The 141,802-nt window shown below is 38.3% G+C and overlaps 3 protein-coding genes across 4 annotated transcripts; 1 reads left to right on the top strand and 2 right to left on the bottom strand.

Annotated features, from left to right (window-relative positions):
* The first annotated feature begins 23,623 nt into the window (after window positions 1–23,623).
* Window positions 23,624–36,773, top strand: LOC132096354 (kinesin-like protein KIF2C). Of its 2 annotated transcripts, XM_059501646.1 has the most exons (22): window positions 23,624–23,815; window positions 24,442–24,536; window positions 24,665–24,787; window positions 26,487–26,544; window positions 26,628–26,660; window positions 27,337–27,468; window positions 27,655–27,759; window positions 27,861–27,952; window positions 28,388–28,483; window positions 28,556–28,610; window positions 29,496–29,658; window positions 29,980–30,070; window positions 30,150–30,213; window positions 30,304–30,395; window positions 30,648–30,790; window positions 33,024–33,228; window positions 34,321–34,431; window positions 34,544–34,611; window positions 34,719–34,809; window positions 35,381–35,455; window positions 35,711–35,804; window positions 36,515–36,773. In XM_059501646.1, the coding sequence occupies exons 1-22, from the start codon at window positions 23,755–23,757 to the stop codon at window positions 36,577–36,579; spliced, it is 2,112 nt and encodes a 703-aa protein (XP_059357629.1). In that variant the 5' UTR covers window positions 23,624–23,754; the 3' UTR covers window positions 36,580–36,773. The 2 variants fall into 2 exon arrangements, with proteins under 2 accessions (XP_059357629.1, XP_059357630.1); XM_059501647.1 differs by lacking the exon at window positions 26,628–26,660.
* An 11,430-nt stretch (window positions 36,774–48,203) lies between these two features.
* LOC132096353 (protein patched homolog 1) lies at window positions 48,204–73,213 on the bottom strand. Its single transcript, XM_059501645.1, has 22 exons — window positions 72,586–73,213; window positions 70,939–71,131; window positions 63,119–63,308; window positions 62,953–63,022; window positions 62,701–62,792; window positions 60,412–60,607; window positions 60,192–60,313; window positions 59,363–59,510; window positions 58,338–58,469; window positions 58,072–58,227; window positions 57,898–57,990; window positions 57,655–57,780; window positions 56,846–56,964; window positions 56,006–56,745; window positions 55,000–55,142; window positions 54,719–54,899; window positions 54,346–54,626; window positions 53,133–53,270; window positions 52,895–53,037; window positions 49,150–49,540; window positions 48,544–49,051; window positions 48,204–48,407 (listed from the first exon to the last, which is right to left on the bottom strand). The coding sequence occupies exons 1-22, from the start codon at window positions 72,736–72,738 to the stop codon at window positions 48,373–48,375; spliced, it is 4,350 nt and encodes a 1,449-aa protein (XP_059357628.1). The 5' UTR covers window positions 72,739–73,213; the 3' UTR covers window positions 48,204–48,372.
* Window positions 73,214–82,848: 9,635 nt separating this feature from the next.
* Window positions 82,849–126,542, bottom strand: LOC132096351 (translation initiation factor eIF-2B subunit gamma-like). The gene is made up of 12 exons (XM_059501644.1): window positions 126,368–126,542; window positions 125,981–126,137; window positions 122,632–122,789; window positions 111,824–111,983; window positions 111,440–111,551; window positions 102,002–102,091; window positions 99,987–100,120; window positions 99,677–99,867; window positions 99,492–99,554; window positions 99,226–99,374; window positions 94,499–94,602; window positions 82,849–83,025 (listed from the first exon to the last, which is right to left on the bottom strand). The coding sequence occupies exons 2-12, from the start codon at window positions 126,126–126,128 to the stop codon at window positions 82,973–82,975; spliced, it is 1,362 nt and encodes a 453-aa protein (XP_059357627.1). The 5' UTR covers window positions 126,129–126,137; window positions 126,368–126,542; the 3' UTR covers window positions 82,849–82,972.
* Between the last annotated feature and the right edge of the window lie 15,260 nt (window positions 126,543–141,802).

The following is a 141,802-nucleotide window of genomic DNA, read 5'->3' as shown; positions in this document are numbered from 1 at the left end:
TTGTGCCGACCACAATGAGTTTTATGCAGTGAATAAATGGCTGCCAAGAGCATAAAACACTGAAATTTAATTTTGGTAAAATTGGTGGGTCGCCACATGGTGTCCAATGTAAAAATCTGGGCCCATTTGTGAACCGCTGCTATAGATGACTCGAGTCATCATTTACACAGCTAAACAACAAGTACTGATGGATGTGGATACGTGGTTTCTAGTTTCAGTGCTAGTGGGCTATGATTGAGACTGATTGGATTAAGATGATAACGTAGAAGCCAGTTACCTAGCAACACAAACAGTAATGCTGTAAACACAAGTCGGTCATCAAACATAAAGAACACTGCTCATGCGTATTTAAATCTTTGCTCTCATTTGGGATGATAACAAGGTATGATACAAGACAGAATAATTAGAGATGATCATAATATGCTGTCAAGCCTGGCAGATTGATAGCTTGAGAACTTTTGCACATAAATGACAATAAAACCTATGGGCGTGGAGTCAACGAAAAACCTTTAAGATTAAGTGAAATGAGTAAATTGTCCAAAACAGCCTCACTTTAGAGGGGTCTTCCTCTCTTGAAAGAAACTTCCTACGTGACCTCAGATATCACTAACTTTCTGTTTCCTTTTTATTTTTCAAACTCAGCCTCCTGCCTGATCTTTTGAGGCATGTTTTGAGGCTGAAAACATAAGTTTCCTCCCCTCTCTGGTGTTATTTAAGGAAAAGGCAGCCTCTCCCCTCCTCTCTCTGCTCTGGGATGGGTGTGGTTTTCAAAGACAAACTTCTGAATGATGTGTACGCCTCCGTTTCAGTTCCTGAGTCTGACTAGAGGAGGAGTGTAGAGCAGAGCTTTGCTCAGGACTCTTACAGTGGAGATCAGTCTCCGCATGTATGGACGCTCTGTATGGCCTAAGGTGAACGCTTGGCTGTGAGGACCACCACGGCATGGCCACAACAGTCCCAGCCTTGGTTTATTTCAACTCGGAGAGTTCAAGTCACCCGGACTTAATTGTGAGTAAAAAAAAAAAAAAAAGTTTTTCTTTTTATATAATTTTGGGCTGAAGCAATGTGGTAGCTTCCAACAAAACTGCTACATTAATATTCTGCCAAATTAACATATTCTGCTGCCTCTGGATTTTCTTGACCTGAATTTTTTGGATTATATACTACATCCTTGACCCTTGAGGCTTATTCCCTTTGTCTGAACATGATATTGTTTATGCGATAATTCACCTGTTCGAGTTTTTTTTTTTTTTTTTTAGGCTATATAAAAATAAAATAAAGTAATAAAAAAGAAAAAACAATCCAGTGTTATGGATTGCCAATTTTGTAACAGCAGATCAGTTTTCTTGAAAAACCATTAAAAAATAGCATTCATTGTCGGACATGAAAAATGCTGACTGAAATCTCTAGTATACACTTGAGAACCGAGATCCAATAAAAAGAGGAAGAAATCTAAAATAGGTGCAAGTTTTATTCCAAATGTAAAAAAAAAATTACAAATGTGATTATTATAGCAAATATTGAAATTTACAGTATCGCTTTTAAATGATTTAGATTCAAAGAGAATGAGTGTAAATTTGGCATTTCTCCCCCTCATAAATGGCTGTTTAAATATCAGAAATTGCCGCTCATTATAATGTGGCAGGAGACGTTTATGGGCCTGTGTTTATCGAGCTTGGAATGAGATTTTAATGCTGGAACCTGTATTTAACCTCACGTATTGCTAGGAACCACAGTTCCGACATAAAGTTTCACTGTAAACAGATATCAAACAAGCTTTAGGCATAAAACAAGAACAAAAATTTAATATGCAGTAAAACACTTCATAGTATAGTTATGCATTTATATGTCTCTATTTAGACTCCCAATGCATGGGAAACTGGATTTATATTGGGTTTAATAGCTGCCAGATTCTGTTGATACTCCTAGCAATTTGTTGAGGCTTCATGGTTTAATAAAACTTAAAGCAGCTGTTTCTATGTTTTTTTTTTTTTAAAGGGGTCCACTACCAAACATATTTTTAGTGAGAATATATATAAAAACAGTGCTTTGATGTGATCAATTGATAAAGTAATAAATAAATAAGCAAATGGTACATAAATAACAACAGATTAAAACAAAATGTCATTGTGTTTACAGACAAATAAAGACAGTGGAAGAAATGCATATGTAATTTAATTCTGGAACTTTCATGATTAAGAGACCCCGAGCATGTGCTTTGTCTTGCTACTTTGCCTCTCTCAATTGGGTCCTGGCAGAGAAAGAGGAAGTAAGCCATCTTTTCCACCTGACATTACTGACGTGCTTAGAACAACAGCATGGCGGAGGTTCTGTGCGCTGGGTCTTTAGCTGCACTCTACTCACGTACATCATGAGCCTTGGTGGACAGCCATTACCAAATACATAAATACTATACAGTGTCTAATCTTACAAGAATAATTAACAACCAAGCCCACAGTTTTTCTGTGCATTTGATTTAAAAAAAGATGAGATGTGCTATATATATATATATATATATATATTTAAAGATTGTTAATGTACAGAACATTATTCAGTTATACTTTATTTTAAGGTGTCCTTGTTACAGTGCAATTTTACTGTACATTTAAGTACGGTTAGGATTAGGGTTACTTGCATGTAATTATGCATAATTTATTGTTATTATAATAGTGAGTGCATGTGACGTGTAACAAGAACACCTTAAAATAAAGTGTTGCCTACTATTCTTTTATATAAATGTGCATGTACAGCAACAGATATAAGTTTAAGACTGAATGGGCTTCAGAGTTTTCCTTTTTTTTAAGAAAATAAAAAAAATCAAATTAAATAAATACATTCAGATTTTTTTTTTTTTTTTTTGCTTTTGTTTTCAAATTAGAAATAAATTTCAGACACCTTTACTAAATGTGTTTACAATTATATTTTACTTTACATTTCAATTGATTGCATTCCCTATTCCTCAATAGATATGCCTATTAAATTAAATTAATAATAAAATTAAATTAAAATAAATTAATAAAAATGCAAATGAATACTCAAACCTATAAATATATTTAAATATATATTTTTCTAAATAATGATAAATACGCCATTTTGAAATAAAGAAGAACGAAAGGGGAAAGTAATGACTCCAGTTAACAAATTTCTAAAGCTTTGTGACTTTACAAATTATTGAAATTAAATTATTTATCAATTACGTAAGTGTTCTGTCTGTCAGAGCTTAGTTTCATTTTAATACCATGCTCACTACAATTAAAATGCATGTTCTGTCTAATGAGATCTTCCTGGTTTCCGAGTGACTAAACAATCTGAGCGTGCCTACTGTAGCGAAAGAGCATGCACTTCAACAACTGTGTCATATTCCTTATTTTCAGAATAATTAAACCCAACAGCAAGTCAAATCAAATTAGGATGTAAACCCAGTAATCCTGCAGCTACAGCTAAATTACAAGCAACAGGAGTAATCTGGAAGAGTTCAAGTTACACAAAACTGTCTCTGTGGTGTTGCTTCCAGTAAATGGGTAACTGTATGAAAATGTCCCTTCCTGGCAGCTGAAAGACTACTAGACGAGAGCAAGGGAAAGGAAATGGCACATGATGCACGCAAACAAATTATGAGAATGGGGGAAGGGAAATTACATCATGACGGCCAATATCTGAACAAATCAAGTTAGGAATCATTACTAATTTCCTCTACAATGGCAGCCTAAGAAAGTAACAATGTTAATTAGTAGCAAAATGTAAGAAAAAAAAAAACACAGAAGGAACACAGACGTTACTCACATAAAAATGCACCACAATAATTTCATTGTTCAAGTGGGAAACAAGCACAACAAAAAAATTCTTAGTCATATTTTATAACATAAGCTCCGTCCTTTCAGACCCGTCTGGGATATGATGTGGCTAATTGCTTCGAGGGTTCAGTGTTCAAGATAAATCCATGAAATTAAATATCGTCATCATAATAAATCTTCAGCATGTCAAGAGCCCTGTTAAGTGTCACAGTACTAATGTGAGTAAGAGCAGAAGACAGCAAGCAGACAGCAGGCTAAAAAGAAAAGAGGAAATTAAAGATGAAAGGGTAATTTTGAGCAAAGACCTGGTGTGAGAGGTTTTGTTCTCGACGACTTGTTTACAGGAAGTCTTCTAAGGTCCAACAGATGGGTGCATTCAGAGAGAGAGATTTTATTGCATTTTTCCAAGTCCAATAAAGTCCCCAAATTTTCCCTACCTTCATTTATGCGTGGGAAAGCAGAGCAGAAGCTACTTGTCTCCGTGCTGCTAATCAGAAAATGCACTTGGCAAGAATAACCTTACTTAATTAGCCTAAATCAGCGATGATCTATTACTTTAATAATCTGTATCCCAGTGGTCTTTTGAGGCAAGACAGAAGAGAAAACAGGACACTGTATTCTGGAATATTCTGTACATTTTCAGAGCCATACTGTATCATGGAACACATTAAGCTCAAAGCTGAATCTCACGGCCTCTTGTAGTGTTGAGCCAGTCTATTGAAACCTTAAGTGTTTTGCTGTCCTTTCATATGACATTGTGCATTTATTTAAGGGCTAAGCTTATGCAACTAAGCTTTCATTTAGTCTGAGTCTTATTAAGCTCATCCTCGTGTGTCCTCAGAGAGCGGTTTTTGAAGTTATGCAGTATACACTCAGTATTCTGCAGTAAATAATTGTCAAAAGTTATTATGCCTCCAGACAGCTCCTTTATCCAAAGGCCTGTTAGATATTTAGTTAATGAAGAGTGTCTTTGAAAGTACTTTGGCAAATGTGGTTCAACCTCGGTGTGATTATTTTTTTTGATGTGGTCCCTCTGGAGGAAAATGTAAACCATCCGTGACAGCCTGTGATAAGTTATTCCATGTTTCTAAGATTACCTTTTGATTCAATATGATTAAATAAACTGGATAAGTATTTTCTTAAGATTTACAATTACCCCCCCCCCCCCCCAAAATTATAAAATAAAATAACAACTGAAGGAATAATATCGTTCTCAATAATACAATTCATGCGTAATGTAATTTTTGTTATTATACATACAAACTGGTGGTTTTATTTATTATAAATCAAAACCTTTTGATTTAATGTGATTAAACAGGAAATAAACTGGGTAAATATTTTCAAGACTTACGAAGGAGCAATTGAAAGAATAATAATGTTCTCATAAATAATTTAATCATGTGCAGTAATATTTTTATAAGCCAAATACTTGGTTTTAAAAACCTGAAAAACAAAAACAGCATGTGTTTTTTAATATTGTAAATAAAAACCTTGACCTTTTGATTCAATGTAATTACACATTTAATAAATCGGATAAGTATTTTTCAAGCTTTGCAATAACATTAAAAAAAGGGACTACTAATGAGAAATTACTAATTTCTCATTAGTAATTCAGTTATGTGTAAATATATTTTTACTTAAATACTTGATTTAAAAAAAAAAAAAAAAAATTCCTCACGTGGTTTTATAGACTGTAAATTAAAACCTTGACCTTTTCTGTTTCATATTAAAATGATGGTTAATGATACCACAAATCAGTTACAGTTTGCTTGAAGTCACGAACAAGTACTTCAAGTACACTTAAAGTAATAGCAATGTGCAATTTCTGTGGTAACAAAATCCTGGAAGGGATGTGACCCTCTAGAAACCGGCATATCTCATTTTGGATGCATAATCACTGATATCCCTGATTATTTCCAGAATGTGTTTATGAACTAAACCTAGAGCCACATTTACCAAAGAATTTAATAACAGATTTGATATCCAAAGCTTCAGGGAACATTTAATCTCTTACTGAAGGCTTTTTCTGCTAGCTTGCTGTGCGTGCGCTTGTGTGCTTATTGATTATCAGGCAAAAGGCTGTTGCTATCACTAGTCCTTTACCTTTGCCTTCGGTTTCTCAGCTTGACATCATAGGTCTCGGCCACGATCTGCATCACGGTTCCTTTCTCTAAACTCCAGACCCTTGCCAAAGGGCCTTTTCCATACGCACTGGGCACACAGTCAACTTTATCTGCAGCATCAGCTTGGGAAGCCCGCCCACCCGCTTCCCAGCATGCAATGCCTCCCTTTGTCCACATAAGTGTTTCCTCCCCACCAGGACAAGGCAATGGCGTCAGAGCAGCCAAACCAATCACGTGTGTCCTGGGCTGCCCCTGAGGCCGTCTAGCCATAACAGCTGAGACAGTGAAAATCATGTGTAATCATGGGGAGAGGGGCGCTGGCGTTATTTCAGACATGCAGCACAAGTCCTGTGATTGTCTGCCAAGGGCATAACAGAGTGTCAAATACTAGATGCAGGCAGAAAATAAAATACAAGGTGCCAGAGCTGGTCTCAATTGCCATAATTTCAGAAGCATGCTGCAGCAGCTCAAGGCGAGTAGACCATAGATATTATGACAGTGAGTGAACCTGTCACTAAAAGCCAAAAGCATGTTTTTTCAACAACATTGTTGGAAATTGATATCTTAATTCATGCATGCTCCTGAGGGGTGATGGGAAAAAGATAGCAAAATAAGGTTTTGATTTTTTTTTTTGGACACAAGGCAAGGCTGAGGAAATTATATGTGCATTAATCTTGCAATAAGAGAACAATAAATTTTAAGAGCAAAAAGTATGCCAAAGGTTTCTCAATTTTTCCAAACTCTGCAATGTGACTTTTTGTTCACATGGCCATTGATGAAACTACATTATGTTATGAGTCATTGTATCAAACAAGCCTACATTCAGTGCCTTTATATTAAAATAGACCTGAACAAGGTTAATGCTTCTACATACATTTATCATTCTGAAATATTTACGCTTTATTAATTGACAGAGTTTAAGTTTTATTTGGATGCTTTTATTTAATAGCATTTGCTCTTTTAGACTTGAATCGAACAAGTCCTTAATTGTCTCAAACTGATGAGGCTTCTGAAAGGTGCTTTAGTCATTTCACAAGTGATGTGACAATTATTTGGTTTCAGTGAACTTTCTTCATGGAACTGAACTAAGTAACACATAACGCTGTCAGGGAGAAATGGAAAACACAGTTTCCCCACTTGAAAGCATCGAGCTTTCTCAATGAATGCTCAGTAACATGGCTCAACTAAACTCAGTGCAACTAATAGCTTGCACTTGATTGACAAATAAGACAATTACAAGACCTGCAGATGTCATCTAATGACACCAAGTGTTTCATCAAAGGAATGGATCACCAAGGATGATTCGAATTCATGTAGAAAACAATTTTGCATTTTGCAATATTTCTTTTTTTATTAAATGTCAATTTGTCAATTTGTCAATTGTGTCAATTTGTGTGTTATATAAAATACTAACTTAAAATAAAATACATACGCATTTCTTTATTTAATATTTTTGGCCATAAATAAGTCAAGTAATTAATTCAGCATGCTTTAATAAAAATACAATGTTAAAAAATGAATGGTCCATCCAAGCTTGGAATTAAGTAGATCTGAAGCCAGCTTTAAATCTTTATTTATTATTATTATTATTATTATTATTTTTTTTTTTTATGAAATGAAGATGGGGAAACAAGCTGGGCAAACGATTCAAGTCAGAGTTTGTCTCTTGCATGAGGCAAATAAAGTCACCCCATCCACAATGAATACTTTTAATATACTGTAATACAATACATTCTTGAAGGTGCCTCAAACATCCTATTCTGCACTAATAGGATACTCAAAGCACCTTCAGAAAGATAATGAAGCTGATACATTCAACATCTTAGTTTAATTTTTTTGTCATGTTTGGCCATCATAATTGTTGTGAACAACACTTTTGGGTGCACTAGTTCAGAAATGTGCTTTATAAATAAACAATAAACATAATATAGCTGCTTAAACTCTAATATTCTGATGAAAGGCACTAAGCTTGGTCTATAAAAAGAGCTGCTGGAAAGAGTTCTGCGCATGTACATGTAGCAAAGACTTTTTTCACAGCCTGCATGCCTCATAACATCTATGTATCATTCAGAGATAATGAAAGACATTCAAACAGCTTTCAAACTGAACAAAAAGTCTCTCTCCCTCTTTTTTTTTCAGGCCCTTTCTATAATGCCTGTCTGGAGATAATCTCAAATAAGCAGACTTGGGTGAGTTTACCATCATAAGAAAACATCATGCTTACAAAGCAGAGATTCACAGATATGTCCGTTTAAAGAAATATCAAAAGGTAATTGTCTAGGGACAGAGCAACACGTCCTCTTTCATTATAAGTCACCCAGTGAATTTCACACACCGTTACCAATATGACACGCACCCTCATAATAGAAACCCGTAAAGCTCCAGCTAAGGACTACAAGAAGAAAACAGCTCTTTTGAAAAACATCCATTTGCATTTAACTCAGACAACCAGCTTCTGGCTTTTAATGTGGCCTCTAATGCAATTAGTTTCTGGCTACAGTCACAGTGATGAAAAATCGCAACATCTCCACGGACATGAGAGGAGGAGCAGAGACTGATCGCAATCACGGCCCCATGTCGTGAGCCACCACACGAAACAACAGCTCGATGATTCATGTGGAAAATGAACTCTATTATGTAGCCGTTCCACTGACCCTGACAATTTTCTGTGTTTCCCATTATGTCAGTCACTTGATATGATACACTCATTCCACATGATGAGCACCATTTAACAGAGTAAACCCTGTGATGTGTGGATCATACTTGGCTAAAGATGGTAACAATTTGCTGGCGAGGGGACAAATCTTGTCAACGGGATCTAATGGCAAGGTGCACACACACACACACACACACACACACGTGTAAACAGAAGACACTATGGCTCCATTCAAAGCCTGTTTTCTCAAGAGTATGCGTGAGCCTGGGCAAATTATCCCTGTGAGCGGAGTGTGAAACAAGAGACGTGCGATACCACGGCGCAGCGGTGAGGAACAGCGTGTGTCACCAACGCTTACTGGCAGCCTATTACATTAGCTGCTGGTTTTCTTCCTCACTTTCTCCTGGTCATCTCATCAATGGGCCAGCTGGAGGGATTCCTGGCAGAGTGATTTGGGATTGTATCATAAAATCACATTGCCAGGGATTTCCAACCAGCTGTGAACCGTTTACTCCAGGAAAGTCTCCGTGAGTCGACCCTGCTTACACCCTGATGGATGAAGCCGTCAGATCCGAATCGAAGAGAACGGACCAAACCTTTTTTCCCACCATGGCCTGAGGACTGAATAATCTACCCAACTGAGAACTGAAGCGCAGTGAAATAAAAAGCTCATATCTGTAGGCTCCACATATGTTTGGTTTGCCACTTGTTGTTCATTACATAAACACTGCCACTCGTCTTACTTTTTGGGAAACTGGAAATGTGATACTTGGCTATCGTGCCATACAGACATATGTGGCCCAACATAATGTTAATATAAAAAGCTGTGGCTTCGACAGCTGAGGCCGTCTTAGAAATGGGTGGTGTAAATGGTAGGTTCTGGAAATGGTGCCACACCGCTTTGTTAAATAACTGGATGTATGAGGAAAAATGTGATAATGGATTCATTAAGTAGAGGATGTAGCAATTTTTTTATATATGCATTTATCTAAAAGTATGCGTTTATATAAAAGAAAGTGATTTAAGAAAACATTGAGAAATTTGAACATCTAAACTGAACTACTATAATTGATGTAACCAAATGTATTCAGTTTTTTTACATTTAGTGACGTTATAGAATTTATTTATAACATTTTTAAAGTTATTTTTTGTTTCTTTATCCATGGGCACTTTTAACTATTGTATACAGTCCCTTTTTACACTCACATTAATCAAACTTTCATTAAAAAAAATATTTTTTATACTTTTCAAATTGTTTTTAAATGCCCTATTGAAAATACTGTTATTTTGAGATGTACTTTTTTTCAGAAGATCACAAATATTTTGCAGTGTCATTTTCACAATATTAAAAATTATATTTTGTTTTTATATTTACATACAATGTTGCAGACATTTTTGTTTAAATGTTTAATAGCATAATTAGGGAGAAATCACTTTTTTAAAATATTGTTACAAACCCATTTTTAAGGCCAATTTAATTATTTTTCAGCATGTAAGTACATTTCATATTGCATGAAAGTCTTGATCTGGGAAATCATTAAATCTATACACAACATTTAAAAAGCAGAAAAGACAAAAAGTTTTCAAGTTCTCTTTATAAAACAAGTAATATTAAAAAAAAGAATCAACCACATGGATATAAAAGTGCCCAAAGCTTAAAAAAACACACCAATCTTTGTGTATGTTTAGGTATTCTGAAAATACAATACATATGAGTAAATATTAAAGATAAATATAAAACTATATATATATATATATATATATATATATATATATATATATATATATACGTTTTAATGTTTGTACAATGATTTTTGTTTTCGAATTTGATAATTTGTGGACTGTTTTGGTGAACATCTGGATTTTATACCTGATGAAGTTTCGTGAGGTGCAGGACTTAGCTCACTCTGTGAACAGATCTCGGATATCCTATGTTCACAGTGGCTAAGTTCCGCTCCTCTGAGGCCGAACTCAAAATCAGCCAAGAGGTGAGAACACAAACACGATGGCTGGCCATGCTATAGCAAACCGGAAAAAGGACACAAACCTGATCCAGAGGAAAGACGGGAAATGACCCGCCAGGGAAAGAAGTCACAGTGTAATCCTCTGTCCCACTCGCCCGGTCAGACAGGGTGGTCTGGTCAAGCTGGCGATAAGCCAGGGCCCTATTCAACACATGAATGGAGCAAAGACAGTGCTGAACTTCCCTGAAGTCCTTTTATGTTTCTGTCAGTCAATGTATAATATATGCTGTAAAAAAAATGTACTGGTAATTTTATGCCAGAATATTAGACATTAATTTCATGAACATTTCTGTTAACCCTAAAACACAGCACAAAGAAGTGCAAAATTCAAAATAGGTAAAACACCTGTAAAAAAAAAAAAATCATTAATTTTAATACAGTACATTGTGCCCTATTTTTACAGTTTATAAATAAACTCAAAAAGTCTCAGACAGCACTATCTGGGATTAGTAAACAGTAACTTGGCCGATATTTAAATACATAATAATTAATTTTTATAGATTTTTTTAAATAATAAATGATAAATTATAAATATTATGATAAATAAACTTGCAAACGCAATTGATATATTTTGTAAAATATATATTTTTGTAAAAAAAATTGAATTTGATCAATGAACTAGAATTCGATAAATGTAAAAATAGAAAACAGAAGCATTTTTCACTAGTGTGCTCCGACTTTCGGACCCCATTGACCACTATATTGTTCTTTTGGGCTTTTATTTTATGTGTGTGTGTGTGTGTGTGTGTGTGTGTGAGGTTTCTCTTTTTTATCAAATGATTTCTGAATTTATGAAATGAAAATATACACCTATTTGTGATCAAACAGCTGCAGATAAAAATTATGTTTGACGTTTACATGCCGACTATAGTTCCAAGCCCAAGCACATTTTTAAAATTATGTATTGAGCCAATACTTGACTCTGATGCAATACTTTCTATATATTATATCCTTAATAAATCTGCTATCCAGCTCTGATCATGATATGGACTTACAATCAATCAGAAGGGAAAACATGGAGCTTTGTAGAGAAACTTGTAACTGGCAGAGGCCAGTGTGAGGTACAGCACTGGGTTCAACCTCCTGTGCCTACTGAGCTGATAACAGTTGATGTATTTAGCACTGGCTCAGTTCAGCAGGAACCGGAGTTAAGCCCCTTAAGACCAAGAGCGCTTTCAAAGTCTCTGCGGCTTGCAGAAAAGGCAGTCATCTGTACGGATCATACTCCTAAGAGAACGAGTTTTGTTATCTGGCAAGATCTAAAGACTATGGAGGAAAGCTGCTTCTGTAATTTGAGTTTTAAACAAATAATAGGAGCAGAGGTTTTCCAGATACATTTCCAACTGGATCATCTGTGCCAGACGAAATGCAATAATTCAGCTAATTGACTCCTAATATGTTAATCTTACTCTGCTCAAGAACTCGATCATGTTTCAATTCCACAAGGGAGTGTGTGTCATGAACTGAAAGATGTAAAAATAACCGAAATAATAAAATGACATTTAAAACTGCCATTTGCTTCCATTTATTTTTTTGTATGAATTAATGCAAAAGGTGTTAAATAAGAAAAAGACATCACATTTTGGCATTGGGCATTGCAGAAAGGCTCTATTTCCAAAGTTTCATAACAGATCAATTGATTGATTGAGACGTGAAGAGAGACAATCAGGTTTACAGAGCACACAGATTCATTGCAGCTGTGGACCCTCCACAGTTACATAATAAGCATTTCAACGCTCGCGTGTGACAAGATCATCTTCTCTTCAGCCTCGCACGCTCGGAGAGGGAGCAACGACACATGCCTCTTTGTTAGAGATATATAGTTTGTGAGCTTAAGCCAAACTTTGTGTCAGGAAGAGGTAAAAGGCTGTCACAACTATCCGTAGCTGAACCCTGAAATGTAAATCTATTTGTTGCTTTTTCCCTGCTCGAAGCATCTCACCAGCCTGAAGTCAATTAACCGGCTGTCGAGGGGTTGTGGTAGACTGTGTCCCATGTAACTGGATGAAATTGGATTCAGATACAGCGCAGGATCGAAAGACAGATCTGGGGGAAGGTAGAAAGTGTGTATTCACAATGCAAAGCTGTACTTGTTATGCTAAATCAAGCACACAGGGATGCTGTTCTCCTTAGTGAAAGTGAAAAAGTTTTTTGTTTCATTAGCAGAACATACTAAAAAGACAAGTCTTAAATCGAAACCTCTAAAAATTATCATGAAGTTATGCCTTACAAAAAACAAAACAAAAAAAGTTTGGCTTTCTGTTTTACTGAAATGGAAACAGTTGATGTTCTAATAGCCATGAGATTATCTGGCTGGTAACATGGTCCTGCTGAATAATGTAGAAAACAAAAACCAGACAGAGCCCTGTATAATTGAATTTAATAGCAATGACATGCTGTAATCCTCATGGTGTGGACTAAATGAGACAAAGAAATAAATCTGGGTAGTTTCTCTTTACTATAAAATGAGGCAACATCAATTTACATCAGAGAGATGAACATACATGAGACCTGTTAACAGGCAACCCAACCAAGGCTTTTTAATTATATATATATATATATATATATATATATATATATATATATATATATATATATATATATATATATATATATATATATATATATATATATATATATATATATACAGTAAAGCAGTAAACATTTTGTAATATTATTGCAATTTAATATATCTTAAAATGTAATTTATTCCTGTTATTGCAAAGCTGAATATTCATCATCATTATTCCAGTCTTCAGTGTCACATGATCCTTCAGAAATCATTCTAATATGCTGATTTGGTGCTCAAGAAACATTTGTTGGTAACACTTTAGAATACTGTTTCTTACTTACTAAATAACTAATAAGGAATTATTGAAGAACTAACAGGTGATTATTCATTAACTAATCAGTATGTAATATAATTTTATGATTGTGTTAAGTAACAGTTAGCTAATCAATAACTAACATATTCTGTCATACCTCCTGAAGAACTACTATTAATTAACTACTAGTTAGGGTTCAAGAAAAATAACTATGAAGTAACTACTAATGAACAGTTATACGCAAATAATCACTATAATAATCAGTCTGTGGCCCACAAATCAAGTACTTGAGTAAAAGTACAGATACCCCAATAAAATATTACTCCAGTAAAATTATAAGTAGGCCTACTCATTTTCAAAATTACTTGAGTAAAAGGACAAGTACAAAGTACTACTACAGAAGCAACTTTGTTAAAGTCCACTTATTAGCTTAGAATGGAAATGAAATATGGATTTTGTTTGCTTCTAAATGTTTATCTTTTGATTATGAAATGTTTGTTAAATTAGTTAAAATGTGGGAAGTAAACATGTTAAAATGGAATAAAATATGCTGTATTAAGAAATGTTCTCATCTGAAATAAACATTGTAAACAAGTTGTGTCATGTATTTTACAAAGTTTATAATTACTTTTATAGTTTTTTTTTAGTCAAAATGATGTAGTTTATTATTATTTACTAATAGGTTCTCTTTAGAATTTGGTTTCAGGTTCTAAGTAAGTCCTGCAAAATTATCTGATAATTCTTTATTAATTACTAATGGGTTCCCAACATTTCCACTTTAGAATAGGCCTAATGTTTCAGGTTCAAAATAAGTCCTGCAGAATTATTTGATAATTCTTTATTAATTACAAATTGGATACCTGTATTTTCACTTTTCCTCAGACTTTGCCTTACATACAGAAATGTAATTAATGATAATGTGGTATATGCTGAGGAGGCACACATACAGTACTGTATGTAAAATATAAAAACTAAGGTAAGTTATCACAAGGCACTGGAGTCTTGGTGGGGTTCCTATTGGAAGCTGTTTTCTTACAAAACACACTCACAAAACAATTCACTACATAGGCAAAACCTCTATAAAATGTATTGCATTTATTAATATTGCATTTTCATACTACTACTACTATTGTTAATAACATTTATATGAAAGGGTCACAATTCAATGTAATTGTGTAAAACTGTTCATTTGTAGTTACTTCATAGTTATTTTTCTTGAACCTTAACTAGTAGATAATTAATAGTAGCTCTTCAGGAGGTATGACAGAATATATTAGTTATTGATTAGCTAACTGTTACTTAACATAATCATAAAATTATATTACATACTGATTAATTAACACATCTTCCTTAGTACTTAACAGTAGTGAGTTAAGGGTAGCACTTTATTTCACATTCCTGTTCCTCATGTACATACTATGTACTTATTATAGTAATTACAATAACTATGTAATAACTAGGTACTAACCCTGAACCTACCCCTAAACCTAACCCTACCCCATGTAGTTACCTTGTGCTACCAGAACTTTCTTAGATAAATACACTGTAAGTAAGTACACTATAAGTACATGTTAATACACGTACTGTAAAATAAAGTGCAACCGAGTTAAGTGTTAATGAATAATCACCTGTTAGTTCTTCAATAATTCCTTATTAGTTATGTAGTTAGAAACAGTATTCTAAAGTGTTACCCATTTGTTATCATCATCATCATCATCAGCATCACTGATTAATATCATTGTAGATTAATTTGTTTTATGAAAAGAAAAAAGTTTAAATGAACAGTATTTTTGATCAATTTAATGCATCGTTGTTGAATGAAAGCTTAGTTCTAGTATTATCTAGGGCTAAACATTAGGTCAGTCCAATATCTTTACCAGTGTCAAGAATATTAAACAAATATTTCACACAAAATGAAAATTTGTGAAGAACAGACCAAGGTTTTTTATTTATAGACAACCTCCCTCTTCAGCGAGTCATTGCCATAAGGACTGCTGTGTGAAAAGAAGAGTCACTGAATTGTGAACAAATCATCCCCATATATATGAAGCAGGTCAACTTTTTCCAGCAAAAGAACATGTTCAACTCACTTACTCTCTTATCAGGCTGCAGGAGCTCTGAGGTTAACAGCTCACTGTAGGGTACGATCATCAGTCAATAACAACCTTGATGAATGTGAATAAAAGCTTTTGTGTTCCAAAGAAAAAAATGGTATGGAATGACATGAAGGTGAACAAATAATATCAGTTCAAATTTTGGGGTGAATTTTCTTCAACTCATGAATGATTGACACCTACAGTTTACCAGGTTTCACCAAGAAGTGAAATGAAAACATGGTGTTTCTCTTAGTTTTGCTGGTAAATCAAAAAACTTCCAGAGAAGGATGTGACTGTAAAAACACAGTTTTCTTCTTAAAAAATGAAATAAAAAAATATGGAAAACATCAGCATGACTCCAAAAGAAACTAAAAAGAAAAGAAAGCAAAAATTAAAACAGGACCAAAACACTAAAACACAATTAAAAAAAATAATAATACTAACATTATGTCAGCATGTCAATAGAACCTTAAATGAATTTAAATATTCTTTATATTTTAGATTTTTAGATTAGCTTTTTTTTTTTTTAGAAAAATGTAAAATTCCATACCACTCAACTACTTTCATATCAGGCATATCAAAATGGACAAAAAAAATGATAAACAAGTATAGTACTGTATAGTACCCAGAAAAAAAAGCTCTGCCGCAGTGGACTCTGCCACAAAATTTATGAGCGTCTAGAATTTTGTGATCTTTTGTAAGTCATTATGAACGATCCATTAAATGGTGTTTTCATGCTGGGTTCCTTCAGGAGGTTTTGGTGGTGGGTGGTATATGTAATATAATTGGAGTACTCCAGCCCACTCAAACTTGGCCAAACATCGAAGCCTTCTACCGCCTCATGGCACTAAAAGTAAATAGAGAGAAGAACAATAATTATGCAGGTTGTATTTATAAAAACGACTTTTGTATGGAGCTTAACAAACTGAACTATGGCCGCTATTAAATTAACTTTTGGATCAATGCACAATGCAGAGACTCATTTGTTTTTTCCAACACGGTAATAAGTGCTCTGCACACAGTTAAGAAGGGCTAAAACAAACACTAAATCTCAGTCACTAAAATAGCACAGAGAAATAAACTGCAAGTGATTTTATAATTTTATTCAGTCATCACTGTCACACAAACATGTTGAAACTACTGCTTAAATCACTCAAATCACTTAAATCACAATAATTTCTAATAATAATTATGTGTGTGTAAAGAAGCATTATATTTTATTTTTTTATGCATTTAGCAGGTGCTTTTATCCAAAGCGACTTACAGTGTATTCAGGCATTCAGGCTGGGAATCGAACTCACAACCTTTGCACTGCTGACGCAGTCCTCAACCACTGAGCCACATGAACGCTTAAAACATTAAAGCAACATTAAAGCCACAGAATAGTACAGAAACACTAAAAAGTCTCAGCTTGATGCAGTGACAATCAATTATTAGTGCGGTTGGTTGTGCAAAAATGACACACTTTAGCTTTCAGTACAGGAAACTAAAATATTTGCTTATGAAGTACTGACACTTAATCCAAAGAACAAGTACCTCAAAATAATAATAATAATAAAACTCTTTAAAAAAATACCCTAAAACATGCAATGACTACATCTATGATCTCTCCCATATTGAGTCATACAGCCAAGAATATGCAATTATGAATGCAAAAAATCACAACCACCCATTTTTGTAACTCAAGTATAAAGTAGGCACTTAAAATGATTCAATTACATTAATGAAATGATCAGCTTGAGCTTCTTTTTTGCCAACGTTTCCTCTTTACCACCCACCAATCGTCTTCACAGTGTTTTTTTGTGAATGTTTCTAACAAAACTGTGACAGAACTTGTGTTTCATCTGTCAGTGTGGTTCCCATTTTGAAAAAAAAAAGAAAAAAAGAAACCTGAACAATTGTGGCCTTTCATGATTACAGAAAGGGACTAAGATGAGATTAAGATGCATTACATCACTTGATTCAGTGCAGCAGTTAAGGAGAATTCTTCTCTGTGTATATCTGTGTTCATGAGCAGCTCTGGCTCAAGCCCCAGTGGTTTTCACTGAACTCAGACTGATGAGTGGGTGGAGGAGACTACAATGTCATCTCATGAACAATGTTTGATTTGACAAAACTCAGATGGATAACTACCAAACACACCACAAAAGACTCCAGGCCTCCCACTAAGCTTACACCAATGTGCCATTTTGTAAAACAAATTACTTCATATTACAGCTATACATTACAAGTTAAATAAACATGATGACTTCGACTAATATACGTAGATAGATAGATAGATAGATAGATAGATAGATAGATAGATAGATAGATAGATAGATAGATAGATAGATAGATAGATAGATAGATAGATCTATTAATAGCCTTTAAATTTCATTGACTAATCTGGATAAAGTAACTGTACTTTAAAGGTATAATTTACACTAACAAGAATATTTTACGTTTATTTACTCACCCTTATCATTCAAAATGTTTTGTCATTTACAACCGACTAAAAATGAATGATATTTGGAATGACACAAACAATTTTTGGAATGAAACGATTACAGAACTATTATTAAATAAATGACAGATGAACTATTGCTGGCTCACTTCCACCTCTATCTAGTTCCATTATCAATCCCATGCTTGACATTATTGTACAATCAAATATAGAAATCCTTTACCATTTTCTTGACAACAGCTATGCTTTGCCATTGAGTGAAACTTCAGAATAAGCAACAGGAATCATAGCCACTGTAATGAAAACCATGCACATCCCAAGCTTAGTGTGTTTGTATCGGCACACAGCGTGTGAGTGTATGTGATGTTATTGTGTGTGAGAGGGGAGGGTAATTATCCAGCATGCATGCATTCTGTGGTGAAGGAGGGTGGGACGGCTCAAATGTTGCCTTGTAATCAGGCGGTACATCTACGTTTTAAGTTACCTCATTGTCATCTTAAAATAGGGGGGCACGGCGGATGGGCAATCGCAGAGGTGGAACCTCAAATAACAAGATGCTGTTTCTTTCGAGCTTGAAGAAGAACTTTTTCCAAGCTCAGAGCTTGCCTGTTATTTTCCTCTGATTTATGAATCATGAAAATACAGCCGTCCTGTGAACACAGCAGAAGAAATAAATTTAAAGAACAGTTTATATATACAATGGGGGACTGAATGTCTGAGAAATGTATTTAGGGAAATAAACACGATGTAAATTTTGTTTCCCCATTATTTTTTAGGTCACTGATCATGCTCCTTTGTACAACAGGTCAGATTTCCTTTCATTAAAGCACAAGTTGCTCTTTAGATCATTCTTAAATCACGCTGAAAAACTTGATCATCATTCATGTTTAACACAATTTCGTTCATGCTGCTTGATGGTTGCTGTCATTAAATGAAAACGGAGCCAAACCAAATACTACATACAATTCAACTTTCCACTCAAATTGTTATTTTGATAATATACTCTGTAATAAAAAACAAAAATGCATTAAAAATCTAGACTTTTTGACTCCACTGACACTGACTTTTGGAGCCAGACATCTCTTAATTAAGGAAGGAGGGAAGGCACATAAATGTTACCCTTTTTATTTATGGTAAGATTGTGAGAAACAGCTACCATAAGCACTGAAATTACTTCAAAGGCGTTTGCTTTGCTGATTATGGAGATCCATCAGTCTGTGTTAGTAATTTATGCATTGGTTTATTTAGTTTTCATGAGCGTATGTTCTCTTTTCATCAATGTTCACATGCAATCCCCACAGGGGCCCACCACTCCTTATCCTGTGCCACCGTCCTGATGTAATATGAGCAACATATGGTCCCGTAACCGCCCACCCCACAAATGGAAAATCTATGCAAGATTCATGCTGGCAACTCTTATTCATTCACTGATGCCACGATAGTTATGCTACATTGGTGTTATTATATCAAGGCCCTCACCCCAGTCTCCAAATGTCTGTTCTATCTTTGGTATCTTTACTGCAGTCACTGCCTCTACTTGCAAATGTCGAAAAATGTTCATCTGTTTCTCATCTATGTGAGCAAAAGGCACTTCTGTGGACGCGAGCTAGTTTTCATGGTGTTTTGGAAATGTTTTTCTAAACACTCCTATTCGTTTTGTCACATAAATGTGCTTCTAGTGACAGGAATGTAGAGCGATTATAAAATGTGAACTGCAATTTAAAGGATTTCTTTCATATTGAGGATAACTAAACTTAAGGTAACTGAAGATTTCTGGACGATTTAAAAGCAGAGATTAGAAGCTTATAATCACATTCATTTGTACATGAATTATTCTGCTAATGTGTTTATTAAAAACATATTTTTTACAGCTGTTTATGGGCTTCCAGTTTCAAAGCAACTGTTGTAAATTTGGATATAACTTTACAATGTTAGTAAGGGATTTTGTTTCAAACTAAATCATGCTAGCACACATTAAACTATTACACTATTAAAATAATAAGATTTTTAACCTTTATGGATTGACCCTATTAACTTCCATTATAGAAACCACACAATAACCCTGATGTTTGCTTTTTTTTTAACAACTAGGGAAAGTGGAAACGACATTTTACTGAAGCTAGAATATTTCTTTAAGCATTCATTTAATCATTTTAGTTTCTTTACACATAAACATAACATAAAACCAAAAGCTAAGCATAAGAATAAGAATAAATACAAAGTGTCAAAAATGTAAGTGTAAAAAAATTAACAGATGTCATTTAGATTTTAAGTTTCACCTGTTAATGATTTGGTTCACATATCAATCAAACTGTGCTGCTGGAAATTCCTTCTTAACAAATCACGTCTAAAGCACATATTCAAAAATGAGCCATGAGCTTCAGCCGCTGGGAACCACCCTTGTTTCTAGAAGCATGATGGCGCAGAATACAGAAGCTATAAGTCAAAAATATCTGCTATATGACGTAAGAGCCACATTCTGTGTTGAGGGGTCTGTACATCTGCAGTCTAAAATAAACTGCTTTTCTGATATTGGAACCCTCTATTATATTTCAGAAGCTTGACAGCAGAAACAACCTATTGAAAAGGGTATTTTTCTTTGAAATGGTAACCTTGATGTTTTATGTAGCTAAACATCCTCTATGATACAGATATCTGTTTTATTATCACAAAGGGTTGCGATTGTGCATTTAAGATCCTTTACAGAATGTTGAGGCAAGTTTTCGATTCTTCATGGATTTTAATGTGAGACTTTATTTGTCTAGTACAGTACCCAAATGTTCAAATCTGCCAAGTCCCCCTTGTGTTTGCTTTTACTACAATTTTTAACAATGCTGTTGTTTTGGAAATATTAAATGTGCAATGTGATGACAGCTCCCTCAGGATAATATTCAAAACAGCAGGACCAAATTATCCAAATTCAAATTATCCAAGGGATTAAAGTGCTTGCAGCTTTTGTGCATAAGCGTAAATACTACAATTTTGTACAGTGCTTGTTTTGAGCAGGTAGGTGCAGCTTTTTTTGTGATGTTCGTACATTCTGAGATTTCCCAAAAAATACACAAAACTTATAACAGCCTTTATTTTTCTTTGAAATGTTAAATTCAAACATATAGAGATGGGAACATTGGTGTGGAACAGAAGAGAGGAACAACTTACCTGAAGACTCTTAGCAGATGGGATGTGCAAAGAAATAAAAGAGACTAAAGAAAGGGAACTGAATATATAATGTCGGAACAAACGTACAATTTAAGGAAATTACTGTTTGTATACATGAAAGGACAGACTTACTATGAAAGTGAACAGCTAAGCAGAGGGTGTGTGCCAGGACAAGTGCAGTATTTCACTATTATACTAGATAAAAATTCTTATGATGAGGTGAAAGTCATATAAAACAGCAATCTGATTTCCTTTGTGGCCTGGGATAATATGAAAGGGCACGGCCAGGCTTTTATCCCTGCCACATAACATTTAACACGAGCAGGCTTGAAACCGTAATCACAGGACTATGGGAAGGATAAATCATTTTGAGTGTTTGCCATGATCTCATCAGGGATGGGTTGTGAATACACCCTGAAAACAATATATAAATCCAAGAGGTACAGATCCTTATTCTTTTGTGCCTGGTTAGAACACCATCTTCCCTCCCAGTCCGGGAATTTTCAGGAAAGGTATACCGCCATGGCAGGAGGTGGTTTACTGGTCACTTTCTTTTATGCGATAAATTTGGTTCTGTTTAGCTCAACAGTCCCTCTAGTGGTTTTTACTAGTAATGAGTTAAAAATATAAGTGAATGCAATAACTGTGAATGGACATGATTACCTATTTATCTGTAAATGAACACCTATCAAAATCTACACAAACATTGGTAAAGAGAGACTTATAATATATATTTTTGTTTGTGACTTTTTATGTGACTTTTCAACTAAAGTATTTTCTCAAACCTGCATTTCCATTTACTGATTGTGTGCTGTTTAAAAATACAAACACATAGGTCTTTGTACTTGGTTAAACACATACTGTATGTACATTAAAAATGAATGCAAAATTGATCAAGTAAAACAAAATAGGTAAATAACTGTTTTTTTTTCTTAAGGAACGAATATTCTTTAATATAAAGCCACGGCTAAACAGAGCTAGGGTCATGATAAAAAAAAGGCCTACCACAATATGAGAAATTGGTTGGCATAATAGCAGAAAACTCTGTTTGATCATTTGTAACATTTTCTTTTCATATATATGATTAATGTGACTCCTGTAAACCTTCCCTGGCACAGACTGTGTTTGTTCATGCACTTTTTGTGTCCTACTTCTTTGTGAGGTACAAAATCTTTCATGAACTCTAATAGTCAGAATGTATTTACAAATAGTGCTAGTCTTAATCACAAACAAAGCATAACAGTTATATTAAGGAATCCAGAACAGCAGCCAAAAAATTGAATACGTCAAGCAGACTTCATTGTAATGGTGGAAATACTCACGGTGGTTTAGCAACAAACTCTGACATGACTGTGTGTCTTCCATCCATTCACACCTGTCACCTGTAAACCACATTTTAAAATATTTAATACTTTACAATTTTATATAATGTCTTAACTCTGAAGAACAAATGTTTCACTTACACTTGCAGTTGGAAGTGCGCTCATATTATTTATTTATTTTATTACACTGTGTGATATGGCTATATCTTTTGCAGTTATCAAATCCATTGTAGAATTTTTTTTTAATCTCACATAACTGTACATTGTTGTACACATACATTTTAAAAGTACTATTAATTTATTTGTGTATAATTTTGTAATGAGGGAAAAAAAAGAGTGTAACTACATTGAGTTTTATTTTTCTTAAATTCCCACAGGAAAAAGTCACTTATAAATTGTAATATGCATACATATGTATATAAAGAGAGAGAGAGAGAGAGAGAGAGAGAGAGAGAGAGAGAGAGAGAGAGAGAGAGAGAGAGAGCTTAATAACACATTTCTTTTCTATCTAGAAAAACTGTGTGCACAGGATTTTTGAGCAAATTTTTATTTGAGTTGAAAAATCTAAAAATTTCTATGAACAATTGTTACATGACATCTGAACTTTACCTAATAATCCTGCATGGCTTGTCAAATAATAATTATTATTATTATTGTTCATTATATTTTATCATAAATGTATACAAATATTTACAATATTAATACAATATGCACGTTTCGTTTTAATATGTCGTATTTTATTGATAGCAAAAAAAAAAGTATTAATTATTATTATTATTTTTAGTACCGTTACATCAGATAATAATAATAAATGAAATAATCTAAGAAACTTTGTTCCGCATTGTTTATGCTCAGTATCACTGGCCCGCGGAGAAACTGCTTTGTTATTTCATTTTGTATTAATTCAATGTCTTTCCTCAGTGACGTTACTGGATTTTTATTACTTACTTGACATCATTTTCACTCTATGACTCTGGCTTTTAAAATCTAATTTCCATGAATTTACCAGTAAAGTAAGTTAGTTTGACGCGTTTTGAAGAAGATTCGCAATGGTACCAGAGCGTGTGACGAAAGACGACTGTAAGATCCTTTTTGTGTATTGAAATGCCAGTCATTTTTTACAGTACTCTGATTGGTTCAAACGAAGCACCACCTACTTAAATAATCCAATAACTTCCGCTGACGATTTTTGAATGCAGAGCGGTTAATGTTGGTTTACGACTCATAGGGGCAAACTAGCAGAAAAATACTTGTCTCAGTATTGAGATAGAAACGTTCGCAAAAAAATACAATTTACAGACTATTATCTGAGATGGATCCTGCGTTGTCGAAGCTTCTTATCGGGCTCGCTGTCAATATAAGTCGTAGTGATGGTAAGATGCTTGTTTGCTAGCTGCTAATCTTTTACACAGACACGACCTGCATCATGAAATCAGTTGATGGGAAAAAAAATCTAATCAAATGATCGCTAATTAAACTTAATACGTACCAGTACAACACATAGTAGTGATTGCTGGCAGTGGAAGGTTTCTAAAGTTTCAACATCGTAAGAAAAAAAAAAACACTCAAAGAGACAATCATATAACTTAGTTGTGTATCTAAATTTCAAAACATGTTAATAATGCAAAAAAAACCCTGTCATTTCTTTTTTGTGATCTCTTGTCTTGTAGGACTGCTAGTAAATTACTGAAACACACAACCTAGTTGGCAGGGATAGTTTTAAAAATATAATTTACTAAATAAATAACGTTTTGCCATTTTCACTTGATGTCTTAACTCATTTCTTCCCATATTATTTAACGTTAGCGTCTTTTGTAAAAACTAAACAAAAGAAAATATTTGGCTGAATGACGTCCACAATTTATTGTAAGGAAAACAGAGATGCAATAAAAGTAAATAACTCTGCCTGTTTTGCACCACTGAAGAAGTCAGCCATGAATGATCTCAGTTCATCCAAGGGAATGCTGCTTGTTAATGCCACTGTTTCCCGTCATTGCAGGAAGAATACACAGTGCCACTGTGAAAACGGCCCATGCCACTAAACCTACAGTGAATGTGGAATGGACTGAGAAGGGCATCACTAAAGGAAAAGAGGTTAGTGCTTAATTTCTTGTGAAGAAGTAATTAGATTTTGGTCACAGGTTTTGTTGGTATTTGCACGCGTACAGCCAAAGTGTGTAGGATGTCAGACTTAACTAGATTAATAAACGATTCTCCCCTAGGTGGACATGGATGAGCTTAAGCAACTCAATTCTGACCTTATGCAACACCTTCAACCAAGCTGCCAAGAGAAGCCCGAGTCCGCCCCTGGCCATTTCACTGCACCTGTGTCAAAACTAGCAAAAGTGAGTCCTGTATTTCTCTTCTAAAATTCTTATTTGTTCAAAATGCACATTTGTTTTTGTTTTGTTTTTGTTTTTATTTGAGTGCAGTATTGATTATCTACACTGTCATTTCGCAAAACAATAAATTTGATCAATTTTTTCAGACTGTGTTGTCAATATCTGGTATGTGCATGTTAGTCACCATGGTAATGCTATAGGCGTCAGCACAATGTCTAGACACCACCGTCTTCAAAAACTGAGAAAAGCTGTCAGTGTGAAAAAAAGAGGAAGACCAGTGGTGCTGAATGGAAAAAGTCATATGAGAAAACATAAGCAGTACTTTATTTCAAGCACATTGATGCACTGTATCTGAAATCACTGACTCATTTATTATTATATAGGGTAAGTGTACCCATCAAGCCCATATACCCCTTATGCCCACTTACAACTTTGACATAAAATTAAAAAAAGAGAAAATCATATTTTATGTTGATCATTATTTTAAGCAATCCAGTAATTTGTTAATTCCCAGACATTTTTGTTGCATACCAATCACGTTTGGCAATTGTGAGTTAGCTCCACCCATGTGCGTGCTAAATACAAAGACACCCCAGATCTCTGGGGTTTCAGAACCCTTCAGAAATACACACATTTCTGCAGTGTTCAGCCATTTCCTTGGTGAGTACACTAATGTTGTCAAATCTTTTATTTTTCTTTTTTTTTTGTGTACGAACAAATAGCACTTTATTATTTTATATAATTTTCCTTTAAATGTAAAGATGAGTTTTATAAGCATTCATACAAATGTTAAGTTACAAATAAATGCATCATTAATTATGTAGAGCATATTATTTTAATATTACTGGTAACTATTTTTAAAGATGGGCTTAAACGGTTCAGTGCTACAAAATGTATGCAAACTTTAGCCAACACAAGCTAACCTTGAATGAATAAACTTAACCTTGACTTATTTTAAAAGGAAAGCATTGTCTTTCACCATTAGTCACTTTGATCAATTTTCCTGTGTTGTGTTCTGTGTTGTAGTGTTTAATAACTGTTGTGTGCTTAGACCTTACTAACCTTTTACCTTAACTTATTATGGAGAGACCTAGAAATTACACACTGTTTAGCACAATTATATAATAGATGTCTGCTAATGTGTATCATTTATTTTCAGCGAGAAAATGCCGGAATAAAAAGAGAAAAAACTACATACATAAATCAAAGTATCAAAAATCATAGAGGCATGTCACGTTTATCATGAGGGAACATTTACTAATGCATTATGAATGCATTTACTAGCAAAACAGTTTGGACAGAAACAGGACAAAGTATTTGAGGGAGAGAGTGAAGGCCAAGATCAGAGTTGATGTCCAATAGGTTGAATGTTATTGGTACAGGTAATGAGTACTAGCAAACATATGTAAAAAAACAATATATAATTTTTTTTTAAATTCTTAGCTCTCACTGAATAAATATAGTGATGTTTTACTTCTTTAAAATCAATAAATATTCTTATGTTTGGGTATCATTCATGATGTGTGCTTAAATGGTGCCTGAAGTACCAATTAACCCCATACCATATTTTGGTGGGCTTTAATGGGTACACTTACATTACCTACAACACCGCTCAGAAAATCAGATTTCATTGTGTCATTGCATAGTGCTGCAAGGTCATTCATACCGTTTTTTTTTTTTTTTTTTTTTTTTTTTTTTTCAGAATGTCAAAGCATCAGAGCTTCCTTTAAGGTCATCAAGAATACCTACTACTTTAGAACGTAAGTTATGTTTGTTGTACAAATTCATAGTTGGTCTCCTGACCTGCACCAGTGTGAACTTAAGCTGTGTCTCCCATTTAAAGCTGGTCCTCAGGATTGTTCGTCTGAAGAGTCAGGTTTGCATGAAGTGCATGCTTTCTTCATGTTCTCCAATCACACACATTATGGTTGAATTATAACACTTAATCAGGGTGTGACTTCCCACTTCTGTCCACATGATCTTTTATACAAATTATTCAAAAATAGTCTTTAAATTACTGTTTCTGTCAGTCCAGAGAAGTCTCATATGGTAGTCATTAGTTCTAGCAGCGATCAAAGCACCGTGGATAATGGTTTCTTGGTTGCACTTTATTTTACAGTACGTGTACTTACATGTACTAATAGTGTACTTACAGTGTATTTATCTAAGAAGTTCTGGTAATACAAGGTAACTACATGGGGTAGGGTTAGGTTTAGGGGTAGGTTCAGGGTTAGTACCTAGTTATAACATAGTTATTATAATTACTATAATAAGTACACAGTATGTACATGGGGAACAGGACTGTAAAATAAAGTGCTACCGGTTTCTTAATTTTGGTTTTATGAAGCAATAATTGTTCTTTTCATCTATTCAAAAGTAACTTTCTGCACTGTAAGGGTGAGGAGATCATACTGTTGTCCAACTATATTACTGATGGAAAAAGTCATAACATTTTTGGAGATTTTTGTACTGTCCATAGAATCACCTTTGGATTTATTGGCAATGTTGACCACGGAAAGCTCTTAATTTAACATAATTCCATCCCCTTTCAGCTTCTAGAAGGATGACCACACGTCAGACTTGCTTGTTCCGACAGCCTGCACCTCCACCTGTGGTCTCGGCAATCGCTTCAGAGGACGTTCTCTCTCACGATCTTCCCTCATCTACAATCCCTAAACCTTCAGGTATGTCTATACAGTATATCAGCATGATATTAAGATATGCAGTGTAGTATCAATTTGTTTTGCATTGGAGTGAATTGATATTGATGTATCCCATTTGAGGGTGAATGGACTGTCAGTTTGGAGGCAGCACAAAATCATTGTCAAAACATCTTGCATATTTCATTAAGTTCCTATCTTGATTGGTAGGTTACCAGAGGAGACTTGTTTCAAAGCCAGCTTCTCCTCTGCTACCAACCGCGGAGGCTATTTGTGAGAGTGAGGCTTCCAAATGCGCCCCCATGGGTCCACCAAGTATGTACTGTTTTGGTTTTGTCATGCATGCTTTCACATTGTTGATGTGGTGGTTAGTAACAACTACAACACTTGACTTATTTTGACCTTTTAACTTTTAGGCCATCGCATGTCTCAGGTCTCAGAAACAAACAAGATGGCAAACAAACGGTTGTCGCTAGCCAAAAACTTTGACGCACAGAAGAGGGGAAAGGTACCTTAAAATTGTTTTTATTGTTCAGTAACTGAACCATTCAGGTATGTTTTCACAACAACGATTTTTTAAAATCTGAAATGGTTTTCCTTTTGCGTTTTTAAAAACATTTCTCATACAGATGACTGTTTTCACAAATTTCCGCATTAAAAAAAGTTCAGTTTTTAGTTGAAAACGTTGTGTAAATGCCCCCCATATGCATTTTATCGCCTTCTGCATTGGACTTAAATTAACAATATTTATTTCTGTTATTTTTATATGTAGCATTTGATAACTTCATTATTTTTATTTATTTATTTATTTATTATTATAAGGTTTATTATTTCATAATTATTAATAAAATTTTCTTCTGTATGGTCACATTTATTATTGTAGTCTTGAAGTCTATGAAATTTGCTAAAATTTTCCTCCATCCAATTCTATTTTTGTTTCTAGTTTGGAGATACAAGTCGACCTAATAAGCAGTTTTACCAGATGATTGAAGAATACAGAGAGACCCTGGAGAAAGTACACATGTCCTTGTCTGATCCTGTGAGTTAATGAGCACAATATTAATATCATCATACAAGAATTTAATGTTTTAACACAAGATTTGTCTTTTAGGTCAAACCTCACCGAATATGTGTCTGTGTTCGCAAACGTCCTCTAAATAAAAAAGGTAGGGTGCTGATTTGACCTCTCTTAAAGGCACAATATGTAAGTTTTAGCCACTATAGGTTGCATTTTCAAAACAATAACAATGGTGAATATTGATGACACTATGGAAGAGGATGTTCACGGATTAGGAAATTTCTTATTTCTTTTTATTAACTGTACTTTCCACAGTTATTCAAACAGCAATAAATTATACAGAGAAAGTGAGCAAAGAACATTTACATTGTCAAAGAACATTATGACTGACTTTAGTCTAGCGCGAGTTTAAGCAATCTTAAAAAACTCCCCTTATAATCAGTAAAGCTGTCTATACGCGGTTTTCTGAATGAATATTTTACAATATACGTACATCCGCACTTTGTTTATGATGAGAGAATTCACGTGAGAGCTGAATTCAGTCAGCGAGGTGTGCAGTGAACAAAAAACTCATCTGAACACCTCTGATTGGCCATTGTGTTCATAAGCTCAACGGACTCATGTGTGATTGGTTATAATCCACAACACCGTAAAATGTGTTAATTAAAATCATGGCGCAACATAAGCAGATCTAAATGTAATGCTGCGGACAACACTTTTTCTTTTCTTTTTTTTTTTTTTTTTGCGACCGCTGTAATGGATTTAGTTTAACTGCAGCATCATTTGTGTCCATGTGTTGCTATCGTTTCTACAAGCGGAAACTGAGGATATGCAGAGTCCTTATTTAAAATGGAAATTTCTATGGATTTACAAATCCTTAGGAACTTTTGGGATAACGCAAGTACACAAGCGCATAAAATATATCACACTTCTTGGATTTTTTTTTCATGAAAATCTTACATATTGTGCCTTTAATGGAATCGAATTGTTTCTTTGTGAGTTTCTAATGCATTTCTCATTTATTTGTGTTTAGAGTTGGCAAAGAAAGAGATTGATGTGGTCACAATCCCTGGTAATGGAGCCCTGCTGTTGCATGAGCCCAAGCAGAAAGTGGATCTAACCAAGTACCTAGAGAATCAGACCTTCCATTTTGATTACTCGTTCGATGAAGATGCCACTAATGACTTGGTTTACAGGTAGATGCATATTTAGAGTTTCTGTTTGGTATTTATTATCATTTATCATGTTAATTATCATCCATGAACATGACAAGTGTCGTTTATTCAAATATCCGCTTACTTAAGTAATGTCATTTCAAACCCCTTTTTTTTTTTTTTTTGGGAGAAACTGAAACAATGCTTTATTAATTGAATGGTGTAGTAACTGATGATGGTATTTCTGTTTTTGGATTATCTTTTTCTAAATAATGCAATATTAATACTGAATAAACTGCCATGTTTATAACAAAATAATGTTTATAAAGAAAATATTCTAATGGTTATGAACTGAACTTTTAGGTTCACCGCTAAACCTCTGGTTAAGACCATTTTCGAAGGTGGTATGGCGACGTGCTTTGCATATGGCCAAACAGGCAGTGGAAAGACCCATGTAAGTTGTTTTGATTTTGCTCCCAAAGCAAAATTCCCAAATATTTGGCCATGTTCTTCATCTTAAGCGTTACTTACAGACTATGGGTGGAGACTTTTCTGGAAAGACCCAAAACAGCTCTAAAGGGATTTACGCCCTGGCAGGTGATTGTAACTGACAAATGTACTTTACATAGTGGCCTGTTACATTTATCCATGTTCACTTATGCATTCATCTATCTGCATACCTCACAGCGCAGGATGTATTTACCCTCCTAAGGCAAAAGAGATATGCTGATATGGACCTTTGCCCGTATGTCACCTTTTTTGAGATCTACAACGGCAAGGTGTGCACATATTGTATTACATGTTTCCAAAACAATTCTGTGATGTCTTGTCAAACAGATGGTGGAGTTTTTGCTTTTCTGTCATTTAAGTGCAAATAATCCTCAAATTTCCAAATGCTTAGTGTACTCTATATGCTTAGTTAAACAAGTGTGGTATTAGTATTTGGTTTTATGCTGATTTTGAGTTTTGATTGTGGTTGTAAGCATAAAGCACTTGTTCAGGCACGATGGTAAACTCTTTGTGTGCTGCAGGTGTTTGACTTGCTGAATAAGAAAGCAAAGCTGCGTGTTTTGGAGGATGAGAAGCAGCAGGTCAATGTTGTTGGCCTGCAGGAAGTGCCTGTGTCATCTGTTGATGATGTCATCAAGATGATTGAGAGGGGAAGTGCATGCAGGTAAATGAATCATTAAAACTTAAAAATATTAATCATTTTTAATTAACCCTTTAAATGTCATTCGTCATAAAGGACTGTTTATGCCATAACTCTGTAGAATTTTGTATTTGCTTTTATAGTGTTTTGTAATATATATATATATAATATAAATAATTAGGGGTGTGCGATATGACGATTTTTGATTGTGGACAATAAAAATGTCTCCACGATCTGCATTTTGAAGGAATATCGTAGTATTTGTTTACAGCGCACATTCTATCAGCTGCAGTTCTGGCACCTCCGTCATATACTGTACAACACCACATGCATTCACAGCAGTGTTAACTCAGCGCTAGAGTTACACTCTCATTATTTGCATGTGCTTTTAAATGTTTCATTTGCGCGCTGACCTGTGCTTTTTCTAAGTGCCGCATCGCCCTAAACCCTGTCAAACAGATTATTGAACTAAGTTATTTTTTGCGCTAATACTGTCAAAACACACAAGGTTTACATGTAGACTCAGTTGGTTATGTCTAAAATGAAAGTAAACAGTTGAGAGAAAAATGTATACCTGTTTATTAGATGTGTGCAGGTCTTAAAGGGACAGTACGCCTATTAAACATGCAGCCCACTGTCATTACTAGGGTTGGGTACAGAAACCCGGTACCAATATGGCACCGGTATTTATGGAAACTCTATGCACCAAACCGAATCAGCACGTAGATTCGGTTCCTCATTTCGGTGCCTCTTAAATGCCTGAGCAATCAATTGAAATATTTGTCTTGGTTCTCCGAAATGGACACATGAAGCATGGGCGTCGCTAGGCTTTTTAGCGGGGCTTCATAAACTGTACACAAATTCGTGGTTCGCCTCAGAGTCAGTCCGCTCAAATGTTATATGAAAACGGCGGCAGATCTGTCTTCTCTCCGTCTTTCAGCGCGCTCTTCAATCCGCAAACTGTGGCGGAGCAGTGCGAGTGGACTCAAACACAAACAGAGGACACGAGGTGTGTTTATCGATTAGATTGTTAGAGTATCTGTGCAGTTCTTTGTCATAAATACAGTTTACAAAAGGTCACGAGGGAGCAATCGGTTTCTCATCTACTGTAAAGTTTTCGCTGTTCACTGCTCATCACACCACAGGTATTTCCTCCTGTGACAATCGAGCCCTTAACACATATGAACGCATACTTTAATTATACTTATTTAAATATACTTAATCTAATAATACGCACTTTATGCATACACTACCGTGCAAAAGTCTTAGTCTTAGGCAGTCTGTTGTCAGACTGCATCTGCATTCAACAATCTCACTAGAATATTATTCAAATTAAAGGAAAAATGAATGTTTGGAAATGTCCTTTTTAGGCTTTTTAAATTTTATTTATTTATTTTTATATAAGTATCGGTTTAGGCACCGGTACCGTTTTAAAAGTATCGAAATGGCACCGGTATTGAATAAAACCCAATCGATAGCAAACCCTAGTCATTACTGTCAAGGAATAGATCACCTTAAAATGTAATTTCTATTATTATTTACTCACTGTCACATTGTCCCAAACCTGTATTAATTTCTTTCTTGTGCTGAACAAAAAAGAGATTTTGAAGAATGTGGGTAACCAAACAGTTGCTGGTCCTCATTGAATTTGATATTTGATATTGATTGAATTTGACTTATAGAAGTCACTGTCACAAAGAGAAAAATCACTTACTGCTCTTGACCGAAGAAATTTAATATAATTGCTTTAGAAATCAGTTTATACAGTGTTTTATTTTTATATTTGTTCATTCAATTTCTTGAATGCTCCTGCTTATACCCATTGTACCTAAAAATAAAGCACAGTTTTATTTGTACATTGTGTAGTTGTAATGTGTATCTTTGTCATTCTTTTATCTTTGTCCTCTTTGGCCTAAATCTATTTTTTTTTTTTTTGTTACCTTGAAAGTATTTGTCTTTATATACCGTAAGGGAAATTAGTTTGGGTGTAATGCTCAGACAACTTGGAAAATAATAAAACCAACATGACACAGAATTATCGTGATATGATATTTTTTCCATATCGCTCACCCCGTATGCATGCATGTATGTATGTATGTGCAACATTTATCATTATTTATAATAACTTAATATACTTATATAAATAAACATAAGTTTTTCATCTGATATTTATTTTATTTTAGTCTCATTTCATTTACCAAAATTTTTGTAATAGTTTGAATTAACAATAACAACTCTGTATCTCACCTTAAAACAGAACGTCTGGCCAAACGTTTGCTAATGCCAGCTCATCGCGTTCACATGCGGTTTTGCAAGTAATTCTAAGGCGGCGGAATTTCCTCCATGGGAAGTTCTCTCTGGTGGACCTTGCTGGGAATGAGCGTGGCACTGATGTCAGCAATAACGATCGGCACACCATAGTGGAGACCGCAGAGATCAACCGCAGCCTGCTGGCTTTGAAGGTGCTTTGTCTACTGTCTACCTCTACAAATGGGTCATCTCTGTTTTGTTGTTTTTTTTTAATTCACATTATTTTTTCCAAATTTGATCAAATTGCTTTGTTTAAATTTCCATTTAGTCAGTTAGCAGATGCTTTTATCCAAAGCGACTTATAAATGAGGACAATGGAAGCAATCAAAATCAACAAAAACGCAATATGCAAGTGCTATGACGCAATACAAGTAGCAAGATTATTATTTTTTTAATTAAACAAAAATAAACATTGAATACAAAAAGATTAGAAAAGCTAGTGTTGTTTTTTTTTAGCAGTTAGTAAATGAATAGAATGCAAGTCTAAAAGAGGCATGGTTTTATTTTTTTAAGAATAGAATTAGAATAGAGACTGCTAGAGGTACAAGGTCAAATAAAGATGGAAACAATGTCTTTAGCCAGTTCTTGGAGATGGCTAATGTTGAGTTCACAGTGCACATTTTTAGCCCTGATTTTCACCCGCTGACAGGTTTTGCGAAATCACAGACAAATGCCTGAAGTCGGAGGCAAATCGGTGCTCGTTCACGCAAATGACAGTCATGCAGTGTGAATTATCAAAGACGCGATCTGAGAGAATCGCTGATGCGTCGCCCGACGCCTGTGAAATATTTGGTTTGCTAAATATCTGGACCTATCAGTGATTGAAAATCCTGCTGTGTGAAATGAGTTCTGACTGAAACATACATCGCCAATGACCTGAAGCCAATGAGAGAGCAAGATACAGGGCAGCGGGACTTTCAGGGAGGACTTTCTTATTTTTATTTATGCAAGCAGCTATTGGTAGCCAGTTCGAATTGATAAAAAGAGGTGTGATGTGTTTTTTTTCTTGCCTCATTTAAAAAAATATATAATTATTTCTTTACTAAATTTTGCTTAATATCTTAGGTAATTACTGTTTGTTTTTTAACAGATAAACTGAGGGTCATTTATGCAGCTGATGATTATAGCTTTTATTTGCTGCTCACTTATATTGCAAGAAACCCATTTTTGTCTGTACCCATTTTTTATAAACACAACAGTGCAGTTTTACAGCAATAGGTTATTGATGTCTTCCCTGACTCCAGGAATGTATCCGGTCTCTGGGTCAGAACAGCGAGCACATCCCGTTCAGGATGAGCAAACTCACCCAGGTGCTTCGGGATTCCTTCATTGGAGAGAACTCTAGGACCTGTATGGTAAGAGGGAGCTTGGGTGATTATTCATTTTCGCCTGCGTGTGTTTTGGGGCTTGAATTGAATACTGTTATTTATTGTAAATTAATCTCCTTCTACATTTTGCCTGTTTCAGATCGCAATGATCTCGCCGGGTATGAGCTCTTGTGAATACACTTTGAATACACTACGTTATGCAAACAGGTGATTTTTATCTTCCTAGATTTGAACTAGTGTTGCTCTGATTGACTGAGAAGGCCCTCTGGTGGTGCGGTTTAGGTATTACAATAATTTGTGGGTGTTTCTGACAGGGTAAAAGAACTGAATGGTGTGTCTAAGGGAGCGTCAGTGGAGAATGGTACAAAACTAGAGCTTTCTGAGGAAGAAAACTCCTCAGAAGAGGTGAGTGAATCAGGCGGTGCATATTAAATTTAATTGGAAGGACTTTCTTCTACAACTCTAAAGCCTGCTTTCACAGACTTAGACTAAGGCAGGATTAGGCCATAGTTCAGTTAGGACATTTAAGTCATTTTTATTAACATGCCTTAGCAAAAGCATTGTGTTGTGCATCTTGAGACAAAACAAAGGCACTGATCTGTTTTAAGATCATTCTGTGCAAGTTTCTTTCAGTAGAAACCGCTCAGAATTACATTTTAGTCTGGGACTATACTATAGGCTTAAGCCTTGTTTATGAAACTGGGGCTACATGAATTTTGATGTTTTTGTATTTATAAATGGTTAAATAGAGCTTTTATTTGAATGCCCATTACTGAATTAGACTAATTTTAACCAGTTGCCTTTATTTCCGAATGAAATGAATTATGAATGTATAGCAATTTATTATAATGTAATCATTTTATTATGGGTTTATAAATCAATCCAATTTAAATGACTGTCTTGAAATTGTATGTACATTTAATTTATTTAGAGAAATGTGGTACAAAACTGCTAAAATTTTTTTTTTTTTTTTTAGGAGTCCGTTCTCCCGGCGTTTGAGGCTATATCCCAGGTGTCTGAGTTGGAGGAGAGGTTCTATGAAGAATTGAAGGTTTGTAGCTTTCTGCCTTTCCCGTTTTGTGTAAACACACCTGCTTCGAGTGGATCGCATTGTTTTAAACCTCACTATCACTCAAGAAGTTATAAAACTCCCTGTAGCAATCAAGTTACAAAACGCCTTTTGTTGTTCGTTTACCCCTTAATGCATTTCTTCAGACAAGAATTTTTTAAAACCGCTCCAAGACCTTGGCTGAGTCATAGGATAAGTGGGGTTTGTTTTCATCTCGGTTTCTCATTCGTTTTCCAGGGGTGCAGTGAGGTTGCAGGATCTATGGAATTTCCCTCGTTTGATATCGTAGCAAGTTTACCAGAGATTGACACATTCATGAGTAAACTGCAAGGTATTTCACTGTAATACAACTAGACGCATACATTACCATTCAAAAGTCATGGTTTTTTTTGTTTGTTTTTTGAAAGATGTTTCTCATGATCATGCAGTAATATTGTGTAACATTATTATAATTCAAAATAGCTGTGATCTCTATTTAATAAATTTTAGAAGGTAATTTATTCCTGTGATGGTATAGCTGAATGTTCTTTTAATCATTCTAATATGCTCATTTTAATGTTTAATAAGAAATATTTCTTATCAATATATTGAAAACCATTAAGCTGCTTAATATTTTTGTGTAAACCGTGATCATTTTATTTTCAAAAGAGCAGCTTTTATATGAAATAGAAGTCTTTTGGCACATTAGAAATGTCTTTACTGTTGCTGATGATCCATTTAATGAATCCTTGCTGAAAAGTATTCATTTTTTTAAAAAGAGGGGAAAAAAAGTCTAGACTTTTGAAAGGAAATGTACATTTTATTTAGGGAAAATGAATCTCCTTTTGAAGGTCCCCAGAGCATCTTGCACCTGCTCACAGATTATGCAACACATTTACCTCAATATTACTGCTCCCTCCTCATACATCTGTTTATGTAATAACATGTTTCAGTTTCAATACACGTTGAAGTGACACAAAGTGTGTGGTTTGAGAGGGTGTCGAGAAAAAGCCTGCCATTTCCTGCTGAGCATTGAATTTGTTTTTCTTCTCCTTGTTGTAGAGTCTTACCAGGCTTTGAGATCAGCTATTGAAGCAGAACAGAGGGTCAGGATGTCACCAAACTAATCTAAGATGAGATTCAGCTGCGAACATCTGCAAAGAAACCTCTTACAAAAGCTAATGCAACTTCAGTTTGTTCTTTTAATAATCTTATCTGCTATCTGGCTAGAAGATCTGTCAAGTGTTTGTTTCTTGTGTATGTTTTCATTGTTTTTGTGTACTGAATAAAGGTTCCCTCGTCTTGAATCTTTTGTAAATCACATTTTGAATGCTGTGTCCTGGTTATTCAAGGCCGCCTTCATGAATCAGCAGCTGTTTGTGCTTCATTTACATGCGTTTGGATTCTTACTCCTTTAACATCTCCGCCTTGGAACTGCGATTCCATTGTTTTTTGTTTTTTTTCTGATGACGCCAAAATGAGAGGCGGTTTGAGCGATGCTTCATACCACCCACCCTTCCCATCACCCCCCAGCCTTGACCTCCAAACCACCACTATATACAAGCCACAACCAGTGTATACACTTGCCCTACAAGCACAAGCTGACAAATCAAAGGCCTAATAAACAGCTCACACTGAACAGTTTACCTCAAAGGATGAAAATAAACAAAATCGGTCTGTGGGTGGGTGGCCCCACATCTCTGTGTGAGGCCTAAAAGCTCGACTGCTTCCTCTGAGCTCTTTGGGTGGCATTTCCCACCCCCCTCCAACTATTTACATATATTGCACTAAAATGGGGAATATACATCTTGTTGTAGCACTACATTTGATGTACACATGACGCTGTATTCATTTTACAAAACTTTTTACGTAATAAAATGTCATTCATGAAATCTAATCATCAATGTATAGTTGCTGTCCAGTGCTGCTTTGCTTGTTCATGTCAAGTTAAATCTATTTCATCGTAAAAATAAAAAGAAATGGCCAAGAATGTATATTTTAATGTCAGGCATGTTGTAGTGAACTGATTAACATTTTTTTTGTTGTTGTTAAATAAACGTTTTGTTCAATCCTTTTTAGTCTGATTTCAAATGATCAGAGACTATTATTAGGGGCTTGGAGGTTCGCCTCAGACAAACCTTAATTAACTTCCTGAGACCTTGAGTGTTGATTCTAGTTTTAAGAGACTGAAATCATTTCAATTCAGTTTTGTAATATGGGATGCAACTACCTAGCTTTGCTTTTGAAACAACACTCAGAATATCTAAAAGCAGTGCTGGCTTGTTACAGACATGGTTTCTTCAATTTGGTTATTCACCATGCATTTTAAAGAAGACGAGAGAGTTGAAGGAGTTTTTGCTGGGCTTTTCAATTTGGAAGTGTGTTTCATGCGAGCTGGGTCTTGTATCTGTTGGCCCCGAGTCTGTTTGACTCTGCTCTCTGGCTTCCAGCTGTCCACATTAATATTTTCTCAGTGTGGAGAAAATTGGCAGAGGCCGATGCTCAGTTCCCATCACCTCCACAGACTAAATAAACAGACAAACCACCCAGCGAGGCCATCAGAGGAGCAGGCAGAACAACCTCTGTTTTTCTTTTCCTTCTGACCCCTTTCTTTCTTCTCTGTCATTCTGTGGCTCTGGATTGTCTGTGAATGAATCTGGAAGGGGAAAGTGTCTGTCAATGCCAGACCTGTGGCTGGCCTGCCTAAATGGTGTTATGGGGTTTGGAGAAGAGCCTTTCTATAAACACATGCCTTACATTACTCCAATTATTTTTTCTTTAACATTCACAGTCTATGATGTGATTTACTGTATTTTAAAACATATATGTCTGTCTCTAAATAGAATAAAAAAGCTTTCTGTGCAAGAACGATTTGTTGTTATCTTTCCTTCCAGTCAGTTCTTAACTTTCTCATTATTATGCTTTAAACAACACAACATTACAACTATATATATATATATATATATATATATATATATATATATATTAATGCCATGGGAACAAGGGAAGGAAAGAAGGAAAAGAAAACAAACAGAAAATAAATAAATGTAAGAAAAAAGACATTCACACATTTGGAGACGTAAACTTTGAACTATCCAAATATTTTAAATACATAACGTAGGCCTACCAAGGCGGCATACGACCGACCTTCAACGTTGAAATAAAGTCCGTTCTTGTTTCAACGTTGAATGCTGGTTGTAAGTGAACAGTTTAAAATCTTTTTCTTTTCGCAGTTTAAATAGAATAATGTTAACTTTAAATACAATTCTCAATTTCTTTTAATAAATTGCTACTGATAAATTGGTAATTTCTAGATTTATTCGAAAACGTTTGCAACCTGAACCCTGCGTCAGTTGAGTGTTGATTCGTGAGTCGTTCAGTCAAATTTAAAATCCAAACAATCGGTTCATTACAAAGAATCGGTTCTAAAGTGATTCATTCACGAATTCGGTTCTCGATTTCAGTTCACTCGATTATCCGATCGCAGTAGTTCTTCAGATACCAACTACTTTAAATAATCAGTGAATAATAACTTTCTTTGTTACTCCTCACACAAAAACATAATGTAGAATATTGCGCATAAGTATACAACTTATTATTATTATTATTATTATTTTCAGCTTATGCTACATGGCCACCATAAAAGACCTGCATTATGATCTTCAGAAATATTTCTTTAATGTTGAACAGGAAGATTAAGAGCATGCTAAGGATTTGTCACGACATGACGGTGAGTCATTTCTTCTAAACATCGGTTGAAATAAAAATCGTTACCGCTGACGCACGTTTATTAACTAGTCTTCATCTTGAACGTCCTCAATTTTCATTGGCCCACATGCAATTAAATTGATTGTAAAACTTAGTCAGCTTCAAAAGTTGGTATATTATAGTAACGGGTTTTTGCCATTCTTATTTATAATTTTTTTTTTCTTCATGGATGTCACAAGGGTGCAGTGTTTCAATGGCAAATTTGTTGTCATGCACATAACCAATAGAGGGCAGTCAAACTATGCACACAGAACTCACCCATGAATGTTGCTTTAAAAATCAAATTTCCTGCTGTTGTAATAATGTTGTGGCGCTCATTTGCATTTGCATTTATTTTCTTTAGCATGTTTACTCATTTAAAAATCAGTACAGCACACTAGGAAATTCCCAGCATCTTATTTGGCCCTGAAGCATCAGAATAGTTTCAGAGTCAGCCACACTGGAGCTTGCTTATATTTCATGCAGTTTGGCATCGTCTGGCACGCTCATTGGCACCAGCACTGGGCTGCAGAATTTAATATATTCACAGAGGTGTTTTAATATTTGATTTCGTTCATGAATGCTTCACTGTTTTCTAGGAATTGTTGACTACTCCTAATGCTAATTTAGAATGTTTCCTATGTCTTTTGAGAGCCTTTTGCTATTCTTTTCCAGATGGAATGATCAAATGCGCATGTCTGTGTGAAAAGATACAGGCGCTGGCGGCAGGCCTGTCTGCGGGGCTGTGGTGAGTCTGGGTTTCCCCAGCTGGATATGCTTGTTTATGCTTCCATTTCTAGGCGGCTAGAGGACAGCGTGCTCGTCAACACAGGTGTGCAAACCACAGAGTCTAACAAAGAGGGTGTATTATTAAAACTAATGCAGACATTCATTTTTTAGACATTTATATAAATACACTCTGCGAGGAATAGAAATCGTAACATGTTAGTCGATTTTGCTTGTCAAATGTAAAAAGAAACATCACACACTATAATCTGAATGCGACATATGGTTTAGTCTTCCTCAGTGGCGGAGCTAGAGTTTTATACATGGGGTGGCCAGGGGTGGCCAAGGCTAATTCAGGAGGTCCATGACAGAAAATAACTCCAATGACAGTGTATAACTCCAACCTGTTATAAAAAAAATGGTAATTATATATAGTAATACTTTTATTTAACAAAGATGTTTTAAATTGATCAAAAGTGATGATAAAGACATTTATAATGTTACAAAAGATTTATGTTTCAGATAAATGCTGCTCTTCTGAAATTCTGAAAAAAGGAACCTGAAACAATTCTACTCAGCTGTTTTCAACATGATAATAATAATTGCTTTTTTTGAGCAGCAAATCTGAATATTAGCATTATTTCTAAAGATTCCCTGTGATTGGAGTAATGATGCAAAAAATTCAGTTTTGAAATCGCTGAAATAAATGACATTTTAAAATACAGTATATTCAGATAGAAAGCAGTTATTTTAAATAGTAAACATATTTCACAATATTATTGATTTTGCTGTATTTTGGATCAAATAAATGCAGGCTTGGTGAGCAGAAGAGAATTCTTAAAAAAACAAACTGTTAATCTTTTTGACTGATAACGTACACTTTATTTTTTTCTACATTTTTCTAAACTATACAGGGAACCCTAACAATTGTTTTGTATACGAGTTTATATAAGACCATTTTTATAATAACGTTATCTATACATTTTTATTAATTATAATAAAAAAAGCAATAATGAGTAAATATATAAATGTAATTTTTGCATTACATTTTTTTCTCACTAGTTTATGGATACTGAGTGGATTTTCTGCTGTTAATATCTTCTAGCTGCTGTCTTTCCGCGGTTGAAACACTCGTTGAGTGATTACATGATACACTATACATTCAGTAAGTTGTAGTGTTTAAATGTTTAAGTCTAATTAATATTGTTAAAGACTTAAGGCCCGTTCACACCAAGAACGATAACTATAAAGATAACTATAAAGATAAGGATATTAGCGTCCACACCACACCACTAACGATATTGTCTGTGTATTCTAAGCGGACGTGTGTCTGCCGCTTTAAATTCTCGAGCTCATTACAGCAGGATTGATTCTGATTGGTTGGCAATGTTTTTATCGTTCATCAGAAAAAAAAATCGTTCTGAAAGTGATTCCAACGATATAGTTTCCATGTGGCTTTATCGTTATAGTTGTGGTGTGGACTCCCCTATTCTTTAATATTTAATAGAACGATTTTTAGAACTACATCTTTATCGTTATCTTTATAGTTATCGTGCTTGGTGTGAACAGGCCTTTAACTAACTGGTTCTCTGTGGATCATCTCAGAGGCCAGAAAGCCCGCTCAGGACCAGTCAACACATACATGCTTACACTCTCTCATTTAAACATCCAGAGAATGAGGGACTCGCCTGTCTCCGCTGCAGTGATGGATTTAGGCGATGAGAGGCATTTTGTTTGGAATATCGGGCCTCCTTGTGCCTTGGCCCCGTCCCTTTGGGCCGAACATGCCAGACTGAATACATAGCTCAGAACGAGGGCGAGAACTCCCTCGTAGCCTATGAGAACACACTGTTTAAAGTGTCTTACTACGTTAGTTTACAAGTACTTTTTAGAGTGTTTACTCAATTTAATATGTCTATAGTTAAAGTTTAAAACACACAGTTCACTTTTTTTACATTGTATGAAAGCTAAATTTGACTGTTGTGGGTTGCTGTTTTTCATATTTCTGTCTTTATTATAGTCTGAACAGCACCTCCTAGTGATTAAACACCTTCATAACTTGAGATTCAAAACTTCTACTTCCAAGTTAATGCTCCTGTTGTAAATTCTTGCCTTTTTTTTTTTTGCACTAAAACATGAACTATTTTAAACTCTCATAAACACTGTACTTCAAATCTTGCTGCAAAACTACACTGCAATTACAGAAAGTGGTTTAATACTAACACTCATTCTGTTTACTGGGAGAAATCTGTTTTTGAATAAAGCTTTTTGTTTTTTAAATCACACATGTTTGCTTGACCTTGAGTAAAGCTGTAAGCAGCTATAAAGAATGTAATTTACCAGAACCATCTGCTTTGCTTTCAAAGTTTTAAAAAGTCCAAACCTGTCACTTACAATTTTACATATAAATCTTGGTAATGAGTAAATTTGTTTGTTTTTACTCCCTCAGTGTTGCAAACATGACACATAACCCTAATAGTTAATTTAAAAAAATAAAAAAATGAACAGCAATGTAACTTGCCCTGCAAAAAAATTGGATTGTCTTCATTACCCACAAGGCCACTTCCATGTCAGTACTGTGAATGCATTTCCAAAAAGTGCTACAGCTACCATATATGGACAGACGTTTAAACCCAGAGCACCCGAGGACACATATGGCGCGGCTTTCAGCGCAACACAACATGTTGTGCTGGCCACATAAAATGGCTCTGCCAGTCTCCTCACTACGTTCATTACATTTTATTGCCTCTCACATGTGTTTAATTATAATCTGATGGTCTTTTACCCAGAGTGCCATACCACGCACAACCGCTTTATGATTATTCCCTCTCCTATTTCGAAAGTAGACAGCTCTGCCCTGCGAATTGCATTACAATTTGTAGAAAGCAGTCTAGAAAGATTTACATCCCCAAATAAAGCCCTTGAAGCACACAATGCAACTCTAACATGGCTGGCATTCAAACTGTTATTGTTTGAAGCAAACAAACCACTTCTAAATACTGGATTTGCATTACAAGTTCATATTTAGGCTCTTCTGTAAACATTGCTGGGCAGAATGAATCAATTAAAAGAGCATTACGTTAGTTCCTGTTTACTTAAAGCATGTTTACACTGCAGGGGCCGCCTTGAATATTCATATTGTTCTTGCACTGGAACAGGACCTAGAAATTGCAAACACATTTGTTAGTTTGAAGCAATTTCTGTAAATATTGATTTGTGCTCTGTATAATGAGGTCAGTGAACTAATGATGATAGTTAGCAACTATCAAGATCTATAAACAAGACCTATAGATGGACAAAGGCTGAGAAACTTCAGAGCGCTTCCTGTGGTATCATTATATGAAGGGCTTTGGTTTAATACCCAGAAATACTGCACTGATTCTTGAGTTGTAGTACTAGGACAAAACAACTGGAAGTGTGGACAATGTTATTTTACTTTTTTCATTAAATATATATGTTTTAAATGCAGGGGCCATATTGGTTTTCTGGCGTTATCATGGCTACTATAGGAGCTATTTTACGAGTAATATTAAAGAGAGAAAGTAAGAACAGAAAAAAAAGATAAAAGACCACTGCCAATAAACAGGTAAAATAAGAAATGAGGTCCTTCAGGATGAAGGGTGTATGGGATATTGCCTGATTTTATATGTTTTCATAAATGTGATGAATATCTTAAAATAAGGATAAGGATGATCATAATGGACGTGTGAGTATGAATGCGAAAAATATTTAATAATAATAATAATATACTACTGTGTTATATACATTACTGATGTACGGTTATGGTATCGTAAGATCTCTTATGCTCAACAAGACTGCATTTATTTTATCAAAAATACAGTAAAAAAAAAAGTAATATTGTGAAATATTAGGTTATATAATATAATATATAATATTATATATAATATATGTTTTTTATTTTAATATCTTTTAAAATGTAATTTATTCATGTGATTATTCAGTCATTTATAATATGTTTTGTTTGGTGCTCAAGAAACTTTGCTATTATTATCAGTGCTGAAAAGTGTGCGGCTTAATGTTTTTTAGGGAAACTGTGGACAATAGAAGCAATCAAAACCAAGGAGCAGTAATAAGCAAGTGCTAAGACAAGCCTCGGTTAGCCTATTTGAAATATAAATGTTTTGGAACAATGACATATTGCTCCAAACTTTTAAACAGTATTTTGATCGTCTCTGATTTCAGTGTTCCGGTAAAATTGTAGGACTTGTTTTTGTCCGATATCTAAAGAAAAATGAAGTTTTCATCACCAACACCCCAATCCGGCAACATCACCCATCCAAAACCCATAATACTGGTTAAAACAGATAAACAGTGAATACAAATGTAATCTTTTTACCCATTTTCAGTCATGCTGAGAGAGAGAAAGAGAGAGACCTGTGCCAGTCACCATAAGTTTAAAGCACACATACACACTTCTGTCTAATCAGCCCTATTGAATGCAACCAACAATGGATGTTCATCCTCCGGCCACCCAAGCAGCACAGCAGATCATGAGTTCGTTCTTTTGTTCTCACCCAATATTTTTCCTTCTCTTTTTGCCTGCCCCATATAGACACTGCTTTGCTCTGATTGTTACCATCCAGATGCAGCTATCTGTTTTTAAAAGTGTCAGCTGTTATCTCACCCGTACATTACAGACTATTTAAAAGATTCTTTCAGTTGCTCCCCTCCATTTCTGCAGCATGGCTCTCTCTAAACTGCTCTAACAGTTGTGTTCACACACACACACACACACACACACACACACACACACACAGAGCTCTGTCTTTAATCTCAGTCTCAATCTGCACTGATAAAGTTTATAGAATGGAATGGGAGGGAGCGAGTCAGACCCCCCATTCTGAATCACACAGTGCCAGTGCCGTTTGGCTCCTGCAGCTCACGATATGCTGCCAAAGCCAGACATGAATGAGAGACAGCCCTATCGCTCCTGCGATCAGCTCTCTCTCTCTTTCTAGTTTCCACACTCAGAGCATGTTCAGTACGTCACAGAGCTCCTCAGGAAGATGTAGTTAAACTACGTCAGCTATCCTAATCTCAGTGCTTCCCAACGGAAGCTGTTGAAAGCTCCGGACCTCCAGTGAAGATATTTTGCTTTTATCTAAATACTGCTCTTTATATATATATATATATATATATATATATTGCATTTTTTTCATGAGATGCTCTGTTTCTTGGCACGTACATTAAGAATTTTCCTAACTTGCTTTGGTGTTTATAATCTGTTATGTGCGAGAGGATACAGTTTAAAGTCGCATTAAAATTGTCCACCAAATCCTGTTATATACATTAATGCAGAGGCCACCTAAACTTAACATTTGAATGATAAATGATAGTGCCTTTAAACGTTGATTTGCCTGTTGGCCCACAAACTTCTACTGTGAAAGCGTTACTCAATAAGGTACATTTATATACACAAATCTTCGCCAAGCTAAATGAATCCAAAAATGCTGCCAAAAATATGTCAGAAGAGGTTTCATTCGTTGAAAATAAACATGGGAATGTTAGAAATAAGTCAACTGCATGTGAACATCAGAGATCTTATTCTAAACGAACTGCAGTGCACATAATGAATCTGATTGAGATGGTTGGATTCAACCATTTGCATACTTAGTTTTGTTTTTTTTTCCTATTGCCTGGATTATTTCATGTCTACACTCCCTTTTTCAATCCAGTTGAAATTTAATTCAGATCAAGCTCAGTCAGATAAATTACTGATTACTATAGGTTATTTGGGTGCATGTAAACATAGCTATTGTAAATGCATTGCAAGGAATTGTAGTTTCACATCAGCAGTTTTGACAAGGCAGCAGCTTTCAGCATGTTCCTTTTGAGAAACCGAAACTCTAACATGTAGAACGTGATCGTGCCCCACGGCCTCAATCGCTGCTCTCTGACTCCACGAGTTAAAACCCTTGACCCGCTCTCTGTCTTTTCCTGATACTAAGGGGCCTCGACAGTAACTTCAAAAGCCAGAGGTGTATCAGATTCAGACAGGCCCGAGGTAGCTGACAGATGAACCCGTGTTGTGGGAAGCCGAGGAATTTACAGCACACGCCTTTCATCTCCATTGGTGGGCATATTGTGCTGAGGACACTAGCCTGGGGAGTCACAACAATAAAACAGGAAGTGTGGAGCTGATACATCTTAACTGCCTTCCCTCCCCTCTCCTAATCACCTCTCACATCTTTTTAGTATTTAGTCACCCAAAATAGTGTGGCTTTTTGTTTCGGGTGACACAATTTGTTTGATATCATGTATACAAACAACATCAAAATATGACAATGTTTCAAACAAAAAGCAGCCATCAAAGAAAAACAATAAGAGCCGATAAGATTTGATTTTTTTTTATTTATTTTGTTAGTTGAATTCCTATAAAGGGTGAAGGAAATGATGGTCACAAATGTTTTTTCTTTTCTTTTAATCCTCGAAGTTTTCTGAAGTCACAGTGTTTTAGACAACAACAAAACAGAAACTCTTCAAATCTTTACATGATGTAGGAAAGGCAAAGAGTCTACACAAGGTGGATGACCGTAGCCACCCCTTTCCTTCATTATTTCCAACAGCAATATGAAAATTTCAAAGCCTGCTCCACCCAAACCCCCCCCACCCCCAAAATAAAACAAAACAGAATCTCAGAAAAAAAATAGATATAATTTTATATTTATATTTATAATATATTTACTCTTTCAAAATATAACTTCAGTCTAGTGACTAACATCTGTACAAACTACAAAAATAAAAATATAATATAAATAATTTATATGGCACGACATACATTTGAAACAAAACCCCTATGCAGGACCCCCATCCCCTACCCTTGTCTCCTATTTGCCCAAGCCATTTCTGTCCTTAAGCTGTACATGTGCTTTATATTGCTTATTTTGTGTTGCTTTGTTTTCCAGATACAGTAGCTACCTGTTTTTTTTGTTCTGTTTTTTTTTAGTTAAAAAAACAAAACGTATTTTGTTAAAAAAAAGAGAGAGAGAGAGAAAAAGTATGGAAAGTGAGAGAAGCTGCCACTTACATTTACACTTTTTCCCTGCATCTGGCAGTGACATACTGAATACCAATACTGAATGAGTGAGCTTTTATCTGAAATTAGACCTAAGAAAGAGAACTGAATACTGAGAAACAGACAGAATACTAGGAAGACTAGCACCAGAGCTGTTTATCTGTCCCTACACTGGCCTTGTGGGAGAAGCCCAGAGGGCAACTACCAGGTAAACAATTGCGCAGGGCTTTTGCTATTTACAAAGCAGACAACAAAATGACACACACAAAAAAAGAGAAAACAAACAAGCAAACAAAAATCTCATTTTGCACTCATGCAAAATTCCCTTTCTGACTGATATTTGGGTAAACAACACGTTTGCCTGATGTCTCTCAAACGTTATCTGGGACATACAGAGTGACAAACTGAAGCTTACTCAAGTATGGCTAAAATAACCATAAAGGAAAATAAAAAAGTGTCATTTAACCACCACTTCAAGTATATAAATGTGGACTGCAAATGCGTATATAATGGAACAATGTAACAGGAAATACTAGACCCATATTCCTGCTGTTCATTGCAAACTGTACTAGACATAGACCACCTCACAATTTAAAGGATGTGTAAAACTAGGAGTTACAGTGATAGTCCATGTCAGAGACAATGTTGACCCTGAACGGTATAGTGATGTATTACTGAACAGTGTGACAAATTAATTTTGTAAGAAAATAAAAGTTAAGAAGGCACAATGGTTGCTGTCAGTAAAAAGAAAAATAAATAGGCAAAAGGAAAAAAAAAATTAACTGAGAAAAACTGTCATGTATTCGGTCTTGATTTTGTACAGTGCAATCAAAGATAAGTCTACATCTTTGAACAATAAAGATAAGCTTCCTATTTGCTGACGTTTAAGAACCTGTTAATATAAAGTTAAATCTTGGCTTATGGGAAAGGGGTACTGCATATTTTCAAGACACATCATATTAAATTTGAAGTGTAGCAGCAAAAAAAAAAAAAAAAAGAGAACACTGACCTTGCATTTCAATAACCTAATATCATTTCACTTATTTTACATATAGCACATTTTATAATCTATACAATGGAGGAAACAAGGCCTCCAAATCCTCTTATATATCTTACTTTTACACAAGAGAATACACAAGTTTATACAGCACATTTTAAAATAGTTTCCCTCTTTTTAGTTTTAATATATATATATATATATATATATATATATATATATATATATATATATATATATATATTTATATTTATAAATGTCTAAGGAGACCTTTTTAATAATTTTAAAATAAATCCTCTTGTCTGTGTGAGGTCTATGTACAGTTCAAAGAGATAAAAGACACTGGGCTGGGGTTGGGAACTTCCCAAAACAGCCAGAGATTCCAGACAAAGGGATGTGGGGACTGGGAGCAGTCTAGCAATCTTTGGCTGCTTGGATCCATGCACCACCTGTAACACATGCAAAAGATAGAACATCGTTATGACCGGTACAGACAGCTGGCTGCATTATAATAACAATCTAAACTACGTAATTCTCTAGTATTGGGATTTGAAATTTGAAAGCTATAAGGTAAAGAGTCTTTACCTAGTGCCTGGTTAGCTTGATGGTGGTTTTTCTCTGTGGATTCCAGATCTTGAAGTTCCATAGAGTCCCTCTTATAATGTGTAGCCTTCCCATATGTTTGAGAAGTCCTCTTAGAGTCTTCAAAAGTGTCTGACTCATAATCCTCAAATCCCTTGTGCATGTAACCCTGGTACGACCCCGGCAAACTGGGGTGCACTGCCACTGTCACAGAGGCTGTTGCTGTAACCATGGTGATTGCATTGTTAGGGTGCTGCAATGCCCCAGGGCTGTGGGCTGGGGCTGTAGTCCTGTTTTGCTGCTGCCCTCTCCCTGGTTGTGGCCCTGAGCCACACTGAGTAGTCCTACGAGGACAGTGGGTCCTGTCGCTAGGTAAATGTTGTCGGCTCTGTCCTTGGTACTCATGTTTATTGTCCCACCGTGTGATCTGTGAACTGACCGAGTTGACTGCATTCTGCTTTGACTCGCTGTTCTGTCCTTTAGAGCCATTTTCGTTAAAAGGTTTCACCACCTTGGAACCAAGAACAAGCACAAACACATTACAAAAGTGCTCAAGCGCTACATCGCAAACATTTTAATTTAGATTTTTTTCCTGTTAGGTTGACTCACTGTGAGCTTTGGGAAGCTGGGGTTCTTGCTGGCTTCAAGCAAGATATGAGAGGTTGGTGGTTGAGCCGGAGACGTGATGTATGCGCTCCTGTCACAGTACTTGTGCTCCTCCTCACCGATGCCAGAGGTGGTTGTGGTTTCAGAATAGTATTCAGAATCAGAGGTCTCGGAGAAGGCCTGACGTGGTTCCTTTGGGATGTGCCCAGCGTAATACCCATGGTGGTTCATAGGAGGAGGCATGGGCTCAGGAGAGGGACTTTGCAAATGATTACCATTGTTAGCAGGTATAACCTCAGCGGGGGGGCCCATTAGGGAAAGCAGTACCGGAAGAAGCACCAAACCATTAAGGATCCCCAACAATGTCAGTATGGCCAAAACTGCAAAGAAGTATCTGCAGGCAAGAACACAAATGAAGAGAATGTTAAAGTTAAAGCAGCCACCAAACATTAACAGCATGTTCAAACAAGATATGAGACAATAGGGTCATCATCTGACAGGGCGGTGATATTCAAGAGTTACTGTAGGATGTTGCATCCCCTCTTATCCATAATTTCTTTTCCTACATTTCCTCTCTCCTGGCAACTTAACAAAGCTGGAGAGAATTTCCTGGGTTCCATCTTCATAGCAAGTACTAGCTCTCTCTCCCTCTGGGAGCCCTCATCTATCACCACTGCCCTGCCAGTGTTTACATTAGTGAACAGATTCTACGCGTCAGAAACACTCACCCCTTGCCATTGCTTTTTCTCCCTCTGCTTTCTTCCTCCCTCTGTCCTAAAAGCTGCCACTGCTGTTAATGTAATTTTCTCCTCAGAAACTTAATACCCCCTCTTATTGAGATCCTATTTCACCCTGGCCAGGGCACGCCACCTTTATGTTTACGCTGAGCAGGCCAGACCTTTTCTTTGTACCTTTTTCTTCCTCCTACTCTCTCTCCCTCCTCCTTGCCCTCAAAACAATATTGGCTCAAGAGTTAATCACAAAACATTATTGTAGAGATCTGCTGAAAGGCATTTCTTTCATGTGCAATAAACTCTTATTTGTAAAACGGACAAAAATCTCTTTCTGAAACCAGTCTGATTAAGAGTAATACAAAGACCATCTATTTTCTAAGTGGAGATAACTAAAGCAGGAACCTCAACCCAGTGCTGAAGACTAGCAGGAAACACCGCCCTCCACCTCCACAGCCAAGAACATGGAGGTCTGGTTGGCACAGGCACTAGCGGGTCTGGTGGAGCAGTGTGAAGTGGTGCAGAGTTGCTTAAGGCTGGAAGCAGCACCGAAAACGTATGTTTGAATGAAGGGGCCAAGGGAGAGGGTGGTGAATGAGGTTTCCCAGGCATTAGCTCATGGGTGAGAGCTAGCAATAAAAGCTAGAGATATAAGGCTTAGAAGAGCTGTAGCAGTTTTGCCCTGTATACTGGCTTGCGTGTTAACATGCAGTGCTCACTAATAGACTACAGGGCTGTGAGGGTGTCTGCGCCTCTGTGCTTCAGCTCAGAGCATTGATGAGGGAGGCCTCTGATTCACCACAAGAAAGACACTGCATGAGAAAATTAGAGAGCACTCCAGTTAAATGGTTACACTAAAAAGAGACAATTCAGATGTGGTTTAGACTTCTGGAGGTAAGAAAAAGAGGAACAGAATTCTGAAAAAAGTCAGGAATGTTCTTTTAACCTCCCGCCCTCTGACCATTTTTGCTTCTGTAACATCTACAAGAACCTTAGGTTTAAGAAAGAAAGAAAGAGAGGAAAAAGTTAATCTTTGGCATATCTGCTTGGAGCATTCCAGACGTACAGTGGAAAATGCTGTCCATTGACCCGTCTCCTCCAATGAGGAAATGTGTTTACTTTGGCCCTCTGAGAACCGTCAAACGAATGAATAAAAAAAAAACCTGTTAAAAAGATTACAGGTCTGACGGTCATCGCACCACTGAACCTCCATTTTGGATCTATTTTGGTTTTGTCTCTATTGCAGCTCCCTCAGGAACCAAGACCTGTGCTGTATTACAGAACCTCTGGTTTTAAAAGACTATAATTATCTATTTTCAGTCATTATGCACAGTCAGGGAGAGGTATATTAAATTGACCTCTAAAACCTAAATTTCCAAGGTGGCCCGTCGGGGTCTGTGTGTAAAATGCAGCACTACCGGAGACTCTGGTCAGAATTATATGCAACATTTAGACCAGAGACTAAGCTATGCTATGGGTTTCTCAGACAGAGACAAGCAAGCCTTCTTTCATTCCCTCCACTCCTGCCTCCCACTTCTCTCATGCCTATTTCATTAACATAGATGAATCAGACAGCTTTAAGTGTGAACTGTTTTCTTTTTCAGTCATCTCTCTCTACGGCAATGGTTAGATACATTTAGAAGAATCACATAGTTTGACTGACTCTTTGATAGAAGTTCAAGAAAGGCACAATCATCCTTTTCAACACCGTTTGTAATGTTCAGTGAAAACATGAAGGTCGTTTAAAAATAGGGAAAAAACAGACACAGCAGCCAACCATCTTTGGCTGCACTTATGTCCACCTTTTGTTAGTTAAAAGCGTTCATTCTGTCTGACGGTCCTGTATACATGAAAAGATTGGAAAAAGGGTGCATGTTTATTTTACTAAGTCAACATTCTGAAAATGGAGCGTGATTTATTTAAGGAGTAAAAAAAAAAGAAAAAAGAAAAAAGGGGGGAAAAAGACTAAACCATCCATGGGCCCCGCCTGGGTTAGACCTCCAGAGTAGACCTAGTGTTAGGAATTCTGTTGTTTACATAAACTGTAATCTTTTCCATTCCAAGTCAGGGGTTGGAAAGGGTGGCTCGTTCTAAGAGGGGCTGCTGAGCTTGTTCTCCTGTTTATTCAGTGTCCCACAGCCAGGAGATGTTTACAGCAATGTATTTATGCTACTCCCCAGCTAGAGGGCCAGACCTCTCTCTCTTTTTCTCTACTTCTAAACAGGACCTCCCACTTTGAATGGCCCAGTGCTGGCACACCGCTTGCACCAAATGGGTTGCTTCAATCCCCAACCCCCAATCTTTCCTCCGGGCTTTACCACTGTCCTAAGGCAATCTGCTATAACAACCCCCTGCAGTTTCCTGGAGACCCAAACCACACTGCTCTTCCTCGTTTCCAAATTATTCTTTGGTGCAAAAAGTGGGGGCGTGAAAAATTATCAAGAGGCATATTTTTAATTTTCAACATGCAGCTATGTTGTACTGGAACTTCTAACTAAGCCATTTTTTATGTCATGGGTCTGTTTGAGGTGGATCTCAAGGTTGTGGTTTGCTTTCAGCAGAGCCTAGAACATTTTTTCTTTCTGTGAAGAAGGCATTAAACCAGGCAGAAAAGTTGCCAAAATGCAGTGGCTAGAGGGAGTTCACAACCAAATGAATGGACAGTTGACATCTTCCCCGCAATCTGGGTGGGAAAAACTGTGAGCAAGTGGGTGCATGTTGAGTCACAGCGCAGTGAGTTGTATATTTACATGTTTACAAGCAGCTGCTGCACTCCCTTGATGTTTCCTCCATTTGTTGTGCATTCAAGCGGCTCAAGGATGTTTGTAAGAGTGCTGTGGCGGTCAAAGGGGAGTTAACATCCAGACTGACAACACCAGGTGATGGGGAGGTAAACGTTACCACCTGCACCCTATAGCCACATGGACAACTATCCCTGCCTAAGGCCCACCAGCATTTTGAAAGTCAGCATATGGGCTGACCTCAGAGACCCGCCTGGAGAAGTGTCAATCACTCACCTCATGATGAAGTCAAACTCTGAGCCGGCAAGCATGAGCACTCCCAACAGAGTAGAGATGGCGCCGTCAATCACAGGAGCGAACATATGCTCCATAGCCACGGCTGAACGAGTGTTCCTGTCCCCAATGGCAGTCAGGAAACCCTACAGTGTGGAAAATAGAGAGAATGAAACTGGTCTATTTGATTTTATTGGCAGAAATACAAATACTGATTAATTACGATGCAAGATGGCCTTACCAGTGCAATGTGCACAGTAAACTCCACTCCAATACCAACAGAGGCTATAAGAATGACGACAGGAATGGCGCTCAGTTTGATACCAATTAGTCCCATGATGCCAAAAAGTTCCACTGTCATCATGGCCAAAATAAAAACCTGTCGAGTAGAAGACAAAAATTTGCATGTTAGCCGTTACGTCACAATGAACTTTGTATATGGAAATAGCGCTACACGAATCACAATGCAAAAATGAGCCTCACTGGACCAATATCCTCTACATTCCACTGTCATCTGCCCGAGTATCAGATTACATAATGACTATATCCTCATCCCTCCCCATGTTTTGTCAATTTCAGGGCTAGGGAAATGAGGGACGATATGATAAAAGAGTATAAGGACCATTCTGCTCTCACTTTCCTGGTGCAGTATAGTCCTCAGTGCTTTCCTACCCAAGAGAAACAGTTTTTCTATAAATTAAATAGGGCTCTTGGTTAAGTCTTTGCCCTGAAAACCTTTGATGTTGGCAGGGGTTCCAATTTGGTCATGCTTAAATTGGAGATGCTAAAACCCATTTTACTGCGGCCACATATAGGCTGTGAAACTGAAGAGGACAGAGCTGGTTTTGAGTTTTAAAAAAGCAATTGCAGTAAACTTTACTTTATCATTTAAATAAATGCCATAGGCTTTTACACACAAATGAGTCTGACATATTACAGCTAAACCAGAAATACATGTCAGCCAAGGCCAATGGCCACTTCTGGTTCCTTGCTTCTTCATGTTGAGCTGTGGACCCCACCAGCCTGTGAGAAACAACTCCTAGCCCATGAACTAACTATCCCACCCACTACACCCAGTCCCTGATGGATGGGTTTAGTGGGCCAAGGTCATGACTGGGCAGATCCGTCCTGTCCCCAAATTTCTGGACAAAGGCAGTTGGAGGTAAAAGCCTTCAGGAGAGCTTTGCATTTCTTCTTTAGAAAGTCTTGCTGCACCCATTTGAATGACAAAAGAGATGAGGGGGTATGTGTGTGACTGTGTGTATATATGTGTGTATGCAAGCAGCACCCTCTAGACAACCCGCCAAGGCCCTCTCCAGAAAACTGACCTGGTGGCAAAGTTATTGAGTTGTGTTGAGGGGATCAGGGGGTGCAAGAGAAATAAGAGAATAGGGGAAGGGGCTAGAAAAAAAGGGAGTTAGAAATGGATTAGGTTGAGAGGAAAGCAGACTTACAATGACGCCTGCAGTCCAGGGGTTGAGCAGGAGGATAGCACACACCAGGAAGGTGCAGGCAAGGACTACGCTGATGGACAGCAAGAACCAGTGGCGCAGGCCAATGTACTGTTCCCAGAACAAAAAGGGGTAGCCGTTGGGATAGTTCTGGATTCCCTGACGCATAAATTCCTCACAAACTGTGCGCACACTTTCAATGGCTTCAATGAAGTCTGAGGCTTGTCTGAGGCCATTTAGGTAGAAAGGAAACTGAGCAAACTCTAGAGGCTCTGCCGCAGGGACTGAAAGAGAGAAGAGGTAATGTTTTTGAAACATGCATCCATAAATATGATTTTGAACACCTTTCTAATGTCATTGTCTTTGGTTTACTTACTGCGAAGGTTCTCCCCAGTGGTGTCGTACTTATCATGGATCCACTCCCTAGGATGGGGGTAAAAGTTGGCTTGGGAGGCAGCATAGCCTAATGGATCATTACTGACCCATACTGTCAGGTAGATGTAAAAAACCTCTGGTGGAATGAGACCATCCTCGTCCACCAGGCGACGGGAAGTGAGCTTTACAAGAAACAAAATGTATAAATTTAAGTTTTGGGATAGATGCAAAGTTTTGGATGGGTATGAATACTGAATGCTGCTCCAATAGAAGACCACACACCTGGCTGTAGTTAAAAGGTTCTTTTTTAGAGCCAGTTTGTATGAGGAGCTTGTAGGCCAGCGCTCCATCCTCTGTGCCATTGCGATAGCTGTCATAGGTGATTCTGCCAGCTTCCCAATCAGCATCAAATGTCGCCTGCAGACCTACATGGAGCATGGATGGGTACAATTAGACCTATTGTGAGAAAGCTGTTCAAACCTTCCTACTTGTTAAAATCGCTCCTCCCTTAGAGAGGGGGGTAAAAACTTGGGTCAGATTTAATGCCAATCCACACACAAACAGGCATATAAACTAAAAGTCCCCCTCCCCTTGCTGGGTTCTCCATCTTTCTGCCTGGTGCTGAATAAATGTGTGTGGGCTGAATAAACTAACCAGAGAAAGTCTTTCGTGCTCTCCAAATTACAAAGTCTGGCAACAGCTGAATAACAGTTTCCACAACCATTCTGTAATTACAGAGATCTCACAAGAAAAGGAAATAGCATAAGGGAGAAAGAGAGAATCTTTCAACTACCTCCAGTTTCCACATCCTTTCAAAATAAATAGCTTCTTTTCAATTCGCTGAGTTTTAGTTATTGTGGATTAACCTCACAGTTAAGCTCTCAATACAAACTAATGTGAGCAGAGAGGTCACAAACAGTCTGAGATAACCCCTGAACCTCACATAATCTTCTCTATGCCCAGGTGGGTGAAACACAAAAGCAGATGACTGCTAAGTGAACTTAAGTAAATAAGTGAACTTTCACCTTTCTTTCACCTTGAGAAATCAGAACATTTCCGACACAATGAATAAGCAGAAGTAAAATTATAGTTTGTGGTATTTTTCACAATAGTATGTTTCATATTTACTTATATTTTGTACATTCTTAGATATCCTAATCTATAAACAACACAATGGTGCAAGACAAGGTATGAGCTGATTTTTATCAGACATAATGCATTGTGAAAATGGTCATAGTAGTAAAAGCTGTAGCCTTCGCAAGCACTGCAAAAAAAAAAAAATACATACCTTTGAGCCAGTCCTGGAAGTAGTGCAACCACATTCTGGGAAGTTTGTAATTGCTGTCCTTAACTACATATTTTACAGAGTTGAAGGCATTGTGAAGCTGAAGAAGCTGTCTCTGAGAACGGGCATAGTCAAAGCCATCCATGGTAACCAGGTACATGTTATAGAAGGAGAAGTATTTAAACTGGGCATTGATAAAGTCATACTCCTTTGTGTCTCTGGGGACAATATCAGTCAAGTAGAGTCCATCATGAACCATTGTGGTACCATAGAGGCTGAGGCTCAGAAGAGCCACAAAAACGATGACCACCATAGTCTTAGTTTCGGGTTTTAACAACAGAGGGGCATACTTTTCCCGTGCAAAGTTTGACAGATTCCAGCGAAAGAAGGGCAAAGGCACACACTCACGGCCCTCTTCAGGCTCCTCCACCTGGGCTAGAAGGTCTCGGGTGGAGCTGGAGGTGGTGAACAGCTGGGAGCCATAAGGGTCAGCAGTCGGGGTGGGTGTTGATAGGACCATGGATGGAGGACTGGTGGAGATCTGGGAAGTGGGTGGCAGAATGGTGACAATATGCTGACCAGCTGCATCACACTGGGTGAATGCCTGCACAGTGGTGGTGATGTGGGTGCTGGTGGTTATAGTGGAGCCAGTGTAGGTGGGGGTGGCCGGAGCGTGCTGGTGGTTGTCGTTAGCATCTGAGAACTCCTGAGGCTGGATCTGGATCACCCGAGATGAACAGGGGCTGGAAGAAAAGAAATATATAAATCCACCTTTTTGAGTACCATAGGCTTTGGCGTAATAAAAAGGGCTGATATTAAGTAAGGGCAGCACAGCTTAGTTACCTGTAGAAACAGCACAGGATGTCCAGTCTTTTGTCCTCCTGCCTGTGCAGGTCCAAGCTCAGAATGGCAGGAAAGATCAACAGAACCATGGCAAAGTTAAAGACAACCACAATAGCCGCCTGAAATAAAGAGTAAGAGAGAAAGTGAGACTTTAGGATAAAGGCCAAGTCTTTTCGTTCATGAGTTCTACGCTGCCACCCGACTCCACAGCTGCTGTCTGAACTTGAGAACAAACCCTCTGCATTCAGGATCCCTCGCTGTTTTAGTGACTCGGATTGAATCCCAGAAAGTAAAATATGCACCCTAAATCAACCAGCAACCCCCTCCCCCATCACTCCACAAATAGTCAACAATCCAAGGAAAGGGGACTCCCAAGGTCACAGCGAGTCTGAGCAGAACCCCCCTCCAACTCCGCCAGCCTCAGACAGACATTGTATTCTGTATCATTACAGTGCAGACCACCCAGGGTTAGCCTGGGGAGATCAGAGAAGCACAGTCTGATGGCTGGCTGATATACTGATATATTCACTCATCTCATTACCTCTTTCTCTCTCTGTATCCACTCCCCACCTGAAAACTAGGCTGTGACTTTAGTTGGATGGGGGGTTTGACCATAAAATAAAGCAAGAATACAAGAAAGAGCAACAACAAAGGCCATCCTTACTTTGAATTAACTTTGACTGCTCGTTTTTTAAAGCCAGCTTTCACTGCCCTTTTCAGATAGTAAACGCCCCTGCCAGTCTTTCTCAATGGGCATCACAGGGTGCAATGGTTGATGATGTACTCAAACACAAAATACAAATTCTTACCTGAAGTGAAAAGGCCCGGAGAGCAGGAATAGGCACTAGGGCAGCCATGAAAAAAGCAATCATGTTATTGATGGAGGTGAGAGCCACACTGGTGCCAGTTCTTCTTAGGCAGTCGCCTGTCCTCTCCTGTGTAGAGATATGGCAAATAATGAGTTGTGATCTTTGAAAACAACAACAGAAAGCCTAAGCAACATTTTCATCACCAGGAATTCACGATCCAAAGCATATTTTTGAGATACGTACCTTGAACGGGATGTTGGATCTGGTCTCGGTGAAGGAATGAGCCAGCAAAAACATGTCATCAACTCCAATGCCCAAGGCCAGGAATGGAAGCACCTGTGGAGGAATGCACAGTTCTGAGTTACAGCCAAGCCCTGAGGCTGAGTGTGAATTTAAGACGTTTAGGTGTGTGTTTACCTGTGTGGTGGCGGCATTGAAGGATAGCCCAAGCAGTGAGCACAGACCAAGTCCTGCAGCCACAGACAGAGCAACTAAAAGCACTCCGGCCAGCCCTACAGCACCCTGAGACTTAGCACAGTCCCAGCGCAGCATGGTCACGCATGCGTATGCCAGCTGTGCATAGAAAGAGATACATGTAAGGGAATAGCTCCACACAAATGGAGACACGGTCATCACATTGCCATTAGCCTTAGCCAGAGTTGCCACAGTAATGGATGTCTTACCATGAGCAGATAACCACCTGCCACCCTGATTACGCTGACGTCGGAGAAAGACTTCATGATGTCATTAAGAGTAGTGGTAGAGAAGGCATAAATGTTGGAGGAAGAATTCTGAGGAATGCTCCAATGGACAACCTAGACATAAAAATCACAGTTTTAAACAACAATCCACAGAATGCAACTACAAGATTTTGAGTATTTGGATTGGAAAGAACATATATCCACGGGTCAAATCAAAGAGGCTTGTGACTGGCTGCAATTTAATAAATGTCGGCATGAGCAAAGTTGCTTAACCTAACATTGTGTGTTTTGAATGAACTTGTGCACTCATTGCGGAACAGAACAAATCTTGCATTACTTTTTCTGACAAGCCACACAAACATTTATTCTTCTGTGGGCCGTACCCTCACCCACCTCGTATTTTACCATAATAACACACAAACAAGATAACACGAGACCCTATGAAGCTTGACAAGCAAGAAATAATGAGCACAGATGCCAGAGGGCAGAGGTCAGATGGATCAGATGAGATCACATGGTCTCTCAGGCTACTCCATCAGCACCATGAATGGCTGACAACCTTAAGGGGAAAGAAATACCTCTGCACTTTGTTTTTACAGTGCCCTATCCCCCAACCTCCCCTGACTCCACTTCCCTCACTCTTGCTCTCTTTTTGAGGCAGCAGACATTACTGGAGGCTCTTCTCTCTCTCTCTCTCTCTCTCTCTCTCTCTCTCTCTCTTTCAGTTAGCATGCTGGGTGTCAGTTATCACAAAAACAGCTTGTTCCTATAACTGGGAGTCTGTCAGTGGCCTCCTAGGAGGACTCCGTTTACTAGGCAGCTGAGGATTGATGGAATTCAGGCAGACGTTGCCATCCTCTGGTCTAAGGAAAACAACTCTCTTGCACCACTTGTGACCTTCTGTGCTCTTTTTACCTTTCCACCCCAGCTGGGCACCCTCCGCAGTCACTGAAACCATTCAGACCTCACAAAGTGATGTGTGGGTGTGTTATGAAACAGGAAATTACCTCAACGAATTTCCTCTGCCAGGACTCCAAGATGGCAGTGGCCTTGTCCTCATTCCAGTTGATGTCATGAATCTCATAGTCATCCTTAAAGTGCTCATAGAGCTGTTTGGGACTCATGAGGAGGAACATGGTCTGAAGAGCCTCCGCACTATACAGGAAAATAAAGAAGGCTGAGTGAGATCTGAACATACAAGCATGTGTGTGCAGATACCATTGTGCTGCAAAGTGATAATAAGGAGACATTAATAGGAAGACACATTATAATAAAGACAGGAATGATGCGTGTGCTCCCTCTATGGCTTCTATAGATCACTCGAACACTTCCACTGAGATCAGAACAATGCACAAATACTGGGCAAAAGGCCAATATAGTGCTCTCTGCAGAGACTTTCATTTATTGCAGATTAAACCCTTCATTGAAAATATACACATATGAGATTAAATTACAGGTGTCAAATACTTGTGCTCTTGCTTTTATTTTCCTGACAGTTTGTTTACTTTGTATCATATGTTATTTTTTCTGTTCATTGTGTTTTGATTTTCCTCCACTATGCATTTCAGATCTGCCCAAAGGTAATGTGGCTGTCCATCATGTTTAATTGCTCTTTCCTATACTGGGGTCAGAGGTGGAAACTGATCCCTCTTCATGTAAGGAATTCCATGGATGTGTGAGGTTATTAGGAGTCAGAAAGATTCCTCCCTCTCTCCATCTCTGTCTCTTTCAGGTTTTCTCTCTTACTTTCTCTCTTGTCAGGGCCTCCTGAGAGAGAGGCCCACCCACATACCCCCTCCTATTGCCTCTCCTTCTTTCTTTCCCCCTCTTTCTCACCTCTGCAAGGCATTCTGAGAGTCTTTTGCTCTTTCGCCCAGGATCAACTCCTCCTGCCAGTGCATGAACTTCTTGGAGAAACCATGGCAACCTCCCTGAAGTTCAGCAGCAATGTCGGGGATCTAAATAAAATACAGACCACACAATTAATGCAAACGTATAAATTCTGCAGACTCAAATTAATTATACATTGTCATTTGCATTAAAAAACTGTATTCACCTGCCGTGGATCCTTATTAGGGGCACTGTGAGGGCAGTCTGTGTCATTGGGATCCAAGCAGGGGCGGTTCATATAGGCGTGGCCCACCTGAGCCTTATCTAGCATCTCTCGGAAACCCTCTAGATATGTAAACTGGCTCAACTCCTCCATTAGCTTGAGGGGGTCCAGATTCATCCACTGAATGTCAGGCATGCCCCTATGACAAGAAACACAATAAACAAAATTGAGACATTTCAATTAAGTTAGCAGTCTAAATGCATCAAATGTATGCTTTTTTTTTCAAACAATAGCACACTTTTTCCAAACAAACCCCTTTCCCCTTCACTGCCGCTGCTTCTTCAAGCCTGCCCGAACCAGTCCCTCCCTGGTGGTGGCGGACTACAGATGCCGCATAAAGTAGCGTTTATTATCCTGTTACACGGAGGGGCATAATGTGCCGGCGGTCTACAGGCTGCTGTCTCTTAACTTTGTGCATCGAGTCATAACGATTACCTCTGCCTCTAAAACATCTTGATAAGGATGAAGGCGGGCAGTGAAATGCTGAGAAGGGCTGTGCCAACTGTCTTGAATGCTGCTTTGAGACCAGTGTTTCCAACCCCTTAGCCTGCAGGTTTTAATCTATCTTCTCTCACTCAGCGGGCATTGAGAAAGTGGACTGTTGTTTATTGATGTGTCAAAGTCTAATTCTCTAGGTGTAGTTGGATTCTTTTTAACATTCTGATTTACAAGGGAAGGGTGATTCTGGTAACACTGACAACCTCTAATTTGTAACATTATTTGATTATTATGGCATTGAAAATTATATATCAAAAGGAAAACCATTTCAAATCAACACCTTTGTAGCTAAAAAAAATTCCCAAGTATAAATGCCATAGAACCCAGAGTGATACCCACTGAGTGAAAGAGGGGCCTTTCACCATAATGAGTATTTGTGGGTAAAGAAGAATAAAAGTGAATAGTGTCCTAACTCCAGGCCCAATCTCACTCTAATAACTCATGAAGAGCTGCTTCAAATAAAGCTGGTCCTCTCCCATTCCCACATACCAAGCGCCTTTGCTCCTGCTTGCAAAAAGAGTCTCCTTTATCTCCTATTTTTTGCTTGAGTGAACCGGCCTGGGCCCTTTTGTTTTTCCATAGATTGCTGCTCTTTGTTCCCTCAAGTTTTTTTCTCCCTCACTCACTCTCTCCCTCCCTTTCTCTCGGTCTCTCTATCTCGCTCTTTTCCCTTTAGATGAAAAAAAAACAGCTGAACTGAAGCGGAAGCCTAAGAGGACATTAGCCTCAGTGGCTAACGCAGGCCCGCTTCATACATGTCTAAATAAAGAAAAGAGGGCAATAAATAACACAATTTTTGGATTATCTCATTGCTTCTCAGAAAACCTGGGTATAGGCAGATGAAAGAGAAAAAAAGTCTATGAGAATTGATAGAATCAGTCTCAGCCAATTGAAACCAAATTTTGTTCTGCATGGCATAGAATACAATATGGCTTTCAATTTTCCACCAACAAAATATTAAAGAGATGTTTTGGGTGGAAGTGTAAACTACAATGTCCAACATCCACAGTTCATTTTTTCTACTTTTTCCTCCCTCTTTCTCTCTCTCTGGGCCCACGACTTGAATAATGCCCATTTTATTTGTTGGCCAACTTACAGCTCCAAGCCTGGGCGATTACCATGAGAATGCACAGTGTTACCCAGTGCTGACAAAGCCGGGCCCCCTCCAGGGCCCCCTCACTGATGGACACTCACTCGTAAACTGAAAGAATGCTTACCATTGTCTGACCCAAAGGCTCCCCTCCCCCCCCCACCACCCTTCCCTCCTACCCACCCAGTAGCAGTCATTTCTCTCCCTCCCTCTCTCTCTCTGTCCCCTTTCCGTAAGGGCTCCTTCTGGCTGGGGGACTGGGTGGTGGGACAGGGGTGCAGGATTAGAAATTGTCCTGTAAAGCCCCTCACCACACTGTTGACAGCTCAAGCCACACTGACGACGGAACCAGGCTTCGGCTTATCAACAGACTAAATAGAGCTTTTGCTAGGGGCTTGATGTCAGTGTTTGTCGCAGCCAGCGCCGTTTTGGTTGAAGGTAAAGGCCAATTGTTATAGGAGCGTGTGTTATATCAAGGAGGGGGGGTCAAAGGTTTAGAGCTATAATTCAGGTACAGTCCCTTGTTTCATGGTTAATTCTGGTCTCTTGTGTTTAGATATATTTATAAAAGTCCATTGAAGCTATATGCGACTTCATCAGAGATAAGTGGTTACATATTAAATAAGAATAAGCAGAATGCTTACGGTAAATAGGCAGAGCCTCCCTGCAACTTAGAGCCTTCCCAAAAGCAGTCCAAAGGAGTCACAATCATACAGGGGAAAAGCTTGTCAATCATCTGCAAAGAATAGAGTATAATCTTCAGTAAGGCAGATTTCATGGCACAGAACAAAACATAGCCAAATTAAGTTATAATAGCTGTCTAAAGCACTTAGCAAACAGTAATAAGAAAATTATTATGAAGCAAGGCAAAAATTGCATTATAAAAACATGCTTACCCTCTCAATCATGACATTTTCTATAATTGGGACTCCGGATTTGAAGCAAATTTTATTAAGATCCCAAGATCTGTGGGTAGAAGTTGTACAACCACATATTAGAAGACTGGCCCTTAGTTTATAAGTGTTTGAAATTCCCTGTAATCTTGCTGGGGGTTGTACTCACTTTCCATAAAGAGACACTTGAACTTTGCTGGCTGACAGAGCAGCCTCCAGGTGGAGCAACAAAGCCTCCTGGGTAAGAATATTGTTTCCTTCCTCTTTGGGTGTCTGTATGAGCATCTGTGAGGTGAACACTGACTCCTCTCCCTGCTTCTCTTTTGTATAGCGTAGCTCCTTGCTCACCCGACTGCCAGCTGAGACAAAGAGACAACACGTTTTGTTATTTTCAATCATTCAGAACATTCAGAGACACCTTTATATGTCAGAGACACAACAAGGCAGAGGAACAATATGGTTTTGTGTTAATGGTCACACTGCAACAAAAAAACATGATCCTGAGGTTAATGTCATAATTAAACTCCAATTAAACACATTACAGTTCTCATTCCCCTGTGTATATTCTAGCTAACCCCAGAAACAGATGTGTGGATCACATTTGTGTCTTTAGCACACTAAAGAGTAAAAATACCCATGACATGGCCCACACTTTCACACAAGGCTAAAAAAAACATGCTTTTGCACAAAATCCTCCATAAACTCTTCAGTATGGCTGACTTAAAACTGACAGAAACTCTTTTCTGGCCTAATCTTGCCAGCACCAGTTTAATGAATGGCTAACTCCACACTGCTTAGCACAGACTGTGGTTCCTGATAGTAAGGTCACTCAAGATGTTAGGTCTTGATCTACAGGTCACCATGCCTGATACAAGATGTGAGCAGTAAATGGAAGGAGCAAGCAAGGTATAAAAGCAGAGGCAGAAATGCTGTTCATGTGGTATGTTGAGTCGGGATGAAAAGCATCAAAGAGTCGGAGGAAAGTCCGTAGTCCAGCCCCCTAATTAACAGAGATGGTGGTGAAAAGAGAACGCGGGGTATCTGCGGCCATGCCAAATGCACATGAAACGCACCGGCCCAGATCACAGCCTGCCTGTCTGCCCCTCCACGTCCCAATACATGATGACAAGCCTGCAGTGGCTGGCTGAGCCCATCGAGCCACTTTTTCTCCCCGGCAGATCTCGCTGCCTGTCTCAGTTAATTGAGAGAGGGAGAGGGAAAGAAAGACAGACAGAGAAACAGAAAGAGAGAAATACAGAGAGAGATGAGTACTGTTCATGTCAGGAGTAGCCCACAGCTTTGTAAGTGGCTTAGAGATCCTTTAAGAACAATCCTTTAACACACATAAAAGGTTTTGTTTAATGAAAGAAAAAGCTGAGCAAAAAAAAAAAAAGTTGCACCACAAATGTAAATGCCATGTGACTTGCCCTGAAGCTTAGAACTTGATGCATGCAAACATTCAACCTCCTGGCTCCCTTCATGCAGCAATCTGACATGCAGGTTATGTAAACACATTACTTCAAAAAATGTGGCGGGCTGAATCTGAAGGCCGTTTCCATTTGCAAAAACACGTATTTGTGTCGATCTACAGACAGCATGTTCATATTTAATGCATTCAGGCATCTGCAGGAATTGAGCTCCAATCCTTGGGCCTGTAATTACAGGGGCTCCTGAAGTAAATTATAGCTATTTGTGTCTGGTTCCTCCCATCTGGACCACCCAGCTAGAGGCCCGAGCGGGCCCCGCCGCTCAGTCACCGCTCCACTCAGCCACCCTCCAGATGGGAGCTTTGCTCTGTTCTCTCGGCTCTCTGCTGCCGTACACTTAAAGAGACAGGCATGCAAATACTTTCACAGCCAGAAACGCACCACAGAAGGGGAGGAAAGGAACTGTGATGCACAAGAGTGATCTGGGATGTACATTTGAGATTCAAACAGCTAGAATTCTAAAACACAGAGGCCTAGGGGGATTTTCAAAGCACTAATCTTTTCTTTGAGTTGCTGAGACTGAAACAGGGTAGAGAGGTTTGTGATTATAAAATCATTTATGTTTAAAAAAACTCAAAATTAGGGCAGCCTAAAGGTGTTTTGTGATATCGATCCAGCAATACTGCCATAAAGAGCTTACTCTCTCCCAAGCACAGACCCTCCTTCCTTTGTTGTCCTCCATTTTTCAAAGCCTTGGGGGTGACTTCACCATCACAAGCCAATTATCCATGAGGAGGGTCTGACCAGTGTTCCCCAACATAGCTAGAAAGAAGACCAGGCCCAGTGTCTCACAGATTAGATAGTTCTGCAACTGTAAGTACTCTGTGGCACATAAAATGGTAAAAGCTGAAGCTAATCTACAGTCTGCCCTCACTGGCTAGAACACAATGGTAGCAAGCTTCAGCAAGCCTGTCTCAAGGTCCCACCCAGGAGCAGACCAGCAAAATGAGCTGGTGTGAGGGGGTTCCCTCCCAGTGGGCAGTATGGAAAGTGACAGGTAATTAACTATGAAGAAGCCCTCTGCTCCTCAGTGTCACCTCGCCAGTGGTCCCTGTCAGCTCCAATCTTGCTCATGTCCACCCTGGCTTGGCCTATCCAATGCTCTGCAACACATTGCCCACAACTTCCTGCTCACACTGACCTGAAATATAGTTACGATTACCATGTTGATGCATGAAGAGGAGCAAGAAATGTCTAAATGAGAAAGGTAAAGAAAAAAATTGCATAATAAAGATACAATATCCTAAGAACTAATTACAACAAGGATCATGCTAAATTACCCTAATTTAAAGATTATGGATAAATATCCCTTTACTGTCTACGAATGTAAGATTTGCATGTGGCGCAGTAGCAATGAGCAGCAAGGTCTGAAACCCAGTGCTTTCTCCATTAGGACAGGCCACCTTCAAAGTGTTGTGGGCCAGATTAGAGGGATTAAGAGGCTTCTAAAAGGACTCACACTGTTCTGGAGGAAGTCCCACAAGGAAGAGTGCTGAAAGAGACATTTTTACCTGTTTTCACCACCCAAGTAAACCCAAGAGCTCAGATGCACAGTCGGGTGCCAGTGCGTGACCATGAACACACTCTCCCATACGCGCTTTCACTCTTCTTTCCTGTTTCGCTTTTTCTCCCACACACATTAGTATATGAAACCACCAAGAACAAAACAAGCTGGTCCAGCTCTTTTGCCTTGGGTCTGTCAAGACCCCATAATGTCCATTCCAAGTTCTTTGTTTGATTTTTTTCTTCCTCTTCTTTCCAGACACATTATGTAGACAAGAAGGATAGATTTGGCTCAAGTGCAAATCTTTTAAAACATTTCAGCTTCATTGCAACTCTCAATCACAAGTAGTCTCAATGGCTTGACCATGACTGAGAGAACCACCCCATCTTGCACGAATACAGTGGCAGATGGAGACTGCTCCAACTCTGCCTCTATGAGCGCTAACTCAAGGCCACCAAGAGACTCAATGCAGGTCTTTGTCACCCTCATTTTCAGTCACTTTCAGTTGTTTCCCAACAAACAGGAAAAAAAATAAAGAGAGAAACTCACTACAAAAGCAATTGGATTTGGATTTTTCCCAGCGGATAAAACAATGTGAGAGGGAGGAGAGACTAGCTTTCACATCTTTGTGTGTGAAATGCATTCACACACATGCATGTCCTCCTGTACATCTTTCTGAGGCAACTGTAGGCCTTGTTGAAAAAACTTAACATACGTATCCATTCATTGTAACCCTCCAGATGGCAGGTAAAAAATTATGAAAAACTAATTAAAATGGTTAAAACTATGCTTGAGCTAGCACCTATTCAGACCTGATACTTCTGTCAGCATTGACATAAATTTCCACCGGTTCTGGCACTTAGGTCCTGGCCATTTCCATATGTATAGCCTTCCTTGTACTAATTATGCTAATCAGCCCTAGTGTTGGCTGCTGTGAAAAATAACCACATTAGGCACTCCACTGGCTGCTAATGCAGCTTAATGTGTGGTTGAAACATACATTCATCCCATGGTGAAAGGCAAAATTTTTCCACGTTGCTGGTTTCATTCAAGCTGGAAATGAATTTACTGAGCCCAGAAACCATTTCTTTTCCACCACGTACCAAGAAAATGTTTTTTACCCTAAACCAAAAGGACAAACTGTTGAGAAGGACAAAAAGGGGACCAGTTTCTTTCTTCTTTTTTTTTTAAAGCATGGATCTAAGAAAATGACCCTCATTGGACTGAATGTAAGAAATACTGTCTGAATCGGGCAGCAAGAGGGGCAGCTTCTTGGGGGTCTGGTGTCCTCCTACCTCTGCTGGCGTTGTTCTAGTAACATTAGCTTAAGAATATAAACAGAAAGGTGTACCCTAGCACTTCTGCCATGGAGTTAGACCTCAATTTTCCTCTCTGATCGTGCCACCAACGTCAATGGGACGCGTTTACAACCTAGATATAAAACATGTTCTGTTGCTGCACTGACAACCTCTGGAACTGCATTATGCTCTTAACCAAAAAAAAAAGTGCAATGCCAAACAAACCGATTATGTAGAGAAAATGACTACCCAGAGTGAGTGAAGCCTATTGATAATGCTCAGATTTGGGGTAGAAAGTTGCTAAACTTTGAGAAGGGATGCATTCAGTTCATATGGCCGCTCTTGAGTAATGGGAGCTGGAAGGCCAGCCTGTGTGGGATGGGGGGTGGAAACGGGGGGGTTGAAGTAAACATTTTCAACCGACCCAGGTTGACTCTGGCCTTGTTTGTACTTTCTACTGGTGAGGTCTAAGTCTCAGCAGTTAGGGTTTATTTATGTAGCTGGGGTACTGTGGCTTGCCATTCACCTCCAATAATGCTTCATAGAGCTAGCTTTCTCTCGAATCCAGCACCAGGATGGGAAGAATGTGTATTTTCTAACGAATTATTGCATTTACCTTGCATTTCATTTTTGTTTAGATAACTGCTCCTAACACCGAAAGGTCCACATGTGTCTGTGTAAATCCTGGATTTGTGCTGGTTCCCTCAGTTTACATGCATGTTGTCAAGGTCATTCATGCAATGTGTATATGTTTTTTATTCAACTCTACTGCTGCATGGTGGCTTCATACAACCCAAGTGGGTCTGCTACCCAGATATCCCTGAACATATTTAAGTAATGTTTGTACAGCTTGTCTGTGTGTACATGTCTCTCAGGCACACCAAAATTGTGTCAAAACGGATGAGAAATATTAAGTTACGACTGTATATGAGTGCATAAACATGTCCGTCGGTTTGAAAAAGTTTGCCGTTTGTTTAGCCCGGCACACATTTTTGCAATGACTGTTAAATTCCAACAATCCTTTTGGGAGGCCAGCATTACTCAAGCATATAATCACATATCAAAGTCTGCTTCTTTGCCCCACACAGATAGGCAAATCATCACTTACAAATCTTTCCTCATCCTTCACTCTAAAAAAGCTCAATCAAATATTAAAATCCACTCAATTAAAACAAGAAGTGGTACTGCTCGAGCTCTTTATAACTTGAGCTCCTTTGAAATCACAACTTTCTCAATCTGTAGTATCTGACGTGCTCCTCCCGAGCTTTGCTAATAAAACATCATTTCATTTTATCTCCTCTTTCTCCCGTCTCACAATGCAAGCTAAAATCCCTCTATCCCAAGAATAAACCAATGAACATTTTGTCATCATTTACTTATCCTTGTGCTGTTTTAAACCTGTATGGCATTCTTCAGTGCAACACAAAATAAGATTTTTTGAAGAATGTGTCAACTGTGTCTATACAATGAAATTCAGTGGGGTCTAAAACAACATTGGAGCCAACTGACTTTCATTGTATGGACAAAAAACAACAAAAATTCAGAAGAAAGAAAGTCATGCAGGATTGAAATGACAAGGATGACTGAATGACAATTCCCAATTTTGGGGTGAACCATCACTCAAGTCTTCAATTATAATTTTTAAACAGCAAATTATCATACTCTAGAAATCTAGAATTTCAAACAACAATCCATAACTTGCACATAACATAACATACAACGTGTACATTCTGATATAAACATACTGATGAATTTAAGGCTATTGGATAAATATCTCTACATTCTTTGATGGCCCCTCCTGTTTATAAAAGGCACAACACACAATACACACAGTTTTCCTAATAGTTTGCCTAAACCCTATTACTAAACTGTTGGTTTGATTTTCTAAGGCATCTAAACACAAGGTAACTGGTTTGCACATCATTTGATGGAAGGCGGAAGCAATTAAGGGTGGCCCGGGTGGTCCCTTAAGGACATGGACACTTGGTGGCCTGGGTGACATTTGGGTGGGGGCTAGAGCAGAGGTGAAGAAGGGATAGTCACCGCCTCTGGGGTAATGAGTAGGCATATGCTCCGAAATGCACAGCTGGGCAAGTGTGATATCCACAGGCCCTGACTGTTTTACTGTTCTTTACAGCTGTGACAAATAGGTTGCAACATTTAAAATGTACCCTAACCATGAAATAATTGAAATGAAGAAATGCTTATGCCACATTCATTTTGTAATACAATGTTTTGGCTTGCCAAGTCATTGGAAAGCACTCTTGATACATGCAAATATTTAGTAATTGCTAACAGCTCCTTTTTAAATTCAATTCCCAATCACAAGACCCATTATAAAACTCTTTTGTTTGTCCCTGTGACTTTTTATGTGTATGTGTGCAGAAGTGAATGTGTGTGCCTGTGTGTGAGAAATAACCTCTCCTTGTTACCATACCACTTACTCCCCATTCAGCCCAGAGCAGCTTTGTCAATGGGCTATTGGGGGAAAACAACGCAGGCAGAAACTTTAGAAACACAGGCACTGCCTCTTAAAGGCACAGCGTTCCTTTTCAGCACTTTGGCGTTTCACTCCAGGAGCCCCATGCTTTATGCCTGCTTTACATTAAAACACAAATTTCACTGACAACATCTGACAACTCCCTTTGCTTAACTCCAGCTAACGTTCCCACCAGAGAGCATTTGTTCATTTATCACCTCCTTTAGAGCTCTAAATATTTAACAAGTAATTATAAACCTGTTTCAATATTATAAACAAAATGAATGCATATTTTTGCGTAAGCCTATGATATTGTGGAAAAGCATATAGGAGTATGTCTAAAAGGTCCTACCATTTTTTATGAAACAAACCAATGCTAAGCTACCATGAACAGCATGTTTTATTTTCAAGTACAAAACTACATAAGCAAAAAGTTATGCCTTATATGCTTGTTCATGAGTGTTATATGTGAGTGTGAAACAGGTGGGTAACCTTCAGCTGTATTCACTTTTTTTGGTAAAGGGGGGTGCCTTTATTGTTGAATGGAATCCAAGAATAGTGAAGGACCACACAGCGAGCACGAGGGGGAGGGTCAGCACCTCAAAGATGGCTAACAATTCACACACAGCCCATCTGTGCAGGGGATCAGCAGTGTGGCGAAAGCCTAGGGGGCTTAGAAGGAATTTGGCAGTGTGAAAACCAAATAAAGCTGCCTGAAAATGCACAGATAAGTGAGGTGCACGGAAAGGACGTCAAACAGGAAAGGGAGAAAAATAAAAACATCAAGCGCAGCACCCACCGCAAACAATATAGGCTGATGGGGAGAGAACAAGAGAAGGCTTGCATGCACTGGGAAAAAGAATGCTACGTGTGCGTGACAGGAGATATGGAATTCCAGAGGCCACGGTCTATGTCCGCTCAAAGATCCTGAGACTTCATATCAGAAGCCCACACAAGGTCTGGGTCTATATCACCCAACAACTGCACCACAATCACATTTTCAATCAGTTAAGCAAGCTAAGCTTAGTTAAGCTAAGCAAAGGCAGTCAAATTATTTGGGAGAGAGTTCTTAAACTGAGTTGCAATAAAAAGGACTATGTCTATTCTGAACCTATGCAAAGTTACGTCACAACATACAGCTCACAAATAACTTTTCCTTCAGATCAGCCCCAGAAATAAACCCACACAGCGCATAAGCAAAACATGAAAACTTGGACTCACCTTCCACCCATAGTCTCTCAATGTCCGTTTCAATGGCAGCGACTCGCAAACCAACAGACAGAGCTCCGAACACAAGAAGTCCTATGAAAAGGACTTTTCCACAGTGTCGTTGGATGTGACAGCCCAGAGAAAAGAGAAAAGCCTGGAACCTTGCCCGAATCCACAGTGGTGCTTTCTGTCCCACAGCTTTCCCCTGAGACACAAGAGAGGAACACTTATTCACATGTACAGTGATGCTATTTCAGATCAGTTGTAACACACGGTGCCCTGCCAGGATAGTGAACTGTCCTAACAATGCATGAATCAACATTTACAAGTCAGGTTATTTTCATTTCAGTGTAAGACATTTCTAAACGTGACACTGTCTGCTTGTTGTAAAGCAGAGAATGTAAAAGTTTTTGAAAACAACAACTCAGCAAGCCAAATGAAAATAATATGGAAATTATTTTAAGAATCAGTTCGAATACTACTGTGACAATTTCAAAACTGTTTCCTTATTAATCCACCCTAACCTGTAGTAAACGCTAAAATACCAACAATTTTGTGTTATTATATAACGTAGTAACTTATCATGAGTTAGAGAACTTCATATGCCTGTTAAAATGTTATATCTTTTTCTCCGTCCATTTAAATAGCTGCAATATTTTTTTGTCATTTTTAATTTTCTCTGTCTTAATTAAATTTTAGTTTTTTTTTCTCAAGTTTTGGGTTTAAACTGTTAAGTTTTAAAGAACTTTCTTCAAATATCTCACAGGCCTGGATTCCCTTCTCATATCTTTATTGAAGAAGATGGTTAATTAAAATGATAGAAGTCAACAATCTATCATACAACTTTATACATAAAAAAGCACCTTATAAGCTTTAGCTCTAAAATGTAGAATGTTAAAACACATGAGATCATGTAACCTCAAATAAAAGCTGTCGAACATGTCTTGTTATAAACTATAACTGTTTCAAGATACTTATCACACAGCAGCATGTTACAAGGAAAGAGAATTTTTAAGCATTTCTGGCAGGCTCCAATAGAAAAGTAAACACTTTTATAAGCAATTTGATCAAAAATGTAGATCCATATAAAGCCTGGCTTTGCCACTACCTCACAAGCTTCCTGTAGCCTACCTAGCAGTCCTAGCTGCAGTATAACTGGACATGTTTTGGTTTCACTCATGGGAGTTTTGACACATAGCCAAGCGTTCATGCGCTTCACTGATGCTTTGTCAGATCAAACTTAATCAGTGAATTCCTCAGCAGGACGCGCGCGGATTGTCAAACAAACACGCTATATTGTATCTAGACCAACCAGATTGAACACTGAGGCAGCATTAAGGACGAATTAAATGTGAGAGCTAAATGAATGAAGACAGCTTTCATTCATAGAAGTCGCTGTCCGCGCTTTTTATTTAGCGTCGTCTAGCTCCATCTAAACCAAATTCCACCAAACTAGGTTTTGAGATGTATGTGTAGCCTGTTGATCAGTTCCTTCTCACTAGCCCCAAAAAGAGAGTAAATCCTCTCCAAACACTTCTAAAACTAGGCTAAAGAAAGTCCTTAACTGTTCCCTGGGTCCCTGAAATACACACGTTACCACCAACACGAAGAACAACAACGTAGTGTGTGTGTGTATTCCAGCGGAAAAGCGTTTGTCACCTTAGAAATCTGTTTTAACGCAAAAGCGGCGTGGCAGTAACTGGGTCTCCGGCGGAGATCTGAGTTCACAAGCGGCGGAGAGCGTGTGTAACTTGGGGGTAAATCTCCAAAAACACCACCGGCCGGTCCCGGGTCTCTGGGATCCGAGGCCATAGTCCAAACGGGAGGCAGAAGAAGCACTGAAGAAAGTTAAAGGCAAACGCGGCGCGTTAGGCAGAGGCGATAATAATAATAATCCAAGATTCGCGACACGCGCATCCACCGGGTTCAACTTTAAGAAGTATTCTCTAGTCTTTCCTTGAGCCACAGTCTTCCAACTCCATCCCAACATTATGTGCTCGAATCCGTATAGATCCTTCGGTCTTCATTCGTCCAGCTATAGCGCGTTACTCGTTTTAAAGCAGAAGAAAGTGTCGAGCGGATTCCGCCAGTCTACCTCTGATCCTGTTGCTGTAACATTTGGAGAGGTAGCCCCTTTGCAAACCCTGAAAAGGGTGGTTTGATGGAAAAGTGCTCTGGTTCTCATTGGCCGAGGAAGAGGCAAATTACTTTGCAAACATCTCCTATTATTAGCTGCTAAGCAACAGCTCACCAAAGTGGAGAGAGAGGGAGACCACCCAGGCAGGCAGCCCCTCACATCAGCGCCGGGAGGGGGAAGTGCTAGAGGAGCTCTTTCACTGCACTGCTGCTCCGCTCTGCACATTCCCAATAGCCTCGGCTCGTATTTTAACACGCTATCACACAGGCCATCTATTGATACTACAGCCACACATTTCTTTTATGCTGACATTCGGATGCGGAGGGAGACTTTACAAATTAATCTGCTCTGGTCTCATAAAAGCTTAATAAAACCAATAAAATAATATTTAATAACAAAAAAGCATACATACAATTAATTATGAATACAATATAAACAGTAATAATGATAAAGATGAACAAAATGTACTGATTTCATGATTCTGAAACCAACAAAGTGTCTAGAATTAAAAAAAACTTAACTTTTGTATACATATCCTTTGCTGGGTTTGTCAAACAAAGCCATCATCGCCAGACAAAATGAACATTTTCCTTTCTACATGATACACTTGAGTTTGCTCTAAAACTCGACATTATATTTTTTTGTTGGACTATATTTACTCAGGGCTATTTGTAATTACATTCAAAAAGGAAAAACTTGGGCACCACTTTGATTTTACTTAACAGTTTATGGCAGAAATGGTTACACTTTGTTTTAAGGAGTACTTGTTACAGTGTTATTATACATTTAAGTACTGAATAGTAATATAAATGAACTACATGCATTTATATATGGTTAGGGTTAGGATTAGGCTTTGGCTTAGGGTTACTTGCTTGCAATTATGCATAATTTATTGTTATTATAATAGTAAATACCCTACGTGTAATGTGTAACAAGGACACTGCAAAATAAAGTGTTACCACATAAATTAAACTTTTCATTCTTTAATACATCTGCAATTAGTAGGTAACCCCAGGTTTAGGGTAATTGGTTTTAGATATTGCATAATGGTGGGGTCAAGTCCATTTCAAGGCTACTAGTGATATTCTTATCAAGATTGTCTGTGAAGATTGGTCCAGTTATAAATAGGTCATATGCTAATTTAATTTAGTTATTTTACAGCAATGCACAGATTTTGTGGACCTAAACACATGGATGCAACTCATTTCATTTCAATTCTTTAAAAAAAATTCAATTATATAAAAAAAGCACATTAAAGCTAAACATATACAAAATCTAAAAATTTACATTATATACAGAGAATTCAAACATGCTTTACAAAGGTTGATATGAAGTACAGTAGAGTTCAAAGGCCCTTGCTTGTAAACTATAACCAACATACAGTATAACACTGAGCAATCCATTCCACCTGTCATTTGATGATTATTAACTCTAATACACTTCTAGTCGTGATACTGATGCAAATACAGGCTTCTTAGTATAAAGAACTGGGAGAGCACAAGGGCATGCATGCCTGTATACTATGGCTGCACTGAGCGCAGTTCTCGAAATTGTTTAATTTGATGAGGGTATGGGCAGCTTGGAATGGGAGCTAATGTGGAATCTGAGGAATTGCTCCATGCGGTAGGGGGCCCCTTTAAGCCTAACAAACTGAGGGAGGTCCGAGCCGAGGTCTAGAGGCCTTGGATAAATAAACTAGGGAGATGACCATGCGCTGTCCAGAAATCTGCCATCACACAGTCCCTAAACATAAACGGCCACAGCCAGTCCCTGCTTGTGTAAAGGTAAGCTCCAAAAGAACGAAGTACGGATATCAAACGACAGCTGAGAGGCTCCGCAGGCGAAGACGTGTTTATTTTCCCCAAAAGTTTCAGGGCTGAATTTATTTATCTAATGAAGGCATCGGCACCATAAACGAATTGCTTTTAAAAAAAAAACAGCCAAGTATGTTTTGATGGTAGCTCATGCCTGAGAGCATCAGTAAGCATACACTTGGGTTTTTATTACATTTGATACATCCCTGTTCCACACATCACATACATTATATATTTATTCACACACACACACACACACACACACACACACACACACACACACACACACACACACACTTTTTGTTGTCACAGTTGTCAAGAAAGCTTTTAGGTTTTAGGACAATTTTGATGAAATGTTTTGATCCACTTAGTATTTTATTTTAAATTTTATGTTAAAGCATCAATATTAATATTTGACAACAAAGCTTTTCTGGCACAGCCATTAACATGAAATCGGTAATGTGGAATTTTCACATACTAGAAACCTTTGTCATTGTGCTCTGGAAATATCCTTAAGAAAGGAAGTCAAAATTTGTATTCAAATTGGCAGTGGCTGACTGTTTTTATGTGGATAAAGGCATGGGGAGACACTAGCCTCCAGCTAACATTCAAGACTTGTTTAGCGAATGTTTACAAAGCTTAAAATATTCTTAGCCCCCAAAGTGCTTTGTGACACACTGATGTGTACATGTTGGCATTGTAAGGGTCCGTCAGTCTCAAAAGGGAAAAGACCCGCCACCCACAGCCACAGATAAGATTAATTATGATAATGTATTTCTTTGCCCTTTGTCATCGTAATGAATGGCTCGCTTAAAAAAACTTTTTCAGCCGTCTTTGTTTGTGGCCCTTTAACAGGGGTATTGTTAGGACAAAACTAGCAGGTGGCAAGATGAAATTAGACCTCTTTGTTTTCTTATTTATCTCTCTCAATTTATTTAATCCCTGTTGGAGTGTATGTATATATTCTGTATGTATTTGATATCATTCATCAAGCCTGGTCTAAAACTATGAACTTAATAGCTATCCATTCAAAGAAAAAAAATGCAGAAATTTGCACACAAAAACGTGGGCACAGGTGCATGACATAACATAGAAATTGTATCGATGTTTCTGGAACACTACATCTCATCCATTTCCCTTTGCATATAGCACTTTACATCTCTGATAATCTGATAAGTTGTTTGATTGGTCCTTGGCTTTATGTCTTACAGAAGGAACAGAGCCACCAGTCAAAGGGCTGTAACTTCGCTGGGGTCGTGTGAGATAAACAAGCTCGGACGTTATTTAGCGAGAGTCCTGGTGAGTGTTGTAAAGGAGCCAGTATGTTCATTTCAAAGAGCGCACAGTCCCTCACATGTCATAGAGGTTATTGGCCTTTACAGGCCACACAGCTTCCATACTGTCTTTGTTCAGCTGTAAGAAAGTACTAATTGTTAAGTGTGTGTGCACTGAAGGTGGGCGTGAGGGTTTGCAGGAGGCTTGTGGGGGATGCGGCATCTTAAAAGGAGGCAAAAAAAGAGAGGAAATTTCATTTGTGCCTCAAGAACACAGAAGACAAATTGAGGAAGTGTTCTGTTAATGTATAGGGGTCAGCAGAAAACATGCAGGTTTTCTGCCACTTGGGTGGCCAGCGAGCCTCTCACCACCCTCCACCATGCTTAGGACTTCAGCCTCGCATCTCCCAACCCCTCCCCACCGACTACACACACACCGCCCACCCTCAAAACCTACCCTACACACATACATTCATACAGTCCCTCAGAGCAAAGGCGGCGACCTTGCCTGTCAGTTGGTCAATCAGGTCACTGGCTCTCATGGACTGGGGAGACCAGCTCTACACTATCCCAACTTAATGGATGTAAAAAAAATGTCATACTTCTATCCAGGTCACTATGATTTATGATGACTCGGAAGCACTCACTGTAACTACATCCATTCTTCCATCTATCTACAGTGGTGGCCAAAATTGTTAGAACACCTGTAAGATCTTAATATATATTGAACTTTTTTTTCCCTCCAAAAAATGTCATTTCATAATGTTCATGAAACATGCAGATGGTTACTCTCTGCACAGCAAATATCAGATCAGAAGTGAGTATTGCTGTTTTAATTCACTTTTAACTTGAATATTTGGTATCTCCACCTTTTGCAGCAATTCCAACAGAACATATCTCTGGCATAGTGTAAATATATTTCCTGAGAACTTCAACACTAATACCATCAATCCATCCAATAATTGCTAAAATTTGTGTTGTTTTTTTTAAGCATTGCTACTACCAAAATAGTTAGTGGTAATATATAAATGTATATATTTCAGATGGATTACCACATTTTTAAAGTTAAACTTTAATTTTTAAAAAGTTATATATATATATATATATAAATAAAGAATACCCGTTTAATCGTCAGTTTGATATAAGCAGGCCTAGAAAACCGGGCTGGAAGCTACACAGAGACAGTGAGGTGGGCCTGATATACGATCTGCCAGTTGACATCTGATCCCAGGCCCAGGAAAACACAAGCATCTGTCACATTTGGCCCAAAGGCTGGGGAATGACACTGAACACAGCTCTGCACAGCTCCAAACCAACACAGCCATGGGGACTCCAACTCTGAGAGGCTTTGTCTAAATATACAAACCTTTGAAAAACAACGGCTGCCACATCTCCTGAGCCAGGTCTGGTGGTCCGAGCGTGGACACTGCAGCGAGAGGGGCCAAAGGCCATGACATCTGATTAGTTATCACACTGACAAAATGGAGGACACATGTTTCATATTAGTAGACGACAGGCATTCAGAAAGGTCCTGGGGCATTTGGGGATTTTAATCATTTCATTTCTACTTAACGTGTGCAATGCATCATAGCACCAAACAATTTAATAAACATTATCCGTCTCCAGGGAACAATTCATTATTTAAAAAAGTTATTATTAAGCCATTTGGGAAGAAATCCCAGCACTACCGCGGATCCCAATGAGCTTAATCTGCCAAAAGTCTTGAAACATAATGAAGAAAAAAAGGGAGGCCGAATGGAGCAGTGACAATCTCATAAATACACAAATTATTTTATGGATTCAAAGACAGCAAGGGGAAACACGAAAGAGATGTCACTATAAAATATTTCATTACGCCCAAAAACAAAACGTACAATCATTCCGCCGCTGACACTAAATGACTTGGATTGGCCCTAAAAACAATAAGTTGGAATAGTTATAAATCACACAGAGCATCTTCCTCAGGCTCTGAATCCATCGTCACCAGGGAACCGGGGACCTGTAATTTAAGAGACGCACAAGTGCTGGAATGCTATAAATCGTTGACAGCAAAGAGGAAAATCTTTAGGAAGTATTCCTTTTAGGCATTTTGTGAAAGCCTGTAAGTATGGGAGAGAAAAAGAGACTGTTAGTAGTCGCTGTCTGACTGGGTGGTCCATTTCTTTCAGTCTTTTTGTGTACAAATAAACTTCTCCCCATTGTGGTTATCTGTTCCTTTCAGCACCAGAGCATGCAGTCCCAGTCACGGTGGTCACGCAGATGGGTGATGGGATATCCACTGGACAAACAACCAAACTGCAAACTACACAGACACCCACCAAGATCAACACCTGCAACCAAACACACTTTATGAACTCGGTTTCAAAACATCAAACACTTTATACCCATGTATGCCACATGATAGTGCCTTATATAAATCAAATCCCTAGAGGAAGTGATGGTATCGGAGCGTTTTTTATGTGTGCGTGTGCCTAAACACAGCAGTATCACAATCCATTTACCATGCTATCATTTTTAGGGCTGATAATCGATTTACAATTAAGGTGATTTTCTTTTATATTGCTTTTCAAAGGGTGTTTATATTTGCATAATATTAAATTAAGTTAAAACTGTAATTATTCTTTAAATTAAAATTAGCATATTAATAACAAAATCATAATTACTAAATTGATTTAAAAATAGGGGAAACATCTTTATATTTATTTTTTATATCGCTTTTTAAAATATGTTCATATTTGAATACTAAAGTTAAAAGGTTAATCATTCCCATTAAAATAATTAGCATTAATAATAATGATTTTCCCTAGTTTAAAATCAGTTTATTATTATTATTAATGCTAATGTTCATTTTAATTTGAATAATAATTATACTTATCAAAATATACATATTTATTATAAAAGTGATAAGTTGATAACTTGCATACAGATATTAGCCTAGTTATTTACTTTTATCTCACTTAAAAAAAATATATATATATATAACATTTATAAATATATAACATTTATAAATATATATATATACACAGTACAGACCAAAAGTTTGGACACACCTTCTCATTCAAAGAGTTTTCTTTATTTTCATGACTAAATTGTAGATTCACACTGCAGGCATCAAAACTATGAATTAACACATGTGGAATTATATACATAACAAAAAAAGTGTGAAACAACTGAAAATATGTCATATTCTAGGTTCTTCAAAGTAGCCACCTTTTGCTTTGATTATTGCTTTGCACACTCTTGGCAATCTCTTGATGAGCTTCAAGAGGTAGTCACCTGAAATGGTCTTCCAACAGTCTTGAAGGAGTTCCCAGAGATGCTTAGCACTTGTTGGCCCAAACCATCTCAATTGGGTTCAGGTCCGGTGACTGTGGAGGCCAGGTCATCTGGCGCAGCACCCCATCACTCTCCTTCATGGTCAAATAGCCCTTACACAGCCTGGAGGTGTGTTTGGGGTCATTGTGCTGTTGAAAAATAAATGGTCCAACTAAACGCAAACCGGATGGAATAGCATGACGCTGCAAGATGCTGTGGTAGTCATGCTGGTTCAGTATGCCTTCAATTTTGAATAAATCCCCAACAGTGTTACCAGCAAAGCACCCCCACACCATCACACCTCCTCCTCCATGCTTCACGGTGGGAACCAGGCATGTAGAGTCCATCCGTTCACCATTTCTGCGTCGCACAAAGACATGGTGGTTGGAACCAAAGATCTCAAATTTGGACTCATCAGACCAAAGCACAGATTTCCACTGGTCTAATGTCCATTCCTTGTGTTCTTTAGCCCAAACAAGTCTCTTCTGCTTGTTGCCTTTCTTTAGCAGTGGTTTCCTAGCAGATATTCTACCATGAAGGCCTGATTCACACGGTCTCCTTTAATGGATGTTCTAGAGATGTGTCTGCTGCTAGAACTCCGTGTGCCATTGACCTGGTCTCTAATCTGAGCTGCTGTTAACCTGCGATTTCTGAGGCTGGTGACGTGGATGAACTTATCCTCCGCAGCAGAGGTGACTCTTGGTCTACCTTTCCTGGGGCGGTCCGCATGGGAGCCAGTTTCTTTGTAGCGCTTGATGGTTTTTGTGACTGCACTTGGGGACACTCAAAGTTTTCCCAATTTTTCGGACTGACTGACCTTAATTTCTTAAAGTAATGATGGCCACTCGTTTTCCTGTACTTAGCTGCTTTTGTCTTGCCATAATACAAATTCTAACAGTCTATTCAGTAGGACTATCAGCTGTGTATCCACCTGACTTCTGCACAACACAACTGATGGTCCCAACCCCATTTATAAGGCAAGAAATCACACTTATTAAACCTGACAGGGCACACCTGTGAAGTGAAAACCATTTCAGGTGACTACCTCTTGAAGCTCATCAAGAGAATGCCAAGAGTGTGCAAAGCAGTAATCAAAGCAAAAGGTGGCAGAATTACAGAAGCTACATAGCAAGATGCAAACCTATGATCAGCACAAAAAATAGAAATGCTAGATTCTTCACAAATGTGAGCCATTAGAGTTTTGGAACTGAGCTGATGGACCGATGAGACAAAGATTAACCTTTATCTAAGTGATTGTAAAGCAAAAGTGTGGAGGAAAAGGGAACTGCAAATTATCCTAAGCATACAGCCTCATCTGTAAAGCTTGGTGGAGGTGGTGTTATGGCATGGGCATGCATGGCTTTCTCTAGAACAGGACTTCTTCAATTTAATGATGACTTAATGTATGATGGCAGTAGCAGAATGAATTTGGAAGCTATAAATCATCTTGGCTACCAATATTCAAGAAAATGCCACCAAACTCATTAGAAAACACTTCATATTAGATCAGGACAATGACCCAAAAACACCCTGCTAGTTCAGTCAAGGACTTTATCAGGTCAAAGAAATGTAAAGTCTTAGATTGCCCAAATCAATATCCAGATTTAAATCAGACTGAACATTAATTTCACCAGCTGAAGAGGAGACTGAAGAACCTACAATATGACATATTTTCAGTTGTTTCACACTTTTTTGTTATGTATATAATTCCACATGTGTTAATTCATAGTTTTGATGCCTTCAGTGTGACTCTACAATTTTCATAGTCATGAAAATAAAGAAAACTCTTTGAATGAGAAGGTGTGTCCAAACTTTTGGTCTGTACTGTATATATATTAGGGATGCACCGAATCCAGATTTTTGGGGTTCGGCAGAATACCGAATCCACTGTTTAAGATTCGGCCGAATCCGAAACCGAATTCAGAATCCTACTCGCATCCTTATTCCATTAACACAGTAAAACAAATTAATGAAGTAAACAACGTCCACAGCAATGTATTTTTCATTTTATTTTAACTGTAAAAAAAAGAAAAGAGAAAAAAAGAATAGGCAACATTATGCCAGGATGACAAGTGAGAAAAACTTTTTTGACAATTACCAAGCTTATGCTTACCCAAGTAAACAACCAAAACCTTTCAATAAAAGTGCAGCAATGCAAAGAAAAGTGTTTTTCTTTTCTTTTTAAAAATCAGAATATGTTTGGTGACTTAACTGAAATTAATGTAATTGAACATTAACTCAATAAACATGGATAGTAGGCTGTTTAGTTTTCATTTATAACAGTAGGATAGGCTACAATAGAACAGTAGCCAAATATTACGATAAATATTACGGAAGATCACACACATCTCCTGCATTAATTAAATTAACGTAAAACCCTCTAATCTTTCACATGAAATGAGAGTTTCATTTAAACAAAACAAGACGCTCTGCATTAACAGGTGACAGCCGGTTGCGAGGGTGGGAACGAATGTCCCCAGCAGTACTGAAAAGTCTTTCACTGGGCACAGAGGTAGATTTTTGCCAGCAATGGAAATCGCTGCTGGTTTGTCTTCCACCACTGAAGAGGATCCTCTCTAAGAGGAATCAAAGACTCAACGAAAAAAACGCTTATCTCCACGTCAGCACCCGATGTGACTGGCTGGCTCTGTATTGCTATCGTTTAGAGCGAACTGTCGGGCCTTGCTCCTCCTCATATAAACACCTTCACGCAATCAACGGCCGCGTGACGTCGACCAGCGTAGCGCAAGCCTAGGGTTCGGTTCGGTGAAAAAAAAACCCTAAGGTTCGGCCGAAACCGAACCCCGTCAAAAAGCCCAGTATTCGGCCGAATCCGAATCCTGGATTCGGTGCATCCCTTATATATATATATATATATGTATGTTATAATTAATACATTATTAATATAAAATACTAAAATAGGTTAAACCTATAATTATTATTCATATTAAAGTTAACATTAGCATTAATAACAATAATAAAATATCGTTTAATTAAAGATTTTAAAAAATGACATTTACGTTAGTGTTAACGATAATTACATTTTTAAAGCTCAGTATTAACTGTATTATTAACCACATTATTATTATAATTGTATTAGTTAATAAATACATATGACTATTATTATTATTATTTATTAATGCCAAGTTAAAGTAAATAATAATAACACTTACATTTGTATTCATGATTACATGATTACATATTAAAAATGTCATTTAAATGATTTATATATTTTTAAAGAACACACTAAATCTATTGAATTATTTGTATTTCAACACTTTTTAAATTGTAAAAACACCATGGCACTTTTTGAAAAAGTGGCTGCAACCTATTAAACTGATGACATACAAAAAAAAAAAAAAAAAACAGATAAAAACAGAAGTCTTGAGATAAATAAATCCATTTTTATTTGGACACATAAAAAATGGATCCTGTGTAGGGTTTATGCAAATGGAAGCAGGTTGATCTGGGCATCTTCGGCTCTGTGATCCATCTCCACCAAGGTTCTAGATCTCCATGAGTTGGTCTGATCCAACGATGACCTCATTGGTTCTTTCAGCTGTGAGGAGAGAGAACAAGATTCTCACAAAGAGCTGTCAGGCATCTGGAGATGAGCTGTGTGTCCTGTTAAGATTCTAATGGTTGTTTTTATGAATTAAAGACAGGAATATACTTTTCTTTTTTTTTTTTTAATCTGGAGTCTACCTTTGTGGGCCATTCCATCAAATACTGACAAGCAAACAGTTTACAAATGTGTCAGGCTTATACACATTCGCTTAGGAAGGATGATATCCTCTTGCCAAATCAGACTATTCCAAACTAAACGTTTGAGAACAAGATTAATGATCCATAAAGACATATTTTAGTGTGAAGGAATCCACACAAAAGACTGTTTTTGTGTTCTGAGTTTGGGGAAAGACAAATAGAGCGTGCTATGCCAGAGAGAGAGAGAAAGAGAGAGAGAGAGAGAGAGAGAGAGAGAGAGAGAAAGAGCGAGAGGGATGAACACAAAAAGAGAAGGCTGGAACAAGGGTGTCTAAACAGTCTGAGGAAAGGTACACGTCCTCAGCCTCCAAAACACCTGCAAAACTACTGCACCTTACAACACTGTGCCGAGTGACAGGCTGGGTGGTCCTGGACGTACAACCCATCTGCAGGGCCTGGGATGCTTTTAGCAGCCATAACCCAACACACTCAATCCCCTGAGGACAAGGATGCTGGGAACACAGAACCTTATAGAGAAAGCGTTCAGCTAGAGTTTATGAGATGTCTATCACTCCTTTGTGGCTAACACACGCCAACAAGCCAGTAGCAGTAAACAGACTGGGAACAGAAAGAGTGCGAGTGAATGAGAGAAAGACACTGAGACGACGGAGAAAGAGAGTGTGTGTGGAGTTGACTGTATTAGACCACCATGGTGGAACAGCTATAAAGTCTACTAAGAGTTGTCTAATCACTCAGCAGCTGTTTAAAGAGATTAAAAGAGTACCAGAGTCCAATGTGGGGGTAATCTATAAGCTACAAGGGAACACAAATCTTGGCATGTAATAATTAGGGCCAATACTGGCATTTTTCCCATATATATTATGCTACAGCTGACAATATTTTGATGGATATATCAACACTGATATTTTAAAATGAAAATGTTAAATTTAAAATTAATTAGTTTTACTCAAAAACCAGGCATCAAAGTGAAAATAACAGAATAGATATATGTCCGGATACTGATTATTACTTAGACAGTAATAATTACTCATGTCACAGAGGTCAGCTAATTCTCAGCACATAGAGACTCTTTCACCTAGATATCACACTATAGAGACTGTATCTGTTCCCCGAACTAGAAAATACAAAAAACGTCCAAACCAAGTTAAGATTAACAATTTAATTGAGGTTCAACAAATAAAAAACAGATGCATTATGGATAAACAAATGATAAAGCTTGGCTTATTGAATATCAGATCCCTTTCTACGAAAACACTTTTTGTAAATAATATGATCACTGATCATAATATAGATGTGCTCTGTTTGACAGAAAAGTGGCTAAAACCTGATGATTACATTATTTTAAATGAGACCACCCCCCAAGATTACTGTTATAAACATAAGCCGCGTCTAAAAGGCAAAGGGGGAGGTGTTGCTTCAATTTATAACAACATTTTCAGGATTTCTCAGAGGGCAGGCTTCAAGTATAACTCGTTTGAAGTAATGGTGCTTCATATAACATTATCCAGATAAACAAATGTTAATGATAAATCCCCTGTTATGTTTGTACTGGCTACTGTATACAGGCCACCAGGGCACCATACAGACTTTATTAAAGAGTTTGGTGATTTTACATCGGAGTTAGTTCTGGCTGCAGATAAAGTTTTAATAGTTGGTGATTTTAATATCAATGTTGATAATGAAACAGATGCATTGGGATCAGCATTTATAGACATTCTGAACTCTGTTGGGGTTAGACAACACGTTTCAGGACCTACTCATTTTCGAAATCATACTCTAGATTTAATACTGTCACATGGAATTGATGTTGATAGTGTTGAAATTATGCAGCCAAGTGATGATATCTCAGATCATTATTTAGTTTTGTGCAAACTTCATATAGCCAAAATTGTAAATTCTACTTCTTGTTACAAGTATGGAAGAACCAGCACTTCTACCACAAAAGACTGCTTTTTAAGTTATCTTCCTGATGTATCCAAATTCCTTAGCATATCCAAAACCTCAGAACAACTTGATGATGTAACAGAAACTATGGACTTACTTTTCTTCTTTTTAAACAGAAAACAAACATAACCCCAGGTATTTATTCAATACAGTGGCTAAATTAACGAAAAATAAAGCCTCAACAAGGGTTGACATTTTCCAACACCACAGCAGTAATGACTTTATGAACTACTTTACTTCTAAAATCGATACTATTAGAGATAAAATTGCAACCATTCAGCCGTCAGCTACAGTATCGCATCAGACAGTGCACTATAGACCCCCTGAGGAACAGTTCCACTCATTCTCTACTATAGGAGAGGAAGAATTGTATAAACTTGTTAAATCATCTAAACTAACAACATTTATGTTAGACCCTATACCATCTAAGCTCCTAAAAGAGGTGCTTCCAGAAGTCATAGATCCTCTTCTGACTATTATTAATTCCTCATTGTCATTAGGATATGTCCTCAAAACCTTCAAACTGGCTGTTATTAAGCCTGTCATCCAAAAACCACAACTTGACCCCAAAGAACTAGTTAATTATAGACCAATCTCGAATCTCCCTTTTCTGTCCAAGATACTAGAAAAGTTGGTATCCTCACAATTATATTCCTTCTTAGAGAAAAATGGTATATGTGAGGATTTCGAGTCAGGATTTAGACCGTATCATAGTATTGAGACTGCTCTCCTTAGAGTTACAAATGATCTGCTCTTATCATCTGATTGTGGGTGTATCTCTCTATTAGTTTTATTGGATCTTAGTGCTGCGTTTGACACAATTGACCACAACATTCTTTTGCATAGACTTGAACACTTTGTTGGCATTAATGGAAGTGCATTAGCATGGTTTAAATCATACTTATATGACCAACATCAGTTCGTAGCAGTGAATGAAGATGTATCATATCGATCACAAGTGCAGTATGGAGTACCTCAAGGCTCAGTACTAGGGCCGCTACTCTTCACGCTTTGTATGTTACCCTTGGGAGATATCATCAGGAAACATGGTGTTAGCTTTCACTGTTATGCTGATGATAATCAGCTCTATATTTCTTCGCGGCCCGTTGAAACACACCAATTTGAAAAACTAATGGAATGCATAGTCGATATAAAAAACTGGATGACGAGTAATTTCTTACTGCTAAATTCTGAAAAAACAGGTGTTAATTATGGGACCTAAAAATTCTGCTTGTAATAACCTAGAAAACTGTCTAAGACTTGATGGTTGCTCTGTCAATTCTTTGTCATCAGTTAGGAACCGAGGTGTGCTATTTGATCTCAATCTTTCCTTAGAAAGCCACGTTTCTAGCATTTGTAAAACTGCATTTTTCCAAAATGCAACAGCAAGAGTTCTTACTAGAACCAGGAACTATGACCATATTAGCCCGGTCCTGTCAACACTGCACTGGCTCCCTATGAAACATTGTATAGATTTTAAAACATTGCTTATTACTTATAAAGCCCTGAATGGTTTAGCACCTCAGTATTTGAATGAGCTCCTTTTACATTATAATCATCTACGCCCCTCCTTGAACTGCCACCTTAACGTGGTGGAGGGGTTTGAGTACCCGAATGACCCTAGGAGCTATGTTGTCCGGGGCTATATGCCCCTGGTAGGGTCTCCCAAGGCAAACAGGTCCTAGGCGACGGGTCAGACTAAGAGCGGTTCAAAACCCCTTATGAGAAGGAACAATCAAAGGACCGTGATGTCGCCCGGTATGGCGCAGCCGGGGCCCCACCCTGGAGCCAGGCCCAGGGTTGGGGCTCGTATGCGAGCGCCTGGTGGCCGGGCCTCCCCCCACGGGGTCCGGCCAGGCTCAGCCCGAAGGAGCGACGTGGGGCCGCCTTCCCGTGGGCTCACCACCTACAGGAGGGACCGTAAGGGGCCGGTGCTTAGACAATCGGGTGGCAGTCGAAGGCGGGGGCCTCGACAGCCCGATCCCTGGACACGGAAACTAGCTCTAGGGACGTGGAACGTCACCTCACTGGCGGGGAAGGAGCCCGAGATTGTGCGTGAGGTAGAGAGGTTCCGACTAGCGATAGTCGGACTCACCTCTACGCACAGCTTGGGCTCTGGTACCACACTCCTCGAGAGAGGATGGACTCTTCACCACTCTGGAGTTGCCCAAGGTGAGAGGCGGCGGGCTGGTGTGGGTTTGCTTATAGCCCCCCAGCTCAGCTGCCATGTGTTGGAGTTTACCCCGGTGAACGAGAGGGTCGCTTCCCTGCGCCTTCGGGTCGGGGATAGGTCTCTCACTGTCGTTTGTGCCTACGGGCCGAACGGCAATGCAGAGTACCCAGCCTTCTTGGAGTCTCTGGGAGGGGTGCTGGAAAGTGCTTCGACTGGGGACTCCGTCGTTTTACTGGGGGACTTCAACGCCCACGTGGGCAACGACAGTGACACCTGGAGGGGCGTGATTGGGAGGAACGGCCCCCCTGATCTGAACCCGAGCGGTGTTCAGTTATTGGACTTCTGTGCTAGTTACAGCTTGTCCATAACGAACACCATGTTCAAGCATAAGGGTGTCCATCAGTACACGTGGCACCAGGACACCCTAGGCCGTAGGTCGATGATTGACTTTGTGGTCGTTTCATCCGACCTCCGGCCGTATGTCTTGGACACTCGGGTGAAGAGAGGGGCGGAGCTGTCAACCGATCACCACCTGGTGGTGAGTTGGATCCGATGGCGGGGGAGGAAGCTGGACAGACTCGGCAGACCCAAACGTACTGTGAGGGTCTGCTGGGAACGTTTGGCCGAGTCTCCTGTCAGAGAGATCTTCAACTCCCACCTCCGGCAGAGCTTCGACCGGATCCCGAGGGAGGCTGGAGATATTGAGTCCGAGTGGACCATGTTCTCCACCTCCATTGTCGAAGCGGCCGCTCGGAGCTGTGGCCGTAAGGTTTCCGGTGCCTGTCGAGGCGGCAATCCCCGAACCCGGTGGTGGACACCGGAAGTAAGGGATGCCGTCAAGCTGAAGAAGGAGTCCTATCGGGCCTGGTTGGCTTGTGGGACTCCAGAGGCAGCTGACAGGTACCGGCAGGCCAAGCGGACTACAGCCCGGGTGGTTGTGGAGGCAAAAACTCGGGCCTGGGAGGAGTTCGGTGAGGCCATGGAGAAGGACTATCGGTCAGCCTCGAAGAGATTCTGGCAAACCGTCCGGCGCCTCAGGAGAGGGAAGCAGTGCCCTACCAACGCTGTTTACAGTAGAGGTGGGGAGCTGTTGACCTCAACTGGGGATGTCGTTGGACGGTGGAAGGAATACTTCGAGGATCTCCTCAATCCCGCTGTCACGTCTTCCATTGAGGAAGCAGAGGCTGAGGGCTCAGATGTGGACTCGTCCATAACCCAAGCTGAAGTCACCGAGGTAGTCAAGAAACTCCTCGGTGGCAAGGCACCGGGGGTGGATGAGATCCGCCCTGAGTACCTCAAGTCTCTGGATGTTGTGGGGCTGTCTTGGCTGACACGCCTCTGCAGCATCGCGTGGCAGTCGGGGACGGTGCCTCTGGGATGGCAGACCGGGGTGGTGGTCCCTCTTTTTAAGAAGGGGGACCGGAGGGTGTGTTCCAACTACAGGGGGATCTCACTTCTCAGCCTCCCTGGGAAAGTCTATGCCAGGGTACTGGAGAGGAGAATCCGGCCGATAGTAGAACCTCGGATTCAGGAGGAACAGTGTGGTTTGGAACACTGGACCAGCTCTATACCCTCTACAGGGTGCTGGAGGGTTCATGGGAGTATGCCCAACCAGTCCACATGTGCTTTGTGGATTTGGAGAAGGCATTCGACTGTGTCCCTCGCGGCGGCCTGTGGAGGGTTCTCCGGGAGTATGGGGTCCAGGGCCCTTTGATAAGGGCTATCCGGTCCCTGTACGAACGGAGCAGGAGCTTGGTTCGTATTGCCAGCTGTAAGTCAGACTTGTTCCCGGTGCGTGTTGGACTCCGGCAGGGCTGCCCTTTGTCGCCGGTTCTGTTCATGATTTATGGACAGAATTTCTAGGCGCAGCCAGGGGCCGGAGGGGGTCAGGTTTGGTGACAACACGATTTCGTCTCTGCTCTTTGCGGATGATGTTGTCGTGTTGGCCTCATCAGGCCAGGACCTTCAGCATGCACTGGGACGGTTTGCAGCCGAGTGTGAAGCGGCTGGGATGAGAATCAGCACCTCCAAATTCGAGGCCATGGTCCTCAGTCGGAAAAGGGTGGCTTGCCCACTTCAGGTTGGTGGAGAGTTCCTGCCTCAAGTGGAGGAGTTTAAGTATCTTGGGGTCTTGTTCACGAGTGAGGGAAGGATGGAACGGGAGATTGACAGATGGATCGGTGCAGCTTCTGCAGTAATGCGGTCGATGTACCGGTCTGTCGTGGTGAAGAAAGAGCTGAGCCGCAAGGCGAAGCTCTCGATTTACCGGTCAATCTACGTTCCTACTCTCACCTATGGTCATGAGCTTTGGGTCATGACCGAAAGGACAAGATCCCGGATACAGGCGGCCGAAATGTGCTTTCTCCGCAGGGTGGCTGGGCGATCCCTTAGAGATAGGGTGAGAAGCTCAGTCACCCGGGAGGAGCTCAGAGTAGAGCCGCTGCTCCTCCACATCGAGAGGGGTCAGCTGAGGTGGCTCGGGCATCTGTTCCGGATGCCTCCTGGACGCCTTCCCGGGAAGGTGTTCCGGGCACATCCCACTGGGAGGAGACCCCGGGGGAGACCTAGGACACGCTGGAGAGACTATGTCTCCCGGCTGGCCTGGGAACGCCTCGGTGTCCCCCCAGAAGAGCTGGAGGAAGTGTCTAGGGAGAGGGAAGTCTGGGGTTCTCTGCTTAGACTGCTGCCCCCGCGACCCGGCCCCGGATAAGCGGTAGAAGATGGATGGATGGATGGATCATCTACGTCCGCTATGTTCTCAAAACTCAGGCAATTTGATAATACCTAGAATATCAAAATCAACTGTGGGCGGCAGATCCTTTTCCTATTTGGCGCCTAAACTCTGGAATAACCTATCTAACATTGTTCGGGAGGCAGACAAACTCTTGCAGTTTAAATCTAGATTAAAGACCCATCTCTTTAACCTGGCTTACACATAACATACTAATATGCTTTTAATATCCAAATCCGTTAAAGGATTTTTAGGCTGCATTAATTAGGTAAACCGGAACACCCTATGTACTTGCTACATCATTAGAAGAATGGCATCTATGCTAATATTTGTCTGTTTCTCTCTCATTCCGAGGTCACCGTAGCCACCAGATCCAGTCTGTATCCAGATCAGAGGGTCACCACAGTCACCCGGATCCAGTACGTATCCAGACCAGATGGTGGATCAGCACCTAGAAAGGACCTCTACTGCCCTGAAGACAGCGGAGACCAGGACAACTAGAGCCCCAGATACAGATCCCCAGATACAGATCCCCTGTAAAGATCGTGTCTCAGAGGACCACCAGGACAAGACCACAGGAAACAGATGATTTTTCTGCACAATCTGACTTTGCTGCAGCCTGGAATTGAACTACTGGTTTCGTCTGGTCAGAGGAGATCTGGCCCCCCAACTGAGCCTGGTTTCTCCCAAGGTTTTTTTTCTCCATTTTGTCACCGATGGAGTTTCGGTTCCTTGCCGCTGTCGCCTCTGGCTTGCTTAGTTGGGGTCACTTCATCTACAGCGATATCGTTGACTTGATTGCAAATAAATGCAGAGACACTATTTAACTGAACAGAGATGACATCACTGAATTCAATGATGAACTGCCTTTAACTATCATTTTGCATTATTGACACACTGTTTTCCTAATGAATGTTGTTCAGTTGCTTTGACGCAATGTATTTTGTTTAAAACCAAGCGCTATATAAATAAAGGTGACTTGACTTAGAGGTTCATTTCAATAAATTAGAACATCGTGAAAATATTGATTTCAGTAATTCAACTCAAATTGTGAAATTTGTGTATTCGATAAATTAAATGCACAAAGACTGAAGTAGTTTGTAGTCTGAAGTCTTTGGATCTTTTAATTGTGATTATTTGGGCTCACATTTAACAAAAAACCCACCAATTCACTATCTCAACAAACTACAGTCGTGGCCAAAAGTTTTGAGAATTACATAAATATTGGAAATTGGAAAAGTTGCTGCTTAAGTTTTTATAATAGCAATTTGCATATACTCCAGAATGTTATGAAGAGTGATCAGATGAATTGCATAGTCCTTCTTTGCCATGAAAATTAACTTAATCCCAAAAAAAACCTTTCCACTGCATTTCATTGCTGTCATTAAAGGACCTGCTGAGATCATTTCAGTAATCGTCTTGTTAACTCAGGTGAGAATGTTGACGAGCACAAGGCTGGAGATCATTACGTCAAGCTGATTGGGTTAGAATGGCAGACTTGACATGTTAAAAGGAGGGTGATGCTTGAAATCATTGTTCTTCCATTGTTAACCATGGTGACCTGCAAAGAAACGCGTGCAGCCATCATTGCGTTGCATAAAAGTGGCTTCACAGACAAGGATATTGTGGCTACTAAGATTGCACCTAAATCAACAATTTATAGGATCATCAAGAACTTCAAGGAAAGAGGTTCAATTCTTGTAAAGAAGGCTTCAGGGCATCCAAGGAAGTCCAGCAAGCGCCAGGATCGTCTCCTAAAGAGGATTCAGCTGCGGGATCGGAGTGCCACCAGTGCAGAGCTTGCTGAGGAATGGCAGCAGGTAGGTGTGAGCACATCTGCACGCACAGTGAGGTGAAGACTTTTTGAAGATGGCCTGGTGTCAAGAAGGGCAGCAAAGAAGCCACTTCTCTCCAAAAAAAAACATCAGGGACAGATTGATCTTCTGCAGAAAGTATAGTGAATGGACTGCTGAGGACTGGGGCAAAGTCATATTCTCCGATGAAGCCCCTTTCCGATTGTTTGGGGCATCTGGAAAAAGGCTTGTCCGGAGAAGAAAAGGTGAGCGCTACCATCAGTCCTGTGTCATGCCAACAGTAAAGCATCCTGGCACCATTCATGTGTGGGGTTGCTTCTCATCCAAGGGAGTGGGCTCACTCACAATTCTGCCCAAAAATGAAATACAAAACTTGCTCTCATCTGAAAAGAGGACTTTGGACCACTGGGCAACAGTCCAGTTCTTCTTCTCCTTAGCCCAGGTAAGACGCCTCTGACGTTGTCTGTGGTTCAGGAGTGGCTTAACAAGAGGAATACAACAACTGTAGCCGAATTCCTTGACATGTCTGTATGCCTTTACCCTAAACTCACTCCGTTCCTTGTGAAGTTCACTCAAATTCTTGAATCGATTGTGCTTGACAATCCTCATAAGGCTGCGGTTCTCTAGGTTGGTTGTGCACCTTTTTCTTCCACACTTTTTCCTTCCACTCTCTGTTAACATGCTTGGATACAGCACTCTGTGTACACCCAGCTTCTTTGGCAATGAATATTTGTGTCTTACTCTCCTTGTGAAGGGTGTCAATGATTGTTTTCTGGACAACTGTCAGATCAGCAGTCTTCCCCATGATTGTGTAGCCTAGTGAACCAAGGCTCAGGAAACCTTTGCAGGTGTTTTGAGTTGATTAGCTGAATGTCATGTCACCATATTCTAATTTGTTGAGATAGTGAATTGGTAGGTTTTTGTTTAATGTGAGCCAAAATCATCACAATTAAAAGAACCAAAGACTTAAACTACTTCAGTCTTTGTGCATTGAATATATTTAATACACGAGTTTCACAATTTGAGTTGAATTACTGAAATGAACTTTTCCACGACATTCTAATTTATTGAGATGCACCTATATACCGTATTTTTCGGACTATAAGTCGCACCTGAATATTAGTCGCATCAGTCGCATCATATATATATATATATATATATATACATACATACATACACACACACACACACACACACACACACACACACACACACACACACACACACTCACAAAGTAGAAGAGTTCAAATAGGTCACATTCATAAAATTAAATACAAGGAAATAAAAATTCTAAAATGGTCATATTATTAACAATTTAAGACTTTTTTTTGGATTGTTACACTATTGTGATAAATTCATTTTCACCACAGTTCAAAAAATTATTTTTCGAACATAAAATATAATTCATCTTAATCCTAGGGTCCTATATGACAGATGTTATATAGACTTAGCAGTTCTGTAACCCATCATTAAAGAGCAAACTGGGGAAAAGCATTGTTATTGTCCGCTTCCAGTATTGGCCTAGTCAGCTTGCAATTGTACGTTATTGATATATTGTGACAAATAAATAATGCATCCTTAAAAATATCCTATAAACAATCATAGTATACAAAAACAAGTCTGTAATACCAAGATTGTTTCCAAACATAACCATCTATATCGATGCACAAATTTGAATCCAGCATTACATTTAAGATGAATAACCATCAGAGGGAATCTTTAAATTTTCTAGCTCAACCTCAAAGGAAAATCAGCCTCTTTATTTCAGGAGGGTACACATCAAAACCAAGCAGCGACTCTTTAATGAACTTAATTTCTCTCTTTGACTTCACTGTAAATTTGTGCATCTGTGAGCGAGTGTCAACCTCAAGGGTACTGAAGTGGATTTATTGCAGTTATTATAAGCAATGCTTTTTAAATAATAGGTTACATTAACCTAGGCTCTGGGTTTTTCTGAGATAACTTTGAATCGTGGTTTCTTGCTGCACTGAAGCCGGAGGGCGGGTGTGCATCGGGGGAAGTACACGGGGTCTAGCATGTAATTTGGGATTTCTGGGAGCACTTCAAGCCTAAGCATTTTTAGAGGTTATGGCCAACTAATCGAGTCCAGCTCGAGAGTGATGACAGAGAGGTGGGGGGTGGAGACGTAGAAAAGTTTTTTTTGGGGGGGTGGGGGGTGGTAGGTTGTTGGGGTGTGAGAGGGGGTCAGTCGACGCAGCAACACCCTGTTGTTCAGTCAATTAGACTGTGCAGCCTCTGGACATCTTAGGGCCGCCTTAAGGCACTGTCATTGATGGAGAGGTTAGAGACCAGGCACGGACCACCCGGAATACAAGAGCCTGAAGCCACACACACACACAAACCTTGCAGTGATCTAAGACTGCGAGGATTAAGCATATTAAAGAATAAAGCTCAATTGTACACACAAGCTTAGGTTTTAATACGCTATTAAAACAGATTAAAATGCACATACACACACAAGATCACACAAACGAAAAGGCAGACATGGGCGTAAGAGTGCACACATAAACACAAACACAAAAGGCTGGATTTATTACGAACACTGCGGAACTACAGAAGTGTTGAGTGTGTGTTTCTGTGCATGTAGTGAAACCCACAGAGCGCTGGACCGCAGCGTTCTCACCCTCTGGCTCTATGCGCTGGCCGCTCCCCACAAGACAGTACTTCATGTCGGCTCCACGTCCAATCACTGCATTGTTGCAGATCACGCTACCTTGAATGTTACACCTGGGGAAAGAGAGAAATGTTGGTTTTAGTGTTGTTTTCATGCGCATACAAAAAATGCATGCCATAAAAAGTTTGGGGTCGGTAAGAAGTCTCACCAATGCTGCATTTATTTGATAAAAAATACAATAAAAACTCTAATAATATGAAATATTATTTTTGAACTTAAAACAACTGTTTTCAATGTAATACATTTTAAAATGCAATTAATTCCAGTGATGGGAAAGCTACAATTTCAGCAGTTATTACTCCAGTCTTTAGTGCCACATTATTTTTCAGAAATTATGCTTATGTGTTGATTTAAATCATTTGTAACATTATGAATGTATTTAACTGTCACTTTTGATTCATTTACTGCATTCTTGCAGAATAACGGTAGTAATTTCTTTTAAAAACAAAAATCATACTGACCACAAATTCTTGAAAGGCAGTGTAATCATGGGAGAAACAGCACTTGTTGTGTCCAAAATAGTGACAAGTTGGACTAGAATTTGAGAGACGTTTTGAGACTGTCATATTGTTGACACCTACGTCTATTTGGTCAGTAGTGTTGGCAACAAAAATCTTGCCTCTACCATGGCTCATTCAGTTCTTTTTTGAAAGAATTAAAAAAATATATTTTTGAGTGAATTTTGAATAAATACTGTATGTGACAACTGGACCAAAAAAACATGTATTAAGTTGCACTGGTATATTTGTAGCCAACAATAAACTATATGGGTCAAAATTATCTATTTTTCTTTTAAGCCAAAAATCATTAGGATATTACATAAACATCATGTTTCATCATGGAAATATTTTGTAAATTCCCTACTGTAAATATATAAAAACGTAATTTTTTGTTTTGGAATATGCATTGCTTAGGACTTAATTTGCACCCTCAGATTCCATATTTTCAAATACTAATATCTCGACCAAATATCGTCCTATTCTAACAAACCCTGGTTTTGTGGTCCAGGGTTACATATTGTGTTAAATAACACTTTGGCTATAATTTACTATTCAGAGATGTTTTTGATTTTGGAAAGCCCATATTGTTTGACCACTAGTCCCAAGCAAACCATTTTTATAGCTCAGTTCACATAACTGATCTCCAGCATTCGACTTGACTATTAATATCCCACTTTACTTTCATAATCCGTCATATTTCTGTGTGAAACAGAATAATCAACATGAAACATACCAGAAAGGAGTCAGGCTTTGTGTGAGTTTGCTAAAACAACACCCAGATAGCTAATTGCTCAAAACGAAAGTCGTCTCAGAGAAAGTTATTGCATTATGATTGAATAGCACAATGAATTCTTTGGAATAATACACCATGACCACATGACCACAGACCAATAAATCAATCAGAGATAGAAAGCAAATAGTCAATACTGATTTAGTTGCTTTTAACCATTGGTCTGTGCACATACGCATTAACCAGATGTCTTTTAAGACATTTAAAACATTGTTTCACATCAAAAGTAATTAAAACAGAATCAAGACTCCATTGCACTGCACTCCATCCAGCTGTTTTTGAACTCCAGAACACATCTTATGTAAACACTCTATCCTTAACACTAGATATCAAACAGTAAATACCTTGCTACATTAAAATAATACAGGAAGTACATAAGTAAAATAATTTTTACGTCTGGAATCTTTGAGCATATATTAGCATAATTAAAGGCTGATATTTGTGTATGCGAAGTGTTCGGGAGCCTGGCTTTGAACTATGTGCACTTGGACGCACACAGATGCGCGCACACACACACACACACACACACACACACACACACACACACACACACATCCCTGTGCTGCTGTCTGTTTACATCATACAAAGAATAATATTTTCCTGGGATCACTTTGGCACCATAAAACTTTATTTGCACAGTTTTATGTTTACTTGGTTTGCCTGGGCCAACTCTTAACTTTTTCTGCACTCTCTTGCGGTGAAACATATTTACCACGAGTGTTCGGCTTTCATGTCTTTTTGCTAATTGCACAGCTGAGGGTCTTGTCCTTTCCTCACCCGACCCTATTACAACCCCATCCCCGCCCCCGCCCCCGCCATCACCGCCACGTCAATTTGAAACCTGATACCTCAATGTTTTCCCCAGGTTTTATTTTCCTTTTGGCGATATTAGCATATATATTAAACACAACATTGCCTTATGACGTACAGGAGCGCTTTAGTGCTACTTTTCTGTGGTTTAGTGTCCGGATGTCACAGGACCTACTGGAAGTGCCATTTCACACTTTCTCCAGCCATATAGCGATGCAAAATTTTAAACCACAACTTTTTATGAAAGATTTTCAGCTCACGGAACAGGGACAGCAGACAGGGCATCCCGTCTTCAAGATCAAGCAGTGTCGGACAGCGTGCCCCGTGTTGTAGCTGACGGAGGCAGGTTTCTATTGGCAGCTACACAGTGTGCTCTATTCAGGTGCACGGGTGTGTACAAGAGAGAGAGAGCGAGCGAACGAGCAAGGTTTGAAGAAAGAGAGGGAGCGGGTGAGACAGAGGGGGTAGATGGGAGATTACAAGGATTGGCGTTTTAAAAAGAGAGACCACCAAAGATGCAGTTGCTGAAATACCACTAATTACTGACACTTTGCTCCTCCTCGCTGTGATCCCCCCCCCCTCCCTGCCTTCCACCCCCACAAGTCACCATCATGCTCCCCCCACCCTTCCCATCAACCCCGTACCTCCCGAGCTTTGTAAACAACCACTCCTACATGCAAACAAAGGGCCGAAAAATGCAAGTGGCGCTTTTAAATGCCAAGGATTTCCTAATCCCTTCTTACTTTTTTATGTTTTGAAAGAGTTGCTGTTCCTTTCTTTCCTTCCTCTATCCTTTCTTTCACTCCACTCTTCATGCACAGGCTAATTCGTACACGAGGGTCGCCACATTGGCTCCAAGCTTGTTTTTTTTTAAGGGAAAAACTGGTTTAAACCAAAGCTGTCTCCACTTAACAGGGTCCTTTTTCTTTACCACCCAGAGCAGATTTGGGACAGTTTGTGTTCAATGGCAAGCAGGACTGCCATGAACCCAAATCAGCTTACATCTAAACCATTTAGGGTGAAGAAAAATAAAAAAAAGTGGTGGGCAAAGAAAAAAAAAGTCTATGATCTCAGAAATAAAGCATGCAAGTTTAGAGAGATATGAATGTTTGCTGAAGCTTCTTTGACTTGTGCGTTTAACACTTCTTTGGAAATCATTACATCTACATTCATCACTTTTCTGTTAATTTGTGGTACCGGGGGCCTGTTCGGGGTCAGCGAACACCTTTAGGGGTCTGACAACGCAAGTTTCTGTTTTTGCTCAACACAACAAAAAGCAGCAGCATCCACCCGCAGGCAGAAGCTGGTCAGTCTCTCTGTGCATTATGTCTACGTCAAGCCCACTTTTAACCTAACAGACAAAATCTGAACATTTGTTTCTACATGCTGAACATCTGACCCAAACCACTAAATACTCTGGAGACGGTCAATCTGTTTGTCATCCTAGACTGTGGACAGTACAGGAAAACACAGGGGTGCATGAAATTGCAAAGGCTTTGTACACTACTATTTCAAATGTTGAAATGTATACTTAAGGATACTTTGAACTGCTAAATGACAGCTAAAAACATGGAATTTTTTTTTTAACTATTTCAAAGATGCTTTTATCAAATAATCCTTAAAATGTTCATGGTTTCCACAAGAACATTAGCAGCACATACATTCTTAGCATTAATAGCAGTAAGAAATCAGAATGTTAGAATGATTTCCGAGGCATCATGTGACACTGAAGAGTAATGGTTGCTGAAAATCCAGATATGCAATAAATGAATAAGAATAAATGACATTTTAAAAGGTATAAAAAATAGAAAAATTAGAAGTTTTAAAATGTAATAACATGTCACAATATTACAGTTTTACTGTATTTCCAATCAAACAAATGCCGCCTTAGTGAGCATTAGGAGATAAAATCCCAAAATTTTGGAACAGTTATATATAATAGTCGATAAGTCAATCTTGCAGATGGGCTCTGTCAAGTCTGTTTCATTTAAGCAAATCATGTCATTTTATTAAAATTTTTAAATCAAGGTTCCAATGCTTCCAAATTCCCATGACTGTCCCGGTTATTTTTCTCTTCTTCTTTTTTTTTCTAAATCATAGCTACTGCACAAAAAAATGAGTTAAGAATATGAATTATATTCGATATTGCCATTTCCATTTTTTTAAAAGGTTTTATTAATTCTAATGGCTTCTCTAGCTCTGAAAATCACCATTTTAAAATTCACAAATATTTCCAAGTTGTCCATGACCACTGGAAAGCTGCTAAAATAAATAAAAAAAAATACCTTGACAGTCTATGCTGAAAAGTGTTCCCAAAAGTCTGCAATGCATTTGACTTTATTTGATCTATTGCAGCACATGATTTAGTTATTTATTTAAACTATTTGGTTAAATATTGCGGTTTATTAGTATGTTTTTAAATATTATTACATTTAACCACTCAAGAAATGCAAATGACGTTATTTTGGTCAAACATCCTGTCTGGGTTTGATTTACAAATAAATTACCCATAAAAAGACTCTTTCTGAATCATATTCTTATAAACATTTAGAACGCACTTGAGTAAGATCACTTACCCTTCTTCAATAGTGACTCCATTCATGATGATGGAGTTGGTGATCTTCACCTTCTCCTTGATTATAGATGATGTGCCAACATTTGAACGCTTGATGGATGTCTTGTCTGATATCTGACAAAATGGTCCAATAATGCTGTCACTTCCAACCTAAATAAACGAGACCGAATTACTTAATTTGAGGAGTAATGTATTTCAATGTACATTTACAGTATGCAATTTTAATCCCAGACAGCATCATATTTTCGACACATCCATGGGACTCACCAACGAGCGTTCTGAGACCGCAGCAGTCGGATGGACTGGAGGGTCCTCAAACAGCTTTGGAACCTAAGGGATAAAGGACACCATAATTCAGTGCAGCCATAGCAGTGTCTCAAATTACTGTTTTGCGGACAGTCCACTGTAAAGAAAAATGTGCCACTGAAACAGTTCTTTCAGTTTGTTCTCACCACACGATTGGCCTCTATATAAGCCGCGAGCGTGTTCACACGATAACATATGCCCTCCTCCATGATGTGAACATAGCAGCGTAACTTTCCGCCATGGTAGGCCTCACTCATGTCTCCACGATGATCGTTCCAACATGACCTCTCCCGGGCAAGCTGGACCAGCGCCTCATCTTTACTAGTGCTGAGGAGCTCTGTGAAGGCATGTATGTGGTTTTGAAAGGTCACCATTTATTATGTACACCAAACATTCTCTTAAAAGGATCACAAATATGAACCGTGCGAATGCGAGTCATTACAAGAGGAAGCTTACCCAAATTGTGGTGAGCATCCTGTTGTTTTTGATTCTTCTCTGCATCCTCTGTTGCAGTTTTGGAGTTTAAAGACTTGGAGAATTGCTTACGCACCAAATACGGCACTAGTTCCCCTCTGATTGAGGTGACAGACCTGTAAATAAAAGCATATGGTAACAACACAGGTTTGAGCTCGGCCTTAAAGCAGGGCTGTCAGTCATTTAAGACAAAAATAATTTTCTCACCATTAGTGTATTTGCTATTATTCTATCAAATTCAAAGGCATTGTAGTAGCAGAAGAGTAAAGTAACGAATATCCATTACATAAAAGGCTGTCAATCAGCACTACTATTCCAAAGTTTAGTTCATTTTTATGCTTTATGCAAGAGACATAAAAGCAAAGAGGAACATTTTACACATCTTAATGTCCAACTGAATGTATGGTGTCTTATATATAGAAGATATGAAAAAAACATGTATACTTGAGGAGCAATTCAAAATCTGCATCACTCCTTAAACCAGTCTCTCTCTCGCTCTATCTCTCTCTCTCGCTCTCTCTCATTTTCTTTTAGGCAAGATTAGAATTTCCATCTGAATGCAGAGACAGAAACAACAGTTACTATGTCCATTTTCTCCTTCAGTACTCCATGGCACTGCAGGATCAAGGGCGACAGAGAGAGAGAGAGAGAGTGTGAGACGAAGGGAGGGATGGATGAGGAAAAAAGAATGCGAATGAGAGAGAGAAAAGGCACCATAAAAAAGTCAAACTTCTTTGATGAGGGAAAGTGGGGAGTTGGGGAGGGCTGGTGGGGGGCGGCAGATTAGATGAAATTATGTTTATATCAGGGGGAGAGTGAATTAAAATGTCAAAGCGGATAGAAGCCTCACGCTTTTCTGAAGTCTGTAAGAGGGAGAGGACCTAAGAGAGGCCATGCACCACACCACTTTACAGCGGGCTGCCTGGCCTCACAATGTCAGTTACAGGAGCACAAAGGGGACTGGAGGGGCAGGGGAACGGAGGGCTATTGGAGAGGATGAATGGAAAGCTGAGGGAGGAATGAAGGGGTGGACTGTAGAGGACACAGGCCCAATCCAGGATTAGAGACACTGCGAAACGACTAATTATTTGAAAGGGCTGCTGCTTAGATGCTTGCCATGAAGTACAGAAATTGTTGTTTTTTAATAAGTAAAACTTCCTATATTAACTTTCAAATTCAAGTGATTTTAATTATACTACAGTGAATAAAAATACAAATACAAGAAAAAAAATAATGTATTCACTTACATTCCGCTCTCTCCCAATATAAATATAAAATATTTAATTAACTAGAACACCTAAAAGTCCCGCAATACAATATAACAACAATAAACGCGCCACGTTATAAAATACATTGCGAATGCCATTTCATGTTGTCTTTATGTGAGGAGAAGAAAATAAGTTGGAAAAGATTTTAATGACCTTCTGAAATCGGTTTGTAGGATACTAAAACCATATTTAATAGCAGGGGATGTGTTCAAAATTCACATGCGGTTCAGACAGATTGTGCTTTCAGGTTGTACATTTTCAAACACTTTTACAGAAAAATGAATCTTTTTGATTAAATTCCTGATTCAACACAAACTTGTTTATTATAAAAAACTACCTTCATAAAAATTTGAGAGGAAAGTTGAATTGAATAACGAACATGGTTTGTCAGTATTTAGATTTAATAAAAGCAGCATTCAAGCAGCATGAACTCTAGAAGTTTGTGTAAAACCTGATGATCTGGATGTTATCCAGCACGATTTGAGCAAATTGATTCAATGGATGCAACATCTGACCTTGCGTTCAAAAGGAGTTCATGCGGCCAGTGTCATAAATGTTCCGACCTTATTATTTCTTCTTTTTTAGTAGTAAGTTTCTTTGTTCTAAATTCTAAAACTTTCAAAATAATCCTCATAAAGTGCATGCAAATTCTTTGGCACAACATACACATGGCAGACATGGACACAGAAAGCTGTGAAATTCTTTCTTCATTGGGAAATCTTCACTTACTTGTTGTGTACTAAGAAATCAACCACAGATCTCTTCAGGCAGTACAGGTGGGCATCCAGCAGGCCGGTCTTGATGAGCATTCTGGGATGTCTGGAAGAGGGATATACATATAAAAAAAGTGTTTGAGAAAGGGAGGGCAGTGAAGACGGGAATCTTGGAGTGCAAATAAAAAATAATCACAGTAAATGTGAGGAAGGAGGATGCGGCTGCTCCAGAATAAAACGCAGGGTAAACATGGAACGTGCTTGATGGTGAAAAAGTAAATACATAACAGCTCTGACTAAAAAACATTATAAGGCGCCCTGCTACCCCGGTTTCCTCAGATGTTTTATAATTAGATTATATAGCTTGCCTTTACGTCCCATGCAGTCTTTCATTTTCCTGTCTCACTCCCACTCTAATTGGTCTCTTTGAGGCACTGAGAACTATAATGACCCCCAAAATAAGAATAACAAGTGAAACACAAGTGAAGTGACATGAAAGAGAAGAAATGGAGGTTGTATCTCCATTTAATCTCAGACAAAACTGAAATAAATATAATCATTTCCATTTTTTAACATACATTTACATCACGGCCATGGCAACCTCAGCTGGATTACGCTTGCTGCCACAGCTTTTGAATTGTGAGATGTCAGAAGCACCATCGGACCCCCCAGACAGTTTTATAGCCTGCCATTGACATGAAAATGCTCCCAGAGCCCCTCCACAGTGCCACGAGAGGCCCACAAAATGGCTGCCCCCGGGCCAGAGTGATTCACATGGAGAAAGAGTCCAGTGCATCCTGAAGAAACACACAAAGTGTTACTAAAGGTAAAGCAGACTAGAGCGCGACACAAGTTAAGCTGTCAGATGTAGGTGAGGACTTCCAGTCCCATGTTTGGAGAGAATAGTCTACATCAGGATTACTGGGTCAAGGTTTTGCTCAGTGGCCTCAATTCATGATGATTCAAGGCTATCAAGAGTTTCAGAAGGGATGTAACGATTCACTCAGGTCACGAATCGATTCGATTAACGATTATGATTTCACGATTCGATTCACGATTTTTTTTAACAAAATGAGATTTTGACAAATTATAAATTATTAAATCATTTTATTATTGCTTGAAAAAATACTGCATGTTTCTTTGTGAAAATGAAATGTAAAACTATAATAATATACTAGTATAGCACTTGCATATTATCGCTCTTTTGTTTGGTTTTGATTGCTTCCATTGTCCTCATTTGTAAGTCGCTTTGGATAAAAGCATCTTCTAAATGTAAATATAATGTAAACGTAAATAAGAAAACTAAATAGAAATTTTAGAACAAGCCACAAATAAAAAAAACTAAGTAACACAAATAAAAGAAATCTCTTCATTTATACAAAATAAGGATTTGTCTGTGCTCTTTCCAATTAAAATTAGAGGCAACCACTGCATTTTAATCATGATCCAAGCAAGAATGCTGCATACATGCATATCTGCATGAAACACAAAACAGCAGATGAGCTGAGATGCAGATTCAATCTCTGCCAGCAGGTGGCGCTTAAAGCATTTCCTTTGTTTTCGCTGTAAACAAAGCAGTGCTGCACTTATGAACTTTAATATGCATTATACAGAGGCAAGATGAAAAGAAAAAATACCATCTAAACTTTTCTAAAGACAGTAAGTTTCCCTCAGACATACATTCATAAAAACCTCTACCCCTAACTGAATCGCAATTTGTTTTGCATCTCAACCGATTTGAATCAGCACATATTTGAATCGATTTTCAATCTGCTCGCGGTTCATCGTTATGTCCCTATGTTTTGGTACTTCAAATGTATCAAATTCAGTGTATAAAATATAATATTTGTAATTAATATTTTTAATGAAAATAAAACAGAGTTGAAAAATTTTTTTATTTTTTTTTGTTATGCTGGTTCAAAGTCTTTTCACATCCCTATAGCAATCATTAAGTTAAGTAGTCAATGTATATATCTGTATTTATATATGCTGTGGAAGGCATAGAACCAATAAATGTATGTCTATTCAAAACGCTCAGTCCGAGCGTTTTAAATGACTTTCCTACCTGCCTGTCAATGTATGTATTTGCATACCTCGGCACACCCTGTTCACGCAGACAGGATATGTCATCAGCGCGTTTACAGATGCTGTGCAGAAAGAGTGAGAATGGCAGACAAACATCAACAACCCGGTCTTCCTTCCTGTTATTGTTTTCTCGCTGATGAATGACACTTGATGTAGCCCAGCGGTTCCCAATTCCAGTCCTCGCACACATATTTTGCATGTCTCGCTTAACACACCCGATTCAGATTATCAACTCGTTAGAAGTGAACTATGTGAATGAACTGTGTTCTGATCGATATGATACCTACACTGTTTTCATTGCTCCCAATTCCCTTAGCAGGGGTTTACTTCACTTCGGAACATGGACTGGAATTGGGAACCGCTGATGTAGCCTTTTGTAGTAATGTTGTCTCTGGTATTCTGGTCTGTGAGTATAAATGCGTTGAGGGGGTGTGGCTTTGGGCACCAATTGCAGGGAGGGTGGGACATTCGATTTCAGTGCTATCAGGATAACATTAACATTTTCTAAGATCTCCTATTGCAGCTTTAACATTTGTTTATATAATTGCTATCTATGCAATCCAAGTTGGACTGCTGCCAGGGTTTCAATGAAAGTATTTTATGTCTATAATTATATAAATATGTCTTTCTATACATACATACATACATACATGCAGACTTCTGACTACTGCCTACTTCAGACTTTTGAACCCAACTGTACACTCCCACCCATAGTGATGCACCACATGCAGGCTTCATGCCGGATGACCTCCCACCCCCCGTGACATTTACGAAGCGAGAACCTAAGAGAACCATCTCTTCTCTAGAGCTTTACTGTTTCCCTCCAGTGGATAACACACTGAGAGGCTGAAATTCTGCAGTGTTTGTTCACCCAAATCTCAAAAACAGACTGGCTGTGTGTAAATCAGAGCATGTGTGCGTGTGGATACATTAGAAATAAATTATGATGACACTAAGCTGTTCCGTTAGCCAGCAGTGGCTGGATTCCTGAAAAGCAGGAAAAGTGCGTGCGGAGACAGAGGAACGTTCAGATGTTTTCAAGTACATATGGCACCAATGTGCTTGGCTCACACACGCAGACTGTAGGGAGAGATCCAGAGGAGGTGAGGAATGAATAAAGGCATGACACACTGATTTATGGGAACACCCAACATGTGACATCATGGTTTGGCACCTGCGGGCAGGAGAATGAGTGAATCACAGAGAACGATGAGTCGAATAATGGAGTGATGAGTAACAGATACAGATCCTTGCGGTTTCGGAGAAGAAATGAGTGTTAAAGACCGGGGAATAGAAGGTCAGGAGGAAGACAGGACTGCCAAACAATAAGGAACAGGTGCTGTTTATGAAGTGCAGACACTACAAGGATCACAGGGCAAAACATAACTACGAATCAACTTTTCCATCAAACTACTCACTTGAACTGGAAGTTATAAAAATGCTCTGAGTGGTTAAAAGATGTTGCTATGCCTTCACCAGAGCAGACTGTGCTTGCCGAAAGGAGGGGTTTTGTGGAAATGACTTGTCTAAGAGAGGCGGGGCATAGAGGACCTACAATAATGTACAGTATTTTAAAAATAATGTGTGTTTTTTTACATTAAAGCAAATACACAAAATATGTGATCTTTAAAACAGCATCATATGATCCCTTTAAAAGTATTAGAAATATATATATATATATATATATATATATATATATATATATATATATATATATATATATAATTTTAATATATATAATTTTAATATATAAAAATATAATATTTTTTATTATTATTGTTGTTGTTATTACGTTAATCTAACTCTAATCTAAATTAAAATCCTACATTGAAGATGAAAACTGACATCATATTTCTTTTGGTTTTACCTAAACTATTGTTTTTTTTGAAGAACTTACTATTCTGGAATTCAGAAGATAAATGTTTTTATTAAAATAATCTAAATCTACTCAAATTAAAAATGCGAAAAATAAACAAAATGAGATTGTAACCGTAATCATGTCTTTTGATTTTCTCTCAATAATACGGTTTTATTGAAAAACATACAGTTCTGGAATACAAATTTATAACGTTAATTTATGATCAATAATTTCAATATATCAATTTGTTTTTAAATAATACTTTATAAAATGAATGATAATATGTTTTAAATGTGGGGCTTTTGAGTCAGAATGTTAAGAATCAATCCATCACTCACTCATCTATGGGATTGTTTTGGAAATAAAAACATTGACCTATAGAGCTAATGTGGGTGCCACAGGTTCAAATCCAGCTTGCAACATTTCCCCCGCTTCCCATTACTTAAGGTCTCATTGTCTGTGGGATAAGAAAGAGAAAAAAAAGTCAGATTTTGCTTAAATAATTGTAATCTTGAAGCAACTGTCTTAAAATGTGCTTTACTGTAATGCTCCAAGTTAAAACTCTGCTGTAAAACCAAATGCCTGCAACAGTTTCTATCAATCACATTCCCTTGCTGTCTGCTTCCTCCTCAAGCTGACAAGGATGACAAAAATCTGGGAAAGGCCTCCAGGGTTTTAAGTGACTCACACTATTAATTTTAATGGCTTACTACTATAAAGCTCAGCACAAAGAGCAGCGTTACAGCGCAGTGAGGTCATACGTTACACAGTGCGCCATCGAATGAGCCCAAGCAAATTTATCCAGGCCTCTTTGAGCTCGGATGCCCTGCAAGATGCGAGGCCTTTGTTCTGCACTCACTGGTCTGAATCGGCGGGTAAATAACTAACAGACTGACAGTGGAGCAGAAAGACAGGAGGATCTGATGGGTTGGTAAATCTTAGCATAGGACATATGGCTCACACCTTCCCCTCAATCATCCTCAGTCGATCTGGAGAGTGTAATGTTTGAGCAGCGTGTTTAGGAGGGGGAGCTGGATTGCGCACAATGTTAAACACTGCTCCTCATTTCGCTGTGTTAAAGCTGCAAGTGTTTAACAATGTTAGCATGCCTTTTCTCTGAGCCGTCTGAGAAAGTTTACTGCTTCCATAGCTGTCAGACTGAGAAACATGCATGCTTCCTGTCCCATCTAGTTTTTCTGGATTTGTGTCTTTTAAAAAGTTGTAATGGTCTGCTATCTGTTCTGCAAACTATAAAAGGTACAGCTGTCATAAAACCAGAGAGAAAGGCTGCATGGCTAGTAACTGTATAAAAAGAAAAAAAAATCTAATATTAGTATGTGAGAGAGTGGTAATATCATTACATTCCTATTGGTCAGTGTAAGAGGAACTCAGCTTAGTCTGATAGTTAGCCTGATTTAGACCATAGTTTCCCAGCATAAGCTGCCACAGTGACTAAGCTTGATAGGCCTATGTTAAATTTGCTTTATGGAACCATATCATTTGACAATAAGTCAGACTAACTGAAATAAGCCTGGCTTATTTGGTAAACTTGTTTTATGAAACATTCCTCGAGGCATTAGAAGTGATCATATTTTTTTCCATTGCATCATATTGCATTGAATCACGTAGTGTTGAATCGAATCGATCTTTTCTTTAAATCTTTTTAAAGATAACATTTTCTTTCAAGGCACTGAACCCCCAGCTGCCCCCCGGGCGCCGCAGCATAAAGGGCTACCCACTGCTCCGGGTGTGTGTTCACGGTGTGTGTGTTCACTGCTGTGTGTGTGCACTTTGGATAGGTTAAATGCAGAGCACAAATTCTGAGTATGGGTCACTGAGGTATGTCACGTCACTGTCAGTGACACGGTCACTGTCAAATATAAAACGTTAACTGATAAATGTTAATAAATACTATAATAGCATATAAATATTACTAAACAACACTAACACAAGTTCAGAGACAATTTTAATTGAAAAAATAAAGTAAGATCAATGTGACTGCAATTAAAGGTTTCTGCTACTAGACCGCACAAAGATGGAGACACCAATCTCTTTGACCCTAGAAACACAAAGGACCACCAGTAAAGATGTACTTCAACACTGTTAGTGCCTCTTTTAATGATGCTAGAAATGCATCAGTCATCGCAGAGTTGCCAACTCTGCCAGCTCGCTTTCAAGCTCTAAGCTCTCACACTATCAGACAAAATCTCAGGCCAAATTACATGACAGCGCAAATTAAATCGCTAAATCTGCTCAAAGGATTTTCCAACCAGTGCAGGACTTGTTTGGTCTAACACAGATTTTATAAATTGTACTGGTCTAAAGAGGCAGGATTCAGCATCAATCAAATTTCTTCCAACACTTTCAAAGTGACTACTACATAGCTAGCTGTCAACAGCCGGATGGAGAACATGAAGAGTGTTTGTGTTAGTGGAAGCATTCCATTCAGCTGGTGAATTTCGCAGCGTCACAGACCAGGCAGGAGATCATTTTGTTACGTATTAGATGAATATGTGCACTGTGGCTTGAAGATTCTCTGTCAGTAACTTTATAAAAATGATTTCATAAAATAAAAGATGCATTTAAAAATAGCAGACGCCATGGAGTAAAGCACACTGAGAAATGGGCATGAACCAATTTATCTTTAACTTCAAAGGGACTTATGTTCATGGAGTCACTTAAAGGGATCGTTCACCCAAAAATGAAAATTGTATGTTTATCTGCTTACCCCCGGGGCATCCAAGATGTAGGTGACTTTGTTTGGGGTAAACAGATAAACATCAAATTTTCATTTTTGGGTGAACTGTCCCTTTAAATTTGAGCAACTTACAGTGTAAGGTGAAGACGAAGTGCTTTAACTGTTCAAAGCAATCAAGAGATGCTTTCCCCAACACATAACTTACATTATATTTAAATTTTGAAACAATTTGGTATAACCATGTATAACTGAACAAAACTATAGCTTAGCTTTAAATTCAAAACTTATGTATGCATACTTGTCAAACAAATGTGCAACATAGAAATGTGCAACAAATTAGATTAAAACAGGCATTAAGTATAAAAGTTGATAATTCTGTCATAATTTACATACAAATGTACATTATTTACCCTCACATTATTCCAAATTTGTATAACTTACTTTCTTCTGTGGAAAAACAAGAGAAATTGAAAAGAACACTGGGCCCAAACAATTTCAGACCCCATTGATTGTCACTGTACGGACGAAAAAAAAAAAAGAAAAAGAGATTTTTTTCAAAGTATCTTTTGTCTTTCACGGGGAAAAAAAAAAAATCACAGGTATGGAACGCCACTAAATTTGGGGTGAACTATCCCGTTAAGCCATAATAACAGAGAGAAGACAGTGTTTTTACAGGTCTTATAAATAATGAGGACTGGCTTAACACATGTGGACTGCACATATAGGCTTCTCTGTGCCTGTATAAACACACATCCAGACAATGCCAAGGCTCAGAGACAACTCAGACAAACAGAGCAGTATCTGAAGTACTGTTAAACATTAGCAGACATCTTTCAAACCACACTGAGAATTCCTACGTCCTTCAGAAGAGCCCAAAAAAGAAATGGTCAATGGCCAGGTCATATTCCACCCAACATCAAAAAAAAAAAAAAAAAACTTAATATAATAATAATTATAATTATAATAATATACCCCCCCCTCACAATTCTTAAATTTGTCTTTTCTAAATTTCAAGATATAAAATATGAATTATGTGATATAAAAGAATTATGTGACAAAAGTCACAATTACTTAAAAAAAAAACTTTCTTGCTTTTATATAAATTAATTTATATTTTTTATTTTGGGGTGAGATTTGCCTCCAAATTAATCTTTATTGTTTATACTTTGAATACGTGCTTATATTGTGAGAATATATTTGCATTAGGCTGGTGCGATACATTACCAAACGTCAGATTAGGCAGTGTGTTTACATTCTCCCACTCACCAGACAGCATGCTAACAGCTGCCGCAACCCTTCTTTTACTGAACAGGATTTACAGTGGAAATGACTCCCCAAATTATTTATGAGCTCCCAACACAGCCGCATATGGAGCCCTATCCCACAGCTCTCCTACACCCAGACCACTGATCACCCCCCACAACCAGGAACGGCAGGACCTTCAGTCAATCTACATTGGATGCGAACTGCATGGCAAAATACTATAAGAACCAATGATCTATAATAGAGATTCATTATATATAGATCAGTCAATAGAACTCATTATAATCAGTGATGCTGTCTACACTAGATGCGGCACGGCATGACACCACAAATTCCTGTAAACTGCTGCCGCGTTTGGATTATGACGTGCTGACACAAAATTCTAATGATTTTCAACTGTCCCTTTGTCGCGTCCAGTATAGACAGTCTTTAGCTGATGCGGTGCGGCGTCACGCGACAACTTTCCCATCCGGTGTAGACACTGTGTAAGAAGGGATGACTGAGGACGATGGAGAATGATTTGCATATCCTCAGTACCACTGAGAAACATATAATCTTGTCAAATGTGTGGTAAGTACTGCCACTCCATTATAAAGCGTCAGTATAAATACAGTATACAGTATAAACAGTAGCCTACGTGAAATTGCGAATCTCGAAAGTGATAGTGAAACTAAAAAGCGCGCATGCATTCTAAAGGGGGGACATTGTGATGTCTATCAGCCATCGGTACCGTCTATCAGTCCAACCCTAGTAAAGACATTTAAATGAACACAAAATATTATCTCTCTCTCTCTATATATATATATATATATATATCTAGTAAATGTAGTCCCAGTGTAATATGCATCATTAGCCAAGTATAAGCTATTAAATGATGCTGTTTGAAAAAGATAATACATCTGCACTAAAGCATGGATAAAACGTCCACAGATGAGGAGCAAATGGCTTCTGAAATTAAGTACTCAAACATTAAACACTCATCAGATAAAATAGTCTAATAAAATGTATTTTCTCATAGTTCTGGAAAATAATACACACAGATCCAAAACCTCAGACACAGAGAAAATCCAAAGAAAAGAGAAAGCAAGTGAGAAAACAGTAAAAGAAAGACAGAGCAGAAATATAAAAGTGGGTCGGGAAGGGAAGAAAGTTGAAAAACACTTAGGACCAACAGTTAAGAAAGACATCAAATCAGAGTTGACAGGCAGCATTTATGACAGGCATGTGTAGAGGAGGCTCCAGTTTTATTAGCCAGCCCACATAAACAACAGGTCATCGCCCTGTGAAACCGCCATTGTGCTGAGGAAGCAGCACACTCTAAAGGCAGTGGCTTTAAATTCTATTTAGACCAATCAAGTCAGATTTTCAGCATAAAAAAAGATAAGCAAAAGAGAACACAAAATTGACCAATGCATATCCCCTGAACACCAAGCCCAAAGTATTGTACAGCAATGACCTATCTGTTTTCATTAAAAGGCCAGATCAACATATTTTGGTTAAAATAAAATAAAATAAACTCCAGGTTAGACCTGACTGACATTGACACTTACTTGCACATGATGGACTTCCGGAGAACAAGGCCTTCATCCAGGTCTGCCTCATTGGCCATGAACAGAAGCCTCTTTCCCGTGATGTCCACGCCTACAAAGTCCCGCTGCTCTCCTGCCATAAGGCACAATTCCAATCTGTCATAGCCAACTCATAAAACGACAGCGGGATATTGTAAAATACAGTCAAACTGTATTTTGGCTCAACAACCTGGATGTTTTGCAGGAATGCAAAATAATACAGTCCACTGGGATGCATTTTTTGTTCATTTTGGGAAAATAGGAAATTGTCAATAAATAGGTTTTGGAAACAGTGCAAAAATTGCACTCCATTCAAAACCACACCATCTTTTTCCTGCACAATCACGTTAGTGTGAGTGATAGTACCTGCTTTCTTCTTGCCCTTTTGGCCAGGGACAGTCTCTGTGAATTCATGCACTTTGCTCATGAGCATCGACAGGGTGGCATTGTGTGCACGAAAGAGGTCCACAACCTCATGCAGAGCCACATCTGTTATCAAATCACAGCTCACCACCAAGATGTCCGTCTGTGGAAGAAAAAAAAAAAGTCAAATCCTATTTAAAACCAGCATCAAGACGGAACAATCCAGCTTTTCCACCCACAACTTGATTATAATGTGTTCCCTACACATAATTACAATGATTACTTTCAGGTTTTGAAATCACCAGTCAATTTGTTGTTTTGTGCCAATGGGCAAGTTTTTCCAAGTACTGTATTTGCTACAGACACTCAGCATCTTCCCTGTCCCTGTGAAATAAAAGAGTAAGAAATACTAAACAGATATATTTGTTCACAAAAACCCAGATCCATTCAATCTAGTCATTAATTGTCATAGCTGTAATGTCACAACCAATGACAAAACTGCAATAATAATATTATCACCACCACCACCATTTATATAAAAGCAATTTAGTCTTCAGAAACTAAATTTTTTCATATTAATTACATATGTGACCCTGGACAACAAAACCAGTAATAAGGGTCAATTTTTGTAATAAATAAGCTTTCCATTGATGTATGGTTTATTATGATAGGACAACATTTGGCCGAGATACAACTATTTGAAAATATGAAATCTGAGGGTCCTAAAAGAATCCAAATACAGTGAAAATCACCTTAAAGTTGTTCAAATGAATTTCTTAGCAATGCATATTACTAATCAAAAATTAAGTTCTTACTTATTTATGGTAAGAAATTTATGAAATTTCTTCATGGAACATGATCTTTAATATCCTAATGATTTTTGGCATAAAAGAAAAATAAACAATTTCTTACTCATACAATGCATTTTTAGCTTTTGCTAAAAATATACCCCAGCTTCTTAAGACTGGTTTTGTGGTCAAGGGTCACGTATTAAAGGTGCCATTGTCCTAGGAAGTGAAAAAAACATGGTACCAAGCTTGGAAACTGAAGAAGTAAAAAAGTGGGCCAAAATTCAACAAGTGCCATTGCTCCTGGAGCACAACTTGTGCTGAATGGTCAAATTAAGCTTGGTAAGGTTATTTTTATGGATCGGTTTCATCTGAAACAGTTGTGATAGACTACCATCAGCATCAGGTCATTATTTCATACCTCAAACTAATTTCCTCAGCTTGTCAGGCTATTATTTTCTATTTTAGCCCTACATACAGACTACTTACTGGCATGCTGATCTCCTAAAACTGGCTGGTATATTAAATAACACCAACAACAACCAGGTTTTCATATACTCCCAAGAAAAATAGGTTTTTGCTCATACAAAACACTGCCACAATGTTTCAGATGACACTTTCATGGCCTAATGTTCTATCTTCACTTCATGTATGAAGACTCCTGACGATGGTCAAAAAACAAAAAAAGAAGTGTTTAGAACATGACATGAGAATGATGTGAGAAAACGAGAGACCCAATCTCACAAAAAAGCACTGTGCTCTGCCACAGTTTGCGTAAGTGTGTATATAAGTGAACGCAAGCATTGAGGGAGACCCAGCGATAAATCCTGCTCTCCTTTGCCATTGTTTCTGTTTGAGTTGTCTGGTTCCCATCTGGTCTGTCCATCTCAGGCCTGTGGATAAATAAACATGGGAGCAGGAGTGGGGAACGGCCCGTTAGAGCGTGCCTGGTTCAGGGAGAGCTGCATGCCTCATTGGGGAGGCCCAGGGAGAGGCCCTGCCGTGACGCTGTGCTCTGCTCCACTCCGATACAGTTCCGTTTCTCTTGTATTGGCCCTGGGGCAGAAGGCCCAGGAGCCACCGGAGGACACATGCTCAAAAGATAACAGGGTGCACAGCGCTGTCTGTTTAGAATGAGCTAACTGTGCTACTGAGAAAAGAAGAACAATCCCTCCCCATTGACCACTGCAAACTCAGAATGACTTCAAGCTAACAAACTGACAGCAAAGTCAGAACCACTCACAATCTGCAATCATGTATATATATTCTGCACAGAACTGTGTGTGTGGTGGGCGGGGGATGGGTCTATGAGAAGCTGCATTTATTATTACTTAAAAGATACCCTTTGGATGACAGGACTCTCAAAATCATACAAAAGTTTCATAGAAAAATTACCTTTCGAAAACCGAAGAGACATCTATATTTTAAAATAACTTATTTAAAATGCAATGAATATAATTATACAACCCGAATTCCGGAAAAGTTGGGACGTTTTTTTAATTTTAATAAAATGAAAACTAAAGGAATTTCAAATCACATGAGCCAATATTTTATTCACAATAGAACATAGATAACGTAGCAAATGTTTAAACTGAGAAATTTTACACTTTTATCCACTTAATTAGCTCATTTAAAATTTAATTCCTGCTACAGGTCTCAAAAAAGTTGGCACGGGGGCAACAAATGGCTAAAAAAGCAAGCAGTTTTGAAAAGATTCAGCTGTGAGAACATCTAGTGTTTAATTAACATGATTAGCTATAAAAGCTTTGTCTTAGAGAAGTAGAGTCTCTCAGAAGTAAAGATGGGCAGAGGCTCTCCAATCTGTGAAAGACTGCGTAAAAAAATTTTGGAAAACTTTAAAAACAATGTTCCTCAACGTCAAATTGCAAAGGCTTTGCAAATCTCATCATCTACAGTGCATAACATCATCAAAAGATTCAGAGAAACTGGAGAAATCTCTGTGCGTAAGGGACAAGGCCGGAGACCTTTATTGGATGCCCGTGGTCTTCGGGCTCTCAGACGACACTGCATCACTCATCGGCATGATGGTGTCAATGACATTACTAAATGGGCCCAGGAATACTTTCAGAAACCACTGTCGGTAAACACAATCCGCCGTGCCATCAGCAGATGCCAACTAAAGCTCTATCATGCAAAAAGGAAGCCATATGTGAACATGGTCCAGAAGCGCCGTCGTGTCCTGTGGGCCAAGGCTCATTTAAAATGGACTATTTCAAAGTGGAATAGTGTTTTATGGTCAGACGAGTCCAAATTTGACATTCTTGTTGGAAATCACGGACGCCGTGTCCTCCGGGCTAAAGAGGAGGGAGACCTTCCAGCATGTTATCAGCATTCAGTTCAAAAGCCAGCATCTCTGATGGTATGGGGGTGCATAAGTGCATACGGTATGGGCAGCTTGCATGTTTTGGAAGGCTCTGTGAATGCTGAAAGGTATATAAAGGTTTTAGAGCAACATATGCTTCCCTCCAAACAACGTCTATTTTAGGGAAGGCCTTGTTTATTTCAGCAGGACAATGCAAAACCACATACTGCAGCTATAACAACAGCATGGCCTCGTCGTAGAAGAGTCCGGGTGCTAACCTGGCCTGCATGCAGTCCAGATCTTTCACCTATAGAGAACATTTGGCGCATCATTAAACGAAAAATACGTCAAAGACGACCACGAACTCTTCAGCAGCTGGAAATCTATATAAGGCAAGAATGGGACCAAATTCCAACAGCAAAACTCCAGCAACTCATAGCCTCAATGCCCAGACGTCTTCAAACTGTTTTGAAAAGAAAAGGATATTCTACACCATGGTAAACATGCCCCGTCCCAACTATTTTGAGGCCTGTAGCAGAAATCAAAATTGAAATGAGCTCATTTTGTGCATAAAATTGTAAACTTTCTCAGTTTAAACATTTGCTATGTTATCTATGTTCTATTGTGAATAAAATATTGGCTCATGTGATTTGAAAGTCTTTTAGTTTTCATTTTATAAAAATTTAAAAAACGTCCCAACTTTTCCGGAATTCGGGTTGTATAATAAACAAAGATTTATATAAGATCAAATTATAAAACCTGACAAGCCACATTCAAAGCAATTGTACAATAGCCGATACACATGCAGACCTCTGATCATACATCTACTTAAATTACTACATTGCTTGCCAACCATAAACTGTCTAGAGTTAAACTAATGAACTACATTACTTGGCAGCAGAACTGTTTATTCTAATTATTTATATTGAGCATATCATAATACAGTTGCCAGTGTTTAATTAAAGTAATCAGACCCGAGGGGCTGTGCCTTTCAGCAATGTCTATCCCAGTGGTTCTCAAGCCAGTGTTATTTTACTATCATTAAAATACTATTTTAGTTTTTATTAATATATTGTATTAGTATTTTTTTTCCCAGTTAGTTATTTTAGTTCATCAAGCTAAACTTAATGAAAATGAAATGTTGCCATGAATATGTTGAGAATATTGAGATATTAAATATGGAGAGATATTGCCATGGCCACTACCTGAAATAAAAGAAAGTTCAAATAAGTGAGTTTAATGATAAGGAATTATAGGAATATAAAAATAAAATGTTTACCTGATAAAATATTTTAATGTATGGCATATCAACAAATAAAAATCATTATTAAAATTCCTCTTTTATTAAATTTACATGACTTTCGCACGTCAAGAAACCTCACTTTCAAAATTATGCTACCTCATATATAGATTTTCCAACACCATGAGAATCATGGCTCATGGCATGTGAAAACTTGTTCACAAAAAGTTGGTGGTATGGGTCAAAGTCATCTCATGGAGCCCTTGGAAGTTTGCAGAGGCCCTAGGTCTCCAGTTTAAGAGCCACTGGTCTACCATGGCTTGTTGCTCTTTTTTTATGGCCCTATGAATTCTGCAAATACCTAAAAAAAAACTAACTTTCTTCTGTGGAACACAAAGAGATATTTTATAGAATGTTTTTGCTCATACTGTTTAATGAAAGTCAGAGGATCCAAAACAACACAGAGACATGCAAAAGAATAAGACAGACAGATTTGCAATGATTTAACTTTTTTTTTCTTTTATTCTTGGGTGGACTATTTCTTTAAGACTGGTCACTGCTGTGGTTCAAAGTAGCCAATAGACAGGCATTGTCTGGAAATGTGTACTCCAGTCCCAGAATACATAAAAAGAACACAGAGCGAAAGCAAAGCAACCACATAACGGCTATCGTTCAAACATCCAAATATTTACCATGACTTCACAGTCAACCAAGAATGAACACAGATGAAACGTAAAAAATGTGACCAATGCCAGCCCACCCATCGTAAACCACCCAAGTAAATCGCAGAAGCTCCAACCACTTAACATTTCATAGCTGGGGTTTCTATTTTTGAGGGGACCCAACAAGTGGCCAAATGCCTGAAGCCTGACAACGGCAGTGCCCTCTTGGCTGCTGGGAGGGGAGGGAGTTAGGAAGGCTGGATCAGCGGCCTGCCTTAGCCACAGAGCCTCTGAAGGTCTGGAGTGGGCGTCAGCTGTTGGATCATCTGAGTGCCGCTGACGCTGGGCCATTCAGTAGGCCTTGGTGCTGCGCTGCACTGGAGGAGAGGCACAGGGAGGTCAGGCCACCCACAGACACTTCCAGTTCTGCTTGGCTGCCTCCAGGGTCAGCCAGGTGAGACCACCCAAGAGCAGAGCAGAGGAAGAGACAGGAAAAAGAGGGTGGAGAGAGTAGAACAGGATAAGAGGGAATAAAAAGGAAGGGAAGTAGAAATGTGGCTCACACTAGTATGCCACTACAGACACGCTTACTTGCAAACAATTAGCCTGTCAAGACTGCGTTAGGTTGTATTGAAAAACAATACACATTTACTTCTCAAATTCAACAATTTGAACTGGAAAAAAATATATATTTTTTTTTGTAGGGGGGGGGGGGGTGGTTCTTGAGTAAAATTCAGTGGGGGTGCCAGAAAAAAAATCCTTTCTAAAATTTTTTTAGAAAACTTTGGTGAGAATTTCAAAATAAATTACTATTTTGTAATATTTGTGTTTGTGTCTGTGTTTTTTCATTTCATATAAAAACTTTATTATATTCAGACAATTGTTATTGTTTGGAGACAACAGATCTCTATGAAATAATGGCGTATTTGTTTATTATCATTTTCATTAATTTAATAAAAATGATATTTAACACTAAGTGGTATAAAGAAAATGTATGTTTCCATATTTCTTTTAAAATGTATGATTAAATTTAGACATAATTAGACATTATCTATCTATCAAACCAAATTTGAAGTTGAGATTGAGATATTATTTCTATATGTGACAAAAATAATAAAAAAGCCAAAAATAAAGTAAAAAAAAAAGTCTGCATACTGCAAAAAGAAAAGAAACTGCTAGTGCAAACGAAGATGTACTGTATAAGTACATTTTTCTGGAAAAATGAGTACATAAGTTGATTGAGAACAACTTGATCCCAGTGAAGTCGGAGCCTTATTACTAACAAAAGCCAGCAGAGCACTACACAACACGAAGATTATTCAGTTTCTGTACAAACATTGACTCAATGCATTAGTATGAACTCAAACACAGGTTAATGAAAGAGAGTTTTAAGAGCTAAGTACTCTGTCAGATGCTTCCATTATGTCCACGTTGTTTGCTGAAGCAAGGGAGTAGACTACGTGTTTAGACCATACAATAAACGGGGATTTAGGGCCCCTATTGCCAGCACTCATCTATCAACGCATAGTGGGGCTGTTCGTGCACTGGAGGGCTCTGCAACTCAATGCTTTTAATCTCTCATTTCTTTCTAGGATTAGAAATAAACGCATCTGTGCCATTAGCATGCTCCAGCAAGCTCTCCTCCTCAACATTCCCTTTCCACTGCATTGATATTTCTTGTCAGTTAATCTCCAGTGATAAGCGTTCGCACATGTTCAAGACATCCCTCTCTCAAAGATTTTACACTTTCATAAGTGTTTTGTGCAAAGATATGATGCACATGAACAAACACAGTAATGCATCTGACAAAATATTTTGACCTTTCTGAAAGAAATTAATTAACATTTTCGCAGCTGCTTTAATCCAAAGTGAAATCCAAAGAGAGAGAGAGAGAGAGATTTTTTCTCATCTGTCCATCAACTCAACTACTGGCTCACATATGTGAAGCATCTTGCCTTTCTCTTTTTGGTGTTGACCAGAGATTTGCATCTTGTTGTGTAGCTTCTGTAATTCTGTGTCACATTCTCCTGTGGACTGTAGATTGACAGAGCATCACCTCAGCTTTCTGGAGGCTGTTGGTGATTTTACATACATGTATTTTAGGGTTAATTTTCACAGCTTTTATGATTTGTCTGTCATCAACTACTGTTGTTTTTCTCAGCCAATCAGGTCGTCATTAGTTGCTGATGTCACCGGTAGTTTCCAAACTCTTGATTTCTCCATGCCTTTTGTTTTTCCCATAGTTCTAATTGACTTCCTATTTTCTTTTCGCATCTAAATTGCTTGCTTTTCTTTCAGAGTCGGCTTCCTCATCTTCATCCTGGTTTGTTTGTGTCATCGTCGAATGCAAGACTTAGAATGCAGAAGCAATGGATATAGCTGATAAGACACATTCCCTGATTTTAATATCTGAAGAATTAATCCAACAGGACACAACACTTAGAAAGGCCTGTGAGGCAACTGTTCCAATACTTATGCTCACATCAGATAGGGAGATGAAAAACATCTTTGTGTTGAATCACCCAATAATAAAATGTATCACTCTGTAGTTTTGTCTCATATTCATCTTTCAATCATATTTTCAGATTTCTTGAAGAATTTGAAATGTATAAAAATAAATGTCCTGGATTTCTTGGGTCAAATTGTGTAGTTGTGCCAGTAAAATTGTCAGTCTATAAATCAGGCTTTCTAGACATTTTATTGACATTGGGGATAATTGTAAGTAAATTTAGAATTTTTTTTTTTATTACTTATTTATTCAATTTAAAATATCACTCCCCAACTGCCCAAAATTTCTCCTCTTATTTAGCATCAATACTTCTTTGCTCGAAAATATTTCATAATCCAAAAAGCTTTTTATTTCCAGAAATGTCCGATTTTCAATGTGGTTTTCATTTTCATTCCCCACTTGTACTTTCTAAACGTGTCTTGCTCAAGGATATGAAGCTGAAAGCTCATGGATCATAGCTTGTGGGATCTGAACCTATAACCTTTTGGTTACTAGCCCAGAACTTTAACCACTGATTTACACCACACCCAAGGAATAGAAAAATACTGTTTTTGTGACGTTTCAAACTACCTTAATTCCAACAGTGACCCTAAAAGCCCACCAGGATGTTTCCTTACCGCCCAATTCCATCTACACAACAACTCTTACACATGTCCTGCATGCCCATGAACGCCAGCAAGGGTTCTGACATCATGTGTTTGTGGAGTTAGCCGTCTCTGGCCGCTGGGCTTTCAACAGGTGAAATGAGGCACTCTGTAGAGTTGGGCCCATCAACGTGGGCCTGTACAAATCAAAGATCCCCCTGTAGCACACAGGATCTGCCCCTCACATCATTCCACTGACCCCAGGCCAGCTCACATGGGAGACAGGTGAGGCTGTGTATGCCTGCCAGGCTTTTACACGCTTCTGGGCACACGCTCATGCTTACATGAACATGCGTGCTCATGCTGTTATTATGTTTCTTCCATTTAGTCACCATGCTATGGTAAACTCTGAGCACAATGATTTACAGTGACGAAAATTCATCACATCATTGTGTTGCTAACTCTTTTGTGACCCTCCTTCATCACTGAGCACTCCTTGCATGTCAAATCAGTTGCTACATCATTACTGGCTACAAACCAGTCCACAAATATTATTTAGGCAGTTCTATGAAACAGTGAAATGCTGAAATTCATCATTAGATGAATATCTTCATCACATTCAAAATCATTCCACGGTATTTTTGTGTTAAAAAAGCTGAAATTAGGTTTAAATTGTGATTAAAACGAAGGACAAATTAGCCTTCCAGAACTTTAACACTCACTGTTCTGGGATGGTAGAATAATCTAAAAAAGAAAAAAAAATCCTGACCAGTCATTACTATATTAATTTGTGGGCAATGAGGAAAAAGTGCTGGCAATTTAATAATAATAATAAAAAAAAAAAATATATATACAAAAATAAAAATAAAAGTTTTTTTTTACCAAAAACTTGTCTTTCTGTCAGTAAAATGTTACAAGACTAGAGAAAACTGGACTTTTAGTCCCTTTTGGAAGTTTTTTTCCTTTGCCAAAAAAAACTTCAACATCCACAATGCACTTTTGATTCTAGTGTCATCCCTCTGTTGAGCAAACTGTCCATGAGTGGGAATACAAAAATATGGAAGTTTGATCATACTCTGTATTGTTTAAAATATATATATATAAACTGAGATATATGTGTGCACAGAAAAAGAGTATACATTGTTCATTTACATATACTACAGAAATTGGTTGAAAATTGACAAATTTGCCCTTTAAATGTGGTTTCTCCTAAAACAAAAATAAAATATGTTTCATTGTTTCTTTGTCGCACCTAAATGTCTCCATTAGCCTCACAGTGTCCATGATTTTGCCAAGAAAATTTTTTCCTGGATCAACATCTTGTTCATTCCTACCAACCAATCAGATTAGAGTTAATATAATTTCGCTCTCATTTTAGGCAGTGCATGTTTAGGGTTGTGGTTAAGGATACTTCCTTTCGTAGAAAGATGTTCCAGCACCAATAAAAAGATTTTGATCCTATTAGCAAAATCAGTCACAATTCTGGAATTTTGCATTAAAGGGGTCATATGATGCGATTTACATTTTTCCTTCCTCTTTGGAGTGTTACAAGCTCTTGGTGCATAAAGAAGATCTGTAAAGTTGCAAAGACTAAAGTCTCAAATCCAAAGAGATATTTTTTTATAAAAGTTAAGACTCATCCACACCCTCCTAAAATGGCTTTTTCTAACACGCCCCCACATCTCTACGTCACTTTGTGGGAAGATTTGCATAACGCTGGCCAGATGTTCATGCAAAAAAAGATGGCGTACCTTTTATTCTCGTTGTAGTATTGTTGTTGCTGTTGCCACCGCGATGTCGTATAGACACTGTGTGTTTCTCTGTGAAAGTGAAACTACTTTGTCTGGCCTTCCAAAAGAGGACAATATCTGCTTCGTCATGCCTGGAGCTGATCCTAGTTGGTTGCTGAGGAAATACATCAACTTTGCACTGTGGATTGTCAGATCGGCTTTCACTGAGGATGAAGCAAAGTCCAGCACGGGGTCGTTACATGTGGTTGCCGCAAGCCCAACGGACTCTCCGTCATAGAATCCGCTGGCCACGCCGTTCTCAAGCCTCCCGCCTCTGCTCACTCAAACTGGCCTTCACTCAATCTAGACCTCCAGGCCTCTGCTCACTCAAGGTCACAGTGTGTGACGCAGTTTCGTTGAGAAAGCAAAACTACTTTGTTTGGCCTTCCAAAAGAGGACACGCCTAGAAATCATGTTTATATCACATTTATAATGGGTTTTATGTTTATTTCTTGTTGCTTAGGCTGGACAGGGCATCACAATATGGGGCGTGACATTTCCATCACATGCTTGAGGTATGCGGCCAATCACAACACACTGGATAGTTGGCCAATCAGAGCACACCTGGCTTTTCAGACCAATGAGCCTTGTAAAAATCGACGTGTTTCAGTAGACGGGGCATAGAGGAGAAACAATAATGTACAGTATGTGGAAAATAAGGTGTTTTTAACCTTAAACCGCTTAAACACATTTCATTACCCTAAATACACCAAAAATTCATTTTTTTAGCAGCATCATGTGACCCCTTTAAAGTATTTCTAAGTATTAAAGTAGTAAGAGGTCTTAGCCTTCTTGACCATCCAAATATGACCAATTCTGGCCCTTTTTGGTGTCCTAGTTTTTGGAAAGTGATAAATGTCAGTGAAAGAAATGTTACAACTCCGTGTTATCCTATGATATTGACACTTGACGCACCTTGATCTTTTGCTGTATGTGTCGAAGGGCATCTGCAGTGCCCATGTCAGTTTCCTCCTGAATACATACAACATCCAACCTCATCTTCACATCTGTCTTCATGCGCTGATCTGTGCTCAGGGCCTTCTGAACCTCTTTAGTGGTTATGACAATCACCTCTGGAAAAAGAACATAATGATAATGCTCAGATGACTCAAGTATTTAACCAAAAGCAAAATACCTTGCACTCACCAAGGCAGCATTTACTTGATCAAAAAATATTAAAATGGTAGAACATGAATACAATTTTTAAAAGCAATCTTTTGTCAATTTTAATATTTTTTAAATGTAATCTATTCCTGTAATGGCAAAGCTGAATTCTTAGCAGGAAACATTTCTTGTGGAAACTGAGATACATTTTTTTAATCTTTGATTAATAGAAAGTAAATGGAGAGGATTATTATTTGAAATGGAAATCTTTCGTAAAATTATACAATGTCTTCACTGTCAGTTTTAATAAATTTAATGCATCCTTTCTGAATTAAATTGTACTTTCCCAAAAATTTTGAATGGTAACTATGCAAGTGATAGAAGTTTAGATATGATTTGTTTTTGTGGGAAAAGAAGACATGGTTTGTTTCACTACACTATTGGTAAAGCACAGCACACACTTTACCTGTGATACCTTAGACTTGTAAAAAATATATATATTACACAAAACACCTTCATTTGAGTCTTTGTGAACTATTTGTCATATGCCCAATGAGAGAAACGTTCAGCCAACTGGAAGAAGTTTGTCCCAGAATTCTGCTTTACTGCGTAAATATTTTCTAGCGAAGGGGCTTACTTACCATAGTTTGTGCTAAGACTTGTAAAAGCTAATTGCAGGCTCTTGCTGGCTGGCACTCTGGCTGTTAACAGGACAGACTGTGCCACACATAAAGGTGCATACTGTACTGCTGGGCAGGCAAAGGGCCATACCCAAAAACTCCACACCAGCTGGACCACATGGTCAGTCAATACAGCTAGGTGTGAACAATAAACCTTTAATTATCATAAAGGCATTGAACACAAATACTCAAAAAGGTACATGTCCCCTACTGGCTCTCAAATGTGGTAAAGCAATGAAATGAACACAGGGCTGTAAGTTAGCGTTTTGGATATATTTCCACAAAAAAACACCCTTACTTTAAATTGTTAAGGTATGGATAGGATTTTCCTGTATTATTAGCATGAAATTCTATAAATACAAATATATGTAGCCTATGATTAGGACTTTCTCATAAAATTAAGTTATAGATGTAATAATTCAAACATAAAAAGTAAATAAATTGATATTTAAATGTACTAAAACATTTAAAATGGTTAATTTTCAATTATGTTTTAAAATGTAGATTTAAAAAAATCATAAAATTGTCTATTGATTTGACCATTTAAAATATTATTTATTTCCATTTTTATAATATTAATTAATTATTAGAAATTAACTTACCTTATTCCTTACTAGCACTAGTAAAATGCATATTGCTCTATGCTATGCTGGCCCAAAACAGTTTTTAAGGGTGGGCCTGCTGAAGGTCTCCTATTTCTAAGCTACGTGGAGGAAAGCTGGCCTAAAACATAAGGCACACTGCCATTTATCCTCAAGTACTAGACTGCAGTAGATTTATTACAGAGTTGAAATTATCCAACATTAGTTGTCTGGGGTGCATTTGACTCTGTGTAATTGCATCTTGGCTTTAATACATTTGTCTTTTACCAGTCTTGTCTGTCAACTAGGCAATACATCCACCTCTACAATTTAAATGTATAAATTTAGGACACTTAGTCATCCCTCATCTTTATTTATATATACCAATGATGTACAGCCATATAAAGCATAATACGCTGTCAAAATATGAAAACAGCAAGTCATGTTGGTTTTATGCAGCTCCTGTTGCCTGACAAAAAGAGTCTTGACACTAAAAGCAAGATGCAACATAAGTGCTGGTCTGTGCGGGTGGCTTTAACATGGAAACCATGGCATTAGAGTACGTCAATTGTTAAAACGGCTCTACCTTTCCTATTTAGGAAATAAGGACTTTATTAGCTCAATTTAAGCTGCCTCCACAAATTATTCCCACCTGCAGCTTAAATGTGTTGTAAGCAATTTCAGCTGTTTTGTTAACTTCCACCACACACACCCACTCTCCAAAACCCATCCCAAAGACATGTCATCCAAACTTATGTCAGCAAACCTCTCGGGACACCTATTTCAGTGATTTCTGTCTAACTGTTACTGCATCAATTCATTTCCTCATCATCTTGATTTAATTATGGTAAGCATGGAAGCATACAAGTGTATTATAGGAAGCAAGCAATTCTTTAAAAATATCCTAGTCTTTTTTTTTTTTATATATATTTATATTTATATATATATTATATATATATAAAACACTGCAGAGGACCTGTGTTATTTTGGTATCATTGAGATACTATTATAGTTTTAATTAATATTTTGAATCAGTTCATTTTCATTTTCATTTTAGTTCAAGTTTTAGTATTTGTGGTGTGTGTTTTTGTCATTTTATATATCTGTATAGTTTTTATTAATCTTTATTTAAATTTTTTGTTTTAGTTAAGTACATCAAGTACAAACTGAATTAAAATGAGAAATGTTTATGTATTTATTAGTGCTGTCAAATGATTAATCGTGATTATTTGCATCCAAAATGAAAGTTTTTATTTACATAATACATATATGTGTACTGTGTTATGTATATATAAATACACACACATGCAAATAATATATATATATATATATATATATATATAAATATTATTTTTTCAGAAAATGTTTAGTATTATATTTTAAATATATTTATTTATAATATAAGTTATATGCATATAAATATAGACATGTAAATAAATATTTTCAAAATATATACTGTATGTGAGTGTATTTATGTAGACATAATAAATATATACATAAACATATTATGCAAACAAAAACTATTTGGATGTGATTAATCATCTGACAATACTGCATGCAATGAACTGCATTTTGCATTTTTATTTTATTAAACACTTTTTTTTGTCCTCTAAACAGGAAAAGACCATTTCTATTCCCCTTTTGCACTCAGCAAACATATAAAAATTACCAAAACACTGAGCAACGTTAGGAACAGCCATAGGAGTTTAAAGTTTATAGAGGACAAACAAACTTCACTGATTCATAATAAATGAAAAACTGGAATTAAATAAATCTACATACATATCTACATCAGAATATACTAACACTAAACATATGAAAACAAAAACACCAACTTTTCTCAAGGGACAAAATGTAACATTTAATGAACTTTGTTTTCTGATATGACAGTATGTTTACCTTCAAAGCCCACTCTCTCCAGCAGGTTGAGGGGGTACCAGATGAGGGGTCTGTTGCCCACAGGTAGCAGAGGTTTGGGGGTGTTATAGGTGAGATCCATCATCCTGGAGCCTCCACCTGCTGCCATCAGCACCGCCTGCAGCTCCATCCTTAACACCTCCAGGACAAAATAAACAACACAGTCAGTTTAACTGCAACGGCTCTCACCACAAAACATCGTACTAGACTGACAGACAGAACCTTGTGTTGAATATTCCTTGATCCAACATGCTTTTCAAAACAGGACCCTTATTTTATCATCTACACAACGTCAACCGAGACGCACTGCTATGTCGCTATCATTTATTAACGTTTAAACAAGTTTAGATACACAAACACTCGGTTTACCTGTATTGCTAGTCCAAATGTTTATGATTTTTCAAGTATCGAGTCCGTGAACGTGAAGGTCTGCAGCACTGTAGCAGACGCGCATGTGGATCAGTCTGTCAGACTCGCTGTCTTCAAACAATTACTGTTAAAACTGAGAGAATCTACTTAAACACAAAACGAATAACTAAAACTCTGAATGTTTTATATGTAGTAGTCTACGATAACTGACCAGATATTTCGAGATAATGACATAAAACCGCTACTTGTAAATGGGTCGTACGGAAATCATGACCAGTAACTTTGGTTCCGCACAGAAAATCAGAAGCAGAATGAGAAAGCGTCATTTCTATCCATCCATCTATCTATCTATCTATCTATCTATCTATCTATCTATCTATCTATCTATCTATCTATCTATCTATCTATCTATCTATCTATCTATCTATCTATCTATCTATCTATCTATCTATCTATCTATCTATCTATCTAATTAAATATACTATATATTACAACTATGCTAATTTAAAATGTAATTTATATAATTATGTATTTTTATTTTATTTTAACATATGATACTGATATATAAATCAACCATCTTTTCCCGCTTTTTGTTTGAGGTTATGCATTCGCTGTTTTTTTTTCTTTCATTTTCCTATTTTATTGTTTGCATAACTTATTCATTGAATTTTTCTTTGTACTCTATTTTTTTTGTTTTAATGTGCGTATCAGAGGAGTTTGAGAGGAGGTTGTAAAATATTTTTATGTTTAAAGTAATATGAATATGACATGCTAAGTAGTCTACTGAAAGCCCCAAAATATGGTTCATAACAATACAACATAACCTATAATTTTACAAATAATGAAATATATCTTTAATATAGTTTACATTACATTGACCAATTCATTTTCCAGTTTCATAGCATCCAGCATCTCTTAAGAAATATTATACCCACAATAAATTGCTGTAATGCGGTATTACTCACCACTGTCATCAAGAAACAAATGACATAAACTGAAATACTGAATATGTTTCTCAAGTGTTTGAATGTCCAATATTAATATATTATGGTTTTAGATCAGCAACAACAGTGTCTTATAACTATCTTGGCAGAATAGTTACCATGTTACAGTTTTGTAATAGATTTTTCCTTCCCACGTCAACAATTCTTCCTTTTTCTAGAGTTCACTTGGAACCTAAGTGTATTAAGAATACATCCAGTTTTACAGTCAAATTTAAAGTCTTCTCTCAAGCCTAGTTCCCTCCACCCATATCCCCTCAGTCAACAGCCATGGCCCAAACCCCAATTCACAGACCTCCAATGTAACAGCAAATTGAACTCTGGGAATGTGGCTTAGCTTTGTTTTCTCTGGACAGGAGATGAGCTTCATTGGTCGCTGCCTGCAGAAGAAACATTGGAATAACAGGGCAGGCTGCCTCCATTAAAAAAAGAAAAGTTAAAGCAAAGGAAATATTGATGTTAAAGCTCTAACTGTTTCTGTGTTGAATTCAGACCTTTGCTATGTTTCCTAACACCAACTGTTTGTGATTCACACTCTCCAAAAACGTTGGCCACCTTATCTTTACTTCTTCAGTAAAGTGAAGCAACATTTTTAAAGGATAACCCGAGAAATCTCATATGGATTACATGACCCAAGTTTAACATCTGGTGTACTGCCTGGACGGACTGCTGCAATTTCTGTGGGGTCATGTTAAATGATCACAAACAGAGAGTAAAAACAAGCATTCTCATTTACATTTTTATGTCCAGCTAAGCAAGCATATCTGTTTTTCTTTTCTTTTAGCGTGAGGGAATGATGCTAAATATTGGTAATGTGCATCACTGAAAGTAAATTGGCTAAAACAGATGTGCACAAAACAAATTAAGCCCATAAATTCAAACATTCATCAAATTCTGCTGAAACATGTTCACATACTGTTCTAAGGAATCAATAAAGCCTTAAATGGCTTATTACTGTTATAAAACAGCAGCAATAATGTGAAGAAGAAATAAAACAATTAAAAGTAGGTTATAGCCTACTTAACAAACATCTTTATATTAGTCATAAAAATGCAATATTGGTCAACCTCAAACTATTGAATGCATGCAGATTAAAGCTAAAAAGCCTGACATTTTTTAAATTTGACCATTAGTTCTCACAAATTTTAAAGTGAAGGTCAAGAGGGTCCATTTTAACATCTATGCAATCTGGCAACCATCATCTCTGAAATCCAGCCATAAGAGTTTTAATGTTCTGTTCTAATACCTCTGATTCATCTTTATTTACAAGCTGTTCACTACATACAGATGGCAATATTTTCGTCGTTACAGCAGCGGGCTCTGGTTCAAGGAAAGACGGTAATAAAAGTCAGTCCAGACCAATGACACTTCTCTAGTGATTATCTGCTCTTTTACAGCACTAGCCTGTGACCATGACAAACTTGGGAGGGCTTAAAAGGCAGACATGATCGTGCTAATGATGGCATTGAGGGATGGGCCACAGAGAGGAAATGTGGCACAGGTGTTGCATGATGGAACACAGTCCTTGATGAGTGCTATTTGAGATGAACATGAACAAAGACATTCATAAACCTTTAAGATGCAATCTACTCCGAAATAAACCAAATAACGCATATGATTAAAACTATTTTAAAAAGTTTAAATTGTAACTTATGTATAGATAGATAAATAGATAGATAGTGTTTAAATATTCTAGATAGATGGAATATTTTAAATAAGGAAAATAATATTTAAATAGCAATTAACCTTTCCAAAATGTAAGAAATATGAAAATATTTATATGAATAGAGTGTGAATATAAACAGTACAGTATAGCCTTGCATAATGTTTATGTATGTCATATATATATAGTGAATAGTAAATATCTATTTTATTCGTTTAGCACACACACACACACGATTCGACTATTCCATGGCTAAAATGCATCTCATAAAACTGGATGTCTTGTTGATTATATGATTTCAATATGCATTTAGGTGTAAAATTGTAACATTTGTGACAAATCCTCTGAGCCTTATGTTATTAAGATAACTGATCCTGACAATTTGCCATCAGAGCAGTCAACAGAAAGAGTTTCCAGCACAGGATAATAATTCCAGATAGATAGAACCAAAGCAGAGTCATAATGCTACCACAGACTTGAAGCTCTGCCTCGATTTCCTATTCCTGGCCATCGCAGCTCTTGTAAATCATTCTCAATTCCCTTAAACAAGCCAGTTGGATTAGGTTGGTGTAGATCATAAACATTTGCAGGGCCAGACCACCCAGGGAGTGAGACTCAGGCCTGACCGCTGCCTCGCTGCGAGCCACGGCCAGGCCGAAAGCACAACACGTTCAGTGTGGTTTGTGTTTGCGCCACTTCCTGGACAGAGAGAGAGAGAGAGAGAGAGAGAGAGAGAGAGAGCCCCATCTGCCATGGAAACAAAAACACCCCCCCCCCACCACCACCACCACCTTATTCACGGTCAGCCACCGATAGACTGTGACATAGATAAACACACTGGGCTCCGCGGGCTTCATACTCTTCTCTGTCCTGCGCGTCTCAGAAAGCCCTTTTTCATTCACTGCTCCTGTGGAAAAAAATAAATCTGCCACAAGGCTTTACAGGATGGCTTCACAGACATAATAATGCATGTGGAAACAGAAAAGGATTCTTGTTATGACAAGTGAAGGAACAGAAAAAACTTTTTGTGTTGTTTACTTGAGAGATTAAGGATTAATATGGTGTGGTCTCAAGTATGGTGTCCAAGTGAGGCATTGCTCCACTCAAAGTATTGGGTTAAAAGACTTGAGGAATTAGCCTAGAGTTTGAGAGAGCCTGGGCACATGGTTTTCATTAATGCACAATTGGACTCTGCTGTAGCAGGTCTCCCAGTGAGTGCTAGTTGACATGGAGGTTGAACTGTGAGAATACACATTCACAGTCCCATTAGCAACTGATAATGACGCATAAATCATGACCACACAACCGCTCAGTTAGTTTCACACCAAACTGCAGCACTGTTTATTGGTGAAGGTATTTATGGTTGCTCATTTGTAAATGAAGATGAGCAAAAAGACTTATAGGCCGAATGGCGTTGATGTGTTTGCGATACTATAAATCCAGGATTTTTCATTTTCCATGCAAACAATTTACTCTACTCAAAATAAATAATACCAATCAAAATAAAAGATCTTTATCTGCATCTATGGTTCCACGAAGAACATCCATGAAATCTTTCTATTGCACAACAGGTTCTTTATAGCAGAAAATTGGTTTTTAGATATTTTTTGGAAAGGAAACATTTTTATTTTAAGAAGTGTTCTCCTAAAAGCTCATTGGGAAATGGCTCCAATGGACCTCCCCACCCCAATTTGAACTTTTGTTATATGCATGAATGTGTTCATTATATTATTATTTGTTGATTTTGATTATTGATGTTTGTGTGTGTGTGTTTCATATAGCAGCATTCCTTCCAGCTGCAAAAAGGAATAAGAAACCATTTTAAAAGGGATGATCTAATCTTTCATTATTGGGAGCATTTCATTGTTGCTTGAAGATCAAAAAAGCTTTTTAAAAACATCTACTAAATTATATAGCTGTTTTGATCACATATTTTACAATGTCCGATGGTGATAACAAGAGCTGGAAATGAATAGGTAGTGCTTTATAAGGCAGCTGTTGGAATGGAAGTCCTACCGTGTGATTAAATGAGCCAGTCAGGTTTTTGAAAGATGCAACACCTCTTGAAACACAATGTTTGCAAACTGTTCTGGAGTGTTCTGGAATCCTCACACATAAAAAAATAAATAAAATAAAAATAAAAATATGATTTTGTTCCTATGTCTTATTCAGTTGTTCCATTATAGTAAAAGCACGGCTATATAAAATTATTTATATAAAATTAGAGAAAAAATTAGTACAACGTGAGGGAAAGAATTAATCTGTTGAATTTGTGGGAATAAACATTTAACAAAGATTTCGAACAAGTTCGAACAAATTTTTTCCCGGTCATGTGCAGTGGTCAGCTATAGTCGTTCACCTTTAAAGCATAGGTGCAGGCCTACATGTTTGCATATTGCTTAAATGATGGAAAATGGCACCAAGTGAATGCTTTTTAAGAATAATTGGAAATGGATTCTTCAGTAATCATTTTATTACAAATCTGATTTTTTTTTAAATAATTAAAATCTTTTTAGTGTCTTCAAAAATAAGCTACGTTTGTCAGTGTAAGGATTGACAGGTATGATCTCAGTTTCAGTTCATACAACTACTTTACATGCTGTATTCTAGTAGCTGTTTGAGAAAGAATAACCGATCCCCTCATGCGGTATCGCCACAGAAGGCTGCTTGGTTTGAAAGTGATTTCTCTGTGAGCTATGCTTCATTCATTGATATTAACAGTAGATAATGGGCCTTTTTTGCCAGCGAAATGTCACAAATGTCACCGCACTTTAAACCGAAGGGGTCAGCTCCGGTGAAAGACAGTGGATCTTGATCTACAGTACACATCCCAGAAAATATGGTTGTGAGTCTTGCAAATGTTCAAGTGTGAGTGTAAAAACTGTACTCCAGCATTTAAAATTGTTTTGGAGTTATTTATTGAATTGAGGCAATTAGTCCAGTAGTTCCTTTTAGTGGTTATATTGCTCTTAAAGGACTTCATTAATGCTGGTATCACTGTCGCATACTGAAAGACTGTGCTCCCCAGAGATTTGTAATTTGTGATAACTGCACCGACAGTCATCATTAACTCACTTGCTTTAAACACAGGATTTGCAGGGTGACACTTCATAAAACCCTTCAGATTCCTTGTAAAGCTTGTGTAGACCATTCTCCACTCTGACACAGGTCTGGCTCTAGGGTGGCAGAGGTAGACACATCCCATTTGTCCCGAGCTATAGGCCGCCTGGAGGGCCGCTCCCTTGCTGGGCTGGCCCCTGCGAGTGCCAGGCACTCTGTGCTTGGTGAGTGTCTGTGGCAGGGTTTTGACTGTTTTACATGCTGTCTGGGCTTGGTTTGCCTCATATACTTGGTTAATGATTGCTATATTTCCTAATTGTGGCCAGCGTCCAGGCAGAAAGTCACGGGCCAGCCCTGGATAATGAAAGGGTAAAAAAAAAAAAAAAAAAAAGCTAAAATTGTGCCACAGATTATGGGTACTTAATCTTAAAATTAATGGTGTGAATAATAAAAATTGGAATACGAGTTTTACTTTTGTAAAGACTAATTGTGTTGTAATCAGTTCTAAAATGGTTCCCATCACCCCCTTTTTTCTGTTGTTTGTGGCTGTTTATTTGGAAAGAATTAATCAAATGTATTTGGGGAAAGAACATGCTATGGAATTAACATCACACAGCCATATTCATACAGGCCCCCTATACAACATAATATTATCAGATCTATAGCTATGTAATATACACATATAAACTATCATATACTAAGAACATTAATTTAAGAACAATTAACTACAATTCATATTTTTATTCATCATATTAGATTGTTTTACTATATATTCATAATAATTAATTATATTAATACATGTAAATAAATAAGTAATTCTGCAGTCTCCTAATTCTGCAAGTTAGCTACAAATTACCGTTTACCGATGTTCTTGCTACGTTTCTGTGCATTGATAGTGGTAATATCCTTTCTGTCTATGGAGGGTCAGAGAGCTCTCAGATATCGTAAAATATAGAGATGTCTCAAAATATGTCTCAAAAATAACGTAATCTATGTTTCGAAGAAGTATGAAGGTCTTACAGGTTTGGAACGACATGAGTGCGAGTAATTAATGACACAATTTTCATTTTTGGATAAACTAACCTTTTAACAATTTCACAAGTACTGCAATTGAATTAAATTTTTTATCTCAGTAACTGTAAAAGATTACAGTTATATATTTAATAATTAAGACCCTGTTCACACGAATGCGGTTATTTTTAAAACCACAGATTTTTCAACGCAGCTTGGCCGTTCGTCCACATGCAAACACAACACCAGGTCACTGAAACTGACCATTTTTAAAAAAGCCTGCCAGGGTGAAGATTTTCAAAAACTTTTGTTGCAGTTTTATCATGTAGATAGCGAAACTGGAGTGTTTGACTTGTAATGTTGGAGCCTGTGCTGTTATCTGCTCCTACTGGAAGCTTTTTTGGGCTTCTGATTGGCCTACATGGCTTTACGGTTGAGACACAAATAATTAATTTTTACTTTTACTTTTTTCATCTTTTACTGCACACATCAGTCCGCCTGGTTCCTGTGATCTCTGTGTGTGTCTGCTTTGCCCTTGTCCACCCCAAACCCACTGGTCTGTGACCACACATACTCCCCACGCCGCTTCAAACATCCCCGCTGTCTCCAGCGCTGTGCCCACACTCTCTCTGCACGTGGGGAGCCTGCCTGCAGGCATCAAACACCGGGACTTTCTTGAGAAAAATTGCGTTATATATCTCGCAGTGGCTCATTACTGTTGGGGAATTTTCTGTTAATTATGAACGAGGCGCATCTAAGCAGTGTTTAATCACTATTTTATGGCCAACTTGTCATAGTTGAGGCATCCTGTGATATCTTCCTCCCACAGTGGCTGATGAGGCAGTCACTGTTCATTGGTGGTTGACTCACGTCAATGTGAAACTGTGCCTGTTTATGTGAAACTGTGCCTGTTTTATCCAGCTGGACTCGGCCCATCTTTTAGAACAAGCTTAATCTGGAAGAAAAAAGAAAGCTTTGAGTAGATTTATAAAGGTTTTATTTATCCGTGGATGACAAGACAGGGAATAGCTTGCAGATTGCACGCCAAACACAACAGACTTAATGCTAGTGTGGTTTTGTGATGAATTTTCGATGTGTGGTTTGAGTTGTTGTATCAATAGAGCATCTTTCACCTGCCTGGATAATACTCTAATGCGTCTGTAATGAATTACTCAACATGCTTGGATCTGAACGTAGAAGATGAATGCGGAAGACACTATGTAATGATGACAGGTATAATGATGCCCCTCATCGACAATAATTGTAGATTTGCTGTTTTGTATTTTTGAATGTCTAGTGCCTCTGGGCAAAATGCTGGTATTTTGTCCCAAACACACTGAAGGGCTTTTGATTCTCTCTCATCATAATTAGACCGATGAGTGTCAGACAAGTCCTCTGTGTCTCATTGTGGTTTGATGGAGATTTCTTCTGCGGGCACTGTGAGCGAGCTGTCAGACTCAGACACCCAGCTGGCTGTCCTGAGAAATTTACTCGGCGGCCCTGGGCTGATATCTGGCAGCATCTCCTCCATTCTCAGAGAATTCCTCATTCTCCCTGCAGCGGCTGCCAGGCTCGGAACGCTGTCGGAAACGCTGCGGCTTTGGCTGAGCGCTGTGTGAGGTCCACCTTCACTGTGCGAGCAGTCTGCTGGCAGAACAAATATGGGTGGAACTTCTTGCCACACACACACACACACACACACACACACACACACACACACACACACACACACACACACACACACACACACACACACACACACAGACACACACAAATACACTTCCTACACACACACAGACTTTCTCAAATCACATTTTAGGATTTAATTTACTAGGCTAATGAGGCCAGGGCTCTGACTGAGTCACAGCTAACCTGTCTATGCTCTGCTGTGAACCAAACGCTCTTCTTCCTATTTCTGTGGGACATGTGTTCAGCTCTCTTTTGATTATGGATTATGCATTTTAGAGGTTACATTCATTACATTTTTCAAATCTTAAAAAAAAACATTACATTTCTTAAGGAATGTTATCTTAGTTATTTTCAGTAACTGGTCATTTAGATTTATTTTTATCAGATGTTTTATCCAAAGCATTTAAAGTATTTTTTGTAATCTTTTTTATTTATTGGAAATCAAACATATGACTTTGGTGTTGTTAGGAGTTAGCAGTTAGCACCAAGCTCTATTGTTTGAGCTATAGGAAGAGATGTTTTAGTAACTTAATGTATTCCCAATAAATAAAAAGTCTTTGTAATCTTTAGCCCAAATGCAACATGTTATTATTTCATGTTATTATTATTATTACCACTGCTATCTCTCAGCTGTTTAGAATCAAAACTAGTGATGCCAGATGTGCAAATGAATCATTTATTCATCTTATCAGTCAATCAGCTTTGCAAAAAGGTCCAATTAAGTTTGATTCATTCAGATAGCTCACTCATGCACTGAATTGTTTGCAGTGGTTTCTCACACTGACATAGTAACAGGATATTTTATAAGACTGGATGAGGTGAACATTACCTACAATCCACTAAAAGCGTTTAGTCCTCTAAGGTTTGTCAGTGATAAAGCTCTTTATTGCTTGTGCAGCTTGTGAACAACTGGTAAAGGCAATTTTTTTAAATTTATATCCAATACAGTTTTTTTTAAATGGGGGGGGGGGGGTGGCTTGTGACCCAGTACTGATGAAAGGCTAGAAACAAATGCCTCCGGCCATACCTTAAAATGCTTCATATTATGGTAAAATTTGTTACAAATGAGGCTCCACATCAGCTTTAAGCAAAATAGTGCTATTCCAAAGAGCAATGCAGTCCATTAGCTAATATTTGAACCCATGTTTCACTGCAGATCTCTTTATTATAGATATACCTGAGCAAATATTAGTCTCAACTTTCTATTAGACTTCTTCAGTGTAAACGCACAGGGTGATGTTTGAAAAGCATCTCAGGATGATGCGCATCTTAAAATAATCATCCCCAAACTGTAGTAAAGCCACCCAAGCAATGTTTTCATGTTTTCACTGTGGTCGTTCACCTTCATGTTTATTATTGTGTTCAGGTGTAGTACGATGTCCCCGGAAAAGATGGAACCATTTAAGTTTCTGTTGAAATAAATGTTTACAGCATTCCAAACATTTTGTCTGAGAGACAGTATGTGTGGTCCTGTCGGCACCTAGTGAGAGGTGATGTCTTGTAAAGGTGTGTTTCTGTGCGCCTGCTTGTTTTACCTGTGTGTGGTTACACGTGTGTATTTGGGAGAGAGAGAGAGAGAGAAGAGAGAGAGAGAGAGAGAGAGAGAGAGAGAGAGAGAACTATGTCTGAGTCTATGTGTGTGGGAGGATGTCTGCACATGTGTGAGTCCCATAACTTTTAAACCAAAGTTTACACACACACACACACACACACACACACACACACACACACACACACACACACACACACACACACACACAATTAAAAATAGGGGGCCTAAACATCTGTTTTAATACTTACTGTACAATTGTGCACACTCACAATGTTTATTGTAAAAGTGAAAGAACTGAAAAAAATGAAGAATCGCATACATATTGCTTATTCATTGAGAACCTTGTTACGTTTAAGTTTAGTAAGAATAGATTTTCAACATTGTGGCTATTTATTTATATAAACAGATTGCTTGCCTGTACGGAAAAGTAAGAAGGTTTCACTGAGACCGTTAAAGCAACACCATAAAATGTGTGGAAGCAATTGTGTGAAGTAGGAGACTTTTATTATAGAAGAAAGAAATATTGGCAAGATCCAATGAAGCATCTTGTACAACTTTGCTTCTGTAGCAAGTTTCATGATTTTCTGTTTGCACAGCGCCACTTGGTGGTACGTTTGAGTGTTGCATGAGAAGTAAACGGGTTGTTGTGATTTCCACCAGGTTCAAGGGTCTGCTCACACTGGGGCCGAGGGTCCTGAGGCCCGGAGAGGGGGGTCCGGGGATGAGAATTCCGGCTTGCTATGGCTGGTAGCAGCTTCCGCTCACTCTGGGAAATCGGTTGAACTGGAGCTATCCTGTGAATCCCCACGCGGAAATAAATCATTCTTAACTAGCCCCCTCATACACCATACTGCGGCACAGAGTCAGGCATGTGTTTCAGCCCTCTTGGTGTGTGTGAATGTGCACATATGTGCCGGGTCTAGCAGTGTCTGTGAGTGTAGGTGTGTGTACGCAGCTGGATCTGTCTTTTATTCCACTCCCTGTAATAATGTTTCTCTCCTACACATGGGGTGCTTTACGCTGTCTCTGAATAAAGACTGTACAAACGATACCCTACTGTATGTCTTACAGTTTCTACCCCATGCTGTCTTTTTTCATCTGTCTTGGGCTTAAAAGAAGGTAGCGCACCATACTTATAAATAACACATGCATGACAGTGGTGAGGACACTTTTAGTAGCTTTCATATGCATGTGGCCATTCGCAAAGTTCCAACAGAGTAGTATTTAAAAGACATTCAGTCAGTGACAAGCACACACAGATCGGAAGATCTTAGAATTAATATATCTAATCGATTTTGAAAAGTGAGTACTGAAGCAGGCATCCTGTTTAAAGGGATAGTTCTTCCAAAATAAAGACTATTTACTCACTCTCATGTCTTTCCAAAGCTACATGAATTTCTTCATGCCGAACACAAAACAAGATATTTTTATAAGTTAGTAAGTTTTGGTTATCATTGACTTTCATTGTATAAAGAAAAAAAAGCAGTGTGACAATTCTTAAAGCATTTTCTTTTATGTTCCACGGAGGAAAGAAAGTCATAAAGCTTTGGATGTAAATGATGAAATAATTTTAATTTTTGGGTAGACTATCCCTTTAACCTTTTACCTCATTATCATCTCATTATTTGTTTAAACAACAGCATCCTGTCATAGTCCAAAATGAATGATTTAACGTTAATTTTGTGTCATTAAACATAATTTCAAAAAGTAATGTTTTAAAACAGGCTTCCTCTCTGTATATTATGCTTGGAAAATGTTGTAATATCAAAAACCTTTAACCTGATGCAATGGAGTCAGACCTGGCATGAGCATTGCACTGTAAGTCCTTCCCTGCCTTGCTCTGTTTCTCTCTCTCTCTCTCTTTCTTGAATGGACCCATGGGTGCAGTGGGTTTACTTGGCAGCTGGCACGCCAACAGCACTCCCATCACCTCATTGAATTCATGCCAGTGGGAGTGACACAAAGACCACCCCAATGCAGTGTATCGACCCCCGTGCCATGCTCATCAACACACTGGACTAGAGAATAATACAAACCAAAAGGATATAAAGTTTCTTGAGTGCCAATTTAGCATTTTAGAATGATTTCTGAAGGATCATGTGACACTGACACTCGTTAAGCATCCATGTCATAAGTAGCCTAATACAATATACAGTTACTTTGTCATTATTGCTACATAAACTATGACTAAGTGATCAGGGCCTTGTATTATACTGAAGGAGTTAATTTTTCAATAATGATTTTGAACATTGTGACCATAGTTTGTTAATAGGTGAAATAGTGACCTTACATCATTATATTAGTTGATTAGTTGCTCTTGAGTTTACTCGTTCTTTCTTTGATAAGCATACAGGCCCTAGGACTTTTATTTTAATATTTGCCCAGTTGAGAAATGCCAAGTTTCAGGCAGTATAAACACCAGAGTGAGTCTGTAAAATATATTATTTGCTTTAACTAACCACATTTACGATTCACAAATCGTGCCCAAGAGAGTGATAGGAGGTATCATATATATGCCTGTTACTGTCCACCTAGGACTGTGTTTATATTTTTGTACAAGTTAAATATACTTTTTGTGGTTTACTAAATGGTTCCTGAAAATCAAACGAATCATGACCAGTTTCCCTTTTCAAACTGGCGCAACAGATAGAGCGTTTAAGCTCAGCTGATTAAGCTCAGACTGAGGGCTGTCATTAGTGGAAATGGTCCACCAATCAATGGCTCAAATGTGGTCAGTTCAGGAAGGTGGATTTGCTCGGATTGAATGAAGCAGCCCGGGACTTTCCAGACCTGACCGTACACTGCACTTTCCAGACCCGATCATATCTTTGGCTTATTAAAAGTAATTTTATACAGAATTGAACTTTGTTTTTAAGTTAAAGTTTTGTTTGTGTAATTCTACAGCCTGGTTGTTCACGTAAAGCCATACTACACATTATTGTGTGTTTTTAAAATATGTGAACCCATTTTATTTGACAGTGACAAGTGACAGTTACTGCTTTTCCTTATGTGTATATGTATATGTGTGTGTCTATATATATATTATAAGCTGAATATATTTTGACACTAAAGCAGCTTTGAAGCTCCTTTGTCATTCAACATATCAATACATCTGTCTGGTTTCACATCAATGAACACTTGTTCTGAACTCCATTTGTTTCAATGACTCCTGATTAATGATTGCCCTCTGGTGGGAGACTCAGGCGATGCCTCCAGTAGCTCCTCTATCATGGTACCTTCTCACTTCTCTGTTACTCTCTTTCACTGTATATTACTCTGCAGCTCTTGGTTTGTGACCTGCGCTTTGTTAGCTGACCTTGTAAAGTTGGTGTAGGGACCTAGGGTTTGGGATTTTTTAACTTTGGGTAATTATTATTATCATTTTCATCAAGGGTCCAGGGAAATACTATATATATATATATATATATATATATATATATAGAGAGAGAGAGAGAGAGAGATTTTTGTATAACATCATAAAATTCTTTACTGCAACAACAAATTGAATGCATCCTCACTGAATAAAAATATTAATTTCTTAAAAAAAATCTTACTAACCCAAAACTTTTGATTATTTCTTTGATATCTCTTTCGCTCCACTTATTATAATGTAGTTAGGGCAGGAGCACAGTGGAACAACCTGGTAAGAATGTGTCCTTTGCCTAATTACAACTGAGCCCTTCTATCCCCTCCAGTCCTCTCCTCAAGAGTGGGCCCTCCAGGTCCAGTGGTCCCTCCCCCCCACCCAAACCTCAGTTGCCCCACCTCCTCCTCCCTCTCACCCTCATGCTCTTTTATCCTGGTTGCCTGGGCAATGCCTAACAAAGCCATCATTTCACCAATTTCCACAGAAACAGGTGCTGGCACAATGGCTGCTTCCTTCTGCACTGAAAGAGAAGGTTAGTGAGGTTCATGGGAACTCGGGCGGACAATCTCAGGGCTGTCCAAGTGTCGTCCTTAGGCCCTGACATAAAAGAAGGCTAATTTGTTGTCGCTGTTTTCCCAGGAGGGGGGGAGAGGAGGGGGGACACATTTAGGGAGAAACAGACTCTGTGATATCAATCTCAGAGTAGCCAAGAGCTCTTTTTCTGATGTGCTTGACATCCAGTGTTTTGCCTATGTGGAATGATACATGGTTTATGTGTGTGTGTGTGTGTGTGTGTGTGTGTATGATAAAAAAGCCAGGACAAAAGCAGAAGCAATGTCATTGCTATTAGATGTGTCTTTGGCTATTTGATGCTGATATTGACCTGGTATTGCACACTATTCCTGGTTCATTTAGACTTCCTCACTCCGCACAACTAAAATCCAGGGATAGGGTACTGGCAGCAAAGTAAGTCTGGATTTTTTCGGGGAAGGGGGGGTTCCCCTTTTCATGGTCCAAAATGATGATATCATGTATGGTATTTGAGGAGTTTAGGCTGATTAATCAGTGACTATTGAGAAGGTCATGTTTACTTCTATTAGTGGTGTTGTTTCCCCCCACATCAGGCTCCAAAGCACTGCCTCCTATGGTTCAATTTGGGGGCCACCAATGCACAAAGTAAAACACTCTACAAAAGAGTATAACAAAACACAGAACTGAAACAGGGGAGAGAGAGAGAGAGAGAGAGAGAGAGAGAGAGAGAGAGAGAGAAGAGAGAGAGAGAGAGAGAGAAGAGGAGGGAGGGAGGGAGAACCGAGCAAGTGAAGAGAGAGAGAGAGAGAGAGAGAGAGAGAGAGAGAGAGAGATAGAGAGAGAGAGAGAGAGAGAGAGAGAGAGACTTTTAAACCTGTCTGAAAGCATTCCAATAAACAGTGGAAGAATGTAGAAGGCTTATTAAAGTCTCATCTAGAATGTATTTGTCAGAGAACTACACACCTTTAAAGACAGACAGGCACACACACACACACACACACACACACACACACACACACACACACACAAAGGCAAACAGGTATGTTAGGATAAAGTGCAAGCTGAAAAGAAAAAAGTAGTTTGTTTATTTATGTATAATTTAAGTATTAAATATTAACTTATTTTATTTAATATAGCTGCCAGGGCAACATTTCAGTTTGTTTTTAATTTAAATATATTTTTACTGTAATTAAGTTTATAATAATAATAATAATAATAATCATTATTATTATTACATATTTTAATCATTTGAGCTACTTTAACCATTATTGATAGCTACTTTTGTATTTGATGCTGGTTTGATCATATAGGTATTAATAATGCTAAAATCACAAATATATCGTCTCCGAATTTACCTTTTCTCTCAGTGCAGTGCATCCATACAAAGATGCAGGGCTTTTATTCTATATATTTATTCTTTTATTTAAAACGCCCATTTCCTGTGACAGCCAGGAAACTCATATAAAATAAATAAATAAAAGTGGATGGATGGTGTCCCGTAAACCCAGAGGTTGTATTGATATTATCTGGCCAAATCTCGACGACTTAAAAATCAACCTGG

This window comes from Carassius carassius, chromosome 20 (assembly GCF_963082965.1).
Source record: "Carassius carassius chromosome 20, fCarCar2.1, whole genome shotgun sequence".
Lineage (NCBI taxonomy): Eukaryota > Metazoa > Chordata > Actinopteri > Cypriniformes > Cyprinidae > Carassius > Carassius carassius.
Note: the sequence above shows the minus strand (reverse complement) of the source record. Positions and strands in the feature narration are given on the sequence as shown.

Bases quoted from the DNA above. Each gene is read 5' to 3' on its own strand.
- LOC132096354 (XM_059501646.1), top strand. From the start codon at position 23,755: ATGGATCCTGCGTTGTCGAAGCTTCTTATCGGGCTCGCTGTCAATATA. The intron at 24,788-26,486 runs GTGAGTCCTGTA...TTTTTTTTTCAG, and splicing joins CTGTGTCAAAACTAGCAAAA to AATGTCAAAGCATCAGAGCT. The intron at 35,805-36,514 runs GTATTTCACTGT...TCCTTGTTGTAG, and splicing joins ATTCATGAGTAAACTGCAAG to AGTCTTACCAGGCTTTGAGA.
- LOC132096351 (XM_059501644.1), bottom strand. From the start codon at position 126,128: ATGGAGCTGCAGGCGGTGCTGATGGCAGCAGGTGGAGGCTCCAGGATG. The intron at 102,092-111,439 runs GTAAGTGTCAAT...TCCCTCTTCCAG, and splicing joins CGGAAGTCCATCATGTGCAA to ACATCCCAGAATGCTCATCA. The intron at 99,555-99,676 runs GTGAGAACAAAC...TTTATCCCTTAG, and splicing joins ATATAGAGGCCAATCGTGTG to GTTCCAAAGCTGTTTGAGGA.
- LOC132096353 (XM_059501645.1), bottom strand. From the start codon at position 72,738: ATGGCCTCGGATCCCAGAGACCCGGGACCGGCCGGTGGTGTTTTTGGA. The intron at 60,608-62,700 runs GTAAGCATTCTG...TTCTTGTCATAG, and splicing joins GGAGGCTCTGCCTATTTACC to GGGCATGCCTGACATTCAGT. The intron at 58,470-59,362 runs GTAATTTCCTGT...TTTTATGTCTAG, and splicing joins GGCAGAGGAAATTCGTTGAG to GTTGTCCATTGGAGCATTCC.